The sequence below is a fragment of the Nomascus leucogenys genome, chromosome 3 (genome assembly GCF_006542625.1).
Source record: "Nomascus leucogenys isolate Asia chromosome 3, Asia_NLE_v1, whole genome shotgun sequence".
NCBI classification, from domain to species: domain Eukaryota; kingdom Metazoa; phylum Chordata; class Mammalia; order Primates; family Hylobatidae; genus Nomascus; species Nomascus leucogenys.
Genome location: NC_044383.1, coordinates 86358339 through 86498759, shown reverse-complemented (window position 1 = coordinate 86498759; position 140421 = coordinate 86358339). Strand labels below are relative to the sequence as shown.

The window sequence follows — 140421 nt, the reverse complement described above, 5'->3', positions numbered from 1 at the left end:
CTTTCACATCACTTAGTTTCTTCATTGACTTTCTTACATAAAGCTGACAAATTGTAAATTGGTTACTTTCCTACCAAAGTATGTGGCACTCTTGAGTTGGGGAGGGAAGGTAGTGGCTCTAAACTCTCTCTGCTGAATACTCCATTTGATATTGGCTAAAGTCAATAGCTGCAGTCGATTGAAATTCTGAAACCAAATAATGCATGACATAAACCTGTTTACTGGTGATTCAGTGGGATATTTGTTATATAAATCAAAATTTAAAAGGCTTTATTACCCTTCCTTAGAAGTTTCCTGGTTTCACAAAAGAAACTGAAGAGATTAAGAGACACAAAAATGTAGAAAATGTTTTGCACACATGGAAGCCAGAGAAAATATGATTTAGACATGAACTTGATTTGAAAATGACTTTGTAACTAAGGTCATGAAGGACACTATATCAGTTAAAGTCCATCAGGAAAGAGACTGCACACTCAAATTGGGTAACTGAAAAGGATTTAATAGAGGGATTATCTACAAGTTGTGAGTAAGATTTAGGGAAGCCAATAAGAGACTTTGCCATCCAGTGAGGCATCATCACTCCTAGGACTGCATGGGCAATGAAAGAGTGTTTTCCAGAAACCAGGGCAAGGATGAAGTCCCTCTGCAGCAATCAGCAGGGAGTAATCCAGGGGAATAGGTACCCCAATTTTTCCTTTTGGTCTCCCATTAGCTGTTGATGCTTCCTTTTGTCTGAATCTAATTGGAAGCTAGAGGACAAAGTAGCCCATGGATGTAGTCCATCAGCCTCCTGTAGCAAAGAGCAAGGGGTAGAAGTGTGGTGAGTGTATCCAACAGGGCTGCCCCTGTTTTTAGAGATTCTGTGTAATTAACACTATTCAGTTATACATAATAATTGAGAAATAACTACTGAGAAAAAAAGACTATCAAAATAAGTTTAAATATGCTTTATATTGCATGGCTACTATAAATTTAAAATGTTCAATACAAAGAGATATGTAACTTCTATCACATAGAAAAAATTTTTTTTCTCCCACTGGTAAACAAATGTGAAACCAATGTCTAAGAATGGAAATTAAAGAAAGTCTCAGTTACCTCTCTGCCTGAGACTCTCATCTACTGAAATCCACTTCTGGTTGGGCTGATCTAAAAACAACTGGATGGCCCTTCCACTTACTTCTGATAAATGCAGGTACATTGTTTTAGCACCTTTGATGTAGTGAGGTGAATATTTTTCATAAATGTTTGTTAACAGTAACTCCATTTTGATAGACCAACAACATTTCTTCATTCTTAGTCTATAATAAAGTTTCACCTTAGACCTTGTGGTTTGCATCTCTAGATGTTTAATTGGGCTCTTCTCTATATCTTCTGTCTCCACTTAAATTTTTAAACACATAGAATACAATTATAATAGCTTTCAATGTACTTATTGGCTAATTCTAACATCTGTGTCAGGTCTGGTTTGGTTTCAAATTGATTGGTTATTCTTAATACGGGTTTTATATTCAAATATTTATACCACTACTTTTTGCATGCTAATAATTTTTTATTGGATGCCAGAATTTGTAGATTGTAACTTTGGGGTGCTGAATATTCTTACACTCCTATAAATATTCTTGAGCTTTGATGTAGGATATAATTAATTTACTTGGAAACAGTCTGATCCATTCAGATCTTGCTTCTCAGCTTTATTAGGTGGGAACAAAGCAGCTTTTAATTTTGATCTAATTTTGCCCCACTACCGAGGAAAGACTCTTCTGAGTATCCTACACAATGTTTGATTTATGAGGTTTTATACTCTGGCTGGTGGGAAAACAGGAATTATTCCTGGTCCTGTGAAATCTCTAAAGATAATTACTTGTAGTTCTTTCCAGCAGTTCATGTCCCAGCCTTGGTGTTTTCCTCACAAGTGTGTGATGATCAGTCTTCAGATGAAGACTCAGAGACCCTCTACAGCTCTCCAGGGTGCTCTGCTGTGCAGCTCTCTCCTTTCCACTGCTCTGCAAACTCTGACTACCTTGGCCTGCCTGGAGTCCCAGATCCATCTCCTCATCCCAGGGATACTGCTGGGCTCCACCTGGGTCCCCCCTCCCTGAGCCATGGCCTTGAAACTCTCATGCAGAGGGGTAGTAAGCTGGAGCAATCATGCCTCATTAATTTCCTATCTCTTTGTGATTGCTGTTCTTCATTGTCAGATGTCTAAATTCTTGAAAAATAATTGTTTCACATTTTTCCCAATTTTCTAGTTATTTTAGGTGTGAGGATAAATTTAGTCCCTGCTACTTTGTGTTAGCCAACGGTGGAATTTCTTGCCACTGTTAAGCACTGCTTTTATTTCTAATTAGAAGAGGATTTTTAATATAATTATCAATATTTATTTAGGCTTCATATTTTTAAAATATGATACAAATTACTTTTCCCATGGATGACTTTTAAACTACAGAAAATAAGTACTAGTAGCCATTATTATTGGATTTCAAGTCATTTTTATATATATGTCAATCTGAGGACATTAACTTTTTTCTGATAAGTACAATAAAATTATGCTGCTTCTATTTCCAATATTTTAGAACATTTCATTCAAGCAATATTTCTGAACCCAAAGGAGAAATTTCGAAATAGGTGCCTTTCATCTTTGTGCCTTGACCACAGCCTTCACCTTCACCAACATCACTTTTATTTATCTTAAAGATAAATTGTCTTCTGGTTTGTGATGCCTGCTTCCACTACAAGTAAAAATTAGAGCTCTCACAGTCTTTTCCAACATGGCACTAGCTACAACTGTAACCAAAGGACAGTTTAACACTTCAAAGTAATGCCAACTAATTACATCATGGGTTAGCCAACAATTCAAACATTCCATGCATCCCTTCTTCTCTAACATTCCAGTGTGTACTGGGACTTAGAAAGTATAGATGTGGTCTGTCCCGGGAAAATGCCAGGTGTGTATAATGATATACATTATTCAAGAATAAGCAATCTTTATGTGAACACTGGTTCTAAATGATGCTTAACTACCTGCTGTAGTCAATAAACACAGGATGTGCTGTATATATATCAGAACCACATCCATAATCAAAATTCTTTAGTTATATCTACTATAGTATTAAAGATTTTGCCTTTTACTCTAGAACTCTGAGATTATCAGGCATTCTTCAGGAAAATCTACCTATTTTAACCAACACATGGCATTAATTAGGATTAAACTATTGAAGATGGTTGGAAAATACAACAATACATTTTTCTACTAAAAAAGAACACAATTTTCTGTTAAATTTCTCCTTTCTATATTGATGGAATCATAAGAAATGAAAAAATATTCAGTTTTGCAATAAACACTGGCTAAGGGGTGACTGGATCTCTTCTTTGGTAATTAACAGGAAAATCCGAATTGTCCAGTTCTTTAAAATGGGGCCTGCTTAATTTCCTTATTTGCTTAAACTCTAAACAGAATTTTTTACATGTAATAAAATCTGTATTTTACATTTGCATGGAGTAGGTAACTATCTTGCAAAATAAGAAAACAATTGAGGACGCAAGATAATCAATGTATGTTTTGAAATTTCAATAAATAATGTTTGCTAAATGCTTTAAAATAAGACAGATGGAGAAATGATTATTTTTCTGAAAAAGAAAAAAATGATATTGGAATCTATCAATCAGAGCTTTTCATCTGGCAAATTTCTAACAGAGTTTCCTTCCTCCCTGATGGGGTAGACCAGGCCTTCCTTCCACATGATGTGTGTTCTGACCCCCACATCACATTCCCTTCCCTCCCTCTTCACTCAGCCTCCCAGGGAGCTTCCTAGTCTCAAGAAGTCAGAACTGACACAGCCTCCACCCCTCTTCCTGGGTGAATGGGCTAGTATCCCCAGTTTGATTGCTTCCCATTCTCCCTTTTTCATCCCTTCAGTGCAGTAGTCAAATGTAGAATTTTCATAATCCTGGCCCACCACCTCACCCCCTCTACTTCTCCACCAGTACATCACTGACTACTCAGTCACCTATTGTCTGTTGACAATTAATGCCTTCAGAAATTTTATCATTGTTCAGTTTCCTGGGGTATATGTAGATTATTCCCTTCATAAAAATCTCATCCAAATTCCACCATTGCAGTTGTAATAAAATTCAGAAGTATACAAGTGAGACCAGAATGCAAGTGTCTGGGATGTCCTAATTTATACAACTCAAAGGTCATCAAACTATAGGCCTCTTGAGGACATAAGTCAGTGGCCAATGATAGCTGTTGAATTATGCAATTAAAACCAATAATTTAATACTTTAATTTTCATCTAGTTATTGGCATGTAAACACTGAATTAGATTGATGCAATAAAATTTTATAAAATTCTAGTTAAACTCTAACACCTAAAATAGCTTAAGCTAATTAAAACTTGATACATTTCAAAATCTCCAAAGACATTCATGCATCGTAAGAAACGACTCGAACAATGCTATGTATGTGTAAGTCCGTAATTAGGACAAAGATTAATTTGTAGTTATTAAATATAGCATTTTTCCCAAGTAACATAGAGAATATTTTTTTTAGATTAATCTCTCTGCCTCAGCTCTTTGGCCTCTTCATTACCTGGCATTTGCAGGCTCTAGTGTCTATATTCAATAAATTATTACACTCTGTAGAGTGTCATCTATTCATTTTGTTTTTCACAGTAGTGTTTTTTGCATCATTAGAATTAGTATTCCGTTTTTTCAATCTGGCTAAGATAATCCCTATTTTAAATTGATCCTATACAGCTTCTATATACTATATTAGCTGTTAATTTCCTATTAAACTTTTCATAAAAGCAGCAATAACCTTCCATGTGTCTTGGTTTTCAAAAGCACCTATGACAGTACACACCTCACTCGAGCCTTACTTGCATCCTAGCTTATAAATGATTCATAAGCGGTGCTAGGATGGTTGCAGGTCAGCCTGGACTCAGGGTTTCCATGTCAAAGTACTCATCTGTAACCAATACAGTGCCATGCATTCTCTATACTTTTCAATCAATGTCTGCTAACTGAATTAAAGGGAAATACAAGAATTTCTCTCATAAAGCAATATGCAGAATTAGGCAATATGCAGAAATTTATCAAAGCCATATGCAAAAATGTGTAGTGTAGAATGTGCTTGTTTCTTAGGGCATTAAAGAATACTGCCTTACTAGTTAATTAAGGAGAGTGGAAAACTTTGAAGATATAATTTTTATTATATTGATGTTTAAATTCAAGATACTTTCTGGAAAAATTACGGAAAAATAAGTGTATCAATGTCGAGCTTTTGACTATGTGCTTTTCTGGAGCTGTGACGTATCTATAAAGCATTGTTCTGTGAATATATAACTTTATGCTTTTAGATATATGAAGAGTTTTCAAATGTACCCAACACTGCTCAAATGGTTTATATGCAATAATTTTTTTATACACATGTTGCTCTGCCTAAATGATTTCTATTGTAAATATTCAGATCTCAAAAAAGTCATTAGAAAAAATAACCTGTTGACATTGTAATTAATATTAATAGTCTCTGCTATAAATAATTAACTTATATTACTAAAGTTAAAACCACAGATTTTATTATTACGGGTTATTCTAGTAAAACTGCGCAAACTACCTAGAGCAGAATAGGTGGCCTCTAACTTCAGCACAGCCCCTCCAGACCACAGGCAGACAGGAGATATGCCTTTAATCCCCACAGCTGACATTTGATATTTTTTTCACCTCAAGAGTTTCCAATTTATTTATTTTTATTTGTTTTAATTTTTAATTTTTGTGGGTACGTTATATATATAATACATATATATAAATATCCTATGTACTCTCTCTATATATTTTTTGATACAGGCATACAATGTGTAATAATTACATCAGGGTAGGTGGAGTATCCATCACCTCAAGCTTCTTTTCTTAACAAAAATCCAAATATACTATTTTAGTTATTTTAAAATGTATAATAAATTATTGTTGACTGTAGTCATCTTGTTGTGCTATCAAATACTAAGTCTTATTCATTCTATCTAACTATATTTTTCTACCCACTAATGAGCACTATTTCCCCACCATCCACCACCCTTCCCACCCACCACATTTCTGTGATGATCAATGATGTTGATCATCATTTTACTCTCGGTCTCCATGAGGTCTGTATTTTTAATTTTCAGTTTCCACACTTGTGAAGTTAGTTTGCCTTTCTGTGCCTGGTTTATTTAACTTAACAAAGTACGTCCCAGTCCATCTTTATTGTTGCAAATGACACTATCTTATTGTTTTTTATGGCAGAATAGTACTCCATTGTGTTTATGTAACACATCTTCTTTATTCATTTATCTATTGATGGACATTTAGATTGTTTCCAGATATTGGCTGTTGTCAATAGTGCTGCAATAAACATGTAAGTGTAGACATATCTTCTACATTCTCATTTCCTTTCTTTTGGGATATACCTAGCAGGGGATTGCTGGATCATATGGTAGTTTTTTGAGGAACCTCCAAACTGTTCTCCATAATGGCTTTACTAATTTACATTCCTACCTCCAATTCTCTTTTCTCCACATCCTAACCAGCATTCATTATTCCTATCTTTTGAATAAAAGCCATTTTAACTGGGGTGAGATGATAACTCATTGTAGTTTTGATTTGCGTTTCTCTGATGATCAATGATATTGAGCACCTTTTCATATACCTGTTTGCCATTTCTATGTCTTTTTTTGAGAAATGTCTATTCAGATCTTTTGCCCATTTTAAAATCAGATTATTAGATTTTTTTCCTATAGAGTTTTTTGAGCTCCTTATATATTCTAGTTATTTTTCCTTTGTCAGATGGGTAGTCTGCAAATATTTTCTCCCATTATGTAGGTTGTCTCTTCACTTTGTTGACTGTTTCTTTTGCTGCACAGAAGATTTTTAACGTGATGTGATCCCATTTGTCCATTTTTGCTTTGGTTGCCTGTGCTCGTAGGGTATTTACTCAAGAATTCTTTGCCTAGACCAATGTCCTGGAGAGTTTCTCCAAAGTTTCTTGTAGTAGTTTCATAGTTTGAGGTCTTAGATTTAAGTATTTAATCCATTTTGATTTTTTTTGATATGGTGAGAGATAGGGGTCTAGCTCCATTCTTCCGCACATGGATATCCAGTTTTTCCAGAACCATTTACTGAAGGGATTGTCTTTTCCCCAGTGTATGTTCTTGGCACCTTTGTCGAAAATGAGTTCCCTGTAGATGTATGAATTTATATCTGGGTTCTCTACCCTGTTCCGTTGGTCTATGTGTCTGTTTATGCCAGTCCCATGCTGTTTTTGTTACTACAGCTCTGTAGTATAATTTGAAGTCAGGTAATGTGATTCCTCCAGTTTTGTTCCTTTTGCTTAGGCTATCTTTAACTATTCTGAGTCTTTTGTGATTCCATATGAATTTTAGGATTATTTTTTCTATTTCTGTGAAGAATGTCATTGATGTATCTTTGTATGGTTTTGGTATCAGAGTAAAATTGGCCTTGTAAAATGAGTTTGGAAGTACACCCTCCTCCACTATTTTTCAGAATAGTTTGAGTAGGATTGATATTAGTTCTTCTTTAAATGTTGGGTAGAATTCAGTAGGCCCCAGGCTTTTCTTTGCTGGGAGACTTTTTATTATGGCTTCTATCTCATTACATGTTCTTTGTTCAGGCTTTGGGTTTCTTCAGGGTTCAATTCTGGTAATTTTATGTGTCTAAGAATTTATCTATTTCTTCTAGATTTTCCAATTTCTTGGCATATAGTTGCTCATATCAGCCTCTAATGATCCTTTAAATTTTTGTGGTATCAACAGTAATCTGTACTTTTTCATCTCTGGTTTTATTTGTTTGGGCCTTCTCTCTTTTTTTCTTGGTCTAGCTAAAGTTTTGTCAATTGTGTTTATCTTTTCAAAAAAACAACTTTTCATTTTATCAATTTTTTATTGTTTTCTTTGTTTCAATGTCATTTATTTATGCTCTGATCTTTATTATTTGTTTTCTTCTACTAATTTTAGGTTTTGTTTGCTCTTGCTTTTCCAGTTCTTTAGATGCATCATCAGGTTGTTTATTTGAAGTTCTTCTACTTTTTTAATGTAAGTGCTTATTGCTATAAACTTTCCTTAGTATTGTGTTTGCTGTATACGATAGGTTTTGGTGCATTGTTTTTCCATTATCATTTTTTTCAAGAAATTTTTAAGTTTCTTTCTTAATTTCTTCTTTGACTCACTGGTCATTCAGGAGCATATTGTTTAATTTCCGTGTGTTTGCATAGATTCCAAGGTGTTTCTCCTTCATGATTGAAGGATATTTTTCCAGATATATTATTCTCGTGTAAAAAATTTTTCCTTCAGCACTTCAAATATGTCATGCCACTCTCTCCTGGCCTGTAAAGTTTCCACTGAAAAGCCTGCTGCCAGACATATTGGAGCTCCATTGTATGTTATTTGCTTGTTTTCTTTTGCTGCTTTTAGGATCTTTCTTTATCCTTGACATTTAGGAGTTTGATTATTAAATGCCTTGAGGTAGTCTTATTTGGGTTAAATCTGCTTGGTGTCCTATAACATTCTTCAACTTGAATATCATATCTTTCTCTAGCTTTGGGAAGTTATTCATTATTATCCCTTTGAATAAACTTCCTACCTCTCTCTCTTTCTTTACCTCCTTTTTAAGGCCAACAACTCTTAGATTTGCCCTTTTGAGGCTTTTTTCTAGTTCTTGTAGGCATACTTCATAGTTTTTAGTCTTTTTTCTTTTATCTCCTCCAAATGTGTGTTTTGAAATATCCTGTCTTCAAGTTCACTAATTCTTTCTTCTGCTTGATCAATTCTGCTGTTAAGGTACTCTGATGCATTCTTCAGTATGTCTAGTGTAATTTTCAGTTCCAGAATTTCTGCTTGATTCTTTTTAATGATTTCAATCTCTTTGTTAAATTGAACTGATAGGATTCTGAATTCTTTCTCTATGTTATCTTGAATTTCATTGAGCATCCTCAAACAGCTATTTTGAGTCATCTGTCTGAAAGGTCACATATCTGTCTCTCCAGGATCGGTCACTGGTGCTTTATTGAGTTCATGTGGTGAGGTCATGTTTTCCTGGATGGTCTCCATGCTTGTGAATGTTTATCAGTGTCTGAGCATTGAAGTGTTATTGAAAAGTTATATTATTAAAGGACTTCAGGGAAAAGAAGTTTTTGTTTAGTAATTCTGTGGGAGAAAATTGGATTGGAAGAAACTAGAAAAATGTAGGATCCAGTTCAGTCTATACGTAGATAATAAAACTTGAAAACATGTTTCAGACTGTAAGCCAATAACAAGTATATTGTATTCATCTCAATTTTTGCCAAATATAATCAGATTAAGACTAATTTGCTCTAAATAAATATAATTTCATGAGATTTGGTCTTATTATTTACATAAATGTAATAATAGTGATTAGATTTCATACTGGACTTAGAAAAATTTTCAAGTCTAGGAAAACAAGTCAAGGAAGGCTTTAGGTTTTATCTGTAGTACCTATAAACTGTTTTCTGTTTTTTAAAAATCTTTTTTGTGATTATAATTTATATACCATAAAATCAACTGGTTTAAAGTATACAATTCCATAACATAGTACCTACAAACAACTTTAAATATGACAACCTAGTTAAATCTTGCTACTATTTTAAATTATATCTTGTTATAAAGAAAACATTTGTATTGAACTTATGTAAATAAATATAGGGTCATAAAATAAATATAGTCACAAATAGTTTTTGAATTTTGAAGGGACCAGATAGAGAGAAAAGGCAAATATTTTAATTCTGTTCACAGTATATTTTACCAAATTGTTGTACACTGGAGGGACCTTATGAGTTTCCTCAAATGTGAAAACTAAAGAACCATAATTCATTAAAGAACCATAAATATTTTAAATAAATATTATAAAAATCATATTCCTTTATCAGTTTAGTCCATATAATTAATTCTTGCTTTGTCTGATCTTGGTTAGCAGTTTCATGAATTCCTCAATTATTTTTTATAAGCATTTTGGACATTTTTACTTCATGCATTGATTTTAAAGTTTTCAGAAACTGTATTCAAAAGTACTTGCTAGAGTATTTTCTATGAATCTGATTGGAGATGTCTTTAGGGAAAAATCAAAATTGTAAATGACAAAAACTTAAAATAGCCATGGTTAAAAATCTGATGAGAATTCTTTGTAACTAACACAAGGAAATTTAGTCACTTCTACTGTATTTTAAGATGACCAGAATTACGACTGACAGTGTCACAAAAGGACTATCAGAGCTTTATAAATTTTACATAATTTTTAAAACATCAACACATCTGCATAAATAAATTTTAAGAAAGATTTACCATCACTAATTAGAGATGATTCAGTTTTTCTAAGTAATCAAAAACCTAATAAGGACAGCAGAAAGCACAAGAAACTATATGAATAAAACAAAAAAAATCCTGTTTCTTAGGCTTATTACTTAAAACATTAAAAAACAACCACACGCACACACACACACACACACACACCTCCTGCAGTATTAGTGCTTCTCTTTATTGGAAGCCCATTTAGATAACCTTGAAGTAGAAACCTGTTGAGAAGATACTTCAATTAAATTGGACACTGAAAGAGTATATGTCCATGATTATGAGTGTATACCATATTATAAAATAACAATGCAAACAAGAGAACCATTACCTTGAGCAGGGGAATCTATAGCTTTAAGAAAAAGTAAAAGCATGTGAAATTGTCTGGTTACATAGAACAATTTAGAGGCATCAAGAAAAGCCAAGAGTGTAGAATCAAGTTATAATGGAAGAAATATTGTTTTCTTAGTCCTTTAAGACAAACTTTCTCAGTGTTAGACCACAATAGCAGAGTCAAACCTGGAAAAAAGCTACAGAAATGGATGAAAAGGTTAAGGAAGAAAGTAACCACTCTAGTTAAGCAAAAATATGTATCTTATTTTCAAGGAGATAAGGAAGAAAAGCAGAAAGCAATGCTGCATGACCTGCAAATCACACGTAGTGAGATGCAGTGTAAAAAGCCAAACCCTAGGCATATGAATCTGAAAGGCTTTAAGAGGAACAGTCTACCCAAAAAATGTAATTATCATTTTAAGTGAAAACAGCACTTCCAACTTGAAATTAGGTAGAAGCTGTAAAACAAGGAAAAGCTGTAGGTCAGAAGATGGTTGAAAATTTAAAGAAATGGATTTGAGAATTAAAATCCAAACCTGTTGCAATTTTTTTTTTACTAAGAGTAGATCAACATTCTAGGAAAACCTTGTTGCTTCAAACACAGAGAATCAGATTCTGGTCCTGTATCCGTGTACCCCTGACATTAATGCTCAGTTCTTAGAAAAACTTATAAGCAATTCCCTTCTAATCCCAGCCAACCCAATTACACACAAAATTCTCTTTACAAGATTTATAAACCTCCCATGACTTGTTTATACTTTTCATTATTCTCTTAAACCCCAATCTTTGTCCTATACTGTGACAATTCATAAATTAGAACTGTATAGGTCTAGAAGATTTCTTAGTAAAAAGAAAATATTTTCTCTTATCTATCAGAATGGCCAAACCACAAACTAGTGAGAGAAATTCAATCAGTAGTATTCTAAGGACTAACCTGATTCTAAAACTCTGGTCGTGACTTACTGGGTACTCCCATAAAGACAGAGTTTCAGATGAAATGTCTATTTGCATTTGGACTTTTTGGTAGAGTGTAAGCAGTGTGAAAGGAAAAAAACTTGGGATCCCAATTCACTATGCCAAAAGGAAAGAATTAAGCCAAAAGCTGTCATGCAAAAAAACCGCCTTTCCTATTGTTCCTAAGCAGATAGCTACGGATAAAAGGTTAAATATCTGCACAGGTAGCTACTCAATGTTCACCTTATCTTATGTAAACTGCCGATTTACTGAGCGTGAGACTATTACATAATTCACGATTCCCCTGTCTGCTTCTTTTCTCTAACAACATGTGGATTACTGTACCCCTCCTCTTTCTCTCCAGCCTGCTTTTCCCCTTTAATTACTGAAGCCCTCAAAATCATCTTTGGAGAAAGGCACAAACCACAGACTGTTTCTGCGATGTTATGTTCTTTTCTTCCAGGTATGCCCTTAACCTTGGCAAAATAAACTTCTAAATTGATTGAGACCTGTCTCAGATACTTTTTGGTTTAGAACAGAAAGGCATTTATTAACACTTCCACCTTGTTTCTGAGTTATTCCCAAACAAAGCCACAAATAGAGTTAGAATCATAGAACAGTTAAAAACGTTTTTAGTGATTTTTGTTTCACATGTGTATGAAGTGAGGCTCAGAGCCACAAGAATTTTGGTGCCACGGTCATCCTGGAAGTAAGTGGAGCAGGACCCCTCAGCCAAGGCCTCTTACAGGTGGTAATATCCCTTTGAAATCCTGTAAGAGTAATGGGAAGAGCAAGGAGATTTAAGGTGATGGCACTTTTTGCCGACTTGGTCAAACCTTTGATTAATCTAAAACATGGTAGTCACTAAAGTCTTACATCTTTTTTTTTTTTTTTTTCATTTTTTTTTTTTTTTTTTTTTTTTTTTTTTTTTTTTTTTTTTTATTTTAGGTTTTAGGTAATGTGCACAATGTGAGTTTTTATTTTCATGTGATGTTATTTCTGACCATTAACTCGTCATTAGCATTAGTGTATCTCTAATGCTGTCCCCCCCCCCCCCCCCCCCAGTCCCGGTGTGATGTTCCCTTCCTGTGTCATGAGTTCTCATTGTTCAATTCCCACCTATGAGAGAGAACATGTGGTCTTACATCTAAAGGATTTCACCTTTGTTATTAAAAATCAGAATAAATGATGGAGATATCTAAAAGGAAAGGTGCAGACAAAATAACATTTATCAGTTCCATTATCAAAAAGATAAAAAAAGATCTGAGTGTTTGAAATTCTAGATTACAAGTCAGCCCACTTTCTTTTGCACAGCATTACTTCTTTTCCTAAATGACAACATTTCATCTGTAAGACACCCTTAGGTCTCTCAATTGCACATTACAATATAAATCCTCTGTGGTGTAAGAGACAGTACATTCTGAACTGAAGATACTCCACTTGGTCACTTTGCCTACTCCCAGTAACCTCTGGTCTGCCTCAACTCCACATGTGAATGACAGGAAAGACAAAGGCAAGCCAGGGGGTTGAATGGGAAGTACGGCTAAATAGTTGTGTTATTTGTCTTCACTTTATGTCTATGGTTAACAGAAAATGTAGCTGTCCTATCTCTTGGATTTAACTCTTTCACAACTGAAGTGTTCCTTCACTCCATAATCCACTTTCCTACACTGACTGGTTATTTATCCTTCTGTTCCCTTTGGTGACAATGGGGCTCAGAGGAGAATGGTTAAGATTGCCCTGAAGGAAAACAGTCAAGAATACCCTGGAGGAAAATGGTCAAGATCTTTCTAAGGTGGAAGTAGGATCAGCTACAAGTCATGCTGGCTCCTCCACAACTGGCTGAAGGAGAAAAAGAGAAACTACCTAATAAGATTCATAGGTGTACTTTGGGAGGTCAAGGCAGGCAGATCACCTGAGGTCAGGAGTTCAAGACCAGTCTGGCCAACATGGTGAAACCCCGTCTCTACTAAAAATACAAAAATTAGCTGGGCGTGGTGGCGGGCACCTGTAATCCCAGCTACACGGGAGGCTTAGGCAGGAGGCAGAGGTTGCAGTGAGCCGAGATCGTGCCACTGCACTCCAGCCTGGGTGACAGAGTGAGACTCCATCTCAAAAAAAATAAAATAAAATAAAATAAAATAAAAAAAGATTCATGGGTGGAAGATGTCAGGGGAGTGGAGGAAGCTCTTGTGTGTATTGGCTGTGATGGGCTGAATAGGTGACACATTCTAACTTTCTGTAGGTAGGCAACACAGTCCAAGAGGTCCCCATCTACTGAGTTAGACAAAGCAGCAGGTTCCTCTAGCCCTTAGCTGTATGAAAAACAAGCAATCTCATGATTCATGATAGTCCAGTGATTTGGTAGTTTGGACCCACATTCAGGCCACATAGTGGCTAACATGAAGAAAACATATCCAGCCCAGGGGAGGGAACCAACCAATTAGAAGGCAAGATCAGATCTGAACCTAGGCCCTGAAAAACTCCAGGATCACTATCAAATTACACTCTATGCAAATGAGCTCACATCAGCCAAAGGGAGATTGAATCTAATGAAGAAGAGCAGTTCAAAGGACTGGAAAGCGTAGGAGAGATGGGTTCCTGGTATTCTCTTATTCAGACATAGAGTATACCAGACTTAAGACTATTTTTGGAGACCACCGGATCCTTCGTTGATCTAGAAAATTGAATTCAATATAAGGACTTATCAAAGGTTAATAAAAAATAAATAGGACATTCATATAATAGAGTATTAAAAATATATCATCTTATATTTAGTGACTTTCATTAATTCAACAAATATTTATTTACTATTTACTATGGTTCCAAGAACTGTCCTAGACAATAAGATAGAGGATGAAGAAGAAAGATAAGGTCTTCTCTCACCAGAAACTTCTATTTTAGTGGGGAGACACTAAAAAAAGGAAATAAGATTATTTTAGTTACCAAATCCTATGAACAAAACTAAACAGGTTAGTAGTATACAGAGTGGCATTGATCAGAAGAAAAATGAAATTGAGTAGTTAGGGAAAATTTCTTTGAGGAAGCAACATTTGAGTTGAGACCTGCATGAGAAGAGGACATCGGCAATTTAAGATCTGAAGGAAGAGCACTCTAGGCAGAGGAAACAGCAAGGGTAGATCTGAGATTAGAGTAAACCTGATGAATTTGAGGCATAGAAAGAATTCATGGGTATCTGCAGTGTAGTGAGAGAAAGGGTAGGTGGCAGCCACAGAGGTCAGAGAAGTTAACATCTCATTATATAGCATCATGTCCAATTTAATTAAGAAGTTATACTTTATCCTAAATTCTTAGCAGAAAATTTTAAGCAAGGGTGTAACACAGTCTGATTTATGTTTTGAAAAGATCACTTTGTCTATAGTATAGAGAATAAAGCCATTAGGAACCATTATAAGAATGCAAAAATGACTTAGAAGGGATTTATTGGTCCATGTTACAGAAAGTTCAAAGGAAGAAAGGGATTTAGGGGTGGTTTAGTTGGGGATTTTACTCCACTTCTCTGAGATTCCAGTGGCTTTGCCTCCTACTTGGAGGCTTCTTTCTCAGGCTGTCTGGGCAAAATGGCTACCAGTCTGTTTACTAAATCATGCTTTCTCCTTCACATCCAGGAGGAGAGAATAGGACGGCTCCCTCTATCCATTTGACAAATGCCCTAAGATTTGCACAATTGAACTACCTTGAACCAATCGTTTGGCCAGATAAATATCAGGAGCTGCTTGGGTTAGTCCTGGGTTGTCTGAACCAAGCGCTGCAACAGTAGCACATGGATTTTCCTGATAGGCTTTAAGCCATCAGGGTTTTCCCTAGAGACGGTGGTGGGGTCAATCCCACAAAAACCACACAGCTGCCACAATACAGCGAGTTGACTGGAGGCTGTCAACATAATCACCATGTCTACTACAGGGAAGAATGGCAAAAAAAAAAAAAAAAAAAGCGGAATCAGATAGAATACTTTTGACACAGTTGTCCATTTACAAGATAAGAGTGGGCCAGGCATGGTGGCTCACACCTATATTCTCAGCACTTTGGAAGGCTGAGGCAGGTGGATCATCTGAGGTCAGGAGTTCGAGAGCAGCCTGGCCAACATGGCAAAAACCCGTCTCTACTAAAAATACAAAAAATTAGCCAGGCGTGGTGGCAGGCACCTGTAATCCCAGCTACTTGGGAAGCTGAGGCAGGAGAATTGCTTGAACTTGGGAGCTAGAGGTTGCAGTGAGCAGAGATCATGCCATTGCACTCTAGCCTGGGTGACAGACCAAGGCTGTGTATAAAATAATAATAATAATAATAATTTTAAAAAAATGACTTGACCTGGACTGGTGGCAGTGGAGGTGGAAAGAAGTGAATAGACAATATATTTTGAAGGTAGGGACAAGAAGACTTACTGCTGAAACTTACTTGAGAGTTTATGCTAAATTTTTAAGTATGAAAAAGCAGGTTAGAAAACACTGTATCTCTCCCACATCTACTCTAGTTCCTCTTTCAGGCCAAATAAAGATCAGGAGAGCAATGAATGGCAAGCCTAGGTTCCAGCCTACTGACACCAGAGAACAAGCTTCTGCACTTGCCAGTCCAAGTCCCTTCTAGGCAGCAGTGTCAACAGACAAGTCAGGCATGAAAAACTTAACAATTGGCACTTGCTATATCTTTAAAACAAAGGAAAAATAGAATGTGGGTTTTACTAAGAAATTCTTGATCAAGCAGCCTCAATTCAGCCCTATTACACACAGCACAGGTTATTTTCCTCATGACCTAGGTCTCTCTCTGAGCCACAGACTCCTTTGATTTTCCTCCTCCAGCCCCATCTCACTATGTTACCACTACAAGGCTGAAGCCTTAATGAATTAATTACATCCCACATGCCAAGCTCCTTGCTGGAGTTTGCATACATTGTCTCATTAATTTGAATACTGCCTCTATAAGTGTTATCTCCTTTCCAAAAATGAGAAAATTCAAGGTGTGTGGGCTGCCGATTTTGAGCAAAGTAAACTATTTTCTAAAAGCCCCCTATGTATTGCTTCACACATTCTATGTTACACAACTGACTAACAATACTAAGATTGTTACACAAATAGGAAAATTAAGACTTGGAAAGATTCAGTAGTGTGTACCAGGTCACACACCAAATTAAATATTGATATGATTTTGCTCTGTGTCCTCACCCAAATCTCATATTGAATTGTAATCTCCAATGTTAGGAGAGGGACCTGGTGGGAGGTGATTGGATCACGAGGATAGATTTCCTCATTGCTGTTCTCATGATAGCCAGTGAGTTCTCAAGAGATCTGGTTGTTTGAAAGTGCGTAGCACCTCCCCCCTCACTCTCTTTCTTTCTCCTGCTCAAGCCATGTAGAAGGTGCCTCCTTCCCCTTCGCCTTCTGCCATGATTGTAAGTTTCCCAGGGCCTCCCCAGCCATGCCTCCTATACAGCCAGTGAAACTGTGAGCCAATTAAACCTCTTTTCTTTACAAATTACCCCGTCTCAGGTATGTCTTTATAGCAGCATGAGAACAGGCTAACACAAGGTGGAGTCAAAATTCCAGCCCTGCTGTTTTATTTGTTTTTGGAATCTTTTCACCACCTCACAATGTTTCCTGGGTGGGGATGCACAGCACCACTAAGTTGGACGGGAAAATACTGAACTGGGCTTCGGTGGGTGTAGAGAGAGTTAGAAAACTCCTTTAAGAAGCCAACAGAGCCGCCCTCTTTCCTGACTTCAAAGTGTCCCAGGCCATTCTTGGGAGATGTTCTGACCCTAGTGAATAAACTTTCATCCTTTCTCCATCCATGGATGTGAGTCATATATAAATATATGAGCTGAAGAGACAGGTAATAGTAGTAATAACACATTTTTTTTTTTTTACTTTCATACACATTCATTTTCTCATTTGATTTTTCAGCAACTCTGAGGGATAAACATAGTGAATATTTTTACTCATTCTCCACTTATGAGGAAACTAAATCTTAGAGAGGTGAAGGGATTGATTCAACACTGTTTGGTACCAGAAGGGATACATTTTATCTAAATGTATGCAAATATATGCTACACGGTAAGACTTCCATGTAAACAAAGAAATTGAGTAATTTTAATTGTTTTCCTCCTCTAACAACAGCATAACAGGTTAGGTAGTTACTTCACGAGCAGTGTTTTAGAGAAGGATGCGCACGTAAGTGGCATTATAATTATCATAAAAACCATCTAAAAATCCCCAGATTTCCCATCTGCAGATGACATTGGAGGAGTCAGCGATTTGGTGTGGATGGCTCTGAATGCTAATGTAGTTATTGTTTTCTACTCCCGTGCACATCCTGGGACCCACCACCCCAGCACGGATGTGCTGGGGGTGCTGTGTGAGCCGCACAATCCCGCTGTCTTTCAAGGGCAGCCTTAAGGTCACAGTATTCTCCATCAGGCTGGCACAGCTTTTCTTCTCACCCTGCAGGGCCTCACACTGTCATCTGTCAAGAGCTTCCTCCACATTTCAATGCAGATGAAATTTACTCAGACCATGTGTGACATCAATTTGAAAATAGCAATATGCATGGAACAAATTTGAGTTCATTTGTGCAAAAGGCATTTATTGAGTGCCTACCATTTTCTGTACAAATTCTGAAAGAAGGCTTAACATCATGGATAATGAAGCATTTATAATAGTATCATATATATATATATAATATGTATATATATGTATATGTATACATATACATATATATAATATGTATATATATGTATATGTATACATATACATATATATAATATGTATATATATGTATATGTATACATATACATATATATAGCATATATATAAAATATTTGATATATACCAAAAAGTGGAAAGTGAAAGAACATGTATCAGCATGTTTCTCTTATTTATACTATTAGAAAATATCTTCCAAAGCAGGAGCCATATTTGCTATCTTTTCTTTACCTATTCTCAGCACCTAGTAACTGCTATTCATTGATTCAATGCAACAAATCAGTCTGTTTTAATGAAAGGAGAATCGATTTGGATTGGTGCCTATGCCTGCTTTATTCCCTGCCCCCCCAAAAAAATGCACAGTTAATTTCCTAGCAAGAGTGTATAGAAAAAATGGAGTAAAATTTAAAATACCTCTTTATCACCCTATTTTGTTGTTTATTAGCACAAATAATAATTAACATGTGGTAGCAGGTCATTTAACTTTAAATGTACTCACATATAACGTATGTGGAAAACCTAAATTAAAATCATGCCTTCAATGTGTAAAATATTTCTTTTCAAATGTAGTTATTGTGCTTCAGAAATTGCTTGATGGAAATTTTACCTAATATTTTTGAGGAGTAATTATCAATGAATTCTAAATGATTACTTCTTCAGTGAAATAGCTGGATTTTTTTCCTTGACTATATGGAAAGGAGCCCCTAAGTCTTGTATGTCAAATGAAATCTCTCCTCATTCTCTGACTGGCATTTTTGCCTAAAAGCCCATCTCCCTAAATCATCCTTGTCTAGTAAAAGGGAACTTGACCACATGTTCTTAATTCACTTTATAACATTTTAAAAACTAAAGAGTAGACAAAAGGCCAGTCTGCAAGACTTGTTGAAAAAGCCAGTGATGTGAAAAATGAACAAAAGAAGGCAGGGACTGTTCTAGATTAAAAGAGATAAAAGAGACACAGACAAATGCAATGCCTGAAACTTCATTGGATACAGGTTTAAAGCAGCTAAAAATAATATCTGGGGGACAATCGGGAAAATTTAAGTGCATGTTTGACAGTATAAAATTATTAATTTTCTGAAGTGAAAGAAACACGGGTGTTACCTATATTCTTCTTTCAATTTTTTGGTAGATTTTAAAAGCTTCAAAAGAAAAAAATTGAGGCTATAGGAACCCCAAATGGAGGGAGCAGCTGTGAGAGATGAATGAGGCACTCCACTCTGCACCTGGGTTTCCACCATGCAGCACCTGTTTAGGGTTCACCCAGGTGTTAAAGGTCCACATGCCGCTAACAGGAAAAGCATTCATGTCAAGCTTTGCTACTGCTTACCTTTCATTAGTAGCAGCACCATTGAACACTCTGCAGGACAAAATGTACATTCATTTATTCATCCCTTCAACAAACATGTATTAAATATCCCCATGCTAGATGCTGAAGATACAACAATGAATACGAAACTGTTGCCTGTCTGCAGGCTGCTCAAGGATATCTTTATGTTAAGTGACCATAGAATTTATCCACGTGAAAGTGTGTTTGAGAGTGAAAGAGAATATGCTAACACAATCATGAAAATTAAATAATTAAAATATTTATTGAGCAACAAATTGTGTTTTTACTATATTGGTCCTATTGTATTACATTGGCAATTCTATTAAAAATTTTTAAAAAATAGAATTACTTCTAAAAGTTGAAAATAGCATACATTCATGCACCTTAAATAATTTTTAAAATTATTTTGTTATATTGACTACCTGAATGCTTTAAAAATGAAATAAAACAATGACTGTAGTGCATATTCAGTTGCTTAGCTGCATCTGAAGTATTTTAGCAGTATTTTCTTGAAGAGTGCATTTTTTTAAATAAGTATCTTATTATTTTTAATTTGTTCATCAAATTGTAATCTGCAAAGTGTTATTTTGGTGGTTAAGACATTTGAAATTGTTAACACCTGAAATTGATACTTCTCTATTTTTTTATTTGGATAATATGTTCTCTCCATAGGCACTGAGGTTCCTGGCAAACTCAGAGCCAATTATGAAGAATAGTCTCAATTCTAATTTCTTCTAATTGAAATGTATAAATGTTTTACCCCAATATTGTCACAAGCACTGCTTTTTGCTTTCCTTCAGAGTACAGTTTCTTTGACAAAGTATTTTGTAGGAAAAAAAGAACTTCTAAAAAAAATAGGCTGAATTTATATACTTTTGAATTTTTTGCCAAATATAAATCCTGCAAAACCTAAGAGTTCTCAATATCTTTCAATTCCAGAAGTCAATATAAATTATCCAATTAAAAATTGGAGCTCCATCAAAATATTCTTTCTACAAGTCAAGATATTCAAATGTATTCTTGCACACACTGTTTGAGTTCCCCATAATTTCTTCAGTTTCTCCTTGGTTTTGTAGAAATAAAGTTTTTTGGTTTTTGTTTTTGAGACAGAGTCTCGCTCTGTCACCCAGCCTGGAATGCAGTGATGTGATCTCGGCTTGCTGCAGCCTTGACCCCCCAGGCTCAAGTGATCCTCCCACCTCAGCTGCCTGAATAGCTGGGACCACAGGTGTGCACCACCATGCCTGGGTAATTTTTAAAATTTTTTTGTAGAGATGGCATCTCCCTATGTTGCTCAGGCTGGTCTCCAACTCCTGGGCTCAGGTGATCCTTCCACCTTGGCCTCCCAAAATTCTGGGATTAATACATTTAACATTTTCCATATTATAGGCTTTCTTTTTTAAATCAACTTTTTCTTTTAGAATAATTTTAGAGTTACATAAAAACTGTAAAAGTAGTACAGAGAATTCCTGTATATCCTTCACCCGGTTTCTCCTTTTGTTAACATCATGCTTTAACCATGGTACACTTGTCATAACTAAGAAATCGACACTGGTACATTGCTATTAACTAAACTCCACCCTTTATTCTGATTTCATTAGCTTTTCCCTAATGTCCTTTTTCTGTTCCAGGATCTCATCCAGGATACCTCATTACATTTAGTCATCATATCTCCTTAGTCTCATCTTAGTCTGTCTTTATTTTTGATGACCTTAATAGTTTTGAAGACTACTGGTCAGATATGTTATAAAATGTTCTTCAATTTTTGTTTGATGTTTTTCTTATGGCGCACTGGAGTTATGGGTTTGGGAGAATACCACAAAGGTGAAATGCCTTTCTCATCACATGATGTCAACATGCCATAGCACTAGTGATGTTAACCATGATCACTTGCTTAAGGTAGTGTTTGCCAGGTTTCTCTACAATAAAGTTATTATTTTTCTTCCCTTTCATGCTCTATTTTTGGAAGAAAATCATGAAGCCCAGCCCATACTCAAGGAGGAGGGAATTATACTTCCATTCCAGGGGAATTGTATATATGTATTCAGTGCAGATTCATGTATAATCATACTATGCTTTCAGTAATAATCCAACATTATTATTATTTTGTTTTTCAAATTATTCCAGTGTGGCCACTGGGAGCCCTTTCAGGTTGGCTCTTTTGTCCCTTCGGCATGCCTTTATCCTTTGTTCTAGGGGTTCTTCCTTGTTTCCTGGGGCTACAAATGCTCCAAGCTCATCTTATATTTTCCCTGTTCCAATCCTAGCCAAAACTGAGAGCTGCTGACATCAACCATTTCTCTAAGGACCCCTGGTTGCTTTTATTGGAGAATGATATTTAGAAAGCAACATCTGGGATCTGGGTGCAGGCTTTCTTTTTAATAATTTCAACTCAGTAAATGCTGCCAAAGCTGACTTTTTGGCATTACGTTCACAAAACAGTTTAATGATTGATAGATTTACAGTTAACTTTTTAATATACTAAAAGGTTAAAAAGCTCATTTACAAAAAGTTGAACACTGTTGTAGAACATTAACATCGACTTGCAAAGTAGTTCTTCAAAGGCTAAAACACTTGTAAATTCAATTGATGATGGGAAGAAAAGAGATAAAGTGCAATTTGCCATGTCAAAGCTTGTTTTATTATTCAACGTCAACTTCATCGCAAATATTTTATGACGTTAACCATGTAAGATATGTTAAACTCTTTAAACTGCGACAACTACAGACTCTATTTTAACAGATATGATATCATAGTTTGTTTGAATATAATTATGGTTTATCTGTACATGACAAACAGCTTCAAATTTATTTCTTCTCCATAGATTTTTATATTAATACAAATGTTATATTTACCACAAAGCCTTGCTCCACCAAAATTTAAACTCATGTCATTACCACAAAACAAATAGTTTCTCTGTAATGTTAAACATTTTATCTAAGTTTCCAACAGCTTCAGAAAGTTGTCATTTGTTTCACTTTTTCAGAATGCATTTCCAAAACTTCATGCTTAGGAGTTTATGCTGAATAATATGAAAAACCAAAGATGAATTTAAGCAAATCAGATCTTCCTGTTTGAAATTCCCTCTTGCAGGAGTTTGGAGAATTGGTTTATTGGGAGAAGGAATGAGCAATTTATTCAGTAATTTATGGGGGAAAATGAAGACAGCCTGAGCTAAGACAGTGGCTACGGAGATGGAGAAGTGAACTATCTCAGTAGATGTAAAGGTACTACATTTAACTGAATTTGGTGCCTACCTAGATGTGTGAAGTGAGAGAGAGGAAGGAGTAAATCATGACTTCTAGGTTTCCAATTTGAAAACTAGGTGGTTAACAGAACCATTAATGAGATGAAGAATAAAGGATGAGAAGACTTGGTAAAAGACTGTAATCTCAGCACTTTGGGAGGCCGAGGTGGGCAGATCATTTGAGGCAAGGAGTTTGAGACCAGCCTGGCTAACATGACAAAACCCCATCTCTACAAAAAAATACAAAAGTTAGCAGGGTGTGGTGGTGCACTCCTGTAATCCCAGCTACTCGGGAGGCTGAGGCACGAGGATCACTTGAACCCAGGCGGCAGAGTTTGCAGTGAGCTGAGATCATGCCACTGCACTCCAGCTTGGGCAACAGAATGAGACTTTATCTAAAAAAATAAAATAAAATAAAATACTTGGTAGAAGACATGAAGGAATGGGGAGTTCAGGTTTAGACAAGCTGCCTAGAGATATTGTTTCGGGAGTATATTCTTCAGTATATAATTGATAATTGAAGCCATAAAAGAGGTCACATGGGGTTGTATAGAGAGAAAAGAAGTCTAAGGAAGAATTCCAGCAACACTTAAAGGGTTGTCAAAGGAGCCTGGGAAAGAATGAGCCAACACACAGAGAGGAAACATCTCTGAATGAGTAAAAAAAAAAAAAAAAAATGAAGGTATTTGTGTCCCATCTGAATGCCTGCCAAAGGGTAACCTCTGCAGAGGAGAATTTTAATAATCAAGTAGATAGAATGACCTGTCCTGTGGATGCCAGCCAGTCTCTTTCTTTCCTGCCACTTCTGTCATTGGCCAATGGGCTCATTAACAATGTGGTCATGATGGCAGAGATGGTGGTTATGCATGAGCTCGGCAACACGGACTTTTACTCACCAGAGTCAACTTGGATATGGCCACAGTTGAGTGCCCAATCCGCCAGCAGCAGAAACCAACACTGAACACTAATATGACACCATTCCCCATGGTTATCATCCAGCTGCCTGGTGGCAAGTTGACTACACTGAACCACTTCCATCATGGAAGGGGCAGTGTTTTGTCCATACTAAAATAGAAATTTACTTTGGATACAAACTTGCTTTTCTTGCATGCAATGCTTCTCTGCCAAAACTGTCATCTATGGATTTACAGAATGCCTTATCCACCATCATAGCTTTCGACACAGCATTGTTTCCGATCAAGAAACTCCACAGCAAAAGAGGTGCAGCAATGAGCCCATGCCGTCACCGATGCAGGTGGACACTAACCCATTCACTGAGGGCTTGCACAGAACAAATAGGTGGACTAATGGTGAATTCACTCTCCCCGTTTGAGCTGGGGCATCTGTCTTATCCCGCCCCTGGACATTGGAGCTCCTGGTTCTCTGGCCTTAGGAATTAGACCAGGAGTTACACCACCAGTCCTCCTGGTTCCCAGCTTGCAGATGCCAGACTGTGGGACTTTTCAGTCTCCACAATCATCATATGAGCCAATTTCTATTATAAGTCTTTATCTATCTCTATATCAATCTATCTCTAATCTATCTAATCTATATATCTATCGTCTATATTCTATTTATTCTGTTTCTCAGGAGAACCCTAACACAGAAGGGTTGCAGGATGGACTGTGGAACCTGGAAAACAGGAAAAAAGAGAAGGGCTCAAGAGACTGTAATCTCTGAGAAAACACACCTTTGCTGTAACAGCAAAGAGGGAGAGATAGGCCGGGCGCGGTGGTTCACGCTTGTAATCCCAGCACTTTGGGAGGCAGAGGAGGGCGGATCACAAGGTCAGGAGATCGAGACCACGGTGAAACCCCGTCTCTACTAAAAATACAAAAAAATTAGCCGGGCGTGGTGGCGGGTGCCTGTAGTCCCAGCTACTCGGAGAGGCTGAGGCAGGAGAATGGCGTGAACCCGGGAGGCGGAGCTTGCAGTGAGCTGAGATTGCGCCACTGCACTCCAGCCTGGGCTACAGAGCAAGACTCCGTCTCAAAAAAAGAAAAAAAAAAAAAAAAAAGAGGGAGAGATAGATGTTTGTGGTCAGAGAACAGAGTTTAAGATTTATGAGGTGGAGAAGTTCAGGGTAATAACCAGTTCTGGGATAGGACCTGGATTATGTTTGACCTGTGTGTGATGTCAAGATAGAGATTATTAAAAGACACTGAGGAAATTGCCGTTATTCACCTTTTCAGGTGTATCCTAACTGGGGGCCTAACCTAATGTCATAAATTAGGGTAAGAAATGTATTTTAAAATTGTTATATAGCCTCTTTGTCAGTAAGCAAAGTTTACCTTAGCCCATGTGATTGACCAAAAACCCCTTGTAGGTCCTAAAATTTGAATGAATAGAAATTAGGAATCACATGCTTGTGTGCACGCCAATGGCTTGAGCTGGCACTTAGTTGGCACTGCCACCAAGTGGCCAGTAGGGAGAACTGCATTTGGTGCTAGAGCTAGTTCTCAATGAGGTATTTGCCGTTCTGAGATCCAACTCTCAAGCTCTGGAGCTACCAACTCTCCAGGGGAATATTTGTGTGACAGCTTTCTAGTGAAATGTGCAATCTGTCAATCCTTTAGACGAGAAAGTACTTAAAGGATGTAGCTTGATGGATGAACTACTCTAGCATAGTCACAATTTTTTCTTTGACAATTTGGGAAAAGGTTGTTTTCAGAATAACTGTACACTTATAAAAACAGAGACTCCAAACATTGAAAAACAGAAAAAGTACGTATATTTGATGATACCCTTTCTATATACAGACCTGAGTCTTCAGATCCTTGCAAATTTCTCAACGGGGAAGGACATTGCAGCATGGCAGACCACATGGATATACACAGGGAAGCATCATGAGCATGGCCTGTCCATTGCCTTTTGCCTGTGTCTTGTGTAATGGAGCCATTTTTACTAAATACACGAGGACACTGTGTACCTTTGAAATACATATTTGAAAGACAAAAAGGTGAAATTGGTCAGGATTGAGAAGCAAAGAGTAAACCAGTGGACCCGGTCCAATATCTCCGTGACTCTACTGTGGATCTTCATTAAAATTAAGAAAAAAAATGGTGATTGGGAGATGAATAGCTACCTTCATTTACTAAACAAATTCCACAACTATTAATATTTATTGAGTATTTACCACGGGCCAGGTAAGTGCTTCCTATATAAGGTAACATCCGTAGTGCTTGCCATGTTCTAAGTGATGGAGACACAGTAATAAACAAGAGGCCAAAGTCCCTGCCCTTGTCGAGCTGACATTCCAGTAGACTGAGGTAGATATTATTACCCCTGCACCACAGATAAAGAAGCTGAAGCTCAGAAATGTAGCAAGTAATTGACCGAATAAGGTATTAGGCACTTGTCTGTTCTACAACAAAATCTGTGCTTGTTATTTTTATACTAGGAGCAAGGAGGTGTAATCTCTGACCCTTTGTTACACCTGAGAACTGTGCCATAATGATCATTACAGAAGGCTTTCTGACATACACAATATCGTTGGCACCTGAAATCTTTCTTTAAACTTACCTTATGAGAGTCAGGTTTGCTAAGTGTCTCCACATTCTTCTGTGACTTTTTTAAAAAATTATACTGTTTATTACATTATATTGAAATTAACTTGTGTATGTCTGTCTCCCTCATTGGATTGTGGGCTCTCTAGAGCAGAACCGTGTCTTATTTATCTGTATAACCAAATCAAGTTCAGTCACTGGCAAGAGTAGGAACTAGTGGTGCAGAATTTGCAAAGACTAGCATCTTTGAAATGCCCCATTGACCAGCAGTTTCTGCCCAACTCAAACCCATTGCTGTATCCTGATCAATTCTTGGCAAATTCTTGTTGGCTTGAACTTGTTTGAGCTTTAGTCTGTATAGGGGGAATGGAATTGCCAATGGAAAGAGAGATAGGCTAAGAAATCTCACCTTTCAAGTGGATATCTTTTCTTCTGTGAGTATAATACCTCTAAATAGCCTGAAGGACAGAGCTCTCTGCTACTACTTATGATCACATATTGCTTTGCATTTGATAAGTTATTTTTACATTAATCACATTTGTTTGCCTTATGAAGTGGGTAGGGCAAGTTTTACTTTCCTCATTTTATCCATAATGAAGTTGAGGCTCACAAACATTAAATGACTTCCCTCAAAGCACACAACTTACACAAGGGGCCTTTAGACTTGATTCCAATCCATACCTAGACCCATTACATAGATCTGTCTTCCCTACTGTACTGCTGCTATGAATTTTATCAATTCCGCTATAAACATGTTTTATAATCTGAAATTTGTCAAATAAAGTATGCCTTTGTTATTAGATAGTGGAGCTATTTTTACTCAATACACAGGGACAAAATGTATCTTTGAAATAAAGAGATGAAATTCACCAAGATTGAGAAACAGTAAACCAGTGAGTTCTCTTCAATTTCCCCTTGGATTTATGGTGGTGCTACACTAAAACTGAGTAAATTAAATCATTCTCTGAATATCTATTCCAGTAAAATAAAGGTCATTTATAAATTATTTATAAATCATTATAATTCAAAAATAATTCAAAAAAATGTAAATATTAAATGCAGGCATTTAAATATTTCACTCTCAAAGAATGAATGCATGGGAGGTGAAGGAAATGAGGCTAATTTGATGGGGACATGAAATGGTAAAACCTTAGAATTCTGAACTACTGCCCCCCAAGAAAGATATTAATGTGCACACAAGAAGTTTCATGGCACCCACATTTCTGCTCTGTTTTTAGCTATTATCTCAAAGACAAAGGGAGCAGACTATAACACTCCCATCCCTTTCCCACAGGGTGAGAAGGATTAATAGGTGGCTGCCCCATTAATCCATTACAAGGCATAAAATACAACTAATAGTCACACCAGAACAGCAGGCATTAATTGGGATTGTCCCAGATAAACTGAGATATATGGTAACCCTTGTAATAAGAGCATGCATTTCCCAGATCATTTGGGGAGGCAATTATCCCTACAAACTCTGAAGCCAAAGTGAAACTTGTGCAAATTAATTGAGACTGAAATCCAGCCCTGGCATTTCTACCTTAGCCCGAGAAGCACTGGAGACATAGCAGAGAGTTACGGAACCTGATGCAGCAGGAGAAATACAGATGGATTAAGCCAAAGACAGTTCATTTAAATTTGGTTCCTCAAAGTTTCTCATAATTCCTAAGGATGGAGTCGGATATTAACATCCACTTTCTCTTTTTATATTGTATATAGTTTATTATCTATAACTAGGCTTAGGAAAACTGTTTAGTAGAGTATGCAGTTCTCATTCCAAATATTAAAGGCAGTAGTTCACGGTGAATCTTGGTGATTGTCTCTCTTAGAACCCAAGGCAAAGCACCCTTCATGTTTTTTCAAGGAATAAAAACTAGGCTGTATACCTCAACTCACTAACCCATCACAATTCTGCTACCCAACATGAGCAAACTCATAAAAATGACTTCCTGTAAGAATACTCAATTAAAATGTCTTACTTCTATCTTAAGAGTGCATATCATACTTTCATTTCATTTGTACTGTAACTATTCATGTGTTTATTTTCACCATAAGATTCGAAGGTCTTCATTGGCAGGGATAATATCTTATTCATCTTTGTATCCCTAGTATCTGGAATAATTCTCCAAGCATTTTATTACTGGGAATAATAAATGCCTTTTAAAAGTACCACTTTTAAAATGAAAGATTTTTAAAATGAAAGAGTTTTACTAACACTTTAGTTAATAGATAGCACCTTACCATAGACCAGCCAGCCAGGGGCAAATACAGTGAGAAGAAAGAAGTCCACTTAGAAGAAGGAAAAAGTATAAAAGGTCAACTGATTTTTCGCTTAGTTTCAAGACATTCCAGGTCATAATGTTTTATGCTTACTGAGACAGCTTATATGATGAGCTATGACCATTCTTCAAGAAGTTGGAAAGAAATAAATTCTTGTACAAACATCACTCCCGATGGTGTTGAACATGAGCACCTGTGTTTGAAATGAAAGCACAGGCCAAGGCCCCTTAAGGAATATAAACAGATATCTACAATGATTCATAGTTACCAAATTAAATGAAAAAGGAGGTGTTTTCTATATGTTTCCTGAAACCCGTGTGTTTTCTTTTGTGCTTGAAAGCAGTCCCAAGCCTTGGCATTGTGACTAAGCTTGAAAAGGAGTTCTCCTGAAAGTGCTCCCCATTTCTCAAAAATTAAGAGAAAAACAGATCAGCCAGTATCTTAGGTTATTCATTCTCATTTTTAACACGAACATAGCTGCTAACTAACTTTAATAGCGAATATTAAATATATTTGGAAAAAATGAATTTAATTAAAATTGATCAATATAATTCATTGGTCATTTACTTAAAAAATAAATGTTCTTTATACTGATTATAAAATCATTCTGAAATTTGGCTAGCACCAGAAGTGGAAAATAATTCTTACTCATTTAGAAATTTAGAGCCATACCAGACAAGTCACTGATGTGAAATTCAGCAGCCATGAGAAGGTAAATGGGGATTTACTAATAAGTAAACTTTTTGAAACTGATTGATTGGCAAGGCTTGGAAATCATTGTCAGTTGTTCTAAGAGTTCATCCACATTTCTTAATAGCAAGTTTAGGAGTTAGGCAAACTGCTCTTTGTTTTCTTTTTAAATCCAAATTGTATATTTTATATGATATTATCATAATATAAAGGTAAAAAATGAAATGAGTTTGGGAAATAATGAATTAATGCAGTCCTTCTCAAAGCCTTTAATATATTAATGTGGGTTATGACTCTGAGAAGAGGGAGTTATATGTGTCCTAAACTCTTTTGACTATTATATTAGTTATCTACTGCCACAATAATTCCAGATGGCAAACCACACCAAAACTCAGTGCCTCAGAACAATCATCATTTGTTCTCACAGAGCTGAAGTTTGACTGGAACACTTCTGCTTCAAGCAGCAGGCCTGGGAATTTGTGTTTTCTATGCTTCTCTCATCCTCCTTGGCCTAGCAGGCTAGCCAGGACATGTTCTTCTTGGACAATGCCAGAGGTACAAAAGAGGCAGTGAAAATGCACTAAGTTTCTTAAGTCCTACTCCTAAAATTGTCATACTGTCTCTGTAATCCATATTCAACTGGACAAAGCAAGTCACATAGCCAAGCCCAAAGTCAGGGAGTGATGAAATATGCTCCATCCGTGATGAGGCCATTGCAAGGAGTGGATCCAAGGAGGGGTTAAAGAGCTAGGACCAACAATTCTCTCACAACAAAACTCTTTGTTTATGGATCATCTCATGGAACTAGTGGTCCACAGAACACGCTTTTGAAAACACTGCAATATCTCAATGCTTATGTTAGTGGGCACAAAATGACATCTGACTAACTTTCTGAGAATTTCCTAATTCAGGCTAATTTCCTGAGATGCTGCAGCTTGAGAGACATTTTAAAATATTATAATCTCAATGGAACCCACTACTAGATTCCTAGCAGAAATTCTTCTTGTTAATAGGTCTTTAAAATCCCTTCTGTTGTCAAAACTCAATGAAAATTCAGCTTATAGAGTCAATATGGACACAGCGGGTTCAGTTTAGAGAGAGATCATTTTCCTAGAGAGCCTCAGTCAGGATTCTGCAAAGGATTTTGGAGGGAATCAGATCCTTTGATAGGAGTGGATGATTAAGACTAAGTTCTCAGAGACTGTGCTTTGAGGAAGTGCAGAGCCAAAGACCAAGCTGGGTAGCAGATGATTGCAGAGACAAGTAACATCCCAGCCCAGGCCAGTAAGGAGCTCAAGAACAGCCTGGGTCCTCGGAAGAAAGCCATGCCAAGTCAGCACAGAGATGTTCCTGAACAATCCCTTAATGAGAAGGAATAGAAATCAGGACCCGCTGCGGACACTCTGCAGTCCATGGTACATACACGTGTGGAACACAATAAGCCTCATTCTCATCAGCATGAATGGTCAGTCATTGCACCAATCTCTTTTATTTTTATAAAACCAGAATTAACGAGACTCACCAAAAATCCTTGAACCTAATGAAAGTTTTTCTGATAAGCATAGTCAGAAGTCTGTAGCCATAGTAGGACAACACCAGGTCAGCAGGCACTCCACCCACAAAGCCACCTCCCAGCACATAAATTGCCAGTAACCTGAAGAGCTTTGTCTGACAAACTTCCCAGCTTCCAGCTGAGGAAAAAAGGCAGGGACTTTACAGGGGTGGGGTTTTAACTGGGCATTCTGGCTCTCCTACGCTTATCTAAAGAAGGTGACCTCATCAGAAAGCTCAAGGTCCAGCGTGAGAATTAGGTGGGATTCTATTTCTGGTTCAGCCTCTGTTTCACTGTCTACAGTTTATTTTAACTTTTAACCTCAGTTTCCTTATTAGTAAAATTGGATAACACCCATCTTGTGTGCCTTCCAATTATTATAAAAATAATGTAATGATACTTTTTAAAGTATACATAAAAAGTGGCACCAAAATGTAAGGTGAGGCTACATATCCTCCATTGACATAAGCAAAGATGCAATTAAGCCTCATATGCTAATATTTTCCTAAATAGTGATCTCTAGCACAGGCTTTTTAGCCACCAATGCTCCATAAAACACAATACAATATATTGGGATAGAAAAGAAAAGTATTCTTCACTTTTCAATTTGGCAACAACAACAAAATGAGATTTATTCATCCTTCATTTAGAGTACACAACTAGATAGAATTTGTCAACATCATCATCCTCATCATTATCAATCACTGGAACAAAGAATTGAAGTAGCAAAAATTGGCATTGCCAATATCCCTGTCTTTTTTTAAAATGGATTGCCTACAAGTGAGAACTTCAATGAGTTTTCTTTGAAACCACTTAACATTTGGTCAGGGATAGGAAAGTTGAACAGGAAAATATACTTCAAGATTTTTGGAAAAAAACATAAGGTGTATAAACTCATAGTGGATTGAATTTTTATATTATCAGAGAACTAGAAAAGGCTTTTCCACAAGGGTACTGTAGAGGGGGTTTAGATAATCAGCCTAATAATTGGGTCAAGTATTTCTTCTTGTTTTTCTTTCCTAAGAGATGCTTTGAAATCTCCCACTTTGAAATCCAAATTCTTTTTAAATTTAATCTCCCATACTCATATCTCCTTGATTTTTCTGAGAGATTTTAGAAATGATGTCTTTTTGCACAAACACTAACTCTAAGGCGACTTCCAGTTCTGAAATGTATAATCATTGACTCTACACTTGCTTTTAAAAATTCTGATCTGTTGAATTTTGAAATTTTAACCAATTTCACTAACCTTTCAAGTTTTTCTTATTTTCCTAACTTAATGTGAAATACAGGACATTTTGCCATGCCACTCTGACTACTCATATTATAGATGAAGGAAGGATTCTGAAAGATGCTCTAATGACTATAATTATCATAGGGACCACATATTGAGCACTAACTACATGGCAGGCCTGATTTGAGGGCTTTTGCATATGTCAATCCAGTGAAGCCTCTTCGCATCCCTGGGAGGGAAGTTTTACAATTCTGCTAGTACCAAATGAGCAACTGAGGATTAGAAACTTTAAAGAACCTGCCCAAGGTCATAGGCCTAACAGTAAATGATAAAGCTGAGGTGGAATGCGGGGCGGGCTGCCTGTCTCCAAAATCGTATGAGGCTCCCTTGGGTGGAAAGTGATCCAACTCCAGCTTCGTCCTTGTCACCTTATTTGCTAAGTAGCCACTAAGGCCAGCAGATTTGATCAGGGTGCAAGCATGAAGCTCAAGATCATTATAAAGCAGTTGTACTGGGTGGATTAAAAGTTCGTGAAAACAAAACAAGTTCCTTGGTGGTATTATAGGTTTCTTCTTTCCTCTCTCCTTTCCCCCTTCCCTTCCTTTAAACCTTTGGTACATCAATAAACATTTGTTCATATAAAATGAAGGTCGAGTTTCCATTACTGCTTGGCCGAAAACACCTACAAATGTTCACAGGAACTTTAGTGACTACCAGAGTCAAGATAAGCACTTGAAAATAAGAAAAAACAAGTTCCGCGAGAGCAGAGATGCCTTCAGATTTTATTCGCGAAGGCACCCCACGCTCCTAGAAAAGAGCACGATGCACCCGATGTTCGGACTGGATGAAGTGGCAAAGGTAACCCCGCTGGTTCGGGCGTTCGGCTGTTCCTGTGCCTTGACCCCCGCTTTGGAAACGGAGGTAGGGCTGGCTCCGGACCTGTCTCAGAGACCCTCGCACTCCTCCCCCACCTTCCGTCTGCTGGGACCCGCTGCGAGCCGTTTTTGGCCACGCGCGCTTATCGGATAGACCTGCAGTCCCGCAGAGAGGAAGGGCGCCCGGGCTGTCCGCCGCGCGGGGAGGACGCGAACACCCAGGTGACGTCCGGCGGGCCGCCGCGCGAGGGCCGGGCTCTGGCGTGGGCGCGCCCCAGGGCCCGTGAGCTGCGCGCCAGGAAAGGTCTGGCGCCTGCTCCACCAGTCGCCCCTCCCCGGGGCTGGCTCGCCGGTAGTGTCTGATTGTTGGCGGATCCCCCTCCATCCCCAGAAGGTACAAAGTTTGGCTCTGTGGAGGCACCTACGAGACGGAGCGGGGCGGGTGGGTGGCCGGCTGGTTTCACACTCAGCAAAGAAAATGGAAACACAGGTGGGAAAAGAAAAAGGGAGTGGCTTTCCGGGAAGCAGCGGCCCCGACCGAGACCGCTGGAGCGCGCGGGACTAGTTCATACCGGCTCTCCATGGGGACTAAAGAGGCTGAACTGAAGTGGCGAAGGCGAGGAGGCGATCACTGGCTTGTTTGCTAAGAGTTCGGGAAGGCTTTTTTGAACTAGAAAAGACAAATTCAGTTCTTCCTCCAGGTAGATCCCCGTGTCCCCTGTACGCGCCTCCGGACGGCCTTCTGTGAAGCCCCCCTTCCCGCTTAGTTAACTTAGTTAATATTATTCCTCTGTCACTGGACTCCTGCACGGTCTGAACTCCTCAGTGGCCCTAGGGAAGTTAGCAGCTGTCAGAGAACTGGGGAGAGGAGGCAGGAGGTAGCCTAGGCCCTTTGCAACTCAGCTGGGGCTTCTGACAGCCTTTGAAAAATTCTTTCTAAAAATGTGCTTCTTGTATTTTTTAATGAGGCTTTACCCCAAAGCCTAATATCTTTATTTGAGGTGGAATCTTCTTATTAAAATGGCCCTGAAGCTACCACTAAAGAATCAGGCATGAACATAAAATCGTCTGGATTTGAGGAATGCGCAGTTCTAATTTCATAGAACTTAGCGCAAATGCGGAGGCAGTCTGTTTTCAATGAATGTTTTCTAACTTCTTAATAATGCATTTTTCTACTTAAATAATAACCTGTTTGTTAGTATAACTTAGTGGGTAGAGATGGGGGGGTGGGGATGCTGACTGACTGGAAATGACCGGATTGGGTTGGTAACCCATTATTTGTGTTTCATTTGGATCACGGCATATGTTTAATGTCACAATTGAATTGGCCTTTTGCAGAGCAGACATGCCCGCACTTACTGTCTTATGGCTATGACAAGATAATTACAAGGGCAATGTTATTCGACTCTTAGCCTAACACAGACTATCAGACTGCACAAAGCATTCCAATTACAAGAAAAAAGTTTTTCAAGCCTGGGGAATAAAGTACCACCAATGCACAGGCCACAGAATGTTTCTAAAATATTAATGTAGATAGTTAAACAGAGATTGAATAGGGAAGGAGAAGCCACCAGGCACTGTAAAGAGGAGCCAGGAACAATCCTACAGGTCCAAGATGCTGTGAGAGAACCAATTTCATTTTTAGTGTCGGCCTGGCTCTCCTCAAAAACTAGAAATAGATTTTGAGGGGAGGTCTGTTGTGTATACTGCTAAGTCCAGTGTCTATTTTGAGAGGCGAGCCTGTAGATTTAACCCAAGTCGTGGGCTAAATGCATAGGAGGCAGCAATTATCCTACCAGACCCCCAAACTCCCCAGCCTAGCACTTTAGTCCTAGAGTCAGGTGTGCGGGAGGGAGCCTTCCTCTTCACAGGACCTTTGGACGCCCATTAGAACTATGGCTCAGGACAGTGTCTAGTCAGAGGTCCTAGATGCCCTGCAAGGGACAGTCACAGCTCCCACTCCACAAGGGATGGAAAATGTCCCTGTGCCCTGAAGATGCCGGGATGCCTCTGCCTTCCGCAGTGACACCCCCTCACCCAACATGACTCCTCTTCCTTCAACCCAGCTGGAAGAAACCCAAGCTATCACTTATTCAGCCTCCAATTTACTCACCTCCAATCCCTTATGCATTTATTTTTAACACTCTGATTCTCAGAAATGAAATGAAATATATACACCTGGGGAAATTAGAGCAAAGCTGGAAATGAGAAGAAGAATCTTCTTCATGCCTCAGGGCTGAAGAAAAGAAAAACACTTTTGTCAAGAGCCTGCTCTGTTTCAGGCAATGTTTGCATGCCTCATTTCTTTTTTCTTTTTCTTTTTCTCTTTTTTTTGAGACAGAGTCTCACTCTGTCGCCCAGGTTGGAGTGCAGTGTCGCGCGGTCTCTGCTCACTGCAAGCTCCGCCTCCCGGGTTCACGCCATTCTCCTGCCTCAGCCTCCAGAGTAGCTGGGACTACAGGCGCCCGCCACCACAACCAGCTAATTTTTTGTATTTTTAGTAGAGACAGGGTTTCACCATGTTGGTCAGGATGGTCTTGATCTCCTGACCTCATGATCCACCGGCCTCGACCTCCCAAAGTGCTGGGATTAACAGGCGTGAGCCACCACGCCCCAGCCTCAGATGCTTTGTTTCATTAAATCCTCACGATAACGATGTAGAGAGTATTATTCTCACCTCACCTATGGGGAAACTGAGGCTCAGACAGGCTGGTGACTACCTAAAGTCACACTGCTAAAAATGACAGAGCCAAGATTAGGTCCAAATTTATCAAATTCTTCTAGGAAGGCCAGTATGCTTTGCTGGTGAGGGCTGTCAGGAAAAGCCCAAGCAGCTCTGTCCTCCAGCTCCATCTGTCTCCCAGCTTCCCTGAGGAGGATGCACTGAGGCTAAATCTTCCAGAAGCTGTGCCTGGAGAGCAGGTATTCACCTCTAGGGTCTCCTGTGGAGGTCCTGGGCCCCACAGGCTGCTCTGCTCCCCTCTTTTCCCCACTCTTTATCTCCATGCCCGCACCTTCTCACTCCTCTGACCCCAAACTGTTCGATGCTACAATTTCAGAACCGTTGGCATATGCCCTTTCTCTCCCTGGGGTTACCACCCTTTCACTACATGCCTGGGTTTCTTCTTTCTGTCCCATCCCAACATTATTGGGAATGTCATAAAGACCCCTCCAAATAAAGCAGGAGATGCATATCTAAGGACATACTAGATGTGGCTCTGAGGTCTGAAGAACCGAGGGCCTGGAGCTTCCAAGCAGCTGATACCCTGATCAGGGTGGGAAGGAGGAGAGGTGGACACTGAGGCCTTGGGCAGGGTCCGGGATTGGGGCTCCTCTGTCTTGGTGAAGGGCAGGAAAATAAGAAAAAAAATGTAGAGAGAGACAGAGAGAAGAGGAGACAGAATTATGTAAATGGCTTTTATCCAGGGAAAAGTTTATGATTACAGAAAAGTTTTTAAAAATTAGATTGTGTAAAATTAATGCTGATGAAATGACAGTCTTTGGTAAATTTCTTATGACTTACAGCTAATTGCCATGCAGCTCAGTAACAATTGTGTATTCCATTAAATACAGTTCCAAATAACTTTACTGTACATTTTACTTAATTAACATACATTTTTAAATCTTTCTATACTCTCAGGACTAATAAAGTTTCTCTTGAATACTAGCTTCTGGCATGATTATCAGATCATCGTTGAAGTAAATGAATACACACGCACACATACAGGGTAAATAGTGTGTTTATCCTATGACTCTAACATTCAGAGAGACATAGATGGAAACCACGTTTTATGAGAAAAAGTTTTATCTTTGGGATTTGTATTAAGCATGTAAAATACTGGCAAAGCTTTTGCTGTGCTGAACTCAAGTCTGACACATTTAGTAGCTCATTACTCCAATTTTAATGTAAGGTTGCAAAACACTGAAATCTCATCACCTGGGTCCCACCTTGTTCTAAATATACCTGACATCCCAAATCTTCTAAATAATTGAGCTAATTTGTTTACAATGCTCTTCTCACTTTCATTAAGATGGAATTTAGTTTTTGTTTTGTTTTTTAAAGCCAATGAACTTGCAAGTTTACTTGGTTGAAAATGCCTTTTAATCTTAGAAATGTAAAAAGATTATATATTGCTACTTAAAAAAATCTAGGTGAATTTTTTCTCCAACTAAAATTCTTCAGAAATTTAAAAGAAGCTGCTCTCTTTGAGGGAGATTATTTCACGGAGCACATATAAAAACATTTTTTCAAATAAAAATGTTATAAAATTGTGTACTATTAAGGCATTTCATTGCATAAATTCTGCCTAAAATATTTTATATTTTCAAAAAGTGGAAGGTGAGTACAGTTTGTTCTTTATAGAGAGTCTCTGTATCAGAGACTTATGTAATGTTCTCAAAATATTTCTTGATTCTTTCAAGCAGCATTGATGACTTATTAAACAAGGTCTATGTAGCTTTTCAGGAGCAGTTTGGGACCCTAAAGAGAGAGGAAACATTTCAGGGGGACCATTGTTCCCATCCTCTTCTCAGGGTAGAGGTCAAAGGTCAACACATAGTTTTAGAGCCTGACAAAACTGGGTTCGATTTTTGGCCCTACCACTCACTTACAGAGGAACCTGAGCAATATCCTTACCCTCTTAGCCTCGGTATTCTCTTTGGCAAAATGAAGATAGTAGTAGTTTTGCCTTTGATCTGACTGTGAACTTTAAATGAGGTAATGTACATAAGGTACTTAATACAGTATCTGGCACATTACAAACATTCTATAAATCTTGCTTAAAATTGGTACTTTACCCTTTATCTTGGTTTTCATGTCTTCCTTCATGAAAATCTAGGCAATAATTTTTTTTTAATTTGATACAGGGTCATGCTCTGTCGCCCAGGCTAGAGTGCACTTGCACAGTCTTAGCACATTGTAACCTCAAACTCCTGGGCTCAAATGATCCTCCTGGTAGGTAGTAATTTTAAACCTGTGGTGTATTTCATATGATCTTAAACCCTCTTTCAGCCATTGGAAGTGCTTGGTCTTAACCTGTGTTTAATATTTATTTTTCTCATAGGAGTCATAGGTGTTTTCATAAGTATGACTATGTACATGCGTGTGGGTAACTATCCATTTAGCTCATGGAGACATTCAGGCTGGTCTCTTAATTGACTCATAATGGCCTTGAGAAGCTAACATTAATCATAAATAAATACTACCTGATGGCCATTCTGGAAGAGAAATCCAATGTGCCATTCATTATATGGAAAAAGTTATATGCCTGCTGGTAGCAACTTGTGCCCGGTAACAATCAACTATTAGAAGATGCACGTAAAAAAGATGGAGTGATGTGTCTTCTAATCCTCCATAGTATTTAAGAATGTTCAAAAGTGAGAGGTAGAGGGTAAAAGGAAGGTCTTTCTGTTCTATTTTTACCTATGACAAATGTTGTTGATTGATTATCTCGTTTTTCCTTGCCTTGAGTTTGGTTGGCTCTGAGTTTCAGGCAAGTCTGTGTCCATTTCTAGCCCTGTGAGTGGGGGGATGAATTGAGATTATTTTAGACCAATTACTGTAATTGCACTCCTCCTACCAATGCAATGATTGGTTTGACAAAGAGCATGTGACACAATTCCAGCCATTGATACTTGTGGGCCAGTGTGCAAAAGAGGCTGCTGGGAAAGGACTGCACTTTCTTTAAAATGTCCACAAAGAAGGGATGGTCCTTTCTGGCTTTTATTGTGCTTACATGAGGATGAGGACTAGCTGCTGTAATCATCTGGCATCCCTGTGGGGACCATCCTCGGAAAAGATTTGTATACTGAGGATAGCTGCAGTGGAAAAGAAGGAAAAGACCTGGACTCTGATGTCACCATTAGGCCACTGAAATGAGCAATCTTGAAAGTACCACCCTGTCTTCCCCTGTGAAAGTCCACCCTATGGACTTCACTGTTATGTTTAAGCTATTTAGGGCTGGGTCTTCTGAAACTGACAGTTGAAGACAGCCCAAATGATTTACACACGAGCCATAGAGAACCAAATCAGGAAACTCTTGCAATGAATCCATCCCTTGAGGCATCAAATGAGTTAAATATTCTGAAGTCTATGGCTGCCTTAGTTCCAGAGACGCAAATAATCCCTAATGATTTTTAACTTAGCCTCCTGTTTTAAAGCCTTTTTGAAAAAATGATTAACCCTCTATAGACTTGTTGGTCTCTTGTTTCCTTTTCTTTTCTTTCAATATTGGCCTGCCAATCTTATCAATTAAAAAAATAACCTTTTGTGCCCACTTGAAAAATTTTAAAAGTGTTTATTTTGGGGTGCTAATGAAGTGACTTCAGTCACTTTTATATGTTCATCCATTTATTTCAATTTTTATTGTTTTTTAACTCTTAATTTCTTATATTTTGCTTACTTTTTCTGTGTACTGTTTTGATCTCTTTTGCTTTCAGTGTAGTTGAAGCATATGTCTGTACGTGTGTGTATGTAGACTGTCGGAAGAAGCATAATGTAGTGGAAAAAGCATGGAATGTTATGTCAAACTTTGGTTTAAATCCTGACTCTGTTATCTAATTTTTGTATAGTTTTTGACAAATTCCTTAACCCAAAGCAAAAAGAATGGCAGCGAGCATGGAATGTGTTTAATTGTAGAACTAATCCTAAAGCAAGGGCGGGGATTTAGATGGCATACTATATGCTGTGAAAAATTTTAATTACATACCTATCCAAAACTGGAAGAGGAAGAGGGAAAGAAGGTGGAAGGTAGTGTAAATTCACTTATGGCCTCGTGTAATATATCTGAGTCAAAGGATATATTATTCAACCTTACAAAACAAGTATTTAAAGTATAAGGATTAGCCAGGTGCAGTGGCACGCACCTGTAATCCGAGCTACTTGGGAGGCTGAGGCAGAAGAATTGCTTGAACCCAGGAGGTGGAGGTTGCAGTGAGCTGAGATCACGCCGCTGCACTCCAGCCTGGGCAGCAGAGCAAGACTCCATCTCAAAAAATAAATAAATAAATACAACACAACACAACACAACAAACACAATAAAATAGAGTATAAGAACATTAAAATGTACAAAGCTAAAACTAAAAATATAATTTGTTGACCAAAATTGAGCAGTGGAGGGCCAGAAGAAAAAAGCAAGGAAGGGGAAATATGCCGATGTTATCATTTCCTTTTTTATATTTTTATATACTACAGGGTCCATGTGCAGTTGTGTTACATGGATATATTTCATAGTGGTGAAGTCTGGGGCTATTAGTGTACCTATCACCCAAATAGGATATATTGTACCCAACAGGAATTATTTCATCCCTCACCCGCCTCCCACCTTCCCACCTTTTGGAATCTCCGTGTCTATTATTCCTCTCTGTACCCATTGTTTAGCTCCCACTTAGAAGTGAGAATATGTGGTTTTTGACTTTCTGTTTCAAGTCATTTCAATTAGAATAATGGCCTCCAGTTCCATCTATGTTGCCATAGACATTATTTCATTATTTTTTATGACTGAGTAGGATTCCATAGTATACATATATACCACATTTTCTTTATCTGCCCATCAGTTGATGGACACTTAGGTTGACTGCATGACTTTGCTAATGTAAACAGCATTAGATAAACATACAAGTGTAGGAGTCTTTTTGAGACATGATTTCTTTTTTGGGGGAAGATACCCAGTGATGGGATTACTATATCAAAAGTAGTTCTTTTTTCACTTCCTTGAGAAATCTTCATACTGTTTTCTGTAAAGTTGTACTAATTTACATTTCCACTAACAATGTGTAAGTATTCCTTTTCTCTGCATCCTTCCCAATATCTGTTGATTTTTGACTTTTTAATAATATTCATTCTGGCTGGTGTAAGATGGTATCTCATTATGGTTTTAATTTGCATTTCTCTGATGATTAGTGATATTGAGCATTTTTCATATGTTTTTTGGCCATTTGTATGTCTTCTTTTGAAAAATGTCTGTTCATGTCCATTGCTTGCTTTTTAATAGGGTTATTTGTTTTTTTTCCTGTTGATTTGTTTCAGTTCCTTGTAGATTCTGAATATTAGCCCTTTGTCAGATGCAATGTTTGCAAATATCTTCTCCTGTTCTGTAGGTTGTCTGTCTACTCTGTTGATTATTTCTTTTGATGTACAAAGGCTTTTTAGTTTGATTAAATCCCATTTGCCTATTGTTTTGTTGCATTTCTTTTTGAGGACTTAGTCATAAATTCTTTGCCTAGGCCAATGTCCAGAATAGTTTTGCTTAGGTTTTCTTCTAGGATTTTTGTAGTTTCAGGTCTTACACTTAAGTCTAATCAATTTTACATTAACTTTTGTATATGCTGAGAGATATGGGTCCAATTCCATTCTTCTGCATATGACTATTCAATTTTCCCAGTACCACTTATTTAATAGCGTGTACTTCCCCAGTGTATGTTTTTGTCAACTTTGTCAAAGATTATTGGTTGTAGAGGTATGTGGTTTTATTTCTGGGTTCTCTGTACTGTTCCATTGATCTATGTGTCTGTTTTTATGCCAGCATCATGCTGTTTTGGTTACTATAGCCACAGTATAATTTGAAGTCAGGTAATGTGATACCTCTAGATTTATTCTTTTTTGTTTAGGACTGCTTTGGCTATTCGGACTCTTTTTTGGTTTCATATGAATGTTAGCATTGCTTTTTCCAATTCTGTGAAGAATTATACTGGTAATTTGATAGGAATTTCATTGAATCTGTAGATTGTTTTGGGCAGTATGGTCATTTTAATGATACTGGTTCTTCCAATTCATGAGCATAGAGGCAAAAAGTTAATGTAAAATTGATTAGACTTAAGTGTAAGACCTGAAACGACAAAAATCCTAGAAGAAAACCTAGGCAAAACTATTCTGGACATTGGCCTAGGCAAAGAATTTAAGGCTTAGGAAGCATAGGATGCTTTTCCATTTGTTTATGTCTTCTCTAATTTCTTTCATCAGTGTTTTGCAGTTCTTTTTGTAGAGATCTTTTAACTCCTTGGTGAAATCTATTGCTAGGTATTTTATTTTATTTTGGTAGCTATTGTAAATGGGATTGAGTTCTTGATTTGGTTCCCAGCCTTATCATTATTTGTATGGAAATGCTACTAATTTTTGTACATTGATTATGTATTCTGAAACTTTACTAAAGTCATTTATCAAATCTAGGAGTCTCTTCAAGGAGTCCTTAGGGTTTTCTAGGCATAAGATCATATCATCAACAAACAGAAATAATTCAACTTACTTTTTTCTGATTGAATGACTTGTATTTCTTTCTCTTGCCTGCTTGCCCCAGCTAGGACTTTCAGTACTATGTTTGAATAGTAGTGGTGAAAGTGGGCATCCTTGTATTGTCCCAGTTCTAAGGGGGAATGCTTTTAACTTTTCCACATTCACTATGATTTTGGCTATGGGTTTGCCATATGTAACCCTTATTATTTTGAAGTAAGTTCCTTCTAGGCCTAGTTTTTTGAGGGTTTTTATCATGAAGGGATGCTAGATTTTACGGAATGCTTTTTCTGCATCTATTGATGTGACCATAGGATTTTTAAAAATTCTGTGTATGTGGTGAGTCACATATGAAAGAACTAAAAGATATTATCTAAAGAATTAAAGTCTGAAAGTAGCATGTAAAATTAAACAAATGTAACCTATAAAACAAAAATACACATTTTCCTAAACATTGTTAAAAAACAAAAAGATACAGTGAAAAATGTAGAGAAATAAATGTTTCTCTTTCATGTATAAGTGTATATATATGTATGTATATATGTGTATGTGCATGTATGTGTGTATAACAGAAGACAAAATATGAAATACTTCTGGACTTCTTTATTATGAAATGATTCACCTACCAGCTAAAGGATACCTAATGAGAAGCCCCTTGTAAAGAGTCCAATCCTTCCTTCCAGAGCTAAAAACAAACATATCTGTCATTATGATAGATGTAAAGGAGTTAAATTCTATCTCTATTATAGAAAAATAACTTCAGATTGGCTTATAATGGAATATCCAACCCTTATGCTGTAGATAAGAAACATCCCTTAAATAAGACAGTTCAGAAAGGTTGAAAAATAAAAATATAGGCAAAGGTGTATCCGATAAATGCAAACATAGCCACACTTTTTTAATAACAGGTGAGCATCATGTCAAGGAAGTCAAGAGAAGAGAGTGTTTTGAGGAAGAAATATTCAATGATGTTGGATGTTGCCAGGAAACCAACTAAAATAAGGACAAAGAAGAATTACTTAGATTTAGCCAACAATAAGATTAAGTAACCTTGAAAACAATGGTTTTATTAGAGTGGTGAGGCAAAAGCTTGAGTGTGACAATTTCAAATTCTTTTTTGGGGAACAACTGGGATCAGGCTTGCTTCAGAAAGTTCAGAGTAGTGGGCAGGTCCATGTAAAAAATAGTATGTATAGGGCCTAGTAAAAGGAAAGATGAGTGACATGCATATTTGGCTTTTTGAGACCTAATTCTGCTTGTGACATCCTCTATAGACAAACATCTAAGTATGAGGACTCAAGTGAAAACAATTCTTTTCCAAAAGTTGTTACTAACCCCATGGCAAGGGCTGGGCATGGTGGCTCACACCTGTAATCCCAGCACTTTCGGAGGCCAAGGATGGAGGATCACTTGAGCCCCAGAGTTTGAGGCCAACCTGGACAACATGGTAAAACCCTGTCTCTACAAAAATACCACAAAAAAAAAAAAAAAGAAATTAGCTGGGCATGGTGGTGCACTCCTGAAGTCCCAGCTACTCAGGAATCTGAGGTGAAAGGATTACTTGAGCCTGGGAAGTTGAGGCTGCAGTGAGCCATGATTGCACCACTGCACTCCAGCCAGGGCAGCAGAGCAAGACCCTGACTCTAATAATAATAAGACAAACAAAACAAAACAAAACAAAAAAACAAAAACATCATGGCTGGCACCAGCCACATATACCTTAAGAAAGACCACTCTCACCAAGACAGTGCTCTGTCTTGAGTCCAAAAGGGAGAAAGGGAGCATCTAGTGTCACTTTCCATTTGTCTCAGCATCTAAATAGTAACTTCTTTCCCTAACGTCTAATGTTTCAGTGCTCAATTTGATCAGCCTGCATCAGAGGTTTAGGGAGAAATGGAAAAAGCCACTTCCCCATCAAGAGTTCATCCACCCAACTCATATGGCACCTATATTAGCACCCCAATTAAAATTGGGTGTGGTTTTTTTTCTGGAAAGTAGGTCTTACTCTGTTGCCCAAGCTAGAGTACAGTGGTGCAATCTCAGCTCACTGCAACCTCCACCTCCCAGGCTCAAGCGATCCTTCTGTCTCGGCCTCCTGAGTAGCTGAGACTACAGATGTGCACCACCACACCTGGCTAATTTTTTTTTTTTTTTGTACAGGCAGGGTTTCTCCATATTGCCCAGGCTGGTCTTGAACTCCTGACCTCAAGTGATCTGCCCGCCTCAGCCTCCCAAAGGGCTGGGATTACAGGCGTGAGCCACCGTGCCCAGCCCCAATTAAAATTCTTTCATATATCAATGTTAGATTTCTGAACAGCCATTCTGAGTAGGGTTGGGGAAGGTGGGCTGATGTGAGTCATTAACTGAGGCTTAATTTAGGAGGCAGATTTGAAACGGACCACAAAAGACTGAGAAGTAATTTTGTCAAAGTGGGAGACAAGGCTGCCATAACTGCAGTGAGAAGTAATAAAGGAAGCAATGAAGCTGTGAGGAGGAAAACCTGAAGTTCCATCTGAATAGAACAGAGACAGGTAGGGAGCGGGGGGTTTAGGGAGATGTGAAATCAGTATCTAGAATATGGAATTAGATGCAAGATATGTGGGAAGTTGTCGGGAGGGATAAAGGGTTGGAGAGTAAAACCATCACCTCAGTCGACAAGCATTGTGTTGAGCTTACACTAAATGTTTACAGTCACTAGCAGTTTTGGGGAAGTGCATGTAAACACACAACTAATAATTATGAGGTATGTATAAAGCCTGAGAGTATACAGAAAGGGGAGACTCACAGAGCTGGAATTAATCACCGACTGTTTCTTAGAGGTGAGCCATTTCTGAAAAGAAGAGCTTTCCACATCAACAAGGAGGGAAAGAGACTTTCATGCAGAGAGAACATGAGAGAAAGCACAGATATGAAATTAATAGTAACAGCAATGGTAACCAACACTCATTTCCTAGTTGCTGTGTGCCAGCTGCCTTACATCCTCACAACAGCCTTATGCAATGGATTATATTATTCCCATTAAACAAATAGGAAACTGAGGTTACAAAAGAGGTTAATGAATTTGACCCCATTCTCAATCCCTGTAGGGTAGAACCTGGATTCAGTCCCAACATCTCCATGTTTAACCACCATACCACTGGCCAGATCCCCGCAGAGAAAAAGGATTTTCCCAGAGGCCAGACTCCAGTGACTGGAAAACAGCTCCAGTCACAAGCCACTGTCCAGTAGTGAAACATGTTTTTTCTTATGGCCACCCTCTTCTTTGTGTTTGAAACACTTACCCCACAGGGAAGTGTTTAGCAGAAAAGTACCAGTCAATTTTATCTCAACTCTAATAAGACATCTTTGTTTTTTGCCTTCGATCTAGAATGTTACATGATAGACATAGGATTGCTATGTTAATGTTTGGACCACAGCATAGGACAATCTGTACTTTTAAAGTAAAAATAGTAACAACAATAATAATAATTAATTAATAAGCAAAAGGATTGACAGAAAAACCTCTAGATGCTTATTTTTACTGTGGTAGATTACTGATTGTCAAAGTAAAATGTCTCTTTATAAGCATTTGACCTATTTGAAAGACATGAAGATTATCTAAGGATTTTTCCTTAGTTAAATTTGCAACCCTGCTTTGACATCCACTCAAATATGTAATAACTTTTTATCATAAAACCTGCAGCAGAAATGAATGCTAATATTTTCATGCATCCTTCTGGGATTGCAGTGTCTGAATGGATATATCTTTTCTTTGATGTTTTTGGAGCTGGTTTCATGTAATCAGTACCTGTCAGTGGAGCACTGAATATTGGCAGAATACAAAATTATTCCACATTCTCATTGCTATTAAATACCTCGCTCCCAGTTTTAAGTCATCCATAATTTGATTCAGAAGTGAAAATCCCAATATAGAGGGTATTTTTTTGCCAATGGTAGTATCTAGTCCTTGGAAAGGTTATATCTCGAAAATTTTTTTTCTGTCTCTGTCACTCGCACGCACTTGAGCGCATGTATGTGAGCACACACACACACACACACATATATGCTTTCACATGAAGTTTCTCAAGTCCATCCCATTGACTATTTGGACAGCTCTTCCCTGCCTCTCAGGAGGCCAGTGGATGAACCACAGTTCTATAGAGTTATCTTGACCTCTGATAGCTTCCGCCAGGCTCTCAGAACTGGATCCAACCAGGACATTAGCACAAACAACTTCCATCTCAGCCTGCCCTGACCTGGCAACCAGATGGTCCCAAGTAAGATTATTTTTCCTTAAAGTGAGCTTAGTCCAGATTCAGTGGAGCACATTGCCTTCTTTTAAAACATCTCACTCATCCCCATAGGTGAGACTGTGGTGCTGGGAAAATTTGTATGTGTACCTGAGAACTAGTGTTTAACAAGAGGCCATAGCAGGTGGAGTCAAGTGTGCTACTGTACTTTTAGAATGTTTACTTTCTCATTAATTTATAGATAAACTATAAAACAGAATAATCATCATGTAACTTGAAATGACCAAATTAAACAAAGATCTTTAACAAGCATGTGTCACCAAGTTCACATGAGAGTACTTTAATGCTAGCAAATTTCAACAACAAACAACTCTCTTCACCAAATAAAATCTTGTAGATCAGTTGAGCAAAGTGCCAAGCCATTTAAAAATTTTTTTCTTCTTAATTTAACTGTCTCTGCAAAGGAGCATACATTTTTCAGAAATTTTCTTCTTTAACCCTATTAAAGATCCCTCCTCGTGGAATTTGTAAAAGGGATATAAGGTAAATCAGAATTATATTAATTAAAGGATATTTAAGTTAGCAACAATGTAAATAATCACTGTATGAATCGCTGTCAAGGCTATTGTTTATAGTCAGCTTTCCCAGGCAGCTTTGCCCAAGACAAATAGGAGGAAAAAATACAAATCACATATGTAATCTTAAATTTTTTAGTAGCCACATTAAAAAGTAAAAAGAAACAGGTGAAATCAATTTTAATAATACATTTAATTTAACCTATTCTATTAAAAATTTTATTTCCATGTGTAATCAATACAAAGTAATTATTAAGGATTTCTTTTACATTTTTTATACTTAGTCTTCAAAATCAGGTGCATATTTTACACTTACTGCACATCTCAATTCAGACAAGCCACATTGCAAGTGCTTAGTAGCCTCATGTGGCTAGTGGCCACTGTGGTTGTAGGGAAGTTCAGTGGACCATGCATACTGTGCTGCTGTCTTAGGTGACAGGAAAAAATAAAAAAGATGAATAAAACATGACTCCTGCCCTCAGTGAGCAAAGTACAGGGATTCTTTCAGGCTGGGACAGATTCTTTCCTTGCATGTACAGTGCTGCCTCTATGGACCTTTCTGCCAATTAGAGACTCTCTGTGTTCCCAAGTCACTGGACTTCCATGTCAGAAAATGGGCATAATGTGCTGATTTTATTAAAACAAGACGCTCTACCACTATCAACTGAAAAACTGTTTTAATAAATACACCAACCTATTATGTCTATGAAGTAAATGATATTCCCCATCCAACCCACCTCCCTCTGCCCCACCTCCTACCACCTGGATGTGGCACCTTTGAGCAGTGCACAACCTGCACAGCCATACCAGAAGACCTGCTTATTCCCTTTGCCTAGTACTGGCCATGGCACCTTTTCCTTTCCCCAGTTCTTTCCCTGCCTGTACTCCAACCAACGTCAGAATAGGACCATCTAATTGAAAGCCCACTAACCATCTCACACTGACTGCAGCACAAACTGAAGCAGGGTACATTTTTTTGGTGTCCTAGCCTTTTTTAGCCACCCCCAACATGCTATCATCCTCTTTCAGGGAGGGCCAACGGATGAGCTTTTCTTCTAAAGAAATGTCTTGGGCCAGGCATGGTGGCTCACGCCTGTAATCCCAGCACTTTGGGAGGCCGAGGCAGACAGATCACAAGGTCACGAGATCGAGATCATCCTGGCTAACATGGTGAAACCCCATCTCTACTAAAAATACAAAAAATTAGCTGGGTGTGGTGGCGGGCACCTGTAGTCCCAGCTACTCGGGAGGCCGAGGCAGGAGAATCACTTGAACCCGGGAGGTGGAGCTGGCAGTGAGCTGAGATTGTGCCACTGCACTCTAGCCTGACAGAGCAAGACTCTGGCTCAAAAAAAAAAAAAAAAAAAAAAAAAAAAAAAAAACTGTCTTGACCTCCCATAGCCTCTTCCAGACTCTGTAAGATGGGCAAGTGTAGGAAATGTCCTCTTAACACAACCTGCTTTCAGAGAAGAGTCAGATGGCAGTCCTTAATTCTGTGTCATGCATTGAATACAGTACTTCATCTTAAGGGTTTTCACATTATAAGCACCATTTGTACTATTGAGATGAAAGTCTACATTCTCAGTTAAATTAAATGTCAGATAAGTAAGAGGTGGGGCATCTCCTTGGAGCTGCTGAAATGCTGCTAATCAAGTGGAAACCTACCTTGCCTCTGATTGTGGCCCTGCCAGAGAGGCCCATTGGCTGCACTTTCTTCCTTTGCATTCCTCTATACCTTTGCCAATTCATGTCGGGATCCCGGTTTATATTGATTCTTGAAGTGTTTTTTCCCTGTGCCTGCTCACTTCGTGGGTATAATTTTTGAGTTTACCTCATATTCGAAGTATTTACATTGTTTGTACTAGTTTCCAGAAAAGCAGTGATATGGTCCAAGATTGAATATTAATATCATAAATTATACTTATCATCTAGCAAACTTTATTATGGTTGAATTAGCTAGCAGTAGCCTTGTTTTTAAGTAGATGAGTCTTCTTAATTCTGAAGCTGAGGAAATAGCATGACATTTCAAGTTTTTAATTTAAAACTTTGCTACCTTTTTTTAGAGGATAAGAATAAGTGGAACCGACTTATCCACTAGGCATAGTAGCCATTATGCCCAGGACCCACAGGACCTCTAGGGGCCAATGGAAATGTTTACATTTCTTTTAAGTTCAGAAGGGAAAAAAATAAATGTACCCCAACCTGGAGTACATTTGCCTTTATACCAATGCAATGGTAAATATGACTTTTTTTTCTTTGCAGAGGAATGGGCTTACAAAGGCAAAAGTGTCTGGAGCCCATGAAAGTAATGATACAGCCCTACTCTGTATGGTATCACAACTCCTGTGAACAGTCTCAGGAGCAGGGTACATTTTCTTCTGTTCTTCCTAAGCAGAGTAAATTTTCTTCAAAATTTCTCTCCAACTATGTGTGAAAAGTTCTCTAGCGAAATGATGAGCTGGAGTTTTCCTAAGAATCTAATAGGTCTTAGAAGGCATAGAACTTAAGTCTGAGCTCCCTAACTTCTTTTTAAATCCTCAAAGAATATTCCCTTCCAGCTAATACAGTTCAAGGTCAAAGGAGATTTTGAACATGCTAATTAAAATGTTAGATATTGCTTGAACAGAAGAAAATTAACTTTTATGCACACATTTTGAGAGTGATTCACGAATGAGTAGGATAACATGTCAGACTGCATCTCAGACCCCAGTTGCTTATCAAAAGCTAAGTATTTACTTTTACCAAACCAAATCCACTAAAATATAACTTTGTTATAAAAATGAAGTCAAAAGAAAATCAGCAGGTCAGGTAAATATTGGCATTCTGGCCTCTGTACGCCTAAGGTTGCTTTTGATGCTGTGGAATGTATGAGTTGCTGACAAAAATATCTGTGGCAAGGGGCCAGCAAGTGTGTGAGGCAAGAATGTCAGCAAAGGATGTCAATTTCTTACAGGCAAAACTGGAATTTGAGCAGTAGGCCCTGGTTCCTAGTCAGCAGGCCTTACCTTAGCAAGGCTTAGGCAGTTCCTATGCAGGGCTGAATGGGGAAGGTGCAAAAGCAGGTGTCAGAAGGTAAACTGAAGTAGGAGACAGGGTTTTGAAGATGCCTAGAGGTCCAGGTGGATGCATTGGCGAACATGAGGTAGCTGGGGAGCACTGTAAAAAAGCCACAAGTGGTGCTCCATGAAAGTAGACAGATGTGTCTAGCTGGCAACAGCCACACCTGGAGTAGCTTGACCAAAAGGCATAGATAGATGGTGGTTTGAGAGATGAGCTGTGGCACAACTATGGCTACACAACTAGGGCCTACAGCAGTCCTGCTCCTTCACACCATCAGTCACCATCCATGGCTTCATCTCTTAGGACACTAATGCCACCTGGAGATGCTCCAAAGCTGCACATAATTGGTGCCCACCAGATTATGGCTGATTTTCATATAGGCTGAAAATGCTCAGACATAAAAAGGTTGAGACTTGTGCAAAAATCACATAGTTTCCTAAGGCTATAGATTCTGAACTGGATGTTCAGAAATGGATGTTATATCATCATTGTCATTTGAAGAGATAACTAAAGATTATGCAACCCAAAGATGTTGAAGAAAGATACAGGTTTGTTAGGCAGTTAATCAAAATACTATATTATTTTCCTGGATTTTATCTTTGGGATATTTTTAACTTTTTAAAATTTGTAATGTGCTGTCATATCTGTCATATCTTTTTTGCCCTTATATTTGTGTTTGTGAATTTGTGTTTTTCCTAAAGACCTTCCCCTAGTTGTATAAGCTGAAAGATCCACAAATCCTGCACCTGCTCCTGACTGTCTGCATACCCACCCTCAAACTGTGAGATTCAATTCCTGCATCATTCCAGCAGATAGAAATTTCTCTCTGGTCACTTAGCAAAACAATTCAAATGAAGGATGCTATGAATGTTTGCGATTGAAAAGTGAAGTGCCTTTCTGTCAGTCAAGAATTACATTATAAAGTTCAGTTGTTTAAGCTATATTGATTTAAGTGTTTAGCCACTACTTATCCTAAGGAGGTGGGTAAGAGGCAGAAACAAAGTAGTGACTATGTTTAAGATACATTCCCAGCCAATATGACTGTAATTTTACATCATGATCACCAACTCATGGTGTATTACTCATTAGGATAAACTGCATTAGTCTTTTCTGTCTAGCTTCTCCTTATCACTTAGAGATATGTGGGCAACTGAGAAGTGAGAGGTAGAATGACCCCTAGCTTGCTTTCTAGCTATGAGAGGAGACCAAGCCTAATTTCTCCATATCTAAATCCAGTCATTCTAGCTGCTGTCTAAACAATATCAATATATAGAGATGGGATCATGGGAGTGATCCACTTTCCTCTGGTTCTATTCACTCTCTGAAGTGTTTTGAACTAAAAGCTGGTGTTATGTTTCAAAACCCATTCCCTGTAGATTAAGGACTAAAAACTGACAGCCTTAACCTCAGCCCTGTCTTGGTTCACAACTGATTCCTACAGTTCTTACCACCTCCTCTCCATCCCAGGGTTCCATACCCCCAGTAAACTAAATCCAGTGCATAATGATGATCATGATGATTATTGTAATAACTGATATTAATTGAACACTTACTAGAATACATTATTCTCAATACTTTTTTGGATTACCACATTAATCATCACAACCTCACTATGAGATAGGTACTATTATTATTACTGTTTTACCAATGGGGAACCTGAGACTAAGAGAGATTACTAAACCAAATTCTTTGCTATAGACACTATAATGTGTGTTAAGTGAGTGAATGACATAAAATAGAGTATGCCTGGAGATCACTGAAATAGACATTTCACAAATAAAGGTTGAATAGAATGTAAGGAGATGGGTGGATCAGGTGAAAAATGAGATCCTCCAGTTAGTTGGGACATAACTTGGAGAGCAAATATATAAAACCTGGATCCATAGGTGTGTATGGAGGGGGGATTGCTGACAGGTAAATGTAATTGTGCTATTTTGCACATTGTGGCTATTGAACTGTCTTCAGTGGTTTTCCATTAGCAGTAGGCTTTTTCCCCAGATGATTTTTTTCCCTGATATTTAACTTGAAAATAGTAACAAAACAAGCAGCCAAAAGCTGGCTTACCAGTTCACTTAATCTCATCATCATGACTGTTTACTGAAATAAGTTGAAGATAATTATTTTAGGGTTTATGTTAAAAAAATAATCAAAACTATGAAATTATCACTGCAATGTAAGTAAGCTTATCATCTGTTAGGTCTTTTCATTTAATCTCTGCATCATGTTCCTCCCTCTTTGCCATATATTTTTTGTTATCACTTTTCAGACTTCTTAACACTGTCTTTTTGCTTTAAAAAGCTTAACGTTCTTTAAATGCATTTCTCCTTTTGCTTGTCCTAGTCATCATGAATAAATTGTGTATGTATGAAGATGTCAGTGTACATAGATGAACGATGCGAATCAGAATACATTAAACTGACACTGTCAGTCTTCTTTCAACACCAACCTCACAAGCATAAATTTCTCTGTTTTTTTTTTAAAGAAAATAATCTTGCTACCAAAAGACTCAACTGTTTAAGACCTGTTTTCTGGGGTCATATTTCAAGTAAGTGTCAAAACTTGCAATTTAAGGAATGAGAAAAAAGTTTATACTTTGAAAAGTATCAAAAAAAGTACTTTTTTCTTTAATATTCAGGATGGATGGGTTCAACCCAAAGGTACCACATGAGCACAGATGGAGAGACAGTGCAAGGGGGCTTTTGCAAAGGAGTTTTTATGCAGTTAATCTTATTTAGCATTGGCTTTCATTATAAAATTAGGGGGAGTTTTCCTGGATGAAAATGGCCCCTAGATATAATGAAATCATACTGAAGAATTGAGAGATTCTTTATACAAAATATTCTTTAAAATAACCATTTGATTAAATATTAACAATAATTAAAATTATGAACATAATTTAAATACTAATGCTTAAACTTTTTCAATAGCTAATATTTAACAACCATCAGTGAATTAATATTTTGTTTCTGTATATTTAACTAATGAAACAGTCTATTAACACAAAGATAAGAATATGGTAATTGCTGAACTGGTGAAGTACCAAATATTGTTGGGCATTCACTCTTCAAGTTTAGCAGCCATATACCCGGAGGGAAGGCAGGCTGCGTCCTGCCACAGTTCACAAAACAAGAAGAAAGACAAGTAGGTTATTTTTCTTGACATGGATTTCTTATGTGATTTGGTGAGTTTTCCAATTTGAAATTATATTAAGTCAATAAAGCAACAAATTTCTTATAAATATGACAAGGATTCACTAAATTATATTTATGATGAATTTCCATTGATACACCAATTTGCCTTTACTTCAAATTCCAACATTTACAGGAGATGGTAAACATGAAGTTTTAATTGACACCAAAGAAAAACAGTGACAGCTAAGGTAAAAGAGCTCTTACTTTTTCAGGTATTTAAGGATAAAAAGGATACAGTTTACTTTCAAGTCCTTTCCACACACAGTATTATTTAACATATTTCTTTCTTTTCTACTCTTTGAAGCTCCCATCTTCCTCAAAGGACTTGAGAGCTGGAAAATAAATAAAGCAAGTTGTATAGAGAGGTGGAAGGGTGGGGCTACAAAGCTTTGGGCTGAGATTTCATTAGCCTGGGAGTCGTCAATAACAAGTAAGTCTTCTGACTGCAATTCTTTTTGAGTAAGCATTAAAAGAAATTAATACGTAGCCAAACTGATTATACTCCCAAAACTTATGACGTGAAGCCATTAGTCTTGGAAACACATGTGGCAAACTATCTTCCTGTAGATTATATTTGGAGAAGTGATATTGAAATTCATAAATGATTTGTGAGATCATAAAAATTGCTATACATAATTCATTGGAAAAAGTTTGCCTATGGCTTAAACTTAAGTCATCATTTTAAAAAATGCATATGCCTCCCAAACCTATTCATTTGCATATATGATCCACATTTTCTTTTTTAAACTTATAGAAGTGCTTAAAAAACAAATGTCATAAAAGTTAACTTTTGGGGGTGCAGCCAAGATGGCCAAATAGGAACAGCTCCAATCTACAGCTCCCAGCACGAGTGACGCAGAAGACGGGTGATTTCTGCATTTCCAATTGAGGTACTGGGTTCATCTCATTGGGGAGTGCCGGACAGTGGGTGCAGGACAGATTGCTAGGACAGCAGTCTGAGATCAAACTGCAAGGCGGCAGTGAGGCTAGGGGACGGGTGCCCGCCATTGCCAAGGCTTGAGTAGGTAAACAAAGCGGCCAGGAAACTCGAACTGGGTAGAGCCCACCACAGCTCAAGGAGGCCTGCCTGCCTCTGTAGACTCCACCTCTGGGGGCAGGGCATTGCCAAACAAAAGGCAGTAGAATCCTCTGCAGACTTAAATCTCCCTGTATGACAGCTTTGAAGAGAGTAGTGGTTCTCCCAGCACGCAGCTGGAAATCTGAGAATGGACAGACTGACTCCTCAAGCGGGTCCCTGACCCCCGAGTAGCCTAACTGGGAGGCACCCCCAAATAGGGGCAGACTGACACCTCACATGACTGGGTACTCCTTTGAGACAAAACTTCCAGAGGAACGATCAGGCAGCAACATTTGCTGTTCACCAATATCCACTGTTCTGCAGCCTCTGCTGCTGATACCCAGGCAAACAGGGTCTGGAGTGGACCTCCAGCAAACTCCAACAGACCTGCAGCTGAGGGTCCTGACTGTTAGAAGGAAAATTAACAAACAGAAAGGATATCCACACCAAAACCCCATCTGTACGTCACCATCATCAAAGACCAAAGGTAGATAAAACCACAAAGATGGGGAAAAAACAGAGCAGAAAAACTGGAAACTCTAAAAATCAGAGTGCCTCTCCTCTTCCAAAGGAATGCAGCTCCTCACCAGCAATGGAACAAAGCTGGATGGAGAATGACTGACAAGTTGAGAGAAGAAGGCTTCAGACGATCAAACTACTCCGAGGTAAAGGAGGAAGTTCGTACCCATGGCAAAGAAGTTAAAAACCTTGAAAAAAAATTAGACAAAAGGCTAACTAGAATAACCAATGCAGAGAACTCCTTAAAGGACCCGATGGAGCTGAAAACCAAGGCGCAAGAACTATGTGACAAATGCACAAGACTCAGTAGCCAATTCAACCAACTAGAAGAAAGGGTATCAGTGATGGAAGATCAAATAAATGAAATGAAGTGAGAAGAGAAGTTTAGAGAAAAAAGAATAAAAAGAAACTAACAAAGCCTCCAAGAAATATGGGACGATGTGAAAAGACCAAATCTACGTCTGATTGGGGTACCTGAAAGTGACAGAGAGAACGGAACGATGTTGGAAAACACTCTGCAGGATATTATCCAGAAGAACTTCCCCAATCTAGCAAGGCAGGCCAACATTCAAATTCAGGAAATACAGAGAACACCATAAAGATACTCCTCGAGAAGAGCAACTCCAAGACACATAATTGTCAGATTCACCAAAGTTGAAATGAAGGAAAAAATGTTAAGGACAGCCAGAGAGAAAGGTCGGCTTACCCACAAAGGGAAGCCCATCAGACTAACAGCTGATCTCTCAGCAGAAACTCTACAAGCCAGAAGAGAGTGGGGGCCAATATTCAACACTCTTAAAGAAAAGAATTTTCAGCCCAGAATTTCATATCCAGCCAAACTAAGCTTCATAAGTAAGGAGAAATAAAATACTTTACAGATAAGCAAATGCTGAGAGATTTTGTCACCACCAGGCCTGCCCTAAAAGAGCTCCTGAAGGAAGCACTAAACATGGAAAGGAACAATCGGTACCAGCCACTGCAAAAACATGCCAAATTGTAAAGCCCATTGAGGCTGGGAAGAAACTGCATCAACTAACGAGCAAAATAACCAGCTAACATCATAATGACAGGATCAAATTCACACATAACAATATTGACCTTAAAGGTAAATGGGCTAAATGCTCCAATTAAAAGACACAGACTGGCAAATTGGATAAAGAGTCAAGACCCATCAGTGTGCTGTATTCAGGAAACCCATCTCATGTGCAGAGACACACATAGGCTGAAAATAAAGGGATGGAGGAAGATCTACCAAGCAAACGGAAAACAAAAAAAGGCAGGGGTTGCAATCCTAGTCTCTGATAAAACAGACTTTAAACCAACAAAGATCAAAAGAGACAAGGCCATTACATAATGGTAAAGGGATCAATTCAACAAGAAGAGCTAACTATCCTAAATATATATGCACCCAATACAGGAGCACCCAGATTCATAAAGCAAGTCCTTAGAGACCTACAAAGAGACTTAGACTCCCACACAATAATAACAGGAGACTCTAACACCCCACTGTCAACATTAGACAGATCCATGAGACAGAAAGTTAAAAACGATATCCAGGAATTGAACTCAGCTCTGCACCAAGTGGACCTAATAGACATCTACAGAACTCTCCACCCCAAGTCAACAGAATATACATTCTTCTCAGCACCACACCACATCTATTCCAAAATTGACCACTTAGTTGGCAGTAAAGCACTGCTCAGCAAATGTAAAAGAACAAATTATAACAAACTGTCTCTCAGACCACAGTGCAATCAAACAAGAACTCAGGATTAAGAAACTCACTCAAAACCGCTCAACTACATGGAAACTGAACAACCTGCTCCTGAATGACTACTGGGTACATAACAAAATGAAGGCAGAAATAAAGATGTTCTTTGAAACCAATGAGAACAAAGACACAACATACCAGAATCTCAAAGCAATGTGTAGAGGGAAATTTACAGCACTAAATGCCCACAAGAGAAAGCAGGAAAGATCTAAAATTGACACCCTAACATCACAATTAAAAGAACTAGAGAAGCAAGAGCAAACACATTCAAAAGCTAGCAGAAGGCAAGAAATAACTAAGATCAGAGCAGAACTGAAGGAAATAGAGACACAAAAAACCCTTCAAAAAATCACTGAAACCAGGAGCTGGTTTTTTGAAAAGATAACAAAATTGATAGACCGCTAGGCAAGACTAATAAAGAAGAAAAGAGAGAAGAATCAAATAGACACAATAAAAAATGATGAAAGGGATATCACCACTGATCACACAGAAATACAAACTACCATCAGAGAATACTATAAACACCTCTACGCAAATAAACTAGAAAACCTAGAAGAAATGGATAAATTCCTTGACACATACACCCTCCCAAGACTAAACCAGGAAGAAGTTGAATCTCTGAATAGCCCAATAACAGGCTCTGAAATTGAGGCAATAATTAATAGCTTACCAACCAAAAAAGTCCAGGACCAGATGGATTCACAGCCTAATTCTACCAGAGGTACAAGGAGGAGCTGGTACCATTCCTTCTGAAACTATTCCAATCAATAGAAAAAGAGGGAATCCTCCCTAACTCATTTTATGAGGCCAGCATCATCCTGATACCAAAGCCTGGCAGAGACACAACAAAAAAAGAGAATTTTAGAGCAATATCCCTGATGAACATCGCTGCAAAAATCCTCAATAAAATACTTGCAAACCGAATCCAGCAGTACATCAAAAAGCTTATCCACCATGATCAAGTGGGCTTCATCCCTGGGATGCAAGGCTGGTTCAACATACGCAAATCAATAAACGTAATCCAGCATATAAACAGAATCAATGACAAATACCATATGATTATCTCAATAGATGCAGAAAAGGCCTTTGACAAAATTCAACAATGCTTCATGCTAAAAGCTCTCAATAAATTAGGTATTGATGGGACATATCTCAAAATAATAAGAGCTATTTATGACAAACCCACAGCCAATATCATACTGAATGGGCAAAAACTGGAAGCATTCCCTTTGAAAACTGGCACAAGACAGGGATGCCCTCTCTCACCACTCCTATTCAACATAGTGTTGGAAGTTCTGGCCAAGGCAATCAGGCAGGACAAGGAAATAAAGGGCATTCAATTAGGAAAAGAGGAAGTCAAATTGTCCCTGTTTGCAGATGACATGATTGTATATCTAGAAAACCCCATAGTCTCAGCCTAAAATCTCCTTAAGCTGATAAGCAACTTCAGCAAAGTCTCAGGATATAAAATCAATGTGCAAAAATCACAAGCATTCTTATACACCAATCACAGACAAACAGCCAAATCATGAGTGAACTCCCATTCACAATTGCTTCAAAGAGAATAAAATACCTAGGAATCCAACCTACAACAGACGTGAAGGACCTCTTCAAGGAGAACTACAAACCACTGCTCAGTGAAATAAAACAGGATACAAATAAACGGAAGAACATTCCATGCTCATGGGTAGGAAGAATCAGTGTCGTGAAAATGGCCATACTGCCCAAGGTAATTTATAGATTCAGTGCCATCCCCATCAAGCTACCAATGACTTTCTTCACAGAATTGGAAAAAACTACTTTAAAGTTGGAACCAAAAAAGAGCCCACATCGCCAAGTCAATCCTAAGCCAAAAGAACAAAGCTGCAGGCATCACACTACCTGACTTCAAACTATACTACAAGCCTACAGTAACCAAAACAGCATGGAACTGGTACCAAAACAGAGATATAGACCAATGGAACAGAACAGAGCCCTCAGAAATAATGCCGCATACCTACAACTATCTGATCTTTAACAAACCTGACAAAAACAAGCAATGGGGAAAGGATTCCCTATTTAATAAATGGTGCTGGGAAAACTGGCTAGCCATATGTAGAAAGCTGAAACTGGATCCCTTCCTTACACCTTATACAAAAATTAATTCAAGATGGATTAAAGACTTACATGTTAGACCTCAAACCATAAAAACCCTAGAAGAAAACCTAGGCAATACCATTCAGGACATAGGCATGGGCAAGGACTTCATGTCTAAAACACCAAAGGCAATGGCAACAAAAGCCAAAATTGACAAATGGGATCTAATTAAACTAAAGAGCTTCTGTACAGCAAAAGAAACTACCATCAGAGTGAACAGGCAACCTACAGAATGGGAGAAAACTTTTGCAATCTACTCATCTGACAAAGGGCTAATATCCAGAATCTACAATGAACTCAAACAAATTTAGAAGAAGAAAACAACCCCATCAAAAATTGGGTGAAGGATATGAACAGACACTTCTCAAAAGAAGACATTTATGCAGCCAAAAAACACATGAAAAAATGCTCAATGTCACTGGCCATCAGATAAATGCAAATCAAAACCACAATGAGATACCATCTCACACCAGTTAGAATGGCCATCATTAAAAAGTCAGGAAACAACAGGTGCTGGAAAGGATGTGGAGAAATAGGAACACTTTTACACTGTTGGTGGGACTGTAAACTAGTTCAACCATTGTGGAAGTCAGTGTGGCGACTCCTCAGGGATCTAAAACTAGAAATACCATTTGATCCAGCCATCCCATTACTGGGTATATACCCAAAGGATTATAAATAATGCTGCTATAAAGACACATGCACATGTATGTTTATTGCGGCACTATTCACAAAAGCAAAGACTTGGAACCAACCCAAATGTCCAACAAGGATAGACTGGATTAAGAAAATGTGGCACATATACACCATGGAATACTAGGCAGCCATAAAAAATGATGAGTTCATGTCCTTTGTAGGGACATAGATGAAGCTGGAAACCACCATTCTCAGCAAACTATCGCAAGGACAAAAAACCAAACTCCGCATGTTCTCACTCATAGGTGGGAATTGAACAATGAGAACACATGGACACAGGAAGGGGAACATCACACACTGGGGCCTGTTGTGGGGTGGGGGAAGGGGAGGGATAGCATTTGGAGATATACCTACTGTTAAATGACAAGTTACTGGGTGCAGCACACCAACATGGCACATGTATACATATGTAACAAACCTGCAGGTTGTGCACATGTACCCTAAAACTTAAAGTATAATAAAAAGAAAGTTAACTTTCTCTGGTCATCTTACATTTTATAATTACAAAACACTAGATTTTTGTGTATCCTAAATCTCTCTTAAACACTGGTATTTCATTATCTAAACAATGAAATGAAAATTAAAATAAGTTAATCATTTTGACTTTTTAAAAGAGCCACATCAGTTATTTTTAAAACAACATGAGGTAACTAACTGAATATGTTTCTCCATACGAATTTCTTCAAGGAGTTCAGCCAGTCAGTCACATTTATCTGTGTTGCCGGAAAATAGCTCTTTTGCTACATTTTTGTAAACACTTTGGCATTAAATTTTTGTATAACAGAACCACAATCAAAGTTAACATCATATTAGCTGATTTTTCAAATTTGAAATAATCAGATTGGAAAGTAAAAGAGAGCAGTGGCAGAAAATTACGACTAAGGTAAGCATTAATAAAGAAGAGAACAGAGAGTTAGATTATTGCCTTGGAACCATATGATCAGATGTTGGACTGGTTTTTTAACAATACTTTTACTGTTGTTATAACCTGCAGAACCATACATAAAACACTGGCTACCAAGGACAAGAAAGCCAGAACATTGTTGGCACATCAGGGTCCTTCTGAATCACTTAACCAGTCAGAACTTATTCTTTCTTCAGAGATGGCCAACAATCTGACATTTGCAGTTATCACTTCTTTGCTTTTCTTTATATTTTTACCATCATTATATGTAGCCTTAGTAATATAGATTAGTTTTGCCTTGTTTTTTAATTCTATAAAAATGGAATCATACATATGAATTTCTGCTTTTTGCCCTTCCTTATGATTTTAGATCCATCCACGTTATTGTGTGTACCTAGAGTCTGTTCCCATCCAGTGCTATATAGTATTTCATTGTGTGAATATATCACAATGTATTTCTCCATTCCATCGTAAATGGACATTTGGTTAATTTCTTATATGGTTTGTCTGTATCCCACCCAAAACCTCATCCTGAATTGTAATCTCCACAATCCCCATGTGTCAAGGGCCGGAACAAGGGTGGAAATAATTGGATCACGGGGCCATTTCCCCCATGCTGTACTCAAGATAGTGAGTGAGTCTCACGAGGTCTGATGGTTTTATAAGCATGTGGCATTTCTCCTGCTTGTGCTCACTCCATCCTGCCACCCTGTGAAGAAGGTGCCTGCTTCTCTTTTGCCTTCTGCCATGATTGTAAGTTTCCTGAGGCTTCCCTAGCAATGCAGAATTGTGAGTCAACTAAACCTCTTTCCTTTATAAATTACCCAGTCCTGGGCATTTCTTCATAGCACTGTGATAACAGACTAATACATTCAGTTTAAGGCATTTTAAATGAATATTTCTGTGAACATTCTGGAGCACATACCCTGGTACATATAAACATGTGTATCTTTAGGTATATCCCACCTAAGGGGAAGATTCAGGGTCATGCAGCAATATGTATCTATTCAACTTTAATAATGCCTCCTTGTTTTCTAGAGTGTTATATCCATTTATGCTGCCACCAGTGGTGGGAGTTTCTGTGGCTCCAACACTTAGAACTGTTAGACATGAAAATTTTCACCAATCTGATAGTTAAGCAAAGGTATCCAATTGTGCTTTTAATTAGCCTTTTCCTTATCTTCAGTGAAATTAAATGCCTTTTAAATATGTTTATTCACCAGCCAGATGCCTGTTCTGTAAATGCCTATTGAAGTCACTTGCCATTTTTCTGTAGGCTTCTCTGTCTTTTTTTTATAGGTTCGTATAGATAGTTTATATATTTTGAACAAGAGCCTTTTGTTGTTTATATGTCTTAGAAATATCTTCACTCTGAGACTTGACTTTTGGCTTTCTTAATGGTGTCATTTTTTAAAATTCCCATGTTATTTTTTGCAAACATAGTTTACCAATAGGACATTGAATGGAATATTCCACCTAGAACATGAACCAGTAAACTCTGCATCATTTCTCAAACATTCATTTTTGTCCTCTACATGCATTTCCTATTATGATTAAAAAGAAAACATATAACATGATATCCACCCCCAAACAAATTGATAAATGAACAGTACAGTATTATGAACTATAAACACAACATTTTACAGCAAATACCTAAACTGTTTTCACCTCGCATGATTCAAACTTTATATTCGTTCAACAATTCTCCATTTTCTCATCCTCCAGCCCCTGGCAATCACCATTCTACTTTTGGCTTCAATAAGTTTGATTAATTTAGGTACTTCATGCAAGAGAAATCACATAGTATCTTTCCTTCTGTGACTGACTTATTTCACTTAGTATCATGCCCTCAAGGTTCATTCATATTGTGGCATATGACAGAATTCCCCTAATTTTATGGCGGAATAATATTCCATTGTATGTGTAAACTTTTTTTATAGATTCATCTATCAGTGTTCATTAAGGTGGTTTCTACCTGTTGGCTTGAGGAACCTCCACACTGTTTTCCATAGTAGCTACAATATTTTACATTCCTACCAACAGTACACAAGAGTTCCAATTTTTCCACATCCTCAATACTATTTTCTGGGTTTTTTGTTTTGTCACTTGTTTTTTTAATTGCCATTTGTATGTTTTTATTGTTTGCTAGTAATGGCCATACTAACAGGGATGAGGTGATATCTCACTGTGGTTTTGATTTGCATTTCCCTGATTAGTGACATTTTATCTTTTCATACATCTGTTGGCCATTTCTATGTCTTCTTTAGATAAATGTCTGTTCGGGTTACTTGCCCATTTTTTAAATCGAGTTATTTGCTTATTTGCTATCAATATTAAGTTACAGTTATAGGAGTTCCTTCTATATTTTGGGTATTAACCATTTATCAGAATGGTGGTTTGCAAATTTTTCTCCCAGTTTGTAGGATGTATTTAGACTCTGTTGTTTCCTTTGCTGTTCAGAAGCTTTTTAGTTCAATGTAGACTCATTGTCTATTTTTGCTTTTGTTACCTGTGTTTTTGATATCATATCCAAGAAATCACTGTCAAAACCAATGTCATGAAGATTTCCCCTATGTTTTCTTCTAGGAGTTTTACCATTTCTGATCATACATTTAAGTCTTTAACCTATTTTGAGTTAATTTTTGTGTGTAGTGAAAGATAAGCGCCCAATTTCATTCCTTTGCATGTGGATATCCAGATTTTTCAACATCATTTGTTGAAAAGTCTATCCTCTCCCCAGTTGTATACTTTGGCACCCTTGTTGAAGATCAGTTGACAATACGCTAGTCCTTCCTTATCTGTGGTTTCACTTTTCAAGATTTTAGTTACCTGTGGACAACCACAGTTAGAAACTAGTAAATAGAAATTTCCAAAATAAACAATTTATAAGTTTTAAATTGTGCACCATTACTGGAACATGGTGAAATCTCATGCTATCTAACTTCATTTCCCCCAAGACATGATTAATCCTTTTATCTACCATATCCTCGCTGCATATGCTACCTGCCTGCTAGTCACTTAGTAGCTGTCTCAGTTATCAGACTGACTGTCACAGTATAGCAGTGCTTGTGTTCAAGTAACCCTTATTTTACTTAATAACAGACCCAAAGCACAAGACTAGTAATGCTGGCAATTTGGCATGCCAAAGCAAAGCTATAAAGTGCTTTAAGTGAAAAGGTAAAAAGATTTTTACTTAATAAAGAAACTTTAAAAATCATATGCTGAGTTCGATATGATATACCATTAGAAAAAATCTATCTCTGAAATTGTGAAGAAGGAAAAATAAATTTGTGCCAGTTTTGCTGTCATAGATTTCATTCCATTGTGGTTGGAAAAGATATTTGACATGATTTTCATATTCTTTTTATTATTATTATACTTTAAGTTCTAGGGTACATGTGCACAACGTGCAGGTTTGTTACATAGGTATACATGTGCCATGTTGGTTTGCTGCACCCATCAACTTGACATTTACATTAGGTATTTATCCTAATGCTATCCCTCCCCCAGCCCCCCATCGCCCAACAGGCCCTGGTGTGTGATGTCCCCCACCCTGTGTCTATGTGTTCTCATTGTTCACCTCCCATCTATCAGTGAGAACATGCAGTGTTTGGTTTTCTATCCTTGTGATAGTTTGCTGAGAATGATGGTTTCCAGCTTCATCCATGTCCCTGCAAAGGACATGAACCTATCCTTTATTATAACTGCATAGTATTCCATGGTGTATATGTGCCACATTTCTTTTTTTTTTTTCTTTTTAAAGGTTAAGATTTATTCAAGCTGCTGATCAGAAGACCCTAAATTAAACACAGTGCCTTTTCTTTTATTTCTATTTTATTTTATTATTATTATACTTTAAGTTTTAGGGTACATGTGTACAATGTGCAGGTTTGTTACATATATATACATGTGCCATGTTGGTGTGCTGCACCCAGTAACTCGTCATTTAGCATTAGGTATATCTCCTAATGCTATCCCTCCCCCCTTCCCCCACCCCACAACAGTCTCCAGTGTGTGATGTTCCCCTTCCTGTGTCCATGTGTTCTCATTGTTCAATTCCCACCTATGAGTGAGAACATGCGGTGTTTGGTTTTTTGTTCTTGTGATAGTTTGCTGAGAATGGTGGTTTCCAGTTTCATCCATGTCCCTACAAAGGACATGAACTCATCATTTTTTATGGCTGCATAGTATTCCATGGTGTATATGTGCCACATTTTCTTAATCCAGTCTATCCTTGTTGGACATTTGGGTTGGTTCCAAGTCTTTGTTTTTGTGAATAGTGCCACAATAAACATACGTGTGCATGTGTCTTTATAGCAGCATGATTTATAATCCTTTGGGTATATACCCAGTAATGGGATGGCTGGGTCAAATGGTATTTCTAGTTCTAGATTGCTGAGGAATCGCCACACCAACTTTCACAATGGCTGAACTAGTTTACAGTCCCACCAACAGTGTGAAAGTGTTCCTATTTTGCCACATCCTCTCCAGCACCTGTTGTTTCCTGACTTTTTAATGATGGCCATTCTAACTGGTGTGAGATGGTATCTCATTGTGGTTTTGATTTGCATTTCTCTGACGGCCAGTGATGATGAGCATTTTTTCATGTGTTTTTTGGCTGCATAAATGCCTTCTTTTGAGAAGTGTCTGTTCATGTCCTTCACCTACTTTTTGATGGGGTTGTTATTTGTTTGAGTTCACTGTAGATTCTGGATATTAGCCCTTTGTCAGATGAGTAGGTTGCAAAAATTTTCTCCCGTTCTGTAGGTTGCCTGTTCAGTCCGATGGTAGTCTCTTTTGCTGTGTGGAAGCTCTTTAGCTTAATTAGATCCCATTTGTCAATTTTGGCTTTTGTTGCCATTGCCTTTGGTGTTTTAGACATGAAGTCCTTGCCCATGCCTATGTCCTGAATGGTATTGCCTAGGTTTTCTTCTAGGGTTTTTATGGTTTGAAGTCTAACATTTAAGTCTTTAATCCATCTTGAATTAATTTTTGTAAAAGGTGTAAGGAAGGGATCCAGTTTCAGCTTTCTACATATGGCTAGCCAGTTTTCCCAGCACCACTTATTAAATAGGGAATCCTTTTTCTATTGCTTGTTTTTGTCAGGTTTGTCAAAGATCAGATAGTTGTAGATATGCAGCATTATTTCTGAGGGCTCTGTTCTGTTCCATTGGTCTGTTTTGGCACCAGTACCATGCTGTTTTGGTTACTGTAGCCTTGTAGTATAGTTTGAAGCCAGGTAGCGTGATGCCTCCAGCTTTGTTCTTTTGGCTTAGGATTGACCTGGTGATGCAGGCTCTTTTTTGGTTCCATATGAACTTTAAGGTAGTTTTTTCCAATTCTGTGAAGAAAGTCATTGGTAGCTTGACGGGGATGGCATTGAATCTATAAATTACCTTGGGCAGTATGGCCATTTTCACGATATTGATTCTTCCTACCCATGAGCATGGAATGTCCTTCCATTTGTTTGTATCCTCTTCTATTTCATTGAGCAGCGGTTTGTAGTTCTCCTTGAAGAGGTCCTTCACATCCCTTGTAAGTTGGATTCCTAGGTATTTTATCCTTGATGGACATTTGGGTTGGTTCCAAGTCTTTGCTATCGTGAATTGTGCTGCAGTAAACATACATGTGCACGTGTCTTTATATTAGAATGATTTATAATCCTTTGGGTGTATACCCAGAAATGGGATCGCTGGGTGAAATGGTATTTCTAGTTCTAGATCCTTGAGGAATCGCCACACTGTCTTCCACAATGGTTGAACTGATTTACACTCCCACCAACAGTGTAAGAGCATTCCTAAAACACTCTTAAAAAAAAAAAAGCATTCTTAAAATGCTTTTTTTTTTCTTTTGAGAAGTGTCTGTTCATATCCTTTGCCACTTTTTGACAGGGTTGTTGTTTTTTTCTTGTAAATTTGTTTAAGTTCGTTGTAGATTCTGGTTATTAGCCCTTTGGCAGATAGGTAGATTGCAAAATTTTTCTCCCATTCTGTAGGTTGCCTTTTCACTCTCATGATAGTTTCTTTTGCTGTGCAGAAGCTCTTTAGTTTAATTAGATCCCATTTGTCAATTTTGGCTTTTGTTGCCCTTGCTTTTGGCATTTTAGTCATGACGTCTTTGCCCATGTCTATGTCCTGAATGGTATCACCTAGGTTTTCTTCTAGGGTTTTTATGGTTTTAGGTCTTATGTTTAAGTCTTTAATCCATCTTGAGTTAATTTTTGTATAAGGTGTAAGGAAGGGGTCCAGTTTCAGTTTTCTGCATATGGCTAGCCAGTTTTCCCAACACCATTTATTAAATGGGGAATCCTTTCCCCCTTGCTTAGTTTTGTCAGGTTTGTCATAGATCAGAGGGTTATAGATGTGTGGCGTTATTTCTGAGGCCTCTGTTCTCTTCCATTTGTCTATATCTCAGTTTTGGTACCAGTACCATGCTGTTTTGGTTACTGTAGCCTTGTAGTATAGTTTGAAGTCAGGTAGCGTGATGCCTCCAGCTCTGTTCCTTTTGCCTAGGATTGTCTTGGCAATGCAGGCTCTTTTTTGGTTCCATATGAACTTTAAAGTAGTTTTTCCCAATTCTGTGAAGAAAGTCATTGGTAGCTTGATGGGGATGGCACTGAATCTATAAATTACCTTGGGCAGTATGGCCATTTTCACCATATTGATTCTTCCTATCTATGAACATGGAATGTTCTTCCATTTGTTTGTGTCCTCTTTTATTTCATTGAGCAGTGGTTTGTAGTTCTCTTTGAAGAGCTTTTGTTATCTGAGAAAGTCTTTATCTCTCTTTAATTTTCAAAGGATATTTTTGCTGGAGATAGTATTCTTGTTTGCCAGTCTTTTTTTTCTTTCAGCACTTTAACTATATCATCTCACTCTCTCCTGGCTTGCAAGGTTTCTGCTAAGAAATCCACTAACAGATGTATTGGAAGTCTCTTGAATCACTTTTCTCTTGCTGCTCTCAAAATTTTCTCTTGTCTTTGTGGACTTCTTTTGATGTAGCCTATTTGAGGTAGGGTGGTCTTCTTGAATCTGGATGTTCATTTTCCTTCCCAGATTTAGGAAGATTTCAGCCATTATTTCTCTAAATAAGCTTTCTGTCCCTTTCTTTCTCTTCTTTTTCTGAGATGCCCATAACATGTATATGGATCTTTTCAATGGTGTCCAATAGTCTTTTGGCTTTTTTTACCCTTTATTATTATTATCATTATTATTATTGTTTATTTTTGCTCCTCTGCCTAGTTTATATTTGAAATCAGAAAATTTCAAATTTTCTGATTCTCTCTCTTGCTTGATCAAGTCTGCTATTGAAACTTTGTAGTGAATTTTTCATTTCAATTGTTGCATTTCTCAGCTCCAAAATCTGTTTGGTTCTTTTTTATATTTTATATCCCTTTGCTGAAACTCTCATTTTGTTCCTGTATTGTTTTAATGAGTTTATCAATCACCTTTATGGTGGTTATTTTGAATTATTTGTCAGGTAATTAGTATCTAACTGTTTCTTTAGTATCAATTTCTGAAAATGTACTTGGCTTATTTGATTGGCAATTTTTCTCTGCTTCTTTGTGTTCCTTGTAACTTTGCATTGGTATCTACACATTTTAACAATATAGCCACCTCTCCCTGTCTTTGTAGACGGGCTCCAGACAGGGAAACATCTTCACCAAGCAGCATAGCTACAGATTCAGGGGACATCTCAAACATTTTCTGTGGACATGTCTCCTCTGGACATGTGTGTCTAGGTTCCTACTTAGAGAGATTTACCAATTTCTTTTTTCCTGGAACTCATAATTTCTTTCTCCATTGGTATCTATCTTTTTGTACCACAGGTTCTCCAAAATAGCAGCATGCCACCTGACTCTTTTTGTTCCCAGTGGCCTTCCAGGCATCCAGAGTACATGAGGTCTCATCAGTGCCCCAATTTGGGCTATGTAGAAACCAGTCCCTCTGGAAGCCCCCCAAAAGCCAGAACACTGTATATATGCTCCAATCTTCACTACTCCTAAGGAAGAGACTGCCAAGCAGCATTGACGTCTGTCAGCTATACCACAGGTCCTCTGGAGCAGCAGCACACTGCCCAGCTCTTTTGTTCTAAGGAGCCCCCAGGTATCCAGAATATGCCATTTCCTGGCAATACACTGAGATAGATGAGACAAAAGCCTGTCCCCAAGGAAGCCCCTTGAAAGTCAGAACAATGGACATATGCTCCAGTTTTCTCTCTCTCCCCAGGGAGAAGCCAGAACTGGAAGTTTCCCCCGATCATGTGGGACTGTGCCAGAGAGACTGTGGCAAGAGGGTGCCACAGGTTCTTCTATTGGCTTTGATGTAGCTGGCTCCCCATTTGCCTTGGATGCAAAAGTTTCTTAACTGGTTTCTGGGTTTCTCACAAAGGGAATTGTTCCATGTATGGCTGTTGAATCAGTGTTGCCATGGGAGAAAGAAGGTCTGAGATTTACTATTTTACCATCTTAATGGTGTCTTTTAATGAACAGATTTTTTTTCATTGTAATCAAATTTTTCTGGTTTTTATTAAACGTCTGTGTTTTCTGTGTCTTGTTTATGGAATTTTTTACTCCAAGGACCTAAAGATACTCTATATACACTTCTAAAAGCCTTCTACATTTGTTTTTAAGCCACATGGAGTTTATTTTTGTGTATGTATAGATTTTAAATCAATGTGCATATAAATGTATGTAAGCATATATGAATTCATGTATATGTGTATGTATAATATATATTTATATAGGTGAGATTGGGTTTTTTTTTCCATTTAGATAGGCAATTGTCCCAGCACCATTTATGGAAGAGTCCATTCTTTCCTCACTTCTCTAAAGTGACATCTTTTCATGTATCAAGTGTAATATATATGTATGGGTCTGTTTGGGGGCTCTCTTTAATGTTCCCTTGATCTATTTGTCTATCCCTATTCAAATATCACACTGTGTAGATTACTGTATCTTTATAATTTGTCTTAGTGTCAAATAAATTAAGTCCTTCTATCTGATTCTGTTTTTTCAAGAGTTTATTTACTATTCTTAGCCTTTTATGTTTAAATTTCAGAAGTAGTATGTTATCATCTTTCACAGAATAAAACTTGGAATTTTATTGGAATTGCATTGAATCTATAAGTCACTCTGGGGAAAATTGACATCTATAGAATAATGAGTCTTCAAATTCATTAACTTGGTATTTTTCTCCATTTACAAATTTTCTTTAACATCATTTAAATGTTATAATTTTTCCAGTAGAGTTCTTACAAATTTTTGCTGGGTTTAGCATTAGGTATATATATTTTTAACAATTAAATGTTAACTCTTTTAAACTTTCTTTTTCTAATGGTTCGTAGAAAATATATGCAAATATAATTAAATTTTTGCTTGTTTTTATATCCAGCAAACTTAATTCTCTTATAGCTACATAATAACAACTCTGAGACTTTCTTGCTCTCCAAGTCTCATACATCCTATTTTTTTCTTCCCCCATTGTACTAGAAAAGTTCAACATTGAAGAAAAGTTGTGATAGTGGACATTCTTTCAAGTTTTGAAAGGGAAATGTTTAGCATTTCATGATTAAAGTTTTCTTCAGGGGAGATTCAATTATCAAAGTAACATGACAGACATGAAAAAGAACCAAATGAAAATGAAGAATATTTTTTTTTAAATCACATCACTCTCTCAATTGATGGAAAAAGCATCTTTAATATTAAACTAAAAATCTACTGATGATAAAAAATGCTTGATAAACTGGGAATAGAGGGAACTTTCTTAATCTGACTAGACAAAATACACTTAATTATGAAGCCCCTGAGGCTCCAGCTCAGAGGAGGGTATCTCCTGTAAGATTCCCCAGCCTCAGTAGGCCCTGGACCCTGATTTTTCTCTGGACTTCATCCAGACATGGGACCAGACTTCAAATGTTATGTCATCCATAAGTGCCTTCTAAATCAAGATAGCATTGGTGCTTCAGTATTCCACTTACTTTTCAAGATCTCATTCAAAACCTAGCCAGGGAAGGCCCACTGATTTTTCAGACCTTGAATATTTTTAAGTTGCTGGATACACACACACAGACACACATAAATATAAATACACACACACACACACACACACACACACACACATTTTGTCCAGCATATTTTATTTTCAGTAGGAAGATTAATCTGAGTAATCCAATTTATAATTTCCAAATACCAGACTTAGATGACATTTTTAAAATGTCTTTTATCAAAACAGTTGATCAAGCAAATAATTTTCTAGTTCTATTTGGCTTTATTTACTTGTTTATTTTTTGGCAGTGAGCATTTGGCCTTGAATACTTCTTTGCACATGGTGCCTCCGCTGGCTACAACACTTTTCCCTTCCCACAACTCTACTTTGCTGAGCTCACTCTCCCTCATGCTTCAAGATAGTCCCATAATCACATCAGGAAGTCTTACCCATTCCATTTCTAAACAATCCGAGTTCAGTAGACCCCATGCATTTTATAGCAGACAGAGAGGATATATTTAACAACGTAAGTGTTACAAGAATACTAGCCAATATGAACAGATCTGCAGGCCAATAAGAATAGACGTGATCTGTAAACAACCAGGACCAGTATATACTACGTAAACATCACCTATGCTCAAAGCATATAGTACAGTAAGATGTGGTAAGATACAAAGATTATCATGGTGCTTCTCATGTTGTTCTGTAACTTGCTGTTTACCTATCTCTTATGGTAATCTGTGAGATTACTATGAACAGGGACCAATCATACTCACCCTGGAATCCTGTGTTCCATGGAATCTTGGTTTTAAAAAAAGAGGTTCCAAAAATATTTGAATTAGGTAAAGGAAGTTATATTGAGGGAATGTTCACTAAATAAATCACTTCCTATTACTTCACAGCTTTAATCCCTGGAAGTCCACGAACAATGAATCCATTTCACGCATCTTGTTGGAACACCTCTGCCGAACTTTTAAACAAATCCTGGAATAAAGAGTTTGCTTACCAAACTGCCAGTGTGGTAGATACAGTCATCCTCCCTTCCATGATTGGGATTATCTGTTCAACAGGGCTGGTTGGCAACATCCTCATTGTATTCACTATAATAAGGTAAGGGCTCCTTTTTGTTTCCTTCCATACTTTAGGAAACTACAGTCAAAGCTCCCTAAATGAATCCTTTCCCCTGTAGCATTTTGCTTAATGAAATGCAACTTTGGAAATATTTGCTTAAGATAATTAATGAAGATTCTACAGATATTTTCGTCATGCCTTAGGTAACATCTCAGTTGCAAATCTCAACATGCTAAGACCTAGGCCAATGCTTACTGCAGGGTCAGTGAGTGTTTAGGGAAATGACTCTCAGTCTTAGCTGCATATTAGAATCACCTGGGGAGCTTTAAAAACTCTTGATATACAGTTTCACCCCAGACCCATTAACTCAGAATCTCTAAGGGTAGGGCCCGGGTAAGATTTGAAACTGCAATGCAACATTTTATTTTCCAGCAATAAGAATTATCCTAAAAAGCTGACCTGTTTAGGCAGGTGAAAGAGATTCTTTTACTCACTTGGGCAAAAGAGAAACTTTATCTGATCACCAGAAGATGCAGGAAATCATAGGTAGTGGGCTGTTCCCATTCGTGTAGACCAGCCTATGGTCTATGAGAGACATCTGCCCCCGAGTACCTCCTGCCTGGGCACCACATCTCCCACCTAATTCAGGTAATTTCCTCCTCTCAAGTAGAGAGACAGAATAAGAACTTTACTTGGAGAATAAGAACTGATTACTTGTTTTCTAGAGACCTGACAAAATGGATTCAGAATTAGTGCACACAAGCCCTATAGCTACTTGGTATATTTGCTATCCTGATTATTTTCACATGTAAGTTTTGCTAGTTTTAATAACTATAGGATGTTAACTTTTTCATCCTAGTTTCTGATTATACTTAAAATCACCATTTTCAAAATGTTTGTCCATATTCATATGTTATAAAAGATATTCTAGACTGCAGGTTTAGTATCCCTTATCCAAAATGCTTGTGACCAGAAGTGGTTCAGATTTCAGACATTTTTTTATTTTGCACTGTTTGCATATGCATAATGAGATATCCTGCAGAAGGGAACAAGTATAAACACAAAATTCATTATGTCTCGCTTATACCTTATACACATAGCCTGAAAGTAATTTTATGTAACATTTTGAATAATTTTATGCATGAGACAAAGTTTTTGTAAATCAAACCATCAGAAAGTAAAGGCGTCAGTCTCTTAGCCACCCATGTGTACGTCTGTGGTTGTTTGGCATCACCATCATTCCTGACTCTATATTTACATCCAACCAATAAACAATCACTTTCTTAAACTTATTCACACAACAATACTTAGCAATAAAAAATATGACCATTAATACCACTAATACAGTGAAAAATAATGTGTTCAGGGGAACTAAGCAGCCCAGTAACATCACCAGAACACCTGCACCAGCTTTCCCTTGGAGACGCTGTGTGCTGTACAGCAGCATTTTGACTGCAACCCATCACATGAGGTCAGGTGTGGACTGTTCCACTTGTAGGATCATGTTATTCCTCAAAAAGTTTCAGATTTTGGAGCATTTCAGATTTTGGATTTTCAAGTTAGGGATGCCCAACCTGTACTACCTAATAGGTGTTTTCAGCATCATATTAACACATAACTGCAACAAACTTTTGTGGAGCATATTACACTTAAAAAGCACAGCAGTACTATTATTATACCCATTTAAGAAAAGAGGCTCGGATGAGTAAATAACTGGTCCAGCATCACAGAGCTAGTAAGTAGCAATCCTGGCAATTGAACTCAGATTTATTCTGAATTCAAGGCTATTTCCTCCACAACTAATGAAAACAAAGAGGTCATCAAAATTATAGAGACAGTTGTTGGATTTGCCGTAAAGATAAAAGAATCCTCACAGGCTTAATTGAGAGCAAGAGGAGCCCTCAGGGTGGTCATGCGAATGGTGCTTATCACCCCTGAGAAGGCTCATAACTTGTCACTTCCCCAGGTGGCATCTCACCAGCCAGCCCTCTCTCAAACTTTCAGTTTCGCTAACCCTGCAGTTAGAAGTAGAGGATCAATGGTATTTTTTATACCAGTCACAGCTGAAGATTTATTTAGTACATAGGGATTCTACTCTTAATAAATTCAAGCATTCCTTATTGTGTCCTGTAAAGCTATTTGTGAATATCAAGCATTTTAAACTTTTCTTTAAGTGCTAGAAGAAATTCAATTCAATATATATTAGTAAATACCTATTGCATGCCCTGCATTGCCCTAGGGTTTACGAAAACACACACAAAAAAAGCAGCATCTGTCTAAAAAGTTCATATTCTAGTGGAGAAGATGAGATTTAAACTCATGGAATAATTTGAAAAATAATACAAGAAAGACTTTAAAAACAATCAACTGGGGGGAAAAAGATGGCTCAGATACGTTCCAGGAAAGAAAATAGAAGTAATCGAATATTCTAAGGGTGCTTCAAAGAGGCAATAGTGCTGAGTAGAGAGTTAATAGCTAGAGACTTGAGAATGTTTCTAGCTCACTCCCGTTTGCCTGTTGGACCTGCCCAGTTCTCCTTCCATCTCTCCCTCATGGCCTCCAGTATTTCTGCCCTGCTTTTCTACAGACACATATGGTGTGTCCTACACTCGAAAGCCTTGGTACCACCATTGAAAAACCAAGTCCTTAATAGGTGTTAGCCCTTCCGAAATCTTTGCATTTTCACAGGCAACTTTTATATGCAAAACCTCATCAGTGTGGGATTCCACCTCTTGTGACAAGCTGTTGAAGAGATGTCTGGAGCCAGAGAAATTTCTTGGACCCCTCAATTTACACCAATAGATAACAGCTTAATCCCATCTATTTATACAGAGACAAAGTTGAAAAAAAAGGAAGACATGTGCAATGTGAACTCTTCTAAAAGTCAATTCTGAGCTATAATTTATGGAAACAGATTTTCAACATAAAGTCAACCATCATTTAACTGAGGAGAAAAACACCTGAGCCATTGTACGGACCAATTTGTTTGCATTATTGTGAAAAATCTATCATTTATTCATATTTTCATTTTATGCATAATGTGAGAATATACATTAGATAAAGAAATGCTAATGGAGCTTTTAAAATAAATATTTTAATCTTTCAAAAAGTATCGGGAACAACCTTTAATTAAAACAAGTTTTAATTTTTTGCTAAGATTTTAACACTTTTCCTTGCAAATTGCTCTCCAAAAATGTATTAATCTTTCAAAAGTCATTCGAAAGCAACTTACATGTATTTATTTATTTATTTATTTGGCTAGGAATTTATCAACTTTTTTGCAAATTGCTCTCTAAATATTTTAGGGCAATTTGTATTAATGTTTTCATCATGCTTTGCCATGATCTTTTATTTGTTACATTATGAACAGACAGGTGAATTAAATAAAATATTAAGACTACAGTAATGATAAGGAGAAATAAATAACATTTAAACAAGATGTAACGACTTTTACAGTAGTAATTGTATCAAAAACATTGTTCATCAATAGAACTAAAAGTCAATAAAATCATTAATGATGCTGGAAAGCAAGCAATGAACTAATTTCTGACTTTGCCAAATGAAGACTAGAAACATATATAAAATAAATATGTTTAAGAAAGATGGAGCTTCAAGAATAAGATGTTCTGTGTGCCTTTTTTTAAAAGCAAGAAGCAACTTGTGCATTAGGAGGGTGACTATAAAATAATGAGGCCAGATCATCACTGGTCTGTTGTACATTAAATTTATAGCAGGTCAAAGGAAGCCAGTTTAGAAAATGTAGGCAGAAAATTGAGCCTATTATAGTGTTTTCCTCTTGCATTCCCAGGAGACAGATTGACGAACTCAACCCCATTACTCAACTAGTCCCCACAGGCACAGCAGGCCCTGGGAATCACCTGTACTTCAATAAAGGGATGACTTTGTTTTGTCAGACCCCCACATCCACCTTCTGAACACATCTTTCTTCTGTTTACTGACAGACTCCCTTCAAGTGGGCAGAGTCTGTATAAAAGGTGCCCTATCCTCCAAAAATAGAGTTCCCATATTGTCACTTCCTGCCCTCATCTCCCTGTCAGGTCAACTAATTCACACTAAGTCATGAATTTGTGAAAAAGAGGTTACGAGATGGACAATGTGTTAACCTAGAGGAAACCTGTCTAATGGTAGAATTCCAGCTGCTGACAGGGATGGGAAACGTTTTAGAACACAGGTCTCTTTTTCCCTACCCAGATTAAATAATAACTAACAGCTCCCTCTGACCCAGCCCTCTACCATTCCAAGTGTCAGCCATACACAGACTCTTGTTGGAATTGACCCATACCCTTGACTGCACAGATATGTTTTCGATGCCAGACTACCATGCAACAACATCTGTTCAGATGAGCTGTGGTCCAGTTGGCCAATATGCGAAGCTGGCTAGGGAATCTAAGGAAGTTGAGTCGCTTGCCTAAGGGCACAATGAGCGAGGGCATAGAAATGAAAATAAAATTCCCAGTTAGGTTCTCTTTCCACTCTATCACTCTATGTATCTAGGGAAGGGTTGGCAAATATAGGACTCTACTGTAAACTCTCTCACCCTTAGCAGTCATCTCTAATCACACAGGTCTGTCCTGTATAGCATCTGTCCTGTATAGGTCTGTCCTGTGTGAGGACTCAGAATTCTTCTCAGCACAGTGCTTCAGGAAATGACTACTAATCCATTGGCATAGGCTCATGATAGCAATTTAATTCAACTAGAGTTAAATGCCAGATGGGATGGTGAGGCAACCCAGAGATTAACAAGAGCAGGAAGCCAGTTCTACACCCTATCCCATTCCTCACCCCAACACCACTTTCCTCTCCCTGCCCCAAGCTGGAGGGAGAAAGGGAGAAAGAGGTTTTTCAGCCCTCAGGAGTCTGGGCTGCCTGGTGGGAGCTGGAGCCCCACTGGTATCTTGGACCATGGAGTGAAGGCTACATTCTGGCTTCTCCTCTCCTCCTTACTCTCCAGTTCCCACTGGTGCTTCTGACTGGCCAAACCTAATCAGAAGCCAATTGGCAAAGGGGACTGAGGACAGGCTGGTGAATGACAAGCACGGCAGCCTACATGCGTAGTGTTATGTTTTGTTTTACTTAATCCATATCATATGTTGTTATTTCTGATTGCAAAAGGTAAGCATGGTTTTAATAGAAATTTTGAAAAATTGTGAGAAAATGCAAACAATAAAGTAAAAAATCAGTCATACTACTACCAAATAGATGATCACTGTGATCACTTGACATATTGTTCCTGCAAATTTTTTAACAAATGTTTAAATAAATTTAGAGTCATGCTATACACATTATGAGTATTCTTTCCTTTTTTCTTTTTACTTAATAGTATAAGTATTTTCTCATCTGATTAAATACTCTTTCAAACTATGACTACAGCTACATCCTATTGAGTGTGGTAGTGTGGAATACCATAATTTATTTTATCATTCCTCAAATTAATGAGCATTAGATATGACCACGTTAACCATATGGAGCACATGTTAGCCAAAATTATCACAAGTCTTTGTATTTTATATTAAATGTTTACATCATAAGAAATACAAATTTCATGAAGTCTGACAACAGGAAATCTGAAGATAAATTAGACCTAAAAAGGGATATAATTTATATAGTTAGAAATTTTACAATTTCTGTTTGTTTTTAATTTCGATGCTGTTGCTTTCAGTAAAGAAGACAATAATAAATATAATGTGTTATTCATATTGCCCTAGTAACTTATGTCCAGATAAATTTATCAATTGCTTCAGAATTCTCTTTGTACTATACAGAATATCATCTAGACACACTTTTATGTAATTCTTTTTGATTGCCAGTTAATGGCCTGCACTGTTCCCACAATAGAATTACCATAATTCATTATCAGTAAATGATGGGTACCCCTCTAGAGAAAAGCAAGGGCCATGGATCTAATTGCTGCAATTGAGACCTAAGCAACTGCTTATGGTTTATATCCCAATTCACATGCAAATAACATCTATTTATAGACTAAGATTTATAAATTTTTTGTTTGTTTGTTTGTTTTTTAGTTTGGAGCTCTTTCTATCTGACTGCTAATATCTGTCCCTCTTCCCTGTCCCCTCTCCATTTCCCACTCTAATGGCCTGAAGAGGACAGGGGATGAGAGACCAAGGACAGTTAGCTGGCTGGTCTTTTGTTTGACATGATCTTTTCTTCATGTCTCCTCTCCCTCTTGGTCATTCTGGTGTGAGGCACCAAGCTCCTGAGGGAAAGGAACCTACCTGTATTTTTAGTGGCAGCAACAATGCGTACAGTATGGTTGCTGAATAAGGACTCCATGGCAGTAACTTCCCCACACAGTGGATGCTGCCAAGGCCTGGAGAAGAGATGGCCTCCCCCAGTCTGATGTTTCACATGAGAATCTGACAGCTGAGAAATGAAGTTCACAGGCTATAGAAGTTGTAGCCAATGAATAATAAAGACACACACTAGCTTCCAAACAGCAGAGCACTAGCCCTGAAATAGGAAAAAACTAGCAATTGTGGCATAATCTTAGGACTGGTTCTTACATGCTCTTTAAATTCTTATTTGTCCACATCTGCCAATAAACCTGTCTTGACAGTTCCCAAGAAAGAGGAGGGGGCCCCTTCTTTGTGCTTCTTGTCCTTGTACTTGTCTCTAGTTTTCTCTCATCAAATTGTAATGTGATAATTTATTTATGCATGTCTAGACTATAAGCTCCTTGATGACAGGGTTTATACATAGTTTAGCTTTACAGCCTTAGAGCACAATATTATGACTGCCATGTAATTGGTGCTCAATAAAATGTTTGTTGAATTAATGAACAGAATCTCCCAGATAAAGATGGTACCTGCTTATTATTGAATGTGTCAGCTCCTTGAAGTAGGAACCAACTAAATTTTAAATTTCTGCTCTCAGAAATGTATTTCACCTGCTGATGAGAAGGCCACTCTAGATAGCATTGAATTCACTTCTCCCACCCCCGGCTCCCCACAGGAGACATGAGATCATTCTCAGTGCCATCTACCAGCTCCGTCTTTTCAGATGACTCTCCCTGTCTGGATCTCAGGGTCTTTATTAATAGTCTTTGCTATTTGTTAGATTTTACTGGAATATTTCTAAGTCATTGTTGAAATTTTAACAATGGCCTAAGCTGCAACAAGAAAAAAAATGCATTAGACAACAGAAATCATTTATTTTCAGTCTTCAGCTGTTTTAAATACTAGGAATGAGTAAAGACTAAATCTTTTGCCTGAGTGTATTTAAAGTTGGTATAACTTGTTGCTGCATAAAAAATTACCCCAAACATAGTGGCTTGAAACCATAAACATTTACTGTCTCATGTGTGTCCAATGGTCATGGATTCAGGAACAGCTTAGCTGGTTGGTTCTGGCTCATGATCTGTCATAAAGTTGCTGTCAAGCTGTCTTCCAGGGTTACAGTTATCTGAGGGCTTGGCTGCAGCTGGGTGATCTACTTCCAAGGTAGCTCATTCCCATACCTGGAAAGCTGGTGCTGACTGGTTGTTAACTGGACCTTCAGTTCCTCTCCACATGGACCTCTCCATAGAGGTATCCTCACAAGATGGCAGCAGGCTTTGACCAGGGAGAGCAATCCAACACAGAGCAAAGAGAAAGCCCCACAAAAAATTTGTGACCTAATTTCAAAGTCACACACTGTCACTTCTGCCATATTCTCATTGTTAGAAGCAAGTTAATAAGGTCAGCACTCAGAGAGAGGGAATTAGGCTCCACCTACTGAAAGGAATATCAGAGATTTTGTGGATATGTTTTTAAACCACCACAGTAAGTTGTCAAATAAATAAGTTCAAAATGCTTAAATATACACAAGACTAGGCATTTCCTCTATGCATTTGTGTAGGTTTTCCTTTAACATTTAAAATGCATTATGGCAATTAAAATTTGTATCAGGTAGCATATATCGAATAGTCTGTATACATCCAATATCAATCCTCAGTTTCCTCTATCTCTTTCAGATCCAGGAAAAAAACAGTCCCTGACATCTATATCTGCAACCTGGCTGTGGCTGATTTGGTCCACATAGTTGGAATGCCTTTTCTAATTCACCAATGGGCCCGAGGGGGAGAGTGGGTGTTTGGGGGACCTCTCTGCACCATCATCACATCCCTGGATACTTGTAACCAATTTGCCTGTAGTGCCATCATGACTGTAATGAGTGTGGACAGGTAAGTGAAGGACTTTGAAATATCTTAATATAATTCAGAGGTGCCTGTGCCTCCCCAAGCTCATTCCAATTCCAACACCAGTTTTGGTTTATAACAGCAAAGGTTTTCTTCCTTTGTTTCATTGTAGGACTGATTACTTAAGAATATTTTGTTCAACTTTCACAGAGGAGTATTTTTAATGGAAAACATAAAACACAAAAGTCTCCTTTTTTCTAATCATTCTTTTCGACTCAGTTTTATTTGCAATTCAGTGCAAGAAAAAAAATCACAAAACCAGGAAATATTAGAAACCAGAATGAATTCCCTCCATCAATTTCACAGCAAGGAAGCTGAGGCCCAGAGAGGTGAGGAGATTTGCTAGAAGCACATAGAGAATTAGTGGCAGAGCCAAGAATTAAAGTAGGTTTCCTTAGTCTCTGTCCAAGGCTATTTCTGATATGTCCACTGTCTCATACACTTGTTATTGCCTCATAGCTTAAAGGAATCAGTGGAGTAAATAGATGTTATTATACAACCATGAAGCAGTTTCCCAGTGCCAGGGAGATCATCTTTTACAAACATTATTGTGATTGGTTAATACAAATGCTGTTATTTTATATTATTAGAAATGTATTCCACTATGTCCTGGAATGTGCCACAGCCCTTTTCACCATCCATGTAAGCTAATGTTATTTGAGGAGATGATGGTGATGGTGAGTACTTATGGAACCCATAAGTGGTAGAATCCAGTTCAGACCCAAGCCATCTGACTCTAGAGATGGCAGATAGTTGTAACTGCCTCACTATCTGGCCTGTCTAGGAAGCACACAAGCTAGGATGTGCCCTGCATTATCCAGATGCCAGAATGTCCACACCAGGTCCTAGCAGCTCACCCCAAACAAAAACAGGGACTAAAGACAACCATAGTACTTCCAACAGTGATACTCTGTCTTCTAGGACAACCCACTTAAAATCTCCATCTGCCTTCTTCCCAGCCCAACCCTAGCCCAACACATTTAATCCTCCTCGCTCTGATCTACTGTCTTTTTCCTTTGATTCAAATATATTACATAAATCACATGTGTGTGTGTGTGCGTGTGTGTGTGTGTTATTTATTGTCTCATTCCCTTGCAAATGTAAATTCCACAAAGGCAGGGTCTTGGTCCACCAATATATCATAAATGTGTGTGTAACAGTGCCTGGCACTCAGGTGCTCAAAAAATATTGATGAATGAATGAATGAATGAATGTCTTGAAGGGTATGTTAAATTTCCCTGGGTCTATCCAGAAATCGTCCTGAACCCTGCCTTTTTCACCCTTCCAAGTGGGACTTTTGGGTGGAGAAGTGATGAGCCATTCTTCAGATGAACAAAAAAAGAATTGCAAGGTTCATATAAATCATTCACTCTGACAAGAACGAATAATAATGGTAAATTTTAAAATATCCTTTTGTTTTTCTGCAAGAGAACTTTCAAAATATAGAATGTGCTTCTCAACTCGTAACTAACACATTTTTAAATCAACATACTGCATAGGTCTGGTTAGCTCAGCTGATGCCAGCCAATGTGACTGTGTCATGAGAAAAGCCCCATAAGCTCCTCAGGGTTCCAATACCAGGAAGAGGGTCTTGAACAGGCCAGGCTCACTGTAGAAAAGTGACCTAAAGTACAGACCATACCAACAGTAATCCCATTCTTGGGGATAATACGAGCTTCTTTATACACTGTGCCTTGGATGCAGAAGAATATTGGCTTTTTTAAAAATAAATAAATAAATAAGCGGGTATACTTCTATAAATCTCTTACTGTAAATGAAGTGAATGGGCATTTTCTGCCTTGGAACAGACAAACTGTGTATGTTTTTAAATATTGACAGGTTTTTCTCTGTGTATATATGTGTGCACACATGCATGCGTGGTATCTTACTACTAGTCTTTTGTTTTGTTTTGTTTTGATCCAATGGACATAGTATGCTAAAATTTCATTTCACATTTAAGACATTCTGCCCTTTCCTTCCCCTTGCTCTGGAAGATCAGGTGGTAAGAAACAAGTGAAGAGGCTATAAAACTGAACCATTTCCTTTCTCACATTTCTTGTAATTCTAACTCCACTAAATTCATAAAAGTTTAACAAAATCTGCAATTTTGTAAAAGAGAAATGAGGCTTGCTTTGTAAGATCATAACTAAATGTCGGTGCCATCAGTATGCCTTAGTGTTTACATATTTAAATCATTTTAATTGCCAGTTTAATGGATTGTACATTTCAAGTGTTTCCACTAACTCATTTTGCTTTCCCTAATTAGTGATAACTGCAAGTGTGTAGAATATTTAGTAGTGGGCTTCTACCTCCGTAGCCATACAAAACAATATATAAACATCCAAAATATTAAAAATGTTTGCCTTCAAATGAAAGCTACCTAGACGTTCATTAGTGGCTACTTTTATAAATAAATTCTCTAAAACATCAAGAGTCAGTAAGTAGGAGCCAAAATTTGCAACTGATTCATTCATTTATTCAAAAAATATTTATTGAGCATGAACCATATGCCAGAGGTTGTTGGACACAGGGGATACAGTGACCTTAAACTAATAGTCAAGGCTCCTGCCCTCATGGGGCTTTCATGCTAGTGGTGGAGACAGACATTAAGTGAAGAGTCCCACACGTAATTGTATATTTCCACATAGTGATAATACACTAAGAGGGAAGAGTAGAGTCTCCCTATAATCTTCTTTTACAATCATAGTCCCTCGTATAGAATGGGTGGTCAGAGAAGTCTTCCCTAAGAGGAAGACTGTTAAATAGGGACTTGAAGGAAGAGCAAGAAGAAGCAGAGGCAGATCCTGCCAGGCAGGTAGAGCAGCATGTGCCTAACCTTGAAAGGGGAAGAGCTTGAGGAAGTCAACGGAGAGACTGGCACAGGCAGCAGGCAGCAGGCAGAACCAGGTGGGAAAAAAGACCTGTGGATCATGGGAGGAATTCTGAAAATTGATGGAAAACCACTGAAAGGTTTTCAGCTGAGGAGGGATGCTATCAGAGAAGATTCCTTAATTGCTTGATCCCATGACTTCATCATCCTATAATTCCAGTAAAAATGATGGCTGGACTGCTGTGCAGCCACTACATCTTCCACTTCCCCAGCAGGGAGAAAAGAGGCCCTTCCCTCGTTAGCCACGGGGAATGCACGTGCAGTGTGCAGAGGGTGGGTAGCTGAGGAGCCCTGGCCAGAAACCACTCTCTGTAACCAAAGGCCCCTTAACTGAATGCAAATGTCCTGCTTCTGGTGCAAAATTGAAAGAGCAACAGGACAGGAAATTTGTTATTTTTGTGAGTCTTCATTAAGTAGCTTTACAAAAACTTGGAGAAAATTAAGTGACCATAAAATCCATTTTTACATTTGTGTAATTTCTACCAATACTATCCTCCACCACCCCCAGCCCCCAGCAAAGCTGTGCTTTTTCAAATAGCCTTCCTTCTGAATCCGAGCTTGTTTTTCATTCTTCAGCTTTCATTTTGCTCTGAAAAATTCTTGGATTTGCTGGAGGACCAAATATATCTGATATGTCAGAATTTCAAGTTTGATTAATGATTACCCCTTTTTTTCCTGGCTCTAAAATGAAAAGAGAAAAAATAAAGAAAAATGCTTCCCCATGAAATTAGCCCATTTCTTCCCTCTGGCTTCTAGCCTAAGTTCCTTAAGGAATTTGCATTGTCTATACTAGCCACACTTGTTCATCCTCACTGTGACTTCTGTGAGCTGAAATTCCATGAGCCTGGTGACTTTAGTATAAAGCCATCGGGGCAAAATGTTTGTTCTATGTGCCTGAACCCCTTTCTGCTGAGGGATTCTCTTAGCCCCACATTTTCTTCCTTCCTGCCTCTGTGTCAGTAAGTCTTGCTGGAAAAAGGGTAATTTCCTCCTGCAGGAAATCGCTGTTCAGAGACAAAGTTTTCCAGAGTCTCATTTACAGGAAAAGCCACTTTGTAAAGAAAGAGTTTGCACCGCAGAGTTTTACCATTATCAATGTATTCGTAGAAGGAACAGCTATTTCAGTGAGTGGTTTATTCAGACTTGCAGGGTCAAGAATTGTTTTCTCTACAGATACCAGGCAGCTCTTAAAAAATATAACTTTCTTTTGCCCTGATAGAGGTGTGCTTCAGAAAGGAAAATAATGCTAATAATTTACTCTCATCATGAACCTTTCATCCTTGGAGCTCAGTGCTTTTATTGATTGTTCCAAAACTCTTCCTGACTGCCTTTGCAGGTACTTTGCCCTCGTCCAACCATTTCGACTGACAAGTTGGAGAACAAGGTACAAGACCATCCGGATCAATTTGGGCCTTTGGGCAGCTTCCTTTATCCTGGCATTGCCTGTCTGGGTCTACTCGAAGGTCATCAAATTTAAAGACGGTGTCGAGAGCTGTGCTTTTGATTTGACATCCCCTGACGATGTACTCTGGTAAGTTGTTAAAACTTAAGAAAAATGAGTTGAATTAAGTTGTGAAGTACTTCATTCTCCTTGTCAACATGTGAGCAGCCTCAAAGAGTATCCTCGTGGATCCTCTTTTCGCCAGTATCTCCACTTAGGTTTCTCCACACATGCAATCAAGGTGATAGTTTGATTTTTAAGGAGAGGGCAACCTTTAGAAAAAGATTTTGAATTCAATCATATAACCTCAGTGGACACAAATATATTTAAATATGGATTTTAAAGATTTATAGCAGCCGGATGCAGTGGGAATGCAGCAATCAAGGGAGGTAAGGAATTTCCAGAGTCGCTCAGACTCAACCTCATCAGTATGCAATTGCAGTTTGCTTGAATTGTGTCCCCTATAAAGATATGTTCAAGTCCTACACCAGCTCCCCATACCTGTGAATGTGATCTTATTTGGAAATAGGGTTTTTTCAGATGTAATCAAGCTAAGTTAAGGTCATACTGGATTAGGGTGGGCCCAATGACTGTTGTCCTGATAAGGAGAAGCAGATTTTAAGAAACACAGAGACACACAGAAAAGAGAATACATGTGAAGACAGAGGCAGAGATTGGAGTGATGTGTCTGTAAGCCAAGGAACACCAAGGATTGCCAGAAACCAGCAGAGAGAGTAGGAGGGGGCATAGAGCAGATTCTCCTTCATAGCCTCTAAAGAACCAAATTTGCCAGCACCTTGATTTCAGATGTCTAGCTTTCAGAGCTGTGAGAGAATAAATTTCTATTGTTTTAAGCTATCCAGTTTGTGCTAATTTCTTATAGCAGTCCTAGGAAACTAATGCAACTACCATAGCCATTTTATACATTTTAATTTAAAAAGAAATTAAAAGTCTTCAACTTGAAATTTGAACACAGAATTGGAGTTCATGATTAAATTATTTGAGCAACTACCAATGGCCAATAACTGCGTTAGATATTTTTACACATACTATCTCAAGTCAGTCTGGCAGATTACTTTCTTTTACTCAATCACTTGTCAAATAGATAAGTCATTTCTGCATTATGTGGACACAGCCAAAGAAAGATGGCGGCAAAGGACCTGCAAATCCACTAATCCAGTGAAAAAAAAAAAATTCATATGCTTGCATGTCTTGTTCAGTTTAGTATAACAAAGTGCTATAGACTAGGTGGCTTGTAAACAATAGAAATTTATTTCTCACAGTTCTAGAAGCTGGAAATCCAAGATAAAAGTGCTAACATGATCAAGTTCTGATGACAGCCCTCTTCCAGGTTGCAGTCTGCCAACTTCTCATTTTATGCTTATGTGGCAAAAGAGAGAGACAGGAAGCAAGCTCTCTTGTGTCTCTTCTTATAAGTACACTATTCCCATTCATGAAGGTGCCACTCTCATGACTTAATTACTTCCCAAAGACCCCATTTCCTCATACCATTATATTGAGGGGTTAGGTTTTCAACATAGGAATTTTGAGGAAACACAAACATTTGGGACATTAACAGTGCAACATAGATAGGACTGCACTTCCAGTTCCAAAATGGCAGCATAGAAGCAAGCTGACTGAATGCCCCCACTCCCAGAGCCCTCAGAAAATCAAAGACAAATATACAGCACCAACGTTATCATTAGCAATATCCCAGAACTCCAGAACTCCAGAACTCAAATATGTGGATGAGATGGTTCCTCAGGATTCAGAGAAGTGGAAAAAAAAAAAAAAGCCTCCAAGCCGACTGTAACAGAATCAGACTTCCACATCCGTGACACCCCTCTCCCCCATTCTGCCTGATACCAAACACATGAAAAACTTCCCCCCAACTCACAGTTTCTACACTGAAAAAAACGAGATCAAGGTAGGCAACCAGCTTTCCCACCACCTTGGGTTTCCTGACAAAATACATGTCTCTGCCTTAACCTATGGGAAGTATCGTAAGTGCTGGAAGGGAGAAATATCCCTGAGAACAGGCAGAGACAAAGTAGGGAGGTGGGACAGTTGCTCTGTAACTCAGCCTAAGGAGACACTAAATCAGAGTGGCTATTCATAGCACCACACTCCAGGAGGTACATTCAGCAGGTCCCCTGGACAAACCCCCAGACCAGGCTTCTCACACCTTCGGGATATCTCCTTTGGGACTTCCCCCATTCAGGACAGCCAGTGACTGATGGGTCACTAGAGCCAAAGCAAGCCTGGGCTTAAGGCATCACCTAGAGCCAAAGCAAGCCTGGGCTTAAGGCACCACCTAGAGCCAAAAGGAGACAGCAACCTAGCGACAATGACTCTCTAAGCAAATACAGGAAATAAAAACCAAAACAAGTCAGACAGAGAAGACTGGAATAAATAGCAAATCCTCAATGCAAAGACATAGATGTACATCCACAAGAAGCAACAGCAAACAGTGAACCATCAGGGAACCAGTAACTGACCCTAATGAGACAGCAATATGTGAGCTCTCTGGCCAATAATTCAAAATGGCAGTTTTTAGGAAACTCAGTGATCTCCAAGATAACACACAAAAGCAATTCGGAAATATATCAGGGAAATTTAACAAAGAGATTGAAATAATTTTAAAAATTAAAAAAAAAAATCTTGGAACTGAGAAATACACTTGCTGAACTGAAAAAGTTACTAAAAATTCTCAACAGCAGAATGGGTCAAGCAAAGGAAAGAATCAGTGAGCTCAAAGACGAGCTATTTGAAAATACACAGTCAGCAAAAGGAATGAAAAGAAATGAAGACTGTATACAAGATATAGAAAAAATTACTTCAAAAGACCAAATCGAAGACTTATCAGTGTTCAAGAGGGAGTTGAGCAAGAGCAAGGAGTAGAAAGCCTATTCAAAGAAATAATAACAGAAAATTTCCCCTAAATTGAGAAAGATGTAAATATCCAGATGTGGGAAGATCAGAGAACACCAAACAAAATTAACCCAAATACGACTGTACCCCAAGGCATATAATAAACTCTCAAAAGTCAAAGACAAAGATAGAACTCTAAAATCAGTAAGAGAAAAGAAGCAAATAATGTATAAAGGAGCTCTAATTCATCTGGAAATGGACTTCTTACTAGAAACCATACAGGCCAAGAGGGAGTGAAATGACATTTTCAAACTGAAAAAAAAAAAAAAAAACCTGCCATCCAAGATATCGCATCCAGCAAAATTATCCTTTAGCTGTGAAGAAGAGATAAAGTGTTTTCCAGACAAGCAGAAGTTGAAGGAATTTACCACCACCAGATCCGTCTTACAAGAAATGCTAAAGGGAGTTCTTCTGTTGGAAAGAAAAAAAATCACTAATGTGCAAAAAGAAAATACTTGAAGTTATGAAACCCCTAGCTAAAATTAAATACAGGAACAAGCCCAGAATACTCTAATACTGTAATTATGGTATACAATCCACTCATAATTCTAGCATGAAGCCCAAAAGACAAATCAAAAATGGTAACAGCTATAGCAACCTGTTAAGAGACAGATAATACGGAAATATGTAAATTGAGACAACAAAAAGTTAAAATGTAGGGGAATGGAGTTAAAGTGTAGATTTTTTCCACTTTTTTCTTTGATGTAAGATAAATTATCATCTCTTTAGAATAATTTGTTATATATATGTTTTTTTATCAGCATCATTGCAACCACATCACAAAAATCCATAATAGATTTTTAAAATAAAAAGTAATGGACTAAGACATTCCACCAGAGAAATTCACTTTTCCACAGAGGAAGATAGTAAGAAAAGAAGAAAGGAAGAGAAAAGTTACAAAACCAGAAAACAAGCAACAAGATGGCAGTAGTAAGTCCTTGCTTATCAATAATAATACTGAATGTAAAGGGTCTCAATTTTCCAATTAAAATGCAGCGAGAGGCTTGATAAAGAAACAAGACTCTGGGGCCTGTTGTGGGGTGGGGGGAGGGGGGAGGGATAGCATTAGGAGATATACCTAATGTTAAATGACAAGTTAATGGGTGCAGCACACCAACATGGCACATGTGTACATATGTAACAAACCTGCACATTGTGCACATGTACCCTAAAACTTAAAGTATAATTTAAAAAAAAAGAAAGAAACAAGACTCAACTATATGCAGCCTAGAAGAAACCCACTTCACCTATAAAGACACACATAGACTGAGAGTGAACGGATGGGAAAAGACATTCCATACAACTGGAGGTCAAAAAGAGCAAGAGTAGCTATATTTAGATAAAATAGACTACAAATCAATGACTGTAAAAGAGAACAAAGAAGGTCACTATATAATGATAAAGGAGTCAATTCAGCAAAAGGATATAACAATTTTAAGTATCTCTGCACCCAACACTGGGGCTCCCAAATATATAGAGCAAACACTAATAGATCTGAAGGGAGAGAGAGGCTGCAATGCAATAATAGTAAGAGATTTTAACACACCATTCTCTGTCATTGACAGATCATCCAGACAGAAAATCAACAAAGAAACGGCAGAGTTAAACTACACACTAGACCTAATAGGCCTGACATTTACAGAACATTTCACCCAACTGTTGCAGAATGCAAATTCTTTTCAACTGCATATAGAACATTCCCCCAGAATAATTCTATCAGGCCACAAGACACATCTGATCAAATTCAAAAAAGTAGAAGTTATAGCAAGTATCTTTGACTACAATGGACTAAAACTAGAAACCAAGGGGAACCTTGGAAACTACACAAATATATGTAAATTAAACAACACGCTCCTGAATGATCAGTGGGTCAATGAAGATATCAAGAAAGAAATTTAAACATTTTTGAAACAAATGAAAGTTGAAATACAACATACCAAAATCTATGGGATATAGCAGAAGAAGTACTAACAAGGAATTTTATAGTGATAAATGCCTATATCAAAAATGTAGAAAGACTTAAAATAAACAACCCATGAATGTACCTCAAAGAATTAGAAAGGCAAGAACAAACCAAACCCAAACTTAGTAGCAGGAAAGAAATAATGAAGATTAGAGCAGAAATAAATAAAATTGAGACTAAAAAAACTACAGACGATCAACAAAATAAAAAGTTGGCTTTTCAAAAGATAAACAAAACCAACAAACCTTTAGCTAGACTAAGAAAAACAGAGAAGTTCCGAATAAACAAAATCAGAAACAAAAATGGGAACATAACAACTGAGACCTCAGAAATACAAAGAGTCATTAGAAACTGAAATGAATCACTAAAAGTCAACAAACTGGGAAATATAGAGGAAATAAATAAATTCCTGGACACATACAGCCTGCCAAGATTGAATCATGAAGAAATAAACAGCCTCAACAAACCAATAGCGAATAAGGAGACTGACACTGTAACAAAAAGTCTTTCATCAAATGGAAGTCCAGGACCTGATGGCTTCACTGCTGAATTCTACCGAACATTTAAATAATTAATACCAATTCTCTTCAAACTTCAAAAAAAATGAAGAGGAAGGAATACTTCCAAACTCATTCTACAAAGCCAGCGTTACTCTGATACCAAAACCAACCAGAGACACACAAAAAAACAAAACTACGGACCAATATTACTGATTAACATAGATGCAAAAATCCTCAACAAAATACTAGCAAACAGAATTCAACAACACATTAAAAAGATCATATATCATGAGCAAGTAGAACTCATTCAAGGAATGTGAGGATGGTTCAACAGATGCAAATCAATAAATTTGATACATCACATTAACAGCACCAAGAATAAAAACCATATGATTATTTCAATAAATGCCAAAAAATTATTCAATAAAATTCAGCATCCCTTTCTGATAAAACCCTCATCAAAGTGGTTATAAAACGAACATACCTCAAAATAACAAAGGGCATACATGACATACTTACAGCTAATTTTGCACTGAATGGGGAAAAATTGAAGGCCTTTTCTCTAAGATCTGGAACAATACAAGGATACCCACTTTCACCACTTTTATTCAATGTAATATCAGAAATCCTAGCCAGAGCAATTAGGCAAGAGAAAGAAATGATGGGCATTCAAATTGGAAAGGAAAAAGCCAAATAGCCTTGTTCACAGATGGCGTGATATTATGTTTAGAAAAACCTAAAGACTCCACCAAAAAACTGTTAAAACTGATAAATGAATTCAGTAAAGTTGCAGGATACAAAATGAATGTATAAAAATCAATAGCATTTATATATGCAGTAATAATCTGACAAAGAAATCAGAAATGCAATTGCCTTCAAAATAGCTACCAAGAATATAAAATACCTAGTATTCAATTCAACAAAAGAAGTGATATATCTATACAAGGAAAACTATAAAACTCTGATTAAAAAAATACACATATACAGAAATACCTGATGAAAGAAATAGGACACAAAAAAGGATATTCTGTGTTCATTAATTGGAAGAATTACTATTGTTAAAATGACACTACTACCCAAAGCAATGTACAGATTCAATGCAATCTCTCTCAAAATACCAATAACCGTTTTCACAGAAACAGAACAAAAAATTCTAAAATTTATATGGAACCACAAAAGACCCTGAATAGCTAAAGAAATCCTGAGGTAAAAGAACAAAGCTAGAGGCATGACGCTACCTGACTTCAAAATTTACTAGAAATCTATAGTAACCAAAGCAACATAGTATTGGCATAAAAAGACACACTGACCAATGGAACAGAATAGAGTACCCAGATATAAATGCACACATTTATAGCCAACTCATCTTCATCAAAGTAGCCAAGAAAGGGGAAAGGAAAGTCTCTTCAATAAATTGTGCTGGGAAAACTGGAAAACTACATGCAGAAGAATGAAACTAGACCCATACCTCTCACCATACACAAAAATCAAACCAAAATGAATTAAATACTTAAATCTAAGACTTGAACCTATGAAAACTACAAGAAGAAAAGATAGGGAAATGCTCGAGGACATTGGTCTGGGAAAAGACTTTTTGTATAAGACCTCAAAAGCACAGGCAACCTAAGCAAAAGTGGATAGATAGGATTACCTCAAACTAAAAAGCTTCTGCACAGCAAAGAAAACTATCAACAAAGTGAAGAGACAACCCACAGAATGGAAGAAAATATTTGCAAACCATCCATCTGACAAGTGATTAATAACCAGAATATATATGGAGCTCAAACAACTCAATAGCAAAAAACCCCAAATAATCCAATGTAAAAAATGGGCAAAAATCTGAACAGCCATTTCTCAAAATAAGACATACAAATGGCCAATGGGTAAATAAAAAGTGCTCAGTATCACTAACCATCAGAGAAATGCAAATCAAAACCACAAGGAGATATCATCTCACCCCAATTAAAGTGGCTTTTACCAAAAAGACAGGAAATAGTGGATGCTAACAAGGATGTGAACAAAGGGGAACCTTTGTACATTGTTGGTGGGAATATATATTATTACAGTCACTATAAATGTTCCTTGAAAAACTAAAAATAGAACTACCATATGATCCAACAATTCTACTACTGGGTTTATATCCAAAAGAAATGATATTAATATACCAAAGAGATATCTGTACTACCATGTTTATTGCTGTACTGTTCACAATAACCAAAATATGTAATTAATCTACATGCCTATCAATAGGTGAATGGATAAAGTGTAGTATATATACACAATAGAATATCAATCATCCATAAAAAACAACGAAACCCTGTCGTTTGTAACAACATGAATAGAAATGAAGGCTATTATGTTAAGTGAAATGAGCCAAGTACAGAAAGACAAATATCCCATCTTCTCACTTATATATGGGAGCTAAAAAAGTGAATCTCATAAAGATAGTAGATAGTAGATAGCTGGGAAAGGTAGAGGAAGTGGGTAAAGAAGAAAAGATAATTAAGTGGATACAAAGATACAATTTAATAAAAGAAATAAGACCTAGTATTTGATGAATCAGTAGGATGACTATACTTTAAAATATCCTATTGTACATTTCAAAATAGCTGGAAGAGAATAATTTGAATGTTTCTAGCATTTTTAAAAAGACAAATATTTAAGGTGATGGATATCCCAAGTACACTGATTTGATTTTTACAAATTATATGAATGTATTAAACTACCACATATACTCTGAAACGATGTACATCTATTATGCATCAGCGAAAATTGTTTAAAAGAAACATAGAAAATATTGTTTATTCATTACTTCTCCCACCAGCATTGGCTATCCTGGGTTCAAATTTTACCTCTGCCAGTTCCTGCTTGGGTAATCTTGGGCAAGCCACTAAACCCCCCTGTGCCTCAGTTTCTTCTTCTGTAATGTAAGGGCACTAATGGCATCATACTCATAGGGTTTCACAGATTCAACGGGTAAAGATATACAAAATGCTTAGAACAGTGCCTACTATATAATAAATGTTACATACTGTTGCCTGTTATTGTTAAACACTGAAGATTGGTAATAGGTAGCCTCACCTATTCTGCACTCATTACAGTTGGGTTTGGCTAGAGAAAAGACAAGCATTATTGTTAGTGAACAATGAAGATCAGGGCTTCTCTACAATAAAGCAACCAAAGATCTTGAGCTTTTCCACAAGGACTTTTATCTTGGACCCTGAAAAATGAAAGAATTATGTCTTGGAAACTGCAAAAGCCAATTCCTAATCCAATTAATGTAATGGTGTTGTTCTCTCTCTCTCATTTTACAGGTATACACTTTATTTGACGATAACAACTTTTTTTTTCCCTCTACCCTTGATTTTGGTGTGCTATATTTTAATTTTATGCTATACTTGGGAGATGTATCAACAGAATAAGGATGCCAGATGGTAAGTGTTTGCCTTATTTTGTTTTATTTGTTAAAAGAACAATTTAGATAGCCTAAGACACCTACAGTAGAAACTTAGGCAACAGTGACTTGAAACATACCACATTTAGACATGTGGACATTGATATACGTCTATAGAAAGAATTTTTGGAAAATAAGACGTGCTAAATAAACTGCTTAAGAATCTCTCAATGACAAATGTTGAAATCACAGAGGCAATGGTTTCATTAAAATGCATACAGAACTCAAGATTCTATTTAAAGAATAATTTTATATTTGTTATTAACAGTTATTTAACTGTTTTCATTGCACATTTTGCAGAGTTGCATGCATATGTAAATATCTTAGATGTTATGTGCAACCTTTTAATTTTTGTGTTTCAATTTTTTTTAATTTAAAGGAGAAAAGTCTCATTAATATTTGAATTTTAAAGGAAGGGTTTTATTAATATTAAAAGATTAATTAGGAGCAAATAAAACCAAAGAGTTAACCTAAAGTCAATAAACTTGAGAAGGACCTTTGAAGATACTTGTTTCTAAAGCTGCATAAATAAATCTAAATTATTTTCACCTTGAGATTGTGTATTCCACAATCTACTTGTTCAAATGAGTAAGTCAGTAATTATATAACCGGTTGGTTAAAAACACACTTACATTTATTAAACATTATATTTTAAATATATTTTTGTGTTTCTTATGGAAAGGCAAGTTTGCTGGGTTTCCCTGCACACTACAAATTTACAAATTTTACATATTTTTTGTTTAAAAAAATGTGAGCAACTTAACCACCATTCCTCAAAATTTGTGGCAAACCCTTGAACCAAAGGTTTGTAAGTAGTCTGTTGGCTCACAACATTTTTTTCCCACTTAGTTTCTTGGAATTCTTTGAAAGTCTTACACTAGTAAAGTGTGGTCCATTTGGGAAGAAAAAGGAAGTAGCCACAGTTACAGAAAAAAATTAGCTTATAAATGTATCCCAGGGAGCTGAGTTGGTGAGAAGGTTAAAATGAAATCATACAGAATATTAAAGATACCAACAGCTGGAGAGAATGCTTGAGCCTTTTTTAAACAGTTCTCCAAATCAGATCATTTTGCTCCTGACTCTTTTCTCAGAAATGCTAAGAGGATCTTATGAAACAAATCTCATACACGTCAAAATGCAAGAAATTAGAGGAATGGTAGTGCCTACTCTGATAAATTGCAGGGGAATCAAATGATTTTTAGCTCCCATGCTTTTAAAATTATTCCCAAGTTTTATTCATCTGTTACCCCCATGTCCCAGGGAAATTTCCATTAAATCCCTAAATATGACATAACCTGATTAAATATGGGAATTTTAAAATGTTTTATTTTAAAATAATTTGCATTTCTAAAAAGTAGATAGTAGAGATATAGTACAGGTAGTACAGAGATAGTATAGAGGGTTCCCAAATACCCCTCACTCAGTTTTCCCATTGTTAACATCTTACATTACCTAGGACATTTGTCAAAACAAAGAAAATTGCAGTACATTACTGTTAACTAAATTCCATTCTTTATTGGACTTCACTAGTTTTTCCATTAAAGTCCTAAATCTGTTCCAGATTCAATCCAGAATAGCACATTGCATTTAGTTGTCATGTCTTCCCAGTGTCCTCTGATCTATGACTTTCTTGCTCTTTCCTTATTTTTCATGACCTTCATGGTCTTGAGCACTGGCCAGGTATCCTGTAGAATGTTCCCAATCTGAGTTCGCCTGATATTGTATCATGATTAGACTGCACTTACATGTTTTTATTTAAAAAAATCAACTCTTCTCATCACAGTATATCAGGGGTCACATAATAGCCATGTTACATCACTGTTGATACTAGCCTTGATTACCTGGTTAAGGTGGTGTTTGCTAGGTTTCTCCACCATGAAACTACTATTTATCCCTTTCACTATTCTATTCTTTGGAGATGAGTCACTAACATAGCCTACCTTCAAAGAGGAAGCAGGAAGATGGGAATTAAGCTCCATCTCCTGAAAGGGGAGTATCTATGTAAGAATCCCTATATTATTTGGAATTCTTCTGTAAAAATGGTCTGGCTCTTCTCTCCTCATTTTATTCAATATTATTTATATTACTATAGACTGATATGTTTATTTCATACACTGAATCACAATTTAATGCTTTGTTATTTATTTGGTCTCTCAAAATGTTCCAGCTTTGAACCTTACATGCCAGGAGAGAGTGGCATAACATATTTAAACACTGAAGAAAAAAAACTTGTACCCTAGCATAGTATATCCGGCAAAAATACCCTTCAAACATGAAGCAGAAATAAAGACTTTCCCAGATGAACTAAAGCTGAGGAATTTTATCAACACTAGACCTGTCTTACAAGAAATTCTAAAGGGAGTACTTCAATCAGAAATAAAAGGACATTAATGAGCAATAAATAATCACTTGAAGGTACAAAACTCACTGGTAATAGTAAGTATCAAGAAAAACATAGAATATTATAACACTGTAACTGTAGTGTGTAAACTACTCTTGCCATAAGTTGAAAGACTAAACAATGAACCAATCAAAAATAATAACTATAACAACTTTTCAAGACATAGATAATACAATAAGATATACATTGAAACAACAAAAAGTTAAAAATTGGGGGGACAAAGTTAAGGTGTAGAGTTTTTACTAGTTTTCTTTTTGCTTGTTTGTTTATGCAAACAGTGTTAAGTTGTTATCAGGTTAAAATAATGCCTTATAAGATAGTATTTGTAAGACTTATGGCAACCTCAAATCAGAAAACATACAATGGTTAAACAAAAAATAAAAAGCAATAAACTAAATCCTATTACCAGAGAAAATCACCTTCACCAAGGGAAGACAGGAAGGAAAGAAAGAAGGAAGAGAACATCACAAAACAACCAGAAAACAAATTTTAAAATGGCAGGAGTAAGTCCTTGCTTATCAATAATAACATTGAATATAAATGGACTAAACTCTTCAATCAAAAGACAAAGACTGGCTAACTGAATGAAAAAACAAGACCTGTTGATCTATTGCCTTCAAGAAACACACTTCAACTATAAAGACACACATAGACTGAAAAAAAGGAATGGAAAAACATATACCATACCAATGGAAACCAAAAAAAGTAGGAGTAGTCATATCAGACAAAATAGATTTCAATTCAAAAACTATAGCAAGAGACAAAGAAGATCACCATATAATGATAAAAAGCGGTCAATTTAGCAAGAGGATATAACAATTTAAAATATATATGCACCCAACACTGGATCACCCAGATATATAAAGCAAGTATTATTAGAATTAAAGAGAGAGATAGGCCCCAATATAATAGTAGCTGGAAACTTCAATAACCTACTTTCAGCATTGAACAAATCTTCCAGCCAGAAAATCAACAAAGAAACATTGGACTTAATGTGCACTGTAGACCAAATGGATCTAATATATATTTACAGGACATCTTATCCAATGGCAGCAGAATATACATTATTTTCCTTAGCACATGGATCATTCTCAAGGATAGAGAATATGTTAGGTCACAAAACAAGTCTTTAAAAATTCAAATAATTGAAATAATACCAAACATCTTCTCTGGCCACAATAGAATAAAACTGTCAATCGATAACAAGAGGAATTTCGGAAACTATACAAACACATGGAAATTACAAAATATGCTCCTGAATGACCAGTGGGTCAATGAAGAAATTAAGGAAGTTGAAAAATTTCTTGAAACAAATGATAATGGAAACACAACATACCAAAACCTATGGGATACAGCAAAAGCCGTACTAAATGGGAATTTTATAGCTCTAAGTGCCTACATCAAAAAAGATTAAAAATGTCAAATAAACAGTCTAATAATGTACCTTAAAGAACTAGAAAAGTAAGAGCAAACCAAACCCAAAATTAGTAGAAGAAAAGAAACAATAAAGATCACAGCAGAAATGAATGAAATTAAAATGAAGAAAACAATACAAGAGATCAATGAAACAAAAATCTTTTTTTTTTAAAGTTAAACAAAATTGACAAACTTTTAGCCAGACTAACTGAGAAAAAAGACAGAAGATCTAAATAAATAAATTTGGAAATTGAAAAGTAGACCTTACAACTGATACTGCAGAAATTCAACGGATCATTAGTGGCTACCATGAGCAACTATATGCCATTAAATTAGAAAATATAGAAGAAATGGACAAATTCCTATACATATATAACCTACCAAGATTGAACCAGGAAGAAATCTAAAATCTGAACAGACCACTAACAAGTAAGGAGATCAAAGCCATAATTAAAAGTCTCCCAAGAAACAAAAACCCAGGACCCAATGGCTTCACTGAATCCTACTAAACATTTAAAGAGCTAATACAAATTCTACTCAAATTATTCTGAAATATGGAAGAGCAGGGAATAATTCCAAACTCATTCTACAACACCAGTATTACTGTGATACCAAAATCAGACAAAGACACAACAAAAAAGAAAACTACAGGCAAATCTCTCTGATGAATATTCATGCAAAAATTCACAACAAAATATTAGCAAACCAAATTCAACATTAGAAATCTCATTCATCATGACCAAGTGGGATTTATCCCAGGGATGCCAGGATGATTCAACATACATAAATCAATCAATGTAATACATCATATCAACAGAATGAAGGATAAAAATCATATGATCATTTAAATTCAATATAACAAATAGAAATATCAAATGCTGAAAAAACATCTGATAAAATTCAACATCTCTTTATGATAAAAACCTTAAAAAAACTAGGTATAGGAGGAACATACCTCAACATAACAAAAGCCGTATATGACAGACCCCCAGCTAGTATCATACTGAATGGGGAAAAAACTAAAAGACTTTCCTCTAAGATGTGGAACATGACAAGGATGCCCACTTTCACCACCGTTATTCAACATAGTACTGAGGTCCTAGCTAGAGCAATCAGACAAGAGAAAGAAATAAAGGACATCTGAATTGGAAAGGAATAAGCCAAATTATCCTTATTTACAGATGACATGATTTTATATTTGGAAAACTCTAAAGACTCCATACACAAAAAAAACTTCTAGAACTGATAAACAAATTCGGTAAAGTTTCTGCATACAAAATCAACATACAAAAATCAGTAGCATTTCCATATGCCAATAGTCAACAATCTGAAAAAGAAATAAAAGAGTAATCCCATTGATAATAGCCATAAATAAAATTAAATACCTAAAAACTTAACAAAGAAGTGAAAGATCTCTATAATGAAAACTATAAAACACTGATGAAAGAAATTGAAGAGGACACCAAAAAATGGAAAGATATTCCACATTCATTGTTTGGAAAAATCAGTATTGTTAAAATGTTCATATTACCCAAAGCAATCTACAGATTCAAAGCAATGTCTACCAAAATACCAATGATATTCTTCACAGAAATAGAAAAAAAAATCTTAAAATTTATATGACCACAAAAGACCCAGAATAGCCAAATATATCCTAAGCAAAAGGAAGAAAACTAGAGGAATCACATTACCTTACTTCAAATAATACTACAGATCTGTGGTAACCAAAACAGCCTGGTACTGGCATAATAACAGAGACATAGACCAATAAAACAGAATAGAAAACCCAGAAACAAATTCACACACCTACAATGAATTCATTTTTAACAAAGGTGCCAAGAATACACACTGGGGAAAAGACAGCCTCTTCAATAAATTATGCTGGTAAAATTGGATATCCATATGCAGAAGAATGAAACTAGAGCACTATTTCTCATTATATACAAAAATCAAATCAAAATGGATTAAAGACTTAAATCTAAGACCTCAAACTATGAAACTACTACCAGAAAATGTTGGAGAAAATCTCCAGGACATTGGTCTGGGCAAAAATTTCTTACTCCACAGGCACAGGCAACCAAAGCAAAAAATGGACAAATGGGGCTGGGCGCGGTGGCTCACGCCTGTAATCCCAGCACTTTGGGAGGCCAAGGCGGGCGGATCGCGAGGTTAGGAGATCAAGACCATCCTGGCTAAAACGGTGAAACCCCGTCTCTTACTAAAAATACAAAAAATTAGCCAGGCGTGGTGGCGGACGCCTGTAGTCCCAGCTACTCGGGAGGCTGAGGCAGGAGAATGGTGTGAACCCAGGAGGCGGAGCTGGCATTGAGCCAAGATCATGCCACTGCACTCCAGCCTGGGCAACAGAGTGAGACTCCATCTCAAAAAGAAAAAAAATGGACAAATGGGACCGCATCAAGTTGAAAAGCTTGGCTATATAAATTGCCAAGATTTAGAATCAACCTAAGTGTCCATCAACAGATCAATAGATAATGTGATATGTGTACACAATGGAGTACTATTCAGCCATAAAAAAGAATGAGATACTGTCATTTGCAAGAACATGGATGGAACTGAAAGTCATTATGTTAAGTGAAATAAACCAGGCACAGAAAGACAAACATCACATGTTCTCACACATTTGTGGGATCTAAAAATCAAAACAACTTTACTCATGGACATAGAGAGTAGAAAGATGATTACCAGAGGCTGGAAAGGGTAGTAGGGGCCCGAGGGTGAGGTGAGGATGGTTAATGGGTATTAAAAATAGTTCAAAAGAATGAATAAGGCGTAGCATTTGATAGCACAACAAGGTGACTATAGTCAATAATAATTGTACATTTAAAAATAACTAAAAGAGTGTAATTGGATTGTTTGTAATACAAAGTATAAATGCTTCAAGGGATGGATACCAAATTCTCCATGATGTGATTATTACACGTGGGATGGATACTCAATTCTCCATGATGTGATTATTACACGTTGCATGCCTGTATCAAAACATCTCATTTACCCCATAAATATATACACCTACTATGTACCCGCAAAAAATAAAAAAAATTAACAACAACAAAAAAATGTTCCAGCTTTCGAAACTTTGGAAATTTTTCAACAAGAATAAAAAAGAATGTATCATAATGCACTAAGTAGGAATATAATAATGAGCTTCATATTTCACTGCAAAGCCATTATGAACTGTCCAAAAGGTTCTAGGAACACAATGCCCCATAATTTCTATGGTTGTTTATACCCTGTCTTTCTGAATGTTTCCTTTGCAGTTGCAATCCCAGTGTACCAAAACAGAGAGTGATGAAGTTGACAAAGATGGTGCTGGTGCTGGTGGCAGTCTTTATCCTGAGTGCTGCCCCTTATCATGTGATACAACTGGTGAACTTACAGATGGAACAGCCCACACTGGCCTTCTATGTGGGTTATTACCTCTCCATCTGTCTCAGCTATGCCAGCAGCAGCATTAACCCTTTTCTCTACATCCTGCTGAGTGGAAATTTCCAGAAACGTCTGCCTCAAATCCAAAGAAGAGTGACTGAGAAGGAAATCAACAATATAGGAAACACTCTGAAATCACACTTTTAGGAAAGTACATGGATCACCACGAGTCTAGACATGATTGTCTATCTTACTGGTATTATTAGAAAGGGCAGGTGTACCGATATGTTTATGCCCATTCTTCTTGTGTACTTGTGACTCTTAGCAGCATGGAACAGAAGTGTAACTGTGCAAATGCAATGAGCTTAATATGCTAACTTTAGCAAGATGTAAAATGTCGATCTATATTGTGGGTAGGGAATGGGATAGTCTAAGATACCCAAGCTTCATGATGGTGTATATTATTTCAGCATATTATAAACTAGTCACTAATGAAAATGGCCATCCACGACCATTGACTCAAAACTCACCAAGGAACCTGACCTTGCCCTCCACACTGTGGCCTCACTGTAACAGTTTCCTCAAGGTTCCTAGGAGGGTATCACCTTACAGTGAAGTTGAAGTTTGGCTATTTTTTATCTACAAAAAATGTCAGTTTTATATGGTCCAATCTAATACCCTCAACAACTAAGCCCCACTTTTTAAAATAAGTTACCATTTATTGTACACATGCAATGTGTAAGATTACATGTAACAAACCTGTGAAATAAGTATTATTACATTTGTTTACTAAGGCTCAGAAAGGAGAAATGATAGGCCTAATGCTGCAACAGCTATCTAAGAGCTGGGCTAAATTCTGCTCTGCCTGTTTCTTTTCTACTGCACGACCTTGACAACCTTTACTTATCATACTGGAGAATGCAGTAACTTGGAGTTTCTTTTGCTTTCTCCTGTAGTCCTACAAGAGGAGAACTAAAGTCTGATAGAAACGAGTTGATGTTTTAAGCATCATTTTGGATTACCTTTGTTCTCACACCTGCTAACTGCAGAAACTGGCATCTGCACTTTAATAATACTTTACTTCTGGACTTTAAGCATAATTAAGAAACATTCCTGGACGGGTGCAGTGGCTCACGCCTGTAATCCCAGCACTTTGGGGGGTGGAGGTGGGTGGATCACAAGGTCAGAAGTTCAAGACCAGTCTGGCCAACATAGTGAGACCCTGTCTACTAAAAATACAAAAAAAAAATTAGCTGAGGATGGTGGCGCGTGCCTGTAGTCTCAGCTACTCAGGAGGCTGAGGCAGGAGAATCACTTGAACCCAGGAGGTAGAGGTTACAGTGAGCCGAGATCACGCCACTGCACTCCAGCTTGGGCAACAGAGTAAGACATCATCTCAGAAAAAAAAAAAAAAAAGAACAAAAACAAGAAACATTCCCTTTTGGTTACAGTATACATGTTTGTTCTAAGGTACAAAAAGTAATTAGCCCTTAAATTTTCATACGTATTCATTATCTCTATCTTTTCCTCTTTAGACTTATACATAGTTAGGAAAGGAAACAATGCATTTAATGCCTGGGTTCTACACTAAGACAAATATTGTTATTTTTGTTTGTGGATAAAGTCTGTAAACCCACCTTCTTCATCTAAATACATTAAATTTGTTTTCTCCATAAACATCTGAAACCAATTTTCAATCAGCCCTTTCTAGAAAAAGAATTAACCATTTTTATATCTGATCTCCATTTTTATATCTCAATTGTGTTTGGATAAACTTGTATTTGAATCAACCCAGACGTGATTTTTAACCCTATTTATTTTACTCTAGAATTTTTAGGCACCATTTCAGAACTGGATAGTATCTAAATGCATATCTGGATGAATGGCTCCGTAAACAACATGAGAACTACACACTGAAACAGGTAGCATCTGAAACATTTTATTTCCATAGCTGAGGTCTAGAGACCTACATACGCAGCTGGATGCTCCTATAAAACGTCAATAAGAAGCTGTGTCATGGCCACAGTTTCAGGGGTCTTCATTCTCACTTTTCTAAGATGCAACAGTCCGGGCTCAGTGAATAATATTGACTTCTGAAGACCCAGCACAATGGGTCAGAAACATCTTACTATGTGACAATTGAAGAGCAATTGTTTACTTTCATTGTATTTTTAACACAGAAAAATATTATTATTTTAAAGATTTAGTTTTAAACCACAGACCTTTTTCTAGTAGCAGTCCCAATAGTCCTCAAATAATTGGCCAGTTAATTATTTTAAATTATATTTACTAAGAGTTGTAAGGAGCTTTAGCATTTAATCAAAGTAGAAAATGAAAAGGGTGACTAATAAATTTATTTTTGTCCCTTTATATAGCCTTTCTATGCATATGCATATTTATATGCAGATTTACAGAGGTGGTTTGATAGAGATTCTTTGTGTGTTTTCTGTGTTTGGCCATGATATGTATACATGTTTACTTTCAAATTAAGTTAATAATGATACTTGGGTATTTGTCACTCAGTCAAATAATAATCGCATCCTTATTCTATTCTTATTCAATTCTAGGTGCCTCTTTAAACTTTGATCATCAATTAATAAAAATGAATGAGTAAAAATTGCTTATATATTAATTTACCTCTGTCTTGTAGCTTCTACTTTTAAGATTTTCTATAAGGGATTTCATATTCTCTTAATAGAAATAGTTTCTCCTGAACAAAGACTAAATGTTTCTGAATTAGTAAAATGTATCTTAAATGTGGCCAGTAGTTTGAAGGCACTCATTATCATACCAAATTGTCAGAAACCTAGACTCTTGTATTATGTCTCAGAAATTACTGCTTTTTGTGGGTTATAATGTCACAGGGTCATGGAACCTTGAATCTGAAACATACTTTAGAGACTATCAAGTTTTAAAGATGAGAAAAATGATCCACAAATAAACCAAATTATTTTTAACACAGTTCATTGTGTGTCCAGAGACCCACACCTAAAAAGCAGCTAGAAACCAGCCCTGAGTCCTTTCTACCAAACCATAGTCCCTCCCTTGTGGAACACTGATACAGTTGATAATAGCTATAACAAATACTTAAACGTTTACTGAGTAAATCAAGATTGTATAATTACACTCTAAAAGTTGTCAAATTTTAAAGAAATACCTGACTCAGAATTTACTTGGATTTCTTTCAGAATGGCAGACGTTAATTATCTGTTCTCTTCACAGAGCTCTATGGAATCAGCCCAAAGCAAAATAGAGAAATTAACAATATTTTCTTTTACTGCCCCCAATTTTTTGTTGACAGCTCTCTACACCAATAATTTAGTTCATTCTACAAAACGCCTCCTCTCTCGCCTAAAGTTAGGAACAGTGCTACACTTCCTACAGTTACAATTCCTTTATGAGTTCACCCTAGCAGGGGTAGCATCAAATCTTTCCATTTGGCCATTTTAGCAATTAGTTGAGATGTAGCTATAGTCCACTCAAAAAACTATACTTAATTGGTATCTCGATTTCTTGTGTTTGTAAATTCATCATTTAACACATATTTACAGAACACTCCATCTCTGAGGCACTGTGCTGAGCTCCACTGAGAATAATTTTTTTTAATGCCTAAGACATTATACCTCATCTCAAGAACTGAAAATCCAGTGTCTCCTATGCTTCCTGTAGATCAACTGTACCCACTTAGGTGTCCCAGAGAATCATCTACAATGGTTTCTTGATTCTAAAATATAATTCATAAAATATACCATTAATTTAATAACTGCTTTGGGAGGTAAAAACACAACATTCACATTAATGGATATACCCTCCAGAAACACACATGGAATGCACATCACAGAATTGAGGGGAAGAAAAAAACTGTATCGACAACTGTCAGTACATTTTCTTCTAAGATTAAATGTACACATCTCATCAGTTTATGAAAGGATTCTTCATTAAGTGATTTCATTGCTACTAATGTCTGAATTTAAAGACAAAAGTAAATCATATCAAAGGGTCAAAATTGATTAAATATCTCACAAACAATGTTTACCTTTTTCATGTAAGAATTGAGAAAAATGGGAATAATTTTGAATTAAATGTATTGCAATAGCAGCAAAACCACAAGAACTTGCTAACTTAACAACAGAAAAACTTAACATTGCATTATGAAAATAGAGTTTTGAGCTTCTTGAGGATAAAAAGCTACCTCTGGCTCCTCACACCATCACTGGGAGTGTAATTCTGGGATACTACTTCAAAGGTATTCTCTTCTATCAGAAACCAATTTGAAAGGATAAAGTAGCCTTTTAATCAGAAGTAGGGGAAAAAAGCATTTCTAAAACACTGTATGATTTTTACTGAGACTACAGGTGGTTCCTATAGCTTATTAAATGTGTTGTTCTTTCTAATTTATAAAACTGAATACATTTGCTATTTCTCTGAAAAACACTCAAGGCAAATATACTAGACACCTTTTAATAACAGCTATCTAAAATGTCATATGTAAGTCTATTCCCAAGCAATTGACAAAATTATTTCCAGGAATAAGAAATAAGGAATGAGGTTCCTCTCCTCAATTTTCAATGTTGTGTTGACTGCTTTGGAATTCCTGGTGTCAGTAGACTTGGTTTAAGTTCCACCCTGGTCAATTACTAGATGTAAGACCCTTGCAAAGGACATGAGCAGATACCTCTCAGAAGAAGACATTCAGGCAAGACAAACATATGAAAACAAAGCTCAACTAATCATTAAAGAAATGCAAATCAAAACCACAATGAGATACCATCTCATGCCAGTCAGAATGGCAATTATTAAAAAGTCAAGAAACAACAGATGCTAGTGAGGTTGCAGAGAAAAAGGAATACTTTTACACTGTTGGTGGGAATGTAAATTAGTTCAACCACTGTGGAAGACAGTGTGATGATTCCTCAAAGACCTAGAAGCAGAAATACCATTTGACCCAGCAATCCCATTACTGGGTATATACCCAGAGGAATATAAATCATTCTATTATAAAGATACATACATGTATATGTTCATTGCAGCACTGTTCACAATAGCAGAGACATGGAATCAACCCAAATGCCCATCAATGATAGACTGGATAAAGAAAATGTGGTACATATACATCATGGAATACTATGCAGCCATGAAAAATAATGAGATCACATCCTTTGCAGGGACATGGATGGAGCTAAAAACTGTTATTCTCAGCAAACAAATGCAGGAACAGAAAACCAAACACCACATGTTCTCACTTATAAGTGGGAGCTAAACAATGAGAACACATGGACACATTAGGAAAAACAAAACACACTGAGGCCTGTCAGTGGGTTGAGGGGAGTGAGGGCATCAGGAAGAATAGCTAACGGATGCTCGGCTTAATACCTAGGTGATGGGTTGATCTGTGCAGCAAACCACCATGGCACACATTTACCTATGTAACAAACCTGCACATCCTGTACAGAAGAAAATATTTTTTAAAAAACTGTTAACTAAACTACTTAATTTATAGATTTGGAAACTGGAACCCAAAGAGGGTAAAGTGATAACTCAAAATCACAAAGCTTTTTGTTGCCAGAACAAGGGCAAAATTTCGAAGCTCCTGACTCTTAGGCCTTCCTGGGTTTCCACCATATCCTTCTTTCTCAGGCTGTACTCAGAAAGTAGGGGGCTGTGGATTCCATGCCAAGAAGTTGGTTTATAAATGCAGTGAGATACCTTGAAACTTTTTGAGGAGGGCAGGATCACAATCAGATCTGTGCTCTTAGAAATAGGTGGCACTAGAGTGTGTGATGAAAAGAATGGGAAGAGCCTGAGGCTGAAAATCATAGGAAGTTATCACAATGGGCCAGGAAATAATGTGTCAACCAGCACAATGACAGTAAAGGCGTATACATTTACCTACCATTTCTTGAGTGCATACAGTGCACCAGGCATTGTGCATAATCTCATATAATCCTTGCACAGCCCTCAGAGCTACATACCAGTATTGCCCACATCTTATACCTGAAGAATCCAGGGCTTGGAAAGGTTAAGTAACCTGCCTATGGTTACTCAGCTAGCAACCCCAGGCTGATGCTTTTATCCACTGTGCTTCTTAGCCTTCATAGTGGATGCATGTCACTTGGAGATATCATTAAAATGCAGATTCTGATTTGGTAGCTCTGGGGTGCAATCTGAGATTATGCATTTCTAACAAGCTCCCAAGTGATGCTGATGCTGCTGTTCCACAGAACACACTTTAAGCTGAAAAAAGTTGTGTCCAATAGAAATGCAAGGGAGGAAAGAGATAGGAGAAACCTTCAAAAATAAATTTGGTTATGTGGAATGAGGAAGAGAGAAGATGACAAAATGATTTTGAGATTTCTAGCCAATGGGAAAGCTACTGATTAACATAAGAACCCAGGAGAAGGACCAACTGCAATCCGTATTCACTAAATGGAGTTTCTGCTCATCTGTTTCTAGATCAATCTTAAAAAGAAAAAGAATTTAACATACTTTTTGGCAGGCTACTAGTAGAAATTAACAGTGTGTACATATCTACATGCTCATTCAACCATATTGTTTATTAGCAACCCAGCCACACAATAATTTTTGTAGTTTTATAATATCATTATTAACCCTTTATAGTTTTGTATCGTTTCTTAAAATCAAGACTGTTGTTGACATGGAAAGGTATAATACAGACACCAGGGATTAATTATTGCATAAAGAATATAGAGAAGTGGGAGAAGAGAGGAAATACCACAGGGTATAAAGCCAGTAAACGTGGGTTTGCATCCCTAAATTGCTACTTAGTGCCTGTAAGACCTTGAGCAAGTTCAATATCTACTCAGTTCCTTATCTGTAAATTGAAGATGATAACATCACCCATTTCAAACTGTTGTTGTGAGACATGGATGCTTAAGGTGCTTCAAACACACCTTAGATAGTGCAAATCCTCAGTACTTTTAGTGTCCTTATCATTCCCCTCATCATCTTCATTATCATGATTATCAACATCATTCCTTAAAAATACTTGATTGAAAAAACAGCCACAGTGTTTTGCAATTTCTCCCATTGAGAAGTAGTCTATTTTGAATCTAGACTGCCTTGAAACTTCCTTTTACCAACAGAATATGGCAGAAGTGATACCATGTAAATTCCAAAGCCTAGGTAGGCCTCAAGGAGCCTTGAACCTTCTACTTTTGCCCTCTTTAATCTGCTTGAGACACTACATAATGAAGCCAGTCTAGCCTACTGGGGTTGAGAGGCTACATGAAGGAGAACCGAGGTACCCGAGATGGTAGCCAGCACCAACTGCCAGACATGTGGGTGATACCCTCTGGACTAGCTGACTCTCCAGCATTCACAGCCATGGGAGTGGCTCAGATGTAACCAAAAATGAGCCATCCACCAATCCACAAAATTGTGAGAAATAATAAATTGTTCTTGTTTTTAAAGCCGTAAGTTTTGGGGTGATTTGTATTATAGTATAGGTTACCAAAATAGCATCCATGTAAGTAAAAATTAGTAAAATAGTCATTGTGATTAAAAAAATTGTGAGCCTCTAAAGCATGCAGTTATTATGAATCTTGATTCATTCATTCATTCATTTATTCCATTTGAATATGCTAGCTGCTCCATAAATATCTATAGCATGAATATAAAATATGTTTCAGATACAGCTTGGTGTAAAAACATTTTCCTGCCCTTACAGAGTTTATAGTCCAGTTAGCATTAAAAGCGCGAACACACAAGTCTATGAATTGTAATAGATGCCTATAGGAGAGGATAACAAAGAGAAATCCAACCCACACTGGGCAGTTTTTCGTCAGTACTTAGAGAGCAGCTGTGAAACAAATTCACTTCCAGCAATTTTATTCCAAAAGAAATAGCTATAGCATCGAACAAAAAATGCTTAAAGTATGAGGAAGCTGTTCTATTTCTTTTCTATTTAAAAGGGTAGATATAAATAAACTGCCTACGGAGATGGGGAAAACAGATGGATTTGAAAATTCAAACTCACACTGAATGTAATTAACTTGAAAAAGGAGAGAACCCGATGATGTCTGACATCATAAGTGCCCGGGAGACAGGCAAAGGGCTAACTTATTTTTAACACCACAGTAGTCTCAGCAGTAAGGAAGATTCAAACTCGATTACAGTCTCTGAAGAGGTGAAAGAGCAAATGAAGAGAGAGAAAAAAAAGTGTAGCTGTTGGAGAGTAATTAACATTTTGACCCAGTTGCCAGCCTGAGTAGGTATTTGCTGCTCTTTAACAGAGTTTGGGATTCCCAGATCATTGCAAATGAGAAGGTCTCCTGAAAGCACTGTGAGTACTGTTTACTATTTGATTCTGAAAAAGGTACACCTGAAGAGAAAAATGGACTTACTTAAAACACTTCTTCAGCAAGAATGGAGGGTTGCCTTCTGCACAGAGGGGTACTGATTATATACCTACAAGGAGCACTCTGTGATAACTGGAACAGAAGAACAACAAGAGGATCCTTGGCCTTGAGACAAAGGACACTCTGGGGCTTGATCACAGTCATGCTCCAGGCCACTGGAATTGAGGCTTCAATGTAACCTGATGTACAAAGCCTTTCACAGTTGAGCCGCGGTGACCATTCTCCTCTATTCACCCTGTAGTTTGGTCATTCCTACACGTGGGGTATACATTCACAAATCTAGGGGGCTTTTTCCCCTCCACCTAACAAACCTCTACTCGTTACACCAAATTTAAATATTATTTCCTTCCATTCCTAACCCCAAAGCAAGCCAAGTTAGCCATCCTCTTGTTAGTACTTACATAATACTTTGTAACTCCCTCTATTATAGTATAATCGGTGATATTACTTGCATAATTATCTTATATACCACATTGTAAGCATCTTAAATCCAGAATGCATCTGACTCATCTTAGTATCTGTGGTACCTAAGTATCTGTTACATAATAAGTATTCAGGAAACACTTAGTTAATGAAATAAATAAAGGAATGAATTAATGAGAAAGGAAGGGAAACAAAGAATACTCTCAGGGATATTGAGGAGTGTCTGTGTGCTTGTGTTGTGCATATATTTATACTCATATTTATATGCATGTTCATAGTTACACATGGATGTGGAAAGATGTCTATCTAGATGTTAACAAATAGAAAGATTTGTCATATAAACTGAGAAAACATGTTTATCATCCAGGTAAATATGTTTTAATCTCTTTAAACCTCCTCTTTTTATTTCTTTATTCTAAATGTAGTGATAAAGCACAGACATATCACTTATGTATTAAAATCCTTGCAGACATTTCGCCTTTATTTGAGCTTAGGATTTTCTAAAAGGCAACCAATTTGCATTCCTTAAGATTTCATGTGAAAAAATATAAATAAATGAGATAAAAAAGATTTAATGTGGCTTCAAATGCCTTACTGTGAATCTACGAAAATGGTATTTAATAAATAATACAAGTGCTTAACTTAAAGCCTGCACTTCTGTAAACCAATTTCTGAACTTCAAAAATGTCTACCACATTTTAAGAATGTTTGAAAGTTCAAAGAATAACCTTTTCAAAATTATAAAATTAGATTAGGTATCAAGTGGAAAATGCTCAGTTCTGCCGTCTTTTTCAATGAATCGAATTCCTGTAAATGTTATCAAGCTAAATAACTACAGATTCTAAAGACAGCTGGTTCTATAATACCAGGTGTCTTCTCTACATGAATACTTTCTATCTTGCTTCCATATAATTATTATAATATGATGGCATTATTTGAAAAACATTTTTAAATATATTCTTGTAGTCCAGATGTGGGTTTTAAAGGTAACTTTTTTTTTTATCTCTGAACTTATAAAAGGTATAAGAATATGCTCACTATAGAGAATTTGGAAAACAAGTAATACAGGCACTGTGAATAACAGTCTGGAGGTTCCTCAAAAACCAAAAATAGAACTACATGTGATCCAGCAATCCCACTCCTGGGCCACAGGCAAAGAAATCAGTATATCAAAGGGACATCTGCACTCTTACGTTTATTGCAGCACTATGCTTAATAGCCAACACGTGGAATCAACCTACACGTCCAACAGCAGAAGAATGAACAAAGAAAATGTGGCATATATACACAATGGAATACTATTCAGCCATAAAAGAGTGAAATACTGTCATTTTCAGCAACAAGGATGAAACTGGAGGACATTATGTTGGGAGAAATAATCCAACAACAGAAAATTAAACACTGCATGTTCTCACTCATATGTGGAAACTAAAAGAAATTGATCTCACAGAAGCAAAAAGTAGAACAGAGGATACTAGAGGTTGGACAGGGCATGGGGAAGGGAGAGATAGGGAGATATTTGTTAAAAGATACAAAATTATGTCTAGATAGGAGAAATAAGTTCTAGTGTTCTACATCACTATAAGATGACTATAGTTAACAATAATATATTACATAGTTTCAAACAGCTAGAAGGAGTATATTGAATATTTCCAACACAAAGAAATGATAGGTATTTAAGATGATGGATATGCCAGTTACCCTGATGATCACTATTATATGTACCAAAACATCACTATGTACCCCATTTATATGTACAATTGCTATGTGTCAGTTTTGTAAAAAGACAACTCAAAAAAAGAAAAGAAAAATCATCCCTAATTCAGAAACCAGAGATAATCATTGCTAATATTTTATAATAATATTTCATTACAAAAGTAATAAAAAATAGGAAATTTAGAAATACAAAAAGAGAATGTAAAATGAAAATCACAATGGTTTCTGTTTTTTATTTCTAAGCCTATAGGTTATCTTAACACAATTTGAACGATGGTATATATTTTTAAATAGAACTTAGGTTACTCCCAGTTTTTTAAGGTTATAACTAATATTGCAATGGACATTTTTGGTATGTAAGTATTGTCTGAGTTTTTGACACTTTTTTGGAACAGATTCATAGAGGAGAAATAAATAAATAAAAGAGTACCCAGTTCTTAAAATTCTTAATACCTTTTGCCACGCACCATGGAACCACCTACCTGCAACAGATAACAGCATCTGTTCCCCATCTTCTCAACACCATTCAGTATTATTATTTTTCTTCTCCACTAATATTACAGGTCAAAATTGTTTCTCAACAATTCTGTGCATTTCTTTGATCTCTAAGTACATGTAGGCATTTTTCATATGTTAATTGACCATTTTCATTTACTGTGAATTAACCTCCTTGAAGACAGGATATTTGTCTATCCCAAGACCCTCTGTGTCAGCCATATGGTAATCAGTCAATAACTGCTGTAGGAAAAATGGTATTTTCATATACTTCAGCCATTTTTTACATTTTTAATGTTTTCTTATTGATTTTAAAAGGCCTTTCATATACTAAATGTTGGCTGTAATTAGTTTCTCCAATTTCTCATCTTCCTTTTAATCTTGTTTATGGTGTCCTTTGATGAACCATCTTTTTATCTTTTTTTTTTTTTTTTTAGACGGAGTCTTGTTCTGTCGCCCAGGCTGGTGTGCAGTGGAACATGGCACAATCTCAGCTCACTGCAACCTCCGCCTTCCAGGACCAAGAAATTTTCCTGCCTCAGCCTCCTGAGTAGCTGAGATTAGAGGCGAGTGCCACCACACCCGGCAAATTTTTGTATTTTTAATAGAGACAGGGTTTCACCATGTTGACCAAATGGGTCTCAAACTCCTGACCTCAAGTGATCTACCCACCTCGGCCTCCCAAAGTGCTGGGATTATAGGTGTGAGCCACTGCACCTGGCCCCATCTTTTATTTTTATATTTTTACATCATATCCATCAACTTTTTTCCTTTGTGGTTTTCTCAGTTTTTATGCTTTATGAACTCCTTTTCCATTCTCAGATTATTTTAATGTAAATATAATTTGGTTATTGTTGGGCGGGGGATATGGTATTTATTACTTCCATTAATGTGTTTCATTTACAAAGAAATTCAATGTCTCTTGAGAATAACTTGAGGACTAGTTGGTGTGTCCTGGCAGTCCCTAAAAAGTAAGAATATGAGACACTGGAAAGAATACATTTTTCTTTGCAAAGGTTCTTTTTTTTTAATAGACGCACATAGTCTTGGGATGTATGTGATAATTTAATACATTAATATAATTTGTAAAGATCAAATTAGTGTAGTTGGAATATTCATCTCCTTAAAGGTTAGTGTCTTTTTTATTCAAGAACCATTCAAATTCTTTTCTAGCTATTTTGAAATATATAATAGATTATCATAAACTATAGTCACCCTATTTATCTATCTAACATGGTCTTATATTGTCTATCAAACTGTATACCTGTACCAGTTAATGAACTTTTCTTCTTTATCCCCACCTCTACCTTCCCCACTCCCTGGTAACCAATCTACTCTCTATCTTCATGAAATTCACTTTTTTAGCACCCATATATAAAGGAGAACATATAATATTTGTGTTCTGTGGTTGGCTTATTTCACTTAACATGACCTCTAGTTTTATCCATGTTGCAGCAAATGACAGGATTTCATTTATTATGGCTGAAAAATATTCCGTTGTGTATATATGCCATATTTTCTTTACTCATTCATCCATTGATGGGCACTTGGGTTGATTCCACATTTCGGTTATTTTGAATAGCGCTGCGATAAACTTGGGAGTGCAGGTGTCTCTTTGATATATTAATTTCCTTTTGTTTGGATATATATGCAATAGTGAATTGCTGGATCATGTGGTAGTTCTATTTTTAGTTTTTTGAAGAACCTACATACTGTTCTCCATAGTGGCTGTACCAATTTACATTTCTATCACAAAGTATGAGGTTTCACCTTTCTCTACATCTTTTCCAGCATTCATTATTGCCTGTTTCTTTTATTAAAGCCATTTTAACTGGGATGAGATAATATCTCACTGTACTTTTGATTTGCATTTCTTTCTTTTTTTTTTTTTTTTTTGAGACGGAGTCTCGCTTTGTCGCCCAGGCTGGAGTGCAGTGGCTGGAGTGCAGTGGCACAATCTCGGCTCACTGCAAGCTCCGCCTCCCGGGTTCACGCCATTCTCCTGCGTCAGCCTCTCCGAGTAGCTGGGACTACAGGCGCCCGCCACCACGCCTGGCTAATTTTTTTTTTTTTTTGTATTTTTAGTAGAGACGGGGTTTCACCGTGGTCTCGATCTCCTGACCTCGTGATCCACCCGCCTCGGCCTCCCAAAGTGCTGGGATTACAAGCGTGAGCCACCGCGCCCGGCCTGATTTGCATTTCTCTGATGACTAGTGATGTTGGGGTTTTTTCCATACGCCTTTTGGCCATTTGTATGTCTTCTTTCAAGAAATATCCAGATCTTTTGTCCATTTTTTAATCAGATCTTTTTTTGCTACAGAGTTATTTGAGCTCCTTATATATTCTGATCATTAATCCCTTGTCGAGTGAAGAGTTTGTAAATATTTTTTTCGCTAGACTTTTATTTTATTTTACTTATTTTCGTGGGTACATAGTAGGTATATATATATTGGGTACATGAGATATTTTCATACAGCATGCAATGTGAAATAAGCACATCATGAAGAGTGGGGTATCCATCATCTCCTCAAGTAGTTTGCACATATTTTCTCCCTCATTCTGCGGGTTGTCTCGTCACTTTGTTGATTGTTTGATATAATCCCATTTTTCTATTTTTGCTTAGGTTGCCTGTGCTTTTGAGGTCTTATTTTAAAAGGTATTTGCCCAGACCAATGTCCTAAATCATTTCCTCAATATTTTATTCTAGTAGTTTTATGGTTTTGGGTCTTTGATACTTTCAGGGATCATTTCTATTGCTAGTTACAAGGATTCTTAATCTGGGGTGAATCCTCTAAGCCTGTAAAATTCAATGTGCACTGTTCTGGGCAGGATCAAAAAGCATCCATGATTCCAAAATGATTAAGAACCATTAGAGATTCTTCAAGGAATTTTTATGCCTGATGTTATCTGGATTCCCTAATATTTAAACATTAACAATTTTTCTGCAAACGTAGAGCTTGACACAACAGGAAAAGGAAGAAGAAAAAGGCTAAAGAATAGTGACTGAAGTTTTTAAGCTGAAGAACAAATTCAGCAAAGGATTTTCTGTAGTTGCTACCATACTGAGCCGAGACTTTGCAAATGATAACTTGGAATATTGGGTGCCAGCCCACGTGCCTGTCACTGAAAATTCAATAGATCTGAAAGCTAAATATGACAATCTTTTCACATAATTTAAACTCATAGAATTTCTCAATGGGCTGAGACCTTACAAACTATCTAATTCTACATTACTGTCCTTCCCAAATGTCTCAAACAAGTAGTCAGCAAGCCTATGATTAAGTATATCTAGAGATGGGGAACTTTTTCCTTCTTAAGACAATTCATTGCAGAATTTCTCCCTTAAGTCCCTATTTCATGAAGATCTAAGTTTTCCATTTATCTTACTGAATCAGTGGAGCCCAGGTAATCAGACACACCTGCAGGAAATCTGCTGAAACAAACTTTCAGGCCTTTTAAATAAATGAGCTGAGACACAATCAAAACAGCATGTCACTGCCCTGTACAGATTTGTGCTGAAAGGTTTATGAAACAGTGTGAGATTTCGAATACCAAGTGCTCTTTAAAAATGAAACCAGAATTTAAGTTATAAAAATCATGTAGTGCAGTATGAGCTATACTGATTTTATTTTATTTTTTGAAACAGGGTCTCAGTTTATCACCTGGGCCAAAGTGCAGTGGCATGATCTCAGCTCACTACAACCTCCACCTCCCAGATTCAAGTGATTCTCATGCCTCAACCTCTCGAGTAGCTGAGACTACAGGCATGCACCACCACACCCAGCTAACTTTTGTATGTTTAGTAGAGACGGGGGGGTTGCCATGTTGGCCATGCTAGTCTTGAACTCCTGGCCTCAAGTGATCCACCCACCTCAGCCTCCCAAAGTGCTGGGACTATAGGTGTGAGCCACCCTGCCCGGCCTATACTGATTTTTAGAACTCCTAAGTTGAGGAAACAGGGACAGTAGTTAATTTCTGTGTAGGTGATTGTTAAGGCATAAGGTCAGGCTATTTCCACAAAACTGGCCAGTCATTTTGAAACAGTGAAAGCAAATGGGCAGAAATATTCTCCATTTTGACTTGAAGAAATGTCTCAATGCCAACACAGACAAATGCCTGAATGGCCTCTGGGGATTCCCAATGCTGGATGGTGACAGAAAACAGACTGTCATCTGGATTTCTGTGGAAGAATGGAAGAAGGACTAGAACTAAGTGTGTAGTTATCGTCTAGCACAAATATGCATGTAACTGCAAAAACTCATATGAAATAACTTTAATCTCTTTAAACACTCATTTAAATAATAATGTTATTATTTGTCAAAAGATACCATATGAACCAGGTATGGGAATTAGCCTATTAATTTCTGTATTGCTCACAGCAATAAAAAGAAAAAAGTTCAATCAGAAACCTCAAGGGGGAGTCAGTGCTCAATTAGGGCGAACCCCGAAGCAGCTTGTTACAGGCTTTTACCGCCACTGCCAGGTCCCTGAAGAAAACAACTCCGGCCTAGTTAAACAATTACCTGATTCTTGTGCTTTGAGTTCCTGCTTTGAATAATTTCTACATAGGGTTTTGGCATAGATATTTCTAAATGCTTATCAATTTAGGATATGTACTAGTAGTGTTTTTTAAGCTACAAGTTGCAACCAGAAAGCCATGAAACCAATTTAGTAGCTCAACCAGCTGTTTTACCTCCTTTCCCCCTTAACTGATAGAACAGAGCAGAGTTGTGCATACAATATACGTTTCCAGGTGCGGTGTGCATACATGCACACACTAGTATGTGATATAAAACATATTTCTTACTCTAGGTTAAAAATCAAATACATGTGAAAGACATTCCTCTGGGGAAGAGAGATTCGAGAGATAGAGAGATGAATAGATAGATTCTAATTTATTTAGGAAAAGATTACGTCCCTATCACAAAAATCTAGATTTAATAGTATTTTTCTAAAAAGCCTTTTCTACAATATGCTGTCAAAGAATTTTTTTTAAATGGCTTCATTAATCTTCACAACTCTCCTGTGTGGGAGAATTGGGCTTATATTAAATGATTCTGTCAACTTTACCTCAAGAGAATGGATTTCTACAGATAGTAGCTGTCAATTTTTATTTGCCAAACCAAGGATTTTTCAAGAACGTGGAATAAGATTTTAGAGTTGTGACTAAAAATGAAATGTCAGTAGTGATTTATTTCTGATGAAAACAACTTAGACCAGGTCAAAGCGCAGACTCAGAAAGCATAAAACACCCTCCACGTAGCATGCCTTTTCAACTTTCTTCTCTCTACTGCTAAGTCTCAGTCATCTAGGAATACGCTATCTGCATTACGAATTATTTGTGTAAAACTCTCTCACACACCAAGCATATACACATATTTCCCATCGCCATACTCCTTTTGCCTCCTGCCTCTTTGGCTCAGACATAAGGTGTCAAATGCTTGCCTGAACCACATCTGGGAATCCAAGTTTCTTGATCACCATGGCTTACTTGCCTAATTGAACCTCTGATATTAGCCAAGCCCACTATTGACCCTACCGTGTGCCTATTCACCCTTAGTAAATAGCTTCTGCCAAGCGCTGTGCACCCACCTTTTCCTGACAGGCGTGGAACTCCAATTTCACCATGACTCAGGGCTGGAGCAAGCTGAGTTTTCGATCTATAAGATTAAGGCCCTCTGGTTTGACCTATTAGGCATCACTCTCTGAAAGCAAATAAATAATATAGCAGGTATGCTGAAGCTGTTAGCATCCTGCTAGGACAATGTCCACTGTGCACTCAACTGGAGCGTTTACTCTGGGGAAAAAGTGCCATTCATTACTCTTTACTCTAGTGGAAAGACTGGGTAATCCTTTTACCCAGCATAAAGCTCTGAGGGTTGACCCAGTGTTATACACAGCTATTTCTCCAAAAGAGTTAGAGAATCAGGTTCACTTACTTGTATTTTTCTTCATTTTAACAATGCTATTTTTTTTTTTTTTAAGATGGAGTCTCGCTCTGTCACCCAGGCTGGAGTGCAGTGGCGCAATCTCGGCTCACTGCAAGCTCCGCCTCCTGGGTTCACGCCATTCTCCTGCCTCAGCCTCTCCGAGTAGCTGGGACTACAGGCGCCCGCCACCACGCCCGGCTAATTTTTTTTTGTATTTTTAGTAGACGGGGTTTCACCGTGGTCTCGATCTCCTGACCTCGTGATCCGCCCGCCTCGGCCTCCCAAAGTGCTGGGATTACAAGCGCGAGCCACTGCGCCCGGCTTAACAATGCTATTTTATAGAATCTAGAAAAGAATGGCAAAAAAGAAAAGGAAAATGTGATCTAGGAGGAACTTACTGGGGTTGAATGATTATATATATATATATACTTTTTTTGAGACAGGGTCTCCCTCTGTGGCCCAGGCTGGAGTGCAGTGGAACCATCTTGGCTCACTGCAACCTCTGCCCCCTGGGTTCAAGCAATTCTCCCACCTTAGCCTCCTGAGTAGCTGGGATTACAGGTGCGCACCACCACAGGATGGCTAATTTTTGTATTTTTAGTAGGAACAGAGTTTCATCATATTGGCCAGGCTGGTCTCGAACTCCTGACCGCAGTTGATCCACCCACTTCAGTATCCCAAAATGCTGGGATTACAGGCATAAGCCACTGCGCCAAGTCTAAATCTAGATATATTTAGGAGAGGCTTTGCTGAATCAGAGGAAATAGGCTTACATGCAGCATGAGAGATTTTAGTTATTAGGGACAAGGTGTCAGCTGAGAATAAATGGCTTCTGCTGAAGGTCATAATTTCTCCCTTCCCAGAACTCCCCAAGAAAAGTGTAAAGAGCCCTGAGTTCTGGGGTTTCAGACTTCCATCTGCCCACAAGTAGCAGGAGAATGGAGAAAATGTGTCCTGAGTACTTTCAACAAACATGTGTCAGGTGCTTATTCTTTGGCAAAGACAGTTTCAAGCACTAGGACCCAAAGACAAATAAGTCTCTGCCCTCAAAGTTGAAACAGAGCAATTAATGAAGTAAAACAAAGTAAGTGCTATATATCGAAGATAAATGAAAGATTAATTGGGGCACAGAAGATAAATTTTACCTCTGCCTGAGGGTAACAGCAGGAAAGCTATCCACAAAGACTAAGAAGAAGTTGTATCTCTTGGCTTAAGTCTTGATAGCTGAGTAAAAGCTCACCAGGTAAACAAAATGGGGCAGGACATACTAGGCAGAGGGAATAGCACATGCATGGAAGTTTTGGAGAGTAAAATCCAGTCAGATTTACGTATAACATGTGCTAGGAGGGGTGGAGGTGGGAGGAGGAGGCAACTTGAATAGGTAGTTGGACCAGTAGGCAGATGTTAGGTGACAAAGGGCTCATTGGCTAGGCCATCACCTTCGGAGGACAGCCTCCCACACAGACACATGTGCTTGGTTAAAGGAATGAATATTTGGGCATCAAGATTTGTCCAAGATCTGGACCAGGAGGGTTAACAACAGATGTGCCATTAAGAAGCCACTTAAGAGAACAGCGGAAATATGACATCTGGAGCAAGAAGTCCCACCTGAACCCCATTATGGTAACCTAAGTATTGAAGTAAAGAGAAGACATCCAGATAAACGTGGCTAATTGACCACACATTTTATGCCCTCTTTCTTCTGAAGCCCCATTAAAATTCAGTGAAAGAATTTTTTTTAAGTGTGTACATACACAGGGGCGAAGAGTTAAAAGAGAGGACAATAGCAAATGAACAATATTTTTTAAAACATAAAAAATGGAAAACAAACAGAAAAGTGGTAACTGATGTAAAAGAGGCTGAACCCTAAGCGTCTACAGAGAAAGAGGACAAAGGGAAGCAAACCCAGTAAGACATAGGAAAGGCCAAGTAGGTATTGGTAAAGCAGGGGCAAGAAACGAGACTGAAAAGGAAAGCGATGAAAGTTTCTATGCTGAGTAATTACACACCCCTAAATTTGCGTCACCACCTTTGTGGCCAAGAGCAGATCATCTATTCCTCCCCACTCTTGCCGTCAAACGTTGACAATCAGGCATATTCTCCCCAAGCAGAGAACTAAAGGGTTATTTTCTGGAGAAACTGGCCCATATTAATCAGAAAGAATAGGCCTTGCTGTAACAACTAATAAATCCTTTAAAAAGTGTGTTTCTTACTCTCATCAGTCTGGAACAGGTCAGATTGTGTTTCTCTATATCATAGCTAAACATCTAGAACATGTAGAATCTGATAACATTACAGGAGGAAAAGAGAGAGCTTGAGGATTGTGCAAGATGTGCACAAATTGACCCATACCTCATTGGCCAGAATCAAGTCATATGGCCCCACTCTAACTAAAAAGGAGATGGAAAATTTAGATAAGCACATGAGTATTGGGTAAGCATTTACAATCTCTGTCACACAACCTCAGAGAAATGATTACAAACTCTAACATTTACTGTTTTCTCCTAAAAAACAATTACCCCATAATTATCCTTTGATAAACCCTACTTAATAAACTCAACCCATGCACGTGAGATTCACTTTAGCTGTTTAGTGCCAGAGTACAAGATGTCTGAGAAAGTCTTCCAACATGGAAAATAGAGACCAACATGAATAAATGGGAAAAAGAAAACAATAAAAAGAAATAAAGATGATACAGAAAAAATAAGAAAACTTTTAAAAAATCACAAATAATATCCTCAGGTAGGAGGGAAAATATTGCATCACTCAAAACAAGAATAGTCTATTAAAATAAAAGCACATCAGAAAATAAGAAAGAATTCTTAGAAATTAAAATAGCAATATCCAAGCTAGAATTTCATACCCAAGCTAAAATTTAAAAGAAGGGTTGAACAATTAAGTCAAAGAAATCTCCACGGAATAATCTTAAAAAATAAAAAAAGGAAAGAAAAATAAGTGTCAGAGGATCAATTCACAAGTTTCAACATCTGACAAATAACAGTTTCAGGAAAAAGAAAAGAAAAAGAGAAGAAAATGTTCAAAGAAGTTACACATTTCTCAGTACTGAAGCATGTGAATTTCCAGACTGAAAGGACCTTCAAGTGCCCAGTAGAATAATTTTTTAAATATCTGCCCCAAAGCACATCATCTTGAATTTTCACATTACCATAAATGAAGAAAAACCTTCATAGATTCCAAATGGGCAAATAATAAAAAGCAACATGGATCATTTTAACATTAGAATTTGCAAAATTATTTATTAATATACTGCAGTATCTTGAAAATGCTAAGAGGAAATATTTCCAATCTATAATTCTGTACCTAATCACCAATCCAGTATGATAGAGAATAAAATAAAATAAAAAAACATATTTACAATAGTTAATGACCAAAAAAAATGTATCTCCTATGAGCCCCTTTCCAAGGAGATTCTGAAGAATTTGCTCCACCTAAAATGAGAGAGTAGAGCCAGAAAGTAGAAAATCCTATGCACAAGACAGGCAAAGAAAATTCTCACAACGGTGGTGAAGGCAGTCCCTGAATGACAACTTTGCAGTAGACTTGAGAGCAATCATTCCAGTCCAGAGACTATGAAATTCCAGGAGGGAGGTCTCCAGAAAAAAAAAAAAACTCATAACTGATAGATTACGTGATGTATCTGAACACACAGAAAATAGTACTGCAAAGCAGCACTATTTTACAAATATACTGGGACGTCCATGTTTGTGTCAACATATAAGAAACATGGAAGTCATCATCCTTGTCCTCACAATAAGAAAAAAACCTGAACAGACTGAAAATCAACCATCTTTCTTATACCTGTCAGAGAATTGGCAAACCACCACCCTGAAAACTGAAGAGACAGGTGAATACAAAGAACACAGCTCAGTTTACCTGAATCAGAAGCTACTGGAATCTGTAATCATTTGAACACTTCAAAAGTAAAATCAAAAAATTGCTAAGCATTGAGTGTGGGCTAGCATGAGAGTTTAAAATTCTTGGGGAGGTTTTTTCCTGAGGGGTCCCTCATTTACATGAATGTTACCTCTAAGGAGCCCCACCAGCTTGTCATGGAAATAGCAGACAAAAATCCCATATAGCCTTTCTGTCTCATCTACGGGGGACAGGGGAGTGTGGCAAGCACTTACGAAGATAAAAGTCCAGAGGCACAGGCCCACTAAAAACTGAGACCTAATTATAGAGATATAGAATGTTTTTCCTTCTCCCCATATCTTACCATCACATCAGTCAGGCTCTTATATAATAACAGTGGATTATGGCAGAAAGAACTGCAAGGCTCAGACTTCACTTAAGAAGGAGTATCTAGGAAAACCTGAAGACAAAAGGAGACAAAAATGAAGACGCTAGAGGAAACTGAAGCCTCTAATATCCATAGCTACAGCAAACACTAAACACAGCCTAACTCCTAGCCAGATAAACATAAACTCTCACACTGAAGGCATATCTACCTCAACTCCTAGTATCATGTCTAATCTTCAACAAAAATTTACAAGTCATAGTAAAATGCAAGGAGAAATATGATCTGAAAAGACAACGCAGCATCAAAACCAGACTCATATATGGCAGGGATTTAGAATTATCAGTCCAGGAATTTAAAATAACTAAAATTAATATACTATGGTCTCTGATGGAAGAAATAGACAATATGCAAGAATAGATGGGTAATATAAGCAGAGAGATGAAACTTTTAAGAAAGGATAAAAAGGAAATGCTAGAAATAAAAAAAAAATTTAACAAAAATTAAGAATGCCTTTGATGGGTTCATCAGGAGACTGGACACAGCCAAGAAAAGAATTAGTGAGCCTGAAGCTATGTTAATAGAAACTTTCTAAACTGAAATTCAAAGAGAAAAAAGAATGAAAAAAATGAAACATAATATTCAAGAACCCTGGGACAATTACAAAAGGTATAATCTATGCAGAATGGGATACCAGAAAAAGAAACAAAGAGAAAGGAGCCAAAGAATTATTTGAAGTTATAATAGCTGAGAATTTTCTAAAATTGATCACAGAAACCAAACCACAAATTCCAAAAACTTATAAAACACCAAGCAGAATAAATGTCCAACCCCTAAAAAAAATCTACGCCTGGGTATCATATTCAAACTGCAGAAAACCAAAGTCAACAAAACCTTGATAGAAGCCAGAGGGAAAAAAAACACCTTATCTATGGAAGAACAAGGATAAAAATTACATTGTACTCCTCATCAGAAACCACAAAAACCAAAAGTAAGTAGAATGAAATATTTAAAGTGTTAAAAGAAAAAACCACCAGTCTTAAATTCTGTATCCAGTGAAATTATCCTTCAAAAGTGAAGAAGTAACAGATTTTCTCAGGCGAATACAACTGTGGCGATTTGTCACCAGCAGACTTGTCTTGAAAAAAAAATGCCAAAGCAAACTTCTTTGGAGAGGTGGAAATGACATAGGTTAGAAATATGGCTCTACATAAAGAAAGAAAGGGTGTCAGAGTAGGAAAAAAAAGTAAAATAAAATCTTTATTTTTCCTATTTTTACATGATCTATAGATAACTGTTTGTTCAAGGTAATAATAATAACAATGTATTGGGTGATATAGAATCTGAATAAATGAAGTGGTATAGTGTCATTTGAAAGTGGATCTGGATTACTTATAAATGTATATTGCAAACTCTAGGGCAACCTCTAAAAAAAATTAAAGAAATATAATTGATATGCTGAGAGGAGAGAAAATGGAATCATATGAAATGCCTACATAAAAGCAAAATTGAGGAAGTTTTTTTAAAAAAAGAAACAAATAACAAACACAATGAATAAAAACACAGTTACAAGGAAACTGGAATGTTTGGAGGAAATAATCAATATGTATAAGGAAAACTCAGGAAATGGAAACATGAATCAAATACAAACTAGAAGTGTGGGGAGGAGGAGCTGTACAAGAAAAATAATGTAATTATACTGAATTGTTTGACTCAATATAATAAAGTAAAAGCTGATTTTGATAAAAATTGTAATTACCTTAAATAGGTGGAGCAGGGAAAAGGGTGATTATAAAAGAACTAAACACTTATCTGCCACAATAAAAAGTCAGCAGAGCCAGGTGCGGTGGCCCACACCTGTAATCCCAGCACTTTGGGAGGCGGAGGCAGGTGGATCATGAGGTCGAGAGATCGAGACCATCCTGGCCAACATGATGAAACCCCATCTCTACTAAAAATACAAAAAATTAGCCAGGCGTTGTGGCGGGCGCCTATAGTCCCAGCTACTCGGGAGGCTGAGGCAGGAGAGTCACTTGAACCCGGGAGGCGGAGGTTGCAGTGAGCCGAGATTGCAGCATTGCACTCCAGCCTGGCACAGAGCGAGACTCCATCTCAAAAAAAAAAAAAAAAAAAAAGTCAGTAGATAATAATCAAAAAAGAAATAAGAAATAGAAACAAAAACATTATATTTAGAAATGTGGAGATAAATGCCACAAGATGAAGCTAAAAGTGTAGAAAGTGGTTGCTTCAGGGAGAAGGTTTCCGGTGCATATTTTTCTACCAGAAGCATGTTAATACTATTTGATTTTTTTAAACAATATGCATGTATTGCATTAATAAAAATAAATATTCATATTAAAAGTAAAGATAGACTTGAAAGAAAAGAATAGCATGGAGTCAAGGACTGGATGAGTCAATAAGGTTTTTCCAATATTTGCTTCATTCAAATTGTTTTTTATTGGGGAGCTCTGTGTGTGCTTCTAGCAGAGTAGAAAGTGGTGGTTTTCAAACTCTGCTCCAAGAAACCCTGGAGTTCTGCAGAAGAGTCTTAGGGCCACCCCATGGGTTGGACTAGGGGCAAGCAAGCCATTCTTTTCAACATCTTCAGGTCCTTTCCCTGGCTTAACTAGAGGGGCTTAGCTTTCATCTTTTTTCATTTTTATTCCACATAAGATCTCATTGAATAAATGTTTGATTGCTGCTGGAAGAATAGCGATGTTGAAATTCCCTACCTGCCAGTTTCAAGCTGAATAACCTTAAGGTAGTCCCTTTACCTCTCTGTACCTGCTTCAACTGGAGGCAGTGAGGTGTGTAAAGCATCTAATACATTGCCTGATCTGTAGTAGGTGCTCAGTAAATGTTGATTCCCCTTTTTCTTATCACCCTGGAAATCCTAAAGGCACTGTGTGGCCCCTCACACTAGGATCCTCTAGGGCTGAAGAAAAGACCTTTCTTTTTCTGCTAAATGGAATAGGAGTCAGCTGGCTCCCCCATCCCCTTCTTTCTGCCTGGAACACCGACTGGTACAGTACCATCTATATTGCAACCACCAAGGAAGGGCCAAGAGAATCACAGAAATGTCGCAGATATAATAGCTTTGCGCTATTGAATCAATGCCACCAGATGCCATATCAATCAGAGTACCAGCAGGAAACAGGTGGCACACTCAAAGAGTGACTAAACAGAGGTTCATACAGGGCCTCTCTTTACAAAAGTGTGGGTGAGCCGAGAGAACCAATAAGGAATAATGAAACCTCAGGCACCATCAACAGTGAGGAGCCATTACAACTTCAAGCTTGAAAGGGAAGGAGAGGAAGGTATTAATACAAGAGGCTTGAACCAGGAGAAAATAGAGAAGGGATTCCCCATAGGAATTGTTGTTTTAGGTAAAAGATTCCAGCCACAAACCAACTGGGTCCAACATAGAGGAAGCCAGGGAAAGAAATATCCCAACTTCTCTCTCCTCCCTGTTTGTGATCTCCAGCTGTTGGCCAATCCAATCCAAAGTTGGCCAACCTAATCCATTTTTGGCCAACCCAATCCAAAGTCCAGGGGTTAGAGAGCACAGGTAACACACTCCTTAGAGATTACCTTCCCAGAGCACAAAGCAGGGCAAAAAGAGGTGGACAATGGGCACAGCCAACTACCTCCAAACTTTTTATCATATGACACAAATTCCTGTTTGTTAAAGCCAACATTAAATTTCCAAACACATTCTAATATAACACATCCATTAAAGATATGTCATTAGACAGACTGCCTGGTGAAGAATAGCCTGGAGTTGGAACTAGTATGGAGTTCTGCTAAGAGGCTGTAGGTAGAAATAGGAAAATGATGATGGGGGAAATTCCCAAAGATTAACAATCCTTACATCAATCAAATGGGATCTGGGGATAGAGGCAGAATTTTGTATGGTCTCACAAAGCTGCTCACATTTAGGGTCTTCTGGTTTGGCTGCTGAATTTATGATGGCAATCAAAGGTCAAGTGCATTTTAAATCAGAGATATTGGAGAGGGCTCTACAGAAACAGACTCCTGCAACCAACTGAATTACAATATTACTTCATGTGGGAGGTCATAAATTCTGAATATTTCACAGAGGAAGAGAGTTTCTAGGTCACCTATAGCCACAGACCCAGGGTCTATTGTTGAGTACATTTGCCAGGATCAGTTGGGCCCTGGAACCAGGTCCCCTAATGACAGATCTAGGCCTTCAGCTTAAAAGTGTCAACAAAAATTTATGCCAATCTAGGTCATGTAGTAGTTCAGCTGGAGAAAGCACACCTAGGGCCCCAATAGGTTGGTTAGAGGCAAGGTTATGTGTCCGAAAGTTTTTAAATGAGGTTTCCAGGATGGATGACATGGAAATTGAACGATGTGAATAACTATTATTTATTTACCTGTCACAAGTTAAGTTGCTTGTGGGGATTATATATTGGAATTTAAGGGCTCAATTAAGTAACACCCCATTGTCAAGTTTTGAACTGATTGAGAAATAAGAACCAAGAGACAGACAGATAGAGATCAAAAGGTCAGCTTTACTTTTGGTAAAGCAGATTAGAGAACATGGATTTAAATCAGTGGTCTCCATTGCCATCCTGACACCAACTTCAGAAGTATTCTTACCTGCTCCATGACAGGTTGAACTGGAAATCAGGACACCCATTTAAGGGCAAAGTTCATCCAGTAATCTGTCCGTATACTGAGGACAGACCCAAATACACCTGCTATGCAGGCCAGCAGTTTTGAGAGAGATCTTGGGAAGTTTGAATGGAGCAATTTCATTTGCTTCCACCTAAACTCACCAATCAGGTAAGGAGCAAGTGAGGGAGCTGGAGAGGACTGGAAAGAGATGTCATTGTAGTGGAAGCCCCTCATGGCGATGAGAAGCAAGTGGAATGGAGTTCAAATGGCTACTCTCTTTTACTGTTGTGACGGAGGGGCAGAAGAGGGGCAGATTTTTCCTATCAGCATGGAAAAGTTCAAGTCAGGCCCATTCAAAAAGTAGCACTAGGCCTTCATGGCCATGACTTTGTTCTCTTGACATAGTCAGATGGATTTTATTTTACCAGGATTGGCACAAGCAAATGAGAAAGCTGAAGACAGAGAGAAATGTATGGTATATCAAAACATCCATTTCTATCATAAAAGAGTAATTGGCTTAGAAAACACCAGAAAGGAAATGAAATTATAATATAATAGTCTAATATAATATAATATAATATAATATAATACAAATCTTCCTAGACAACCATAGGCCAGTAGAACAGCTGATACTTCATCAGTAGGTCCACAAGAGAGGACATTTGAAAAGGGATGGAAGGAACCACAAGAAACCACAAATATCCTCCTGTTCCCTGCCTATCCCATCCCAGCATATCACCAACCAGATGATAACTGGCAGGCTCCTTCACAGTGAATGCCTAATGACAGTGACCATCTTGGCATGGGCTTGGAAAGATGCCTGTCCTTTGTGTAGGAGCAGGCTTTTGCTAAGATTTAGTCATGAAACTAAACAAAGAAAATAAATAGGTAAACAATGCTAATAGAGTCCTCTTCAAAAAGCAAGTGTTAGAAGCTTGAGAAATTTCTTATTGATCAAAACGTTTCCACACTTCTCCTACTCACCCTCCCATCTACCATCTCCCAGGAGGAATTCCATTGAGTGGAAAGTGATCAGATGCAGGAGACTGCCCTCCATGGATATTCTGTTTACTGCTGAGGCCAGTGGGCCACGCACAGAAGTGTCATGTGGAAGGACTTTATCCAGCCTAGATACTGGGCCAATGTGAAACTGGACTCAGCTTATAAAGTTGTGGTTTGTCTTATAGGATATTACTCCATCACCAATAACTTGGGTTTTCCCCTAGAAAGTTCTTATCTTTCCCCAATAGAGGATCTTGTGTTGCACATATGAGCCCATTTTTCTGTTGCCCTAGCATCAGTTAATTACGAGTGTGCTCCCAGCTAGGTCTGGGGTTCCCATCAGCCTAGGCAAGGGCTTATGTCCAAAAGATGTTAACTATCACCTCTAGCCTACACAAGTCTAATTCTTAGTCTTTGGAAAGGATTTCCAGCCTGTAGAAAGGACCAAGTTGCCCCCAATTTGGTTGGTCAAAACACTTCTTTTAGTGGATAATCAGTTTTTATTTTGTAACTGCTAATTTTGAAGTCAGGAATAATCTTTGCCATTCTTATAACAGTAGTTTCTGTAGCTTACAAAACAAACAATGAAGCATTTCCCAATGTTTTTACTTTGTCAAATATGAACATTTTAAAACTAGCTACCATTCCCCTGTTTCTATCATATTGTGAAAGAAAGGGCATTTAGACCGGGAGCAGTGGCTCACACCTGTAATTCCACTTTGGGAGGCCTACACAGGAGGATTACCTGGGGCCAGGAGTTCAAGACCAGTCTGGTCAACATAGCGACACTATGTCTCTATAACAACAACAACAAAAAAATTTAAATAGCCAGGCATGGTGGCACCAGCCTGTAGTCCAGCTACTTGTAAGGCTGAGGCAAGGGTATTCCTTAACCCACGAATTCAAGACTGTGGTCCATCACGATCATGACACTGCACTCCAGACTGGGCAACAAAACAAGATCCTGTCCCTACAAAGCAATCCAAATAAACAAAAGAAAGAAAGGATAGATCTAACAAAAATTGCAGAACGACAGGTACTTTTTCTTTAAACCGAAAAATCGGTAGCCTTATGAAAAAAAAATTAACATTATCTTTATTTGCCAAACTTTATTGAGAGCCAGTGAAAACACTGTTACAGTCTGGCATTTGGGAACCACTGCTCTTCAACTGTAGGTTACAGGGACACAGATAAGTATAGGATACAAATAATTATTTAAACATATGAGAAAGCAGGACTAATAACATGCATTTTTACTCAGGCAAGTTATTTACAAAGGCTAGATTCTACCAAATATTTGCAAAGCAGCTTTTCTTCTACCAGCCGCTTTCTTGGAAAACAAAATTGTAATTTTTTTAAAGAAAATTACATATGTACAACAGTACAAATTCAAATAAAAGCTAATTTTAATGCCAGGCATCAAAATGAACAGCATGCATGAAATTCCAAGGGCACAGTTGGCAATAAATTTTCTTCATTATAAAGGCAATGTTTTTCCAGTGGGTGGAAGCAGGTTTGGGCTAGCAGAATTTTCAATAAATTAAAATACAGAAGCTGAAAGCAAATAGAGGAACAATGCCAGAAAGGTCCTTTTCAGAAAGCATGTTTTGAGAGGCTGCACAAATTGATGTTTATTTATCTTGATGAATATATTCTCCTCTGGTGCACCCCACTTCCTCCCCTGTCCCCGCCAATCAACATTCATGCATCATCTCCTAAAAGAAACTAATCTGTGGTAAACAATGAATCACAGTTGTATCATTAAGACTGTGGCCTCATCCCTAGAATATCAGCACTGCAAAACAATAAAACATGGTGACAATAAAACTGGTTTCAAAAAAAATTTACTGGAAGGCACTTTTTGTATGTTGAAAGATGAAGAGTTTTACTTGAAACTCAGAAGCAAATTACTCAGACTCTCAGACTCAATGGTGCCATGTATATAATTCAATCAATAAATATTGTTTATAGGCACTGTGGTACATTCAAAAATGAACAAGACACAATCTCAGCTCTCCAGTAACTCAAGCATAGTAGTTAGAAATCATATGCAGTCCTCCTTGGGGACCATTAAAGTGCGCCCAGTGCTGGGCTACCCTGTAGGCAGATTAGTTCCAAACTGAGGACATCAACAAAGAAGGGCCACTAATAAAGTAAAATCACGGCTGGAAGAGTTGTTCACACCTGTAATCCCAGCACTTTGGGAAGCCAAGGCAGGTGGATCGCTTGAGCCCAGGAGTTCAAGACCAGGCTGGGCAACACGGTGAAACTCCATCTCTACAAAAAAAAAAAAAAAATCAGCTGGGCATGCTGGCACATGCCTGTAGTCTTAACTACATGAGAGGCTGAGGTGAGAGGATTGCTTGAGCCCAGGAGGTCAATGATGCAGTGAGCCGTGACATGCCTCTGCACTTCAGCCTGGCTGACAGAGCAAGACCCTATCTCAAAATAAATAAAATAAAGTAAAATAAAATAAAATAATAAAATAAAATAAAATAAAATAAATAAAATAAAATAAAATAAATAAAATAAAACAATGAATTTTATCTAGAGTTTTATGCTCAGAAAACCTAGAAAAAAGTTATTTTGATTTCAGCATCTATATAAATTTTGCATCGTGTTTTAAAATATATTTTATTTTGAATTATTCACGTGGGCAACAATGTAGTCCCAAGGTGTCAGGCACCCTAAGGGTGTCGCCTGTGTCCAGGGGTGAATGTGGCTTTTCCTTCTGAGACCTGGGAGCATTTTGAAGAATTAAATATTTGTTTTCATAAAAATCTATCTAGGATAAAAATTGACTATGCATGTATAATGATTGTGAATCATTAGTTTTATACATAGGGTATTATCTTCACCCTGCACCTTTACAGTGATTTATATACTATCTTACACTGTCTGCTTCTATCTGTGAGCTTTGGACTTCACACTTTCCACCTTGATGATAAACAGTGGAAGGCAGTGACTATACCTTATCCAGGACATCTGTATTATAAGTCAATCCTTCACATGCCATTTCCTACTGATGTTACTCATTTTTATAACACATTTAGTTGTGAGCCATCATGTTCACAATCATATCTATGATAAGCCAAGCAGTCACCTTGGATTCAACTTTGGCATATTACCATAAATTTCTTGGGTAATTGCCTTAAGAGAAATCGGCTGTTGCATTTTTACTGTCCTAAGACAAAACAGAAGGAACGAAAAATCCTAAGTGTTAAGCAAAAGGCATTTCTGTCCCTTCAGCAGCTAGTCTCCTAGTTAGGGATGTGCACCCAACAGATCTGTATTTATTCACTAATATCAGATTCTATCTCAGGACTAGCTAATTCAAGATCTCTAGGAGTGGGCCCAGGCATCACTATTTTTCAAAGCTCCTCGAGTGATTATCATGTGTAGCCAAGGTTGAGAATCAGCAACAGTGATGGTTCCTCTACCCCACCTACCCCTTCTGTCAATTTCACACTGATTCAGAAACAGATTGTTATGACTTTGCTTTGGTAACACAGCCCAATATATTCTCCAAATCCATTAGGTTCGGTGTCAACATTTTTAAGGTTAATAATAATCACACAGGCCGAGCACGGTGGCTCATGCCTGTAATCTTTGGGAGGCCAAAGCAAGCAGATGGCTTGAGGCCAGGAGTTTGAAACCAGCCTGGCTAACATGGCGAAACCCCATCTCTACTAAAAATACAAAAATTAGCTGGGCATGGCAGCACACATCTGTACCCCCAGCTCCCCGGGAGGCTGAGGCAAGAGAATCACTTGAACCCAGGAGGTGGAGGTTGCAGTGAGCCAAGATCGTGCCACTGCACTCCAGCCTGGGTGACAGAGTAGGACCCTGTCTCAATAAATAAATAAATAAATAAATAATATATATTTTATATATTATATATATAATGGAATTCTATTTAGCCTTAAGAAAGAACCCCTGTCATTTGTAACAACATGTATGAACCTGAAGGATATTATGTTCAGTGAAATATGCCAGGCACAGAAAGACAAATACTACATAATCTCACTTAAATGTGGAATCTTATAAAGCCAAACTCATAGAAACAGAAAGTAAAATAGTGGTTGCCAGAGGCTGAACAGGAGTGTGGGGGATTAGGGAGATGTTAGTCCAAGACACAAAATTCTAGTTAGAAAAGAGAAGTAAGTTCAAGAGATCTATTATACACCATTGTGACTACAGTTAATAACAATATATTGTGTAGTTGAAAATTGCTAAGAATATTTTAAGTGTTCTTAACCACAAAAAAAAGTTGATAAGTATGTGAGTGTCTTAATCCACTTTTGTTGCTACAAACAAATACCTGAGGCTGGGTAATTTATAAAGAAAAGGTTTTTGATTTACAATTCTGCAGACTGGACATGAAAGCATGGTGTCAGCCTCTGCTTCTGGTGAGGGCTTCAGGTTGCCACTCACAGCAAAAGATGAAAAGGAGCCAGTGTTTGCAGAGATCACATGGTGAAACAAGAAACAGGAAAGGTGGGGAGATGCCAGATCCCTTTTAACAACCAGCTCTCACAGGAACTAACAGAGCGAGAACTCACTCATTATTACAAGGATGGCACCAAGATATTCACAAGGGATCTGCCCCCATGACCCAAACACCTCCCATTAGGCCCCACCCCCAATGCTGGGGATCAAATTTCAACATGCAATTTGCAGGGGTCAAACATCTAAACTATAGCAGTGAGGTAATGCATATGTTAATTAGCTTGGTTCAGCTATCCTGCAATGTATACATATATCAAAACATCAAGTTGCACAGCATAAATATATATATAATTTTTGTCAAGTTAAAAAATGCTTTTTAACTGCCCTAGGGCAACCGTGTGAGATATCTCTCGTATTAAAGATACTTAAAATAATTAATAAAAGCTAAAGCAAATACATAAGCAATCGTTTTAAAAGAACAAATAGCCTCCCTCCTGCATAACTGGCTGAGGGAAACCTTCACTCAACAGCCACTTAGTGAGTACATCAGGCAGGCTACCTCTGTCTTCTCCTCTCTCCATCTTGACTGAGCAGGCACTGTCTGTGCTACCCTCTGATGTTTTTTCAGGGCTGTTACCTTTGGCTGCAGCTGCCCAGTTTTGCAAACTTACAACAATCAAGTGAAAAATAAACATCTCCAAGGTTAAAGTTATTCTAATTAGCAATAAGCCCTGAGCAAGTTAAGTCAAGAAAATTCCATAAATATGTTTTAGATGCTCACTATCTGTAAACATTACTTGCTACTGTGGAAGATTTAAAAGCAGGTAAAGTAGTACAGCTTGTTCCCTCAACTTCACTGTTGGTGGAAGTGACGAGTTGACCTCAAAGAAGGCTTTGGTGTTATGAACCTCAGGAACTGTGGAAATTAAGACTCCATCAGCAAAAACAAAATGATGGTAAACAGGGTTAGCTTCCATGGAAGATATTTTGGATGCCTTAGATTTCCAGCCCAGGAAAGAAGTTAGGGAGAGAACTATAGATATGGGAGTTTTGCCAAATACCTTGTTTACCTCTTCAGATCTACTCTCCACTCTTTTCTGCTCTGCTATCCACTCCAGAAGCCTGATCTGAACAAACATGGATCATGGTACCCTTGGACTTCCCTTTGGGTTCCACCAGCAGGTGATTGGAGGCAGGGAGGTACAGTGAGATCACTGTTTATTCCCCAGGTTCCCTTCCTATGAGATTGTCTCACGCTGGCCACATCCCTTACAGAAGGCCATTTTTCCTCCATGTACACCTCTCTCTCCTCCTGGGTTCCAATCACCCCTCCCAGCCCTGATCCTTCAGGCTAAATCATACTTTCCCCCAAAAAAGGGGGGAATGCAGAAAAGGAAGAATCACCAGAGAAAAGACCACTTGGGAATCCTTTGTAGTAAAGAGGAAAAAGAAGCCACAACAAAGGAATCAGCTGAAAGAGAGAACTAGAAAGTAAACAAAAGGTCAAATGGTGTAGACATAAGTCAGTCCCCATCCTAGCCCAGCCATTGAAAAATATGTGATAATAACAGTCATGAGAAGGTGAATGAAGATGAAGGTGGCTATTTTGAGGTTGTATTCTTGGATCTACATCCTTCCAAACCATACCTACTCTTCTTCCCCTTAAGTTAGCATTGAGAAGACTCAGTGGCTGAATGCACCCCTCCATCATCAGCCACCACCACCACCAACCCCCAATCACACTGGCCAACCACCCTCCGTCTTGCTGTCCACCATGCTATAGTGGCCCCGACTCTGCTTTTGGATTGAAGAGCTTTTTCCCCAGCTGCTGAGTCCTGACAGATGAATGTCCTCAGTTGACAGTCCTCTACAGAATTTTCCAGGCAATCATCATCACTGAACTATTGCTAGGTCAGTTAGAGAATGCTTCAATTTTCTTTCTATGTGATGTCTACAAATAGATTTTTTAGTCGAAGTGCATGAGATTTAGTAAATAGAGGTTGATGCTCCAAAGTTACATTAAAGCATGTATTTTCTAGTTTTGTACAACCGGAATGTGAGCTTTCATTGCTGTAAATTTTTAACTAGAAATGTAAAGTGATTCATTTGTGGAATATCTGATGTCAATCTATGTCTTCATAAGAGAAGCATTTCTATTTTTAATCCGGATAACTTCTACACCTGTCAAAGACCCAATATCCCTAAAAAGTCTCCCTATTTGTTTTTAAGATAAACCCTGCTCTAATAGTAACACATGGTAAAACTTTGGCTTCTATGACATTGACATGCCACTAATGACATTAGACAAAAAGTAATCAGAAGTTTTAAAAGTGGTAATTTACATATTTTTTCTTAAATAATTCATGCACGATTTAACCTGAAACTCATAACCACTTATTTATTAAGTGCCTCCTCTGAGCCAGGAAGCACCCTAGGCATTTTATATTCACATATGCATTTATCCAAAAATATTTATTCTTAATTCTCATGAAAACACTTTGAGGTTAGTAATTTTCCATTGTTCACATATTCGTACTCTCAGTGAATATTTACTGACCCCCTGCTCCATGTAGGAATCTGTGCTAGGAGCTAGATAAACAAGGCAAATAATAGCATATGCAATCACACAATTTAGTGTACAGCTGTGATAACTGATAGAAAGAAAAACTGTATCTTGCTGAGAGATGAAGAAAATAAGGGTCTGAGAGATTAAGGAATGTTCCGGCATCCTGCCTCCTTTGGTGCATGATAAGGAGTTCGTAACATCATAGTTGCACTGGGCATCCCCAGCTGCCTGGCCCTCACCAGCAGCAGCCTGTTGGCCCCTCTGTGAGAGGACACTTCCACTCCACAAATTGCTCTGCATGCACCACAACCCAAGCAGCTGTTTATCAGCCTTACTTCTGAAGCATGATGAAGTTGGACGGAGTGTCACCTAACTCTCAGGGCAAGAAATCTGGCACCAGGACAATAATCTAAATCCTGGTGGCTTGGAGTTCATTTTAGAACAATGCTTGCATACTGAGAATACTAGAAGCACATTACATTAATCTTCTCAAAGCAGTCATTACTTCATGGCTCACATTATAGTAGTATGTGCCTGTGTCAATGTATTCATCTTTGTAGCCTCACCTAGAAGCACTTATCTAAAGAAATTTTTGTTGGTAGAAAGAAAGAATAAAGAGAGACAGAAGGAGCTAGAGGGAGAAGAAAAAGGGAATACCAAACATGCCACTGTTTTGATGATTGCCTTTTTAGTGTGATGGGGGCGTGGGGCGGGCAGTCTGCCCATCCCCTGGGGTCTTTGGAAGGAGCAGTCCACAGATATGGGCAGTGGGGACCAGGGAAAGCACAACACCCCCATGGCCACCAGACTGTGACCATCGTACAAGACTTGGGAGGGGCAGCAGAGCTGGGCAGACGGTGTTGGAGGCCCCCACTCACCAGGCCTCCCAACATTCAAGTATTCTTCGAGAACAATTATAGGCAAACAAGGGGAAAAATGTAGCATAAAAATAAAGAAGGTAATTTTTCAGAAAATATCAACTAAAAATTTTAAAAATTAGTATTTCTATCCTGAAACAAATTAAGATATAAGTAATGTGCAATAGGCAGTGCTATGACTAGCGATTATATCTACACAGATATATTCCTCCGTTATACATCAACATCTTTCTAACTAGCATGTGAGAAAAATATAACAATCAGGTTGATTTTGTAAATGTTCCACCAGTTCCCAAAAATAAAATTTACTCTTCCCATTTTTAGCTTTGCTGGGTAAGTTACAAATCTCATTTAATAGTTTAATATGAATTTTTGTTTGAAATAGATATGCAGCAACTCGCCTAATCTGGCCACAGCACTGAACAGACACGTGGCCAGGGCTGAATTATGAATTGTGCAAAACATGTGTGCTTCACTGGGCACGTGTTATAAAGCTCTCTGGCACATCCCAGACCTGGAAAATGGGATGAACCAAATCATGGCTTCTGTGAGCATGGTAATATATAGTGCATCTCATTAGAGTATTATGATATATGGAGCATTGCACTTCTTCCCAATACATAAAACATTAAATTACAATGAATTCCACTAAAAAATAGAAAAAATAATCAGCACTTCCCCTGAGTGGCTCCAGTTCCTGATTGTTTAATGTGAACATTTCCTATGTATAAGCTGCAAAACAATAACTACAAGTCCTCTTACAGATGAAGACAGGAAACAATCGGCAAGAGATTCTATCACTTTCTGGTTTTATAGAATTTCTTGGTTACTCTCCTGATGAGGAATAACAGAGTAATGATCATTGAATTACTTGACCCACATCCATTTGAAACTACAGGCTACAAAACTGTGTCAGGTTGTGAAGACTTTGCCATCTGTTCTAATCACTCGTGACAGAATTTTTTTAATGTAATTATAAAATTGTTACCCTAATGAATAGTTCAATATTGGGTTATAAAATGTTTTTCTAACAAAATATGATTTAAAATATAGCAACTCTGTAACTTTCATAATTTCCTTACATTTGTTTGAGCCTTTATTTCTGAATCTGGTTTTGGTTTAGTAGACAGCAGAAAAATTAGGCTTCAGAATTTAAAAAACAAAAAACAAACAAACAAACAAACAAAAACAAGAACAAACAATAGCCACAACAAAAATTTCCCATTACATCCTATAAGCTCTTCTTAGACTACTCCAACTATTGATCCCATCAAGCCTGGAACACAGCAACTCAACCCAGAAGGCCCCTCGCTGGTGCCCTGTGGAGGCTGACCTCAGCTCTATGAGGGGAAAAGGGATCTCTGAAAAGGACACCTCTGGATAGAAAAGAAAATGTCTTTCTCCCTCCAAAGAAGTCTTTTCTTCTTTAGTTTCTTCATAGAGAACCCTTGTAGGAGTGCTAATCTACTGGGAGTGGCTGCCAGGAACACAGTGTTGAGGATTCTGAAGATCTATCTTAGTTTGGAGGGAAAGAGGGCTGTAATTAATTACTCCGTTCCTCCTTGGTCATGAAATGCCAAGAATTTTCCAAATAAAAGTTCTCTCCATCCTGTCATTTCTGATCTTTTTCCAGAATAGCTTTTCTGTCCTTTGATGACTTAACCATCTGAGGCGACACATTTTCATCTTAGCTGCTAAAATCACTTGTGAAATAAGTTTATCCATTCCCTTAATCCTCACTCTTGAAGTTTTCTTTGGGGTTCATCACCCCCATGAAAAAGCTTCCCATTAATTGCTATGACCTTAAAAAGTGGGGTAAAATCTAGTAATATCTCTTAATTAGGACAAATTTCATTAAAGCTAAGGGAATCCATCAACTGTTTAAAGAATGTAAGAAAGGGAAATATACATTATATTCACGTACTTATTTCAATCCTCATAATGATTCCTCAAAGAAGTTATTATCCTCATTTTACAGTTGAAGAAATAGAGGCTCAGAGATGTTGAATAAATTCTTTAAGATCTCAAAGCTAAAATATGAGCATAAGTCTGTCAGTCCCCAAAATTGCAGATGGTTGAGTGAGTTATCTGCAAGATTTGGGGAATATTCTTGGCAGTCCTATAGCACATGGAAGCCAATTTATACCAGTACTAATTGTGGTAGTACAAGTTTAATAGGACTCCTTTTACTTCTCCGGATGAACTAAATGCTTTCTCCTTAGGTCTTTTCACATTTCTCTTTTCACTCTTCACTGGCTAATCCCTACTGGCCCTTTACAACTCAGTTTAAGTCACCCTTCCTCTAGAAAGTTTTTCCCAAATTTCCAAGAATGTGCCCCTCTAGAATCCAGTAGTTCTCTCCATCACTGTTTTAATAATTGCCTTTGTATTCTTCACCATACTATAAACTCCTTGAGGGCAAGTCTGTGTCTTCTTTGCCCTTGTATCTTCATCTGGAATGACACTTAGCCCACAGTAGGCATTCAGTATTTGTTGGAGGTACTATAATTTAAAAAGCAGGTAAGACAGTGCGTTAATCTCAGTATCCCACTGTGCAAAATTAGTTCCATTTTTGCCATCGTTAATAATAAAGTGGTTAATGATTCCTGAAGATGAAAATGAAGGCTGCTGCATAGTTAATAATTTAATGAATGACCCAAACCTCTTTTCAGTATTTGGGGCTTTTGGGGGTTCTTATAGTTATCTAAAAGAAAGTAAGTATGGGTCAAGTTCATTAAGCCTTAGGAGAATTAATTGGTATCATGAATCCCATAATATTAAGGGAGCTAAGTATGACTATTGTCTGCCTAGCTCTAAAAGGACCCTTTAAATAAGAAAAGAGAAAGGCCTCTTTTCCTAGTCTCATATTTCCATTTCCTCTAGTTCCAACTCTCTTCCAACACAATATCCAAGCCAGCTTCCTATTATGAGGAGTTGGGAGAAAGAGATGTAATCAATGTAATCATCTTCCAAATTCACTCACAATAAGCTCCACTATTCAGCAAAAATATAGTGCATGTTATTTCTAACTGATATGATCTATTTCATAATCTCCCATGTGCTAGGGAATGGTCTAATCCAGGAGTTCCCAACCCAGTACCAGTCCATGGCCTGCTAGGAACCAGGCGGCCTAACAGGAGGTGAGTGGTGGGCAAGCGAGCATTACCACCTGAGCTCCACCTCCTGTCAGATCAGCAGTGGAATTAGATTCTCGTAGAAGCACGAACCCTATTGTGAACTGCACATGTGAGGGACCTAGGCTGCATGTTCCTTTTAAGAATCTAACTAATGCCTGATGATCTGAGGTGGAACAGTTTCATCTGGAAACCATCCCTTCCACCGCCGCAACTCACCACCCCCCAACTCTCTGACCTTGGAAAACTTGTCTTCCACAATACTGGTCCCTGGTGCCAAAAAGTTTGGGGACCACTAGATTACATTGTAATCCCATTTGAAATATCATCTAATCTAATAAATAAAACAATCCTTTATTAGGTACCATTTATCTTTAGGGCAAAAGATAAATGGTGCTTGGTCTATTTTCATTCTGCCCTTTCCCTTGTTTACACATGCCAAGTTGGCATCTGGGTTCACAGTAGCTGTTAAGTGAATAAGTAAATGAATGACCTCACCCTCTTGTTGACACCCAGGCCCTTGCAGGTTCCAGGCTGGCCTGGCATACATATTGGATGTGTTGACTGGTCCATCCATGAGCATTCTACTGGTATCCACTGCTGGTATTTGCAGCTGTAAATTTGTGGACTGTTATTCCTTGACTTGGCCAGGACCTGGTGGAATATTACTGCTGACTCAGTGTATTAAGCACCTCTCTAGCTTCTGTAGACTTGATGCATTGACATCTGCCCTGTATGCACATTCCAGACACACCTTGTTCTGGACACCCTGATAATATGACTGAATCTCCCCACCTTGGCCTCCCGCTTCCCTCATTGCCACCCCCCACCTAGGGAAGAGGAATCTTCCTCCCAGAGTGGGCAGAGTGGGAGGGAGGTGAGAATTCAAATAAAAAATGATCAAGCCAGAGTCCACACCAGCAACCACCTCCTTTATCAGGTTCTTATACTCTGAGACACCAGAAAACTTACCTAATCATCCCAGGGCCAGATACCACACAAGCAAGGACAGCTTCTATGCTCCAGAGCCTGACTAAATCATTCAAACTAGCCAGTCCTAAGCCTGCTTACCCTTCCTTGCTTGTTCCTTCCCAGAAACCACAAGTCCCCCAGTTCCTCTCTCCCTTGCCTCCTGGCCAAGCCCGTTGCTCACCAATGTGCCCCTACTAGAAGTACAGCATGCACACTTCTCTTGGGAACTTCACAAACTGTATTTTCAATGACAACTGTCTCTTCAATGACAACTGTCTCCTGATCTGTTGGCCTTACTATACCTTAAATGTTCTATTAACACACTGCATTTTAAAACACTCAGCTTCCTTCCTCTCAGCTTTCAGTGGCTACAACCCCATTCTAAATCTCTCATGCATCCTTCATGTTGTCCCCTAGATTTGGGTGCTCTACCCTCAGCTTCTGTCATAGGGTCACCTTGACCCTACAAGGCTGTGGAGTTGCCCGAGGTAGGCTTTCTGATTCTCAATCAATCTCTATGCCATACCAGAATCTAGCAAGGCTCCGGAGCCATCAGATACTCTGACCCCACCACTCTGTGAGGCTGCCAGTAGTTCTTGCCGGGCACCCCTCATGAGATCCAAACAAGGTGAGTATATCCTCTCTAACTTCAGTACTCCCCATTTTTTAAAAACATCATTTGTGCTTTGGGTCAAAGCCTGGAGCAAGGAGCTGTCTTCATTGTCTTATCTTCTTTCTATGTCTCCTTCTCACCATCCCTGAGGGCCAGGAGGGGAAGTCCTTCTCTTCCTACTTTCTCTTCCACTACTGTCCTAAATAACTCTATGTTCAAGTTCACCAAGCCTGGCTCTGGATATGTTAAAGAGGGAGACAGAAACTTAAATATATTTTATTTTTCCTTTCTTTCTTTATCTCTCTATCTCTCTCTCTCTCTCTCTCTCTCTCTCCATCTAGCTTTCTCATGTATTGTACTATTCTCTCTTGCCAAGGCAGCATTAGCTTAGTGGCTTAGACTAAAAATGGAAAGGAGCAAGAAAAAGATACTTTATATAGGAGATTTATATTAATGATTTTAATATTTGCAAAATTATCCTTTTTATATCAGCTTCTGATTACAACTTTCTATCTTAACTCAAACATATGTGTCCTGAAATCATTAACCCCTTTTATTTTTTCCTCAAGAGCTCAAAGCAGCAAATATTACTCTTTAGAAATGAAATTCCAATCCCCTATTAAGTATAAAAAGCTAACAAAATAAATGCCCCAAGTTATGAAGAACTTATATCAGTAAAATGAAAAGTGGAAAATATTCTGTAAAAAGGGAGCATAGGTCATTAGTGGGTGGTTCTGTTGATTATAAAGAAAAGCCAGACACATTACTAACGTTACATGATCCTAGAGCAACTCCATTTTAGGCCCCAAGTTACAAGAGGAGCCTAGGAAAACTCCGCTAATTCTG

General features: G+C 37.6%; 1 protein-coding gene across 2 annotated transcripts; it reads left to right on the top strand.

Moving 5' to 3' along the window:
* The first annotated feature begins 32996 nt into the window (after positions 1–32996).
* MCHR2 (melanin concentrating hormone receptor 2) lies at positions 32997–100496 on the top strand. Of its 2 annotated transcripts, none has more exons than XM_003258373.3 (6): positions 32997–33060; positions 71351–71558; positions 79510–79719; positions 83961–84155; positions 92774–92893; positions 100009–100496. In XM_003258373.3, the coding sequence occupies exons 2-6, from the start codon at positions 71377–71379 to the stop codon at positions 100322–100324; spliced, it is 1023 nt and encodes a 340-aa protein (XP_003258421.1). In that variant the 5' UTR covers positions 32997–33060; positions 71351–71376; the 3' UTR covers positions 100325–100496. The 2 variants fall into 2 exon arrangements, with proteins under 2 accessions (XP_003258421.1, XP_003258420.1); XM_003258372.3 differs by having other exon boundaries at positions 33012–33299.
* The last annotated feature ends 39925 nt before the right edge of the window (positions 100497–140421 follow it).

Coding starts and splice junctions, on each gene's coding strand:
- MCHR2 (XM_003258373.3), top strand. CDS start 71,377: ATGAATCCATTTCACGCATCTTGTTGGAACACCTCTGCCGAACTTTTA. Junction 79,720..83,960: donor ACTGTAATGAGTGTGGACAG/GTAAGTGAAGGA, acceptor CTGCCTTTGCAG/GTACTTTGCCCTCGTCCAAC. Junction 84,156..92,773: donor TCCCCTGACGATGTACTCTG/GTAAGTTGTTAA, acceptor CTCATTTTACAG/GTATACACTTTATTTGACGA.